This window comes from Brassica rapa, chromosome A02 (genome assembly GCF_000309985.2).
Source record: "Brassica rapa cultivar Chiifu-401-42 chromosome A02, CAAS_Brap_v3.01, whole genome shotgun sequence".
Taxonomy (NCBI): Eukaryota; Viridiplantae; Streptophyta; class Magnoliopsida; order Brassicales; family Brassicaceae; genus Brassica; species Brassica rapa.
This window is the reverse complement of record NC_024796.2, coordinates 14,560,322-14,682,217: the sequence shown is the minus strand read 5'-3', so window position 1 is coordinate 14,682,217 and position 121,896 is coordinate 14,560,322. Positions and strand designations below refer to the sequence as shown.

At 34.1% G+C, this 121,896-nt stretch overlaps 15 protein-coding genes, 2 long non-coding RNA genes and 1 pseudogene across 26 annotated transcripts; 6 read left to right on the top strand and 12 right to left on the bottom strand.

Annotated features, from left to right (window-relative positions):
* Positions 1–270: 270 nt before the first annotated feature.
* LOC103853123 (VQ motif-containing protein 9-like) lies at positions 271–4,751 on the top strand. Its single transcript, XM_033284156.1, has one exon. It carries the CDS (start codon positions 3,678–3,680, stop codon positions 4,545–4,547), a length of 870 nt encoding a protein of 289 aa, XP_033140047.1. The 5' UTR covers positions 271–3,677; the 3' UTR covers positions 4,548–4,751.
* Positions 4,752–5,113: 362 nt separating this feature from the next.
* On the bottom strand, positions 5,114–6,917 carry LOC103853122 (14-3-3-like protein GF14 omega). The gene is made up of 4 exons (XM_009130042.3): positions 6,305–6,917; positions 5,727–5,849; positions 5,514–5,630; positions 5,114–5,431 (listed from the first exon to the last, which is right to left on the bottom strand). Exons 1-4 carry the CDS (start codon positions 6,779–6,781, stop codon positions 5,366–5,368), a joined length of 783 nt encoding a protein of 260 aa, XP_009128290.1. The 5' UTR covers positions 6,782–6,917; the 3' UTR covers positions 5,114–5,365.
* A 2,106-nt stretch (positions 6,918–9,023) lies between these two features.
* Positions 9,024–12,240, top strand: LOC103853121 (UDP-glycosyltransferase 85A4). Its single transcript, XM_009130041.3, has 2 exons — positions 9,024–10,293; positions 11,190–12,240. The coding sequence occupies exons 1-2, from the start codon at positions 9,777–9,779 to the stop codon at positions 12,095–12,097; spliced, it is 1,425 nt and encodes a 474-aa protein (XP_009128289.1). The 5' UTR covers positions 9,024–9,776; the 3' UTR covers positions 12,098–12,240.
* Positions 12,241–28,208: 15,968 nt separating this feature from the next.
* On the top strand, positions 28,209–32,189 carry LOC103853118 (probable pectin methyltransferase QUA2). Of its 2 annotated transcripts, XM_009130040.3 has the most exons (8): positions 28,209–28,539; positions 28,878–29,641; positions 29,724–29,964; positions 30,039–30,252; positions 30,497–30,672; positions 30,763–31,066; positions 31,148–31,289; positions 31,699–32,189. In XM_009130040.3, exons 2-8 carry the CDS (start codon positions 28,889–28,891, stop codon positions 31,855–31,857), a joined length of 1,989 nt encoding a protein of 662 aa, XP_009128288.1. In that variant the 5' UTR covers positions 28,209–28,539; positions 28,878–28,888; the 3' UTR covers positions 31,858–32,189.
* Positions 32,190–33,068: 879 nt separating this feature from the next.
* LOC103853119 lies at positions 33,069–34,423 on the bottom strand. Of its 2 annotated transcripts, XM_018656815.2 has the most exons (3): positions 34,249–34,423; positions 34,004–34,146; positions 33,069–33,923 (listed from the first exon to the last, which is right to left on the bottom strand). In XM_018656815.2, the coding sequence occupies exons 2-3, from the start codon at positions 34,061–34,063 to the stop codon at positions 33,753–33,755; spliced, it is 231 nt and encodes a 76-aa protein (XP_018512331.1). In that variant the 5' UTR covers positions 34,064–34,146; positions 34,249–34,423; the 3' UTR covers positions 33,069–33,752. The 2 variants fall into 2 exon arrangements, with proteins under 2 accessions (XP_018512331.1, XP_033140063.1); XM_033284172.1 differs by having other exon boundaries at positions 33,069–33,927; positions 34,020–34,324.
* Positions 33,644–37,867, bottom strand: LOC103853116. The gene is made up of 2 exons (XM_033284161.1): positions 36,735–37,867; positions 33,644–36,623 (listed from the first exon to the last, which is right to left on the bottom strand). Exons 1-2 carry the CDS (start codon positions 36,960–36,962, stop codon positions 36,207–36,209), a joined length of 645 nt encoding a protein of 214 aa, XP_033140052.1. The 5' UTR covers positions 36,963–37,867; the 3' UTR covers positions 33,644–36,206.
* Positions 37,868–37,891: 24 nt separating this feature from the next.
* LOC103853115 lies at positions 37,892–45,904 on the top strand. 5 transcript variants are annotated; one of them, XR_630094.3, is made up of 4 exons: positions 37,892–38,648; positions 38,933–41,703; positions 41,783–41,850; positions 43,875–45,904. It is a non-coding gene; the product is annotated as an uncharacterized LOC103853115 (long non-coding RNA). The 5 variants fall into 5 exon arrangements; XR_630091.3 differs by having other exon boundaries at positions 37,893–38,648; positions 41,802–41,850; XR_004455066.1 differs by having other exon boundaries at positions 38,933–41,850; positions 42,688–45,599.
* Positions 40,610–59,528, bottom strand: LOC103853111. The gene is made up of 4 exons (XM_009130031.3): positions 58,342–59,528; positions 49,288–49,291; positions 44,954–44,961; positions 40,610–40,621 (listed from the first exon to the last, which is right to left on the bottom strand). Coding segments are annotated over exons 1-2 (951 nt in total). The 5' UTR covers positions 59,292–59,528; the 3' UTR covers positions 40,610–40,621; positions 44,954–44,961; positions 49,288–49,290.
* On the bottom strand, positions 44,397–49,279 carry LOC103853117 (putative pumilio homolog 7, chloroplastic). 2 transcript variants are annotated; one of them, XR_004454982.1, is made up of 6 exons: positions 47,724–49,279; positions 47,326–47,488; positions 46,763–46,926; positions 46,429–46,684; positions 45,730–46,341; positions 44,397–45,660 (listed from the first exon to the last, which is right to left on the bottom strand). XR_004454982.1 is itself a non-coding variant. In XM_033284128.1 (5 exons), the coding sequence occupies exons 1-5, from the start codon at positions 48,674–48,676 to the stop codon at positions 46,237–46,239; spliced, it is 1,641 nt and encodes a 546-aa protein (XP_033140019.1). In that variant the 5' UTR covers positions 48,677–49,279; the 3' UTR covers positions 44,397–46,236. The 2 variants fall into 2 exon arrangements, 1 of the variants encoding a protein (XP_033140019.1); XM_033284128.1 differs by having other exon boundaries at positions 44,397–46,341.
* On the bottom strand, positions 50,931–52,937 carry LOC103853114. The gene is made up of 5 exons (XM_009130034.3): positions 52,672–52,937; positions 52,513–52,586; positions 51,896–52,010; positions 51,536–51,817; positions 50,931–51,460 (listed from the first exon to the last, which is right to left on the bottom strand). The coding sequence occupies exons 1-5, from the start codon at positions 52,792–52,794 to the stop codon at positions 51,212–51,214; spliced, it is 843 nt and encodes a 280-aa protein (XP_009128282.1). The 5' UTR covers positions 52,795–52,937; the 3' UTR covers positions 50,931–51,211.
* Positions 53,992–55,815, top strand: LOC103853112 (uncharacterized methyltransferase At1g78140, chloroplastic). The gene is made up of 8 exons (XM_009130032.3): positions 53,992–54,231; positions 54,321–54,412; positions 54,493–54,636; positions 54,720–54,801; positions 54,887–55,083; positions 55,154–55,265; positions 55,336–55,443; positions 55,519–55,815. Exons 1-8 carry the CDS (start codon positions 54,085–54,087, stop codon positions 55,660–55,662), a joined length of 1,026 nt encoding a protein of 341 aa, XP_009128280.2. The 5' UTR covers positions 53,992–54,084; the 3' UTR covers positions 55,663–55,815.
* LOC103853113 (tetracycline resistance protein, class B) lies at positions 55,692–57,530 on the bottom strand. The gene is made up of 3 exons (XM_009130033.3): positions 57,046–57,530; positions 56,221–56,969; positions 55,692–56,144 (listed from the first exon to the last, which is right to left on the bottom strand). The coding sequence occupies exons 1-3, from the start codon at positions 57,331–57,333 to the stop codon at positions 55,757–55,759; spliced, it is 1,425 nt and encodes a 474-aa protein (XP_009128281.1). The 5' UTR covers positions 57,334–57,530; the 3' UTR covers positions 55,692–55,756.
* A 6,731-nt stretch (positions 59,529–66,259) lies between the features above and the next one.
* LOC117131752 lies at positions 66,260–68,355 on the top strand. Its single transcript, XR_004455086.1, has 2 exons — positions 66,260–66,446; positions 67,328–68,355. It is a non-coding gene; the product is annotated as an uncharacterized LOC117131752 (long non-coding RNA).
* A 1,604-nt stretch (positions 68,356–69,959) lies between these two features.
* Positions 69,960–77,437, bottom strand: LOC103853110 (F-box protein At1g78100). Its single transcript, XM_009130029.3, has 4 exons — positions 77,212–77,437; positions 76,275–76,318; positions 74,661–75,574; positions 69,960–71,240 (listed from the first exon to the last, which is right to left on the bottom strand). The coding sequence occupies exons 3-4, from the start codon at positions 75,563–75,565 to the stop codon at positions 71,210–71,212; spliced, it is 936 nt and encodes a 311-aa protein (XP_009128277.1). The 5' UTR covers positions 75,566–75,574; positions 76,275–76,318; positions 77,212–77,437; the 3' UTR covers positions 69,960–71,209.
* On the bottom strand, positions 71,665–73,519 carry LOC117131745 (zinc finger BED domain-containing protein DAYSLEEPER). Its single transcript, XM_033284154.1, has 3 exons — positions 72,648–73,519; positions 72,024–72,582; positions 71,665–71,944 (listed from the first exon to the last, which is right to left on the bottom strand). The coding sequence occupies exons 1-3, from the start codon at positions 72,936–72,938 to the stop codon at positions 71,889–71,891; spliced, it is 906 nt and encodes a 301-aa protein (XP_033140045.1). The 5' UTR covers positions 72,939–73,519; the 3' UTR covers positions 71,665–71,888.
* An 8,718-nt stretch (positions 77,438–86,155) lies between the features above and the next one.
* Positions 86,156–87,135, bottom strand: LOC103853442. The gene is made up of 2 exons (XM_033285211.1): positions 86,928–87,135; positions 86,156–86,742 (listed from the first exon to the last, which is right to left on the bottom strand). The coding sequence occupies exons 1-2, from the start codon at positions 87,133–87,135 to the stop codon at positions 86,156–86,158; spliced, it is 795 nt and encodes a 264-aa protein (XP_033141102.1).
* An 11,798-nt stretch (positions 87,136–98,933) lies between these two features.
* Positions 98,934–108,968, bottom strand: LOC117131959 (annotated as a pseudogene).
* Positions 108,969–113,912: 4,944 nt separating this feature from the next.
* Positions 113,913–117,322, bottom strand: LOC103853109 (trehalose-phosphate phosphatase B). Of its 3 annotated transcripts, none has more exons than XM_009130026.3 (11): positions 116,222–117,322; positions 115,990–116,130; positions 115,833–115,904; positions 115,629–115,721; positions 115,482–115,538; positions 115,281–115,382; positions 114,968–115,045; positions 114,765–114,834; positions 114,600–114,670; positions 114,378–114,470; positions 113,913–114,273 (listed from the first exon to the last, which is right to left on the bottom strand). In XM_009130026.3, the coding sequence occupies exons 1-11, from the start codon at positions 116,516–116,518 to the stop codon at positions 114,214–114,216; spliced, it is 1,134 nt and encodes a 377-aa protein (XP_009128274.1). In that variant the 5' UTR covers positions 116,519–117,322; the 3' UTR covers positions 113,913–114,213. The 3 variants fall into 3 exon arrangements, with proteins under 3 accessions (XP_009128274.1, XP_033140040.1, XP_009128275.1); XM_033284149.1 differs by having other exon boundaries at positions 115,482–115,529; XM_009130027.3 differs by having other exon boundaries at positions 115,990–116,125.
* Between the last annotated feature and the right edge of the window lie 4,574 nt (positions 117,323–121,896).

Here is a 121,896-nt window from a genome sequence, read left to right as displayed (position 1 = left end):
TGTGAAACTTTTAACAATTTTAGTAATTTATACTCATTTTAAAAAATTCAAAATATAATATATAAATAATTTTTTTAATTTTTATTATATGGTTACTATGATTGTTTAATTTATTTTAATAGCTTAAAATTAAATAAATATAATTATAATACACACTTATTTTTATTAAATCTTTATTATTCAAAATAATTAATTGTCATATAAATATTTTAGCCACATTAGGCAATTTCGTAATTTTATTTAAGAAAATAATGAAGCACATTAATAATGTATTTATTGTGGTTTAATAAAAAGCTTATTATATATTTAGATGGACCAACCTATTTTTCTAAGGATTCTAAAAATCATTCTAGTGATGACATGTGGGTACAAAAAAATGTTGCAATACTTCTCAAATAATATATAGGAAATGTCATTTTAAAATTAAGAGATGGATATGGCTTACTAGTCACTACCAAACACCTCGGTAATGTAGAACTTAGCATAGTATTTACTGAAATTACGTAACTAGTCGCAAATGTTTTTCAGTTTCATACGCTTTATGTTTCATTGTCATTTTGACATTTTTCACGAAAAATATGAAAATTGTATATTTCCTACCGTTCGATTTTATTGTCATTTTAGGTTTGTACACATATATTAAAAAAACATTTAATTTTGTATATTTTTACTAGAAAAACATCATACCTATACACCTAATCATATTTTAACCAATAAGAAAATTAATAGGGGATTAATATTAATAAATTATATCTTGAAACTTTAAAACGACCACTTATTTTGTGACGAAATTTTTTCTCTAGAACAACAAATAATTTGAAACGGAGAGAGTAATAGACTAATATATCTCTATTTAGTGTACAATTAATTAAATGAAAATGCTTTAAATAAAAATTTATTGGTTATTCAAAAGGATAAAAAATAAGTATAAATTTACATTGAAATTGTAAAATATACTTATTTTGAAACAAAATAAGTAAAGTGACACTTATTATGAAACTGAGAGAGTAATACACACACGAATTAAAAAACTGTTAATTATCTATTTTTTCTATTTAATATAACTTTTTATTTATATTAATTAATGAATTAAAAATGATAAACAATACTCTCTCCATATCACTTTAAGTGGTATTTAAAGAAAAAAAACTGTTTCAAAATAATTGATGTTGTCATTATTCTAGATTGAATTTATTACCGTTTGAACTTTGTGACTAATTGCAAATACTGAATTTTGTATTGGTTTAATTAATTTCATATAATGATTTTTTTATGTAACCAAGATAAATTGTATAAAAGTTTGTATTTTTTTTAATCGATGTGCAAAAACCTTAAAAACCACTTAAAGTGATACGGAAAGAGTAAGAAAATTATGTAATATTTGCATTGGAAATGTAAAATGCAATGTTTTAAGAACCGGACCGGTCACGGACTCGGCATTGTTACTGGATGACTGGTCAAATTGCTCCAACCGGTTCAACCGGGTTCATTTAATATATATTTTAAATATATGTATATATGTAACAATGTGACAAAAGTGAAAATACCCTGAGAAATATTTAAAGTAATTGTGACCACTATTGTTTATATAACTAGTTAAAGTTAAAAAAATATAAACAATGCATACTAATACTAAATCAACGTGTACGAGTACTAAATATATAACACGGAATGTTTATATAATCTCTTTAAATTAATACTTTATAAATTAATATACACTAAAATCTCTATAAAATAATATAATTTTATAGTCTCAAATCGAGTTTTTGGTTCAATTAGTATATCGATAAATTGATATCTCTATGAATTAATAAAAAATTATAGTTTTGGTGTAATTTCAATATTATTAATTTATAGAGGTTTCACTATATGTATGTGTAATGAAAAGGAAACACATGTGAAAAGAAAATTAAATAAAAGGAAAGAAACTATTTAGGTTTATAAAGGTAAAATTAAAAATCGGGAATCAAATAAAAAGTTACCATTTGTGCATCTAAATTGATTAATTTATGTTCAGTATTTGGTTGAACAAGGTTTTTCTATTGACCCGAAGTACCGATTTTGCCGTTTTTTTTACTGCTTTTGACGGTTTAATTTAAGTCAAGTTTTTTTTATTAAAACCAGACTCGTTTTACTAACCAATTCACGGTTGGACCGGTCCGGCCGGCAGGTCCGATCCGATTCTAAAAACATTGGTAAAATGACACTTATAATAAAATAAAATTTTAAAAGTAAAATGATACTTAATACGAAACAGAAAAAATATAAAATTAATGTTTCTATATAACGTTTCCAATTAAAACTAATTAAATTTAAATTATTGAATGATACGTTTCAGGTGACAAATGCATACGAGTTAGCTATCAACCCCAGGCTTTATCTTTGCAAGAATAACTAAACTCATCATGCTTTATTTTAGGATTTTAACAAAACAAAACAAAACATTTCAAACATTCATGATCCCAAAAAGATATTTGCCGAACCAATCTCCAATAAAAGCTTTGAAATTTCAAGCTTGCAAGAGATTCATAAATTTAAGTATAAAAAAAAATGTGTATTCACACTTTTAAAGACTCAACTGAGAAATCTTAATAATTATGCCTTAATAAGATATTAACAGTGTAACTAATTTATAGGCAGACTGAAAAAAAACAAAAAATGGCTAAAAGTCACGTGATAGCTGTCTGTTTCGTGCTTACAGCCGTTGGATAAGTCGTATTGCCGACTTGGATGGGGGGATTGCTGTGGAGTGAGAAGTAGATAATAAACAGCTCATGATTAAAGGCCGTATGATTGTCGTTTTCGGTAATACTTTAGAGGCTTTTGACCAAAATGGGCCGTTGAATAACCCGAACCGTTAACCCAAGACATTTGTATTATTCTTTTATTTCACTTATTTGAATAGACTGATATTCTTTTGAAAATACGAATTTATTTGGGGTAAAATGACTCCAGAAGTTACAGATTCCTCTGACGTATAACTGGATTTATTTAGGTGAAATTAACTAACTAAAATCTAGTAACAATTATGCTGTATCACATTTGAAATCAATATTTCTCAATGAGTATTCGACACTATTTATTTTGTATCGGATAAGATTATTTGTTAATTCTACATATAATTTATTATTTGTTAACTATACAAAAAAATAAATAACATTTGATATATTCCATATTTTATTTAATATCACGAGTCAAAATGTTTAGTGACTTTTGTTTGAATTCACACTAGGTAGCTAGATGCTTGAGTTACACCGTTCTATTAGAAAAAAAAAATATGAATGACATTTGCCAAATAATCAAGAATATCATAATCACAACATTTGTTTTTGCTTTTCCATAAACAGTTACAACTAACTTAAATGCAGACAAAACTAAATACAATTACAATTGATCCAGAGTAGAATATATAAATTTTAAAACTTCAATTGAGAAAATCCATATACAAAAGACAAATAATTTCATTTTCATCTTATTCTAGAAAAATCCAATTAAAGCCTAATTATTACAATTTAAAACCATTTTGTTTTCTTCTTGTTATAAATATCTTTCAATCAGAAAAAAAAAACAATTTCATTTCCTTTGTCTTCTCCATTATATCTCTCTACCAAATCTGGAAGAGAAAAAAAACAAAACCGAAGCTTATAATAGAGAGACGAACTCGATTTTGTTATAAGATGGATAAGAGCTGCAACTCCTCCCGCGACTCTTCCGCCGTATCAGCCACCGCAACGAGTAGTACTGGTAACAACAATACAGGAGGGAACAGAGATCATCATTACCTGAGACAACTCAATAAGCTTTCTCATAAGATATCAAAACCAACAGTAGCCTCCTCCTCCTCGTCCGTCTCCGCCGCCGTGAATCAAGAAACTAGTCACCAACCGCTTCCTCCTCCTCCGCAGCAACCGCCAATTAACCACGGGAACCTCCACCAGCACCAGCCTCCTGTTTACAACATCAGCAAGAGCGATTTCAGAGACGTTGTTCAGAAACTCACCGGCTCGCCTGCGCACGAACGGATCTCTGCTCCTCCGCCGATTCACCACCCTAGGCCTCAGCAGAGTTCGCGTCTACACAGGATCCGTCCTCCTCCTTTAGCTCACGTTATCAACCGCCCTCCTGGCTTGCTAAACGACGCTCATCGTAACTGGAGCGGGGGGTTTGTCCCGAGACCGACAGCGCCGCTTTCTCCTCTCCCTCCGCTTCCTCCGGTTCACGCGGCGGCGGAATCTCCGGTCTCCTCCTACATGCGGTACCTTCAGAACTCGATGTTGTCTGGACCATCGCCGTTAGCTCCTTTGGTCTCGCCTCGATGGTATCAACAACAGCAACAGGAAAACGCTCCGCCGCCGGAAATCAACAGCCGCCCTCCCCATCCTCAGTCGGCTCCGGCGCAGCAGTCGTTTGGATGTTTAAGCTCGCCGAAATCACCTTACGGATTACTCTCGCCGAGCTTACTGTTATCGCCATCGTCAAGTCAGTTAAGGTTTCCTGGATCTCCGACGACGGTGCCGCTTCCTAGCCCTAAATTTAAAGGTCACTGATCTGATCAGAGATGCAAACTCCTTGTCGGTCCGAATTTTTAATACGTCGTCGTTTTGATCGTCAGGATGAAATTCCCTTTGTTCTTTTTGTACATCATTAGGGGTGGATGATGATTTGTTTTTTTTTTAAACCTCACAAATTACTTTGTTATGTTCATGTTAGAAAAACAGAAGGAAAAGAAAGGATTACACTTTTCTTGATCATCTCTTCTTCTTCTTTACTAGATCAAATTGCATAGGGAACAAAGACAGACTAATGCTTTGATTGATTCCTTCTTAGTAAAGTAAATGTATTGATTGGATATCTAGCTATACCAATCACTTCGCTGTTCCTTTGGTTGATTTTTTCTGCACTGGTGCTTTCATTTTCCGTTGAAACTTCAACCCTGACGAAATCGTGAGCGTTTCGCTTTATTTTTTCTTTCATGTAAAACCAATAACGAGTGTTTCTATACTTATTCTAAAATTCTTTTCATTTAATCAAAATGGATAATTGATTTCAGACCCCTTTAATTGGTAAAGTAATTCGCTTGACACCGTCAAATAAACAAGTCCCATTTTTTAAATTTGAGAACAAGATAAGGACAGAGCCTTTCAAATTGAATAGAAACACACAAAGCAAGGTTCGATTGCAGACATTGAAATAGACATATCCCAGAAGACAAAAAAAAAAAGATAGAACAACAACAAATAAAAAAGGAGAAAATCAGGCAAAGAGATAAAAGATGATGACTGATGGTCCAACTTGCTAGGGATTACGATGAATGAATAAAAGTTCCAAACCCCTAGAAAACAGCAGTTCAGTCAAAAAGATTTGATTACTGCTGTTCCTCAGCTGGCTTTGGAGCCGACTCTTCCTTGATCTCCTCATCCGCAGCATCATCCTGATAAATACAATCCACCAAAACATAAGACTTTAGCACAAGAAATTGCAATAATAGAAGAAAACTTTCAAAGGATTCTTACCTGCATGTCGGATGTCCAGAGAGTGAGGTTGTCACGGAGAAGCTGCATGATCAAGGTGCTGTCTTTGTACGACTCTTCACCTAGAGTGTCCAACTCCGCAATCGCGTCATCAAAGGCCTTGATGATAGCAATTCAACAACCACAACGAAGATTATGTCTTTAGCAAAGTGTTTATGATGATGAGTTGCTATGATATTGAGCGAAGGCAAGTACCTGTTTAGCGAGGCTGCAGGCACGATCAGGAGAGTTTAAGATCTCGTAGTAGAACACAGAGAAGTTCAATGCCAGACCTAGACGGATTGGGTGAGTTGGAGCGAGCTCTGCATTCGCAATATCCTGTCACGAGAGAGAGAGTCACATATAAACAAAGGCAAGCTCAGAGATCTTGTTTTGGCCTTGGTTCGGTTCAAGCGATTCGATTTTCAGTTAATTCAATTAGATATTTGGTTTAAATTTGACTAAAAGCTCCAATAATTTTGGTTATTTCAGTTAGTTTTAGTAGAAATTTTAATTAGTTTGGATCAAATTTTAATTATTTTTTTTCAAAATTTAATTAAAATCGATATAATTTGGTTTAGATTAACTTTTCAATAACTGAACTAACCGATAAAAAAAATTTGCCGAACTTAACCGGAACTCTAAACCAAAAAACCAAAAAAATTGGTTTGGCTTGGTTTGGTTCGGTTCAAATCCGCGCTAATCTTGTTCATAGCCAACTCAATCATTCTAGAAGATGCAAATTCCTAAAACAATCGAATCTAATCCACGAAGCAGATTAGATGAGAGAAAACCTGAGCAGATTTGTAAGCGGAGAGAGTATTCTCAGCGGCGTCTTTCCTCTCTTGACCGGTCTTAAACTCAGCCAAGTACCTATGGTAATCCCCCTTCATCTTCAGATAAAACACCTTCGAGTCCCCCGACGCTGCGGCGGGGACCAGCCTCGAGTCCAGCAGCTTCAGTATCCCCTCGCAGATCCCCGTGAGCTCCGTCTCGATCTTCCCCCTGTAATCGCGGATCGCCGCCACGTGGTCGTCGTTGCCGCGGCTCTCCTCCTTCTGCTCGATCGACGATATGATGCGCCACGAGGCGCGCCGCGCGCCGATCACGTTCTTGTAGGCGACGGAGAGGAGGTTACGCTCCTCGACGGTGAGCTCGTCGCCGTCGACGGAGGCGGACACTTTCTCCATGAACTCCACCATCTCCTCGTAGCGCTCGGCTTGCTCGGCGAGCTTGGCCATGTACACGAACTCCTCACGCGCGGAAACCATTTTCGATGATGATGATTTAGGTCAGGTCAGGTCAGAAGCGAGAGGATGAATGAAAATGAAATGTGTGTTTTTAATGAGGCGATGAATGAGTTTTAGAGGAGACGAGTGAATGTTGGAAGCAGTGGTGAATATGGGCCGTTGGGTTCTTTTGCTTTATAAAGGGCAAAGTATCTTCTGGCCTGTTTTTATCCTCTTTTTTTTTAATAAATTAAAAATAAACCTTGAAATGGTAAGATTTTTTTAATTCGTTTCTGTATTTGATAATTTTCTGAATTGTTCACACATATTTAAAAAATTAATTAATTTTATATCATAAATACATTATTTTCTGTGAATATCAAACCTTTAATAAAATTAAACCAGTGATAACTCAATTTGTTTTTTGATAACTCAATATAATTCAATAAACTCAATTAATTTTTTAAAATGTTATAATTTTCTATTATTAAATAAATTAAATTTATAAAAAATATTAATAATTTAATTTTGTGAAACATCTCTTTTAGGATTTTAATTTTTATAGAACGGATGGAGTATTTATCTATACATATGTACTGCTATGCATTTAATATTTTTTAGAGAAAAAATAAACAAATACTTTGAAGATGATTTTAGTACCAAATTTCTCAAGGATTACTATTTTAAAAATTGGTCAGTTAACAAATAAATGGTAATGAAATTTTACTACTATTGGTACATGAAAAATCAAAATTTCCCCGACACTGAATTAAAATATGTTGGGTCTAAAGTCTAGTTTTCAAGAGTTGTAAATAGTATTAGGCTATTACAAATCTACCATTTTAAAGTTATTAGATTGATAGAAATAGTACAATAATGGAAGCAAGTTGGTTTAGCAAAAACGAAGACAGCTCAGAGGGCACACATGTGTTGTGAGCATGTCAGGGGATCCAAAGGACTATTTCTTCTCCAACTTGTTACATATAATATCGTGACTAGTACTAATATGTCTTTTAGAAAATTTAAAACTTCGGTTATGTGAATATTATTGTCTATTCTCCAAATCATAGAAACGTTATTATAGGCGATGTCTACGAGATTTGTTTGATATATTGTTACCTAATTATATATGATGTTGTATTTGACCCGAAGTGTTTATTTGATAATCGAAATTTAAGTCAACCGTGTCTCTATTGATTAGTTTACACGAAAACTTTTTTGGGGTGGGATTACTAGAGAATAAGTTTTGTCTTTGCCCTTTACGGTTTTGTTTACTATATTCAACCACAATTATTCTGATCCATGATTATGTTTTTTCTTATCTTACTTCTTCGCTAGTTTTTTTATTTTTCTTAGTTTATTAGTGAAACATGATATTACTAGCTTTGGCCAACCCAATAATTTCTTTGATAGTATATGCGTGCTTCATGTCTCGGAAGAAGGCATGCTTTACAAGTTGACATGGTTAAGCGGTGAAGGCGTCTCTTGAAGCCATGACATTTGATACTTGCTAGGGTTTAGCCGGTCTCTCGTATGGTATGTATTGCAGGTTGAAGATTATACTCCCAACACTTGAACATAATTGTGAAGCATGTTTTCTAAACATATAGTTTTGTTTGTGTCTAATGTCCAACGGCTCATCCCGTGGATTTACCAACGTCCACAAATTTAATGTTTTCCAACATGCACTATCGACTCTGAATAAACCCTTTGCTAAACGTAAGAAACAAAATTTCAAACAACAAGAATACATGTATATTATACCATTTGCTTGCTCTTTTGTTTCTTTTGTTATTCGTATTTTCTACCGAAGAATCCAAAATGTATAACAAAAAGTAATCAGAATTGACTATGAAAGTAAGCTTTTAAAATAAAATTAATGTAAGAAAATTGGGGGGGGGGGGGGTGGGGGGGTGGGGGGGGGGGGTGGAGGAGTTAGCAAATACATCTGACCTTAGCCTCATAGTTTATTACAATCCACCCGGACCACCACCGACCAATGTGAAAATGAGATCCAAATTTAGAATAATATTTTTTCGCAAGGGTCAAAGTATAAGCGATCATGAAAATTGTTACTTTCAGTGGCACAAAATAATAAATTTACACAATTTGTTTGTTAGCTTGAGAAACGCTTTCGGCTCCACAACCTCCACCACCAATAATTTTGTTTTTAATTGTTAATTCTTATCTGAAATTCTACTTGATTTTAGGTATTTTTGTTCGTTTGTTAATGATGTGATCCATGAGCTTATCTTGCAAGTTGTAATCATATGAATAACTTACAATATAAGTTACGAATTTACGATTACAACAAAATAAGTTTTGTATAATTAAACTTCATGAAATTTTCTTATATGCAAACCATTCATAGAGCCAATAGCAAACACTTGAAATTCTAAAAAAAAACTAGTTCTCATAGTTAATTAATTAATTAATCACATAAGTATGTATAAACTATAAACTGTGTTTTCTATCAATTATAAAACAATAAAGTAAGAAGAATTCTTCAATGTAAGAACATCAGTAGGAGTTAAGAAGACTCCAAACAGTGAGCTCAATCTGTTCCCATGATTCAGCTGTGCGAAGTTCATCCCAATACTGAACATTGCACCCAACACATTCTCTTCATGTAATATACAATAACACCTGCAAACCAACCAATTACACAGTTAGACAAGACTAAACGGATTAAGAGAAATAGTTACGTGGATCCAGTGGTATGTAGACACTGACGTATATAGATACTCTGGGTAATTCAGTTAAAATAGTATCTTTTAAGATATCCATCCTACTTAAGCAGGTTAAACTACGTCCAAAGTGCTAAATGAATCGATGAATGCATATCTTTTACAGAAGTTAAAAATAACCTCGAAGATGGAAATAAACGTTAACAGCTGTTTATAAATATCATGTACATAAAATTACAAGATTTTGTACTATATAATAAGAACGAGGACTACTCCACAGTCTAGTATCATCCATCACAAGTGTCTTTCTCTTCTTAACAAGTTATACAACAAGCTAAAAAACAATAAAAATGGAGCCACAAGCTGTTTCTCCCTTACCGAACCGACATGCAGTTTGCATACCTTATCCAGCACAAGGCCACATCAACCCCATGCTGAAAGTAGCCAAGCTTCTTCACGCCAGAGGCTTCCACGTCACCTTTGTCAACACCGACTACAACCACCGCCGCATCCTCCGATCACGTGGCCCTCACGCTCTCGACGGTCTCGCCTCCTTTCGCTTCGAGACTATCCCGGATGGTCTTCCTTGGACCGACGTCGACGCTAAGCAGGACATGCTTAAGCTTATAGACTCCACCAGGAACAACTGTTTATCTCCATTCAAAGATCTCCTCACCCGTTTAAACTCCGGTTCTGATGTACCGCCGGTTAGCTGTATTGTCTCTGACGCTTCCATGAGTTTCACGATTGACGCAGCGGAGAAGCTTGAGATTCCGGTTGTTCTGCTTTGGACGAACAGTGCTACAGCACTTATGTTGTATCTCCACTATCAAAAACTCATGGAGAAAGGGATCATTCCTGTAAAAGGTACCTTGCATCTCGACTTGGTTTATATCATTTTGTTTTGAAAATTTTCTTAAGACATCTCTAGCTTTTTTTGTCAACTTGACATCTCTAGCTCATACTTAGTTTTCCTCGAACCTCTATTTTACAATATAACATTTTCAAGTTTCAAAAAAATAAAAGAATAAAACATTATCTCATAAAAGCTTTTTCTATAAAGTTGTAATGAGTATTTTTTTAAATAAAGTTCACTTTTTAATTGTAAGATAGGTATTTATTAGAAAGGGTTGTAAAAGTTGTGGACTTAATTTTTTAAAAAGTAATCATATTTTTTAAAAATAAATTAATAGCTAAAATTAGAAAATGAAATATATTAATATTGAAAATGATTGTTTACAGTTTTTTTTAAATACTTTGAGTATTTTTTTAAAAAAATAAATCTACAGTAAAAGAATTAAAAACACAATTTAAATATCTACCGTCTAATTGTAAATCAAACAGCATAGGCTATAACACCACCTAATCAGATCCATAATATTTTCATCAAAACAGTTTTTGTTAATAACTAAAATAAACAGATTGATGTTTTAATATTTTATAATAAAAATGACTTATATATTAGAATTCATACTACTGTTTATTGTGTATTTTATAAAAATGTGTAACAATCAAAATCTATTATATTTGTAAACAAATATTAGTCATTCATAAAAATGCGTCAATCAATATTGATAGTTAAGCTAAAATTTATCAGGTTTTATGTAATATAATATAATTTGTATATAGTAAATATTGAAGTTTAATAATATCATATAAAATTAAAAGAAATGAAGTTTATTTGTAATTTTTATAAACAATAATAGCATTAGTAGAAAAAAATACACTTAAAATGATCTAAAACACATGCAAAATTCTACTAGATGAAAGTGACTTGAAGACGGAGATAGATTGGATACCATCCATGAACACCATTCAGCTTAAGGACTTTCCAGACTTCATCATTAAAACTGATCATCAACATCTCATGCTTAATTTCATCATGCATGTCACCCAAAGATCCAAACGCGCTTCCGCTATAATGATCAACACTTTCGAAAACCTCGAACACGACGTCGTATCATCCTTGCGATCGATTCTCCACCCTCGGATCTACCCGGTCGGACCGTTACCGATCTTGGAAGACCGGGAAATTAACCGGGACAGCGAGATCGGACGGTTGAGATTGAATCTATGGGAAGAAGACACGGAATCTTTAGATTGGCTCGACACCAAGGAGAAGAAGAGTGTTCTCTACGTCAACTTCGGGAGCATAACGGTTTTGACGAGCGAGCAGCTGTTAGAGTTCGCGTGGGGCTTAGCGATGAGCGGGAAGGAGTTTCTCTGGGTGGTGCGATCGACTCTCCCGGCGGAGTTTCTATCGGAGACGGCGGATCGAGGGATGGTGGTTACGGGATGGTGTCCTCAAGAGAAGTTACTCTCGCATCCGGCGATCGGAGGGTTTTTGACTCACTGCGGATGGAATTCGATGATGGAGAGTGTGTTCGCCGGTGCTCCGATGATATGTTGGCCGTTCTTCGCCGATCAGATGACGAATCGGAAGTTTTGTTGCGAGGAGTGGGGGTTGGGGATGGAGATCGAGGGAGAAGTGAAGAGGGAGAGAGTGGAGGCGGTGGTTAGGGAGGTGATGGACGGAGCGGGAGGAGTTGAGATAAGAGAGAAGGTGATGGAGTGGCGGCGCGTGGCGGGAGAAGCTTCGGCGCCACCGTGTGGTTCGTCTTTTGTTAATTTTGAAACGGTGGTTAATGAAGTGCTTATGGGTGACGGTTAGAGCGGTATTATTGGGCTTTGCGTAACTAAGAGCCCATTTGTTTCTTTATATTATCTGCCGAATGCATGGAGAAATGTACATGCAGTGAAACTCAAATTTTATAAATTACAACTTAAAATATACATGCATTGATTTATGGGCAATTGTCAATAATAGCACCTTTGAAGTTTATGTCTCAAAAATAGCACTAGAAGGAGAAAGTCACAAAAATGACATTCATTAAAGGGTAAAATATTTCTAATACCCTTGGTTTAAAATTAAATAAACAAACAAAAATAAATAAAATAAAAATAAAAAATGAAAAAAAGAATTTTTTTTTATAGTTTCAGATTATATGTTTCAGATTTGAAATTTTTATAATTTTTTTTTTCGAATTTTTTTTTTCATTTTTTTTTTCAAATTTTCTTTTTATAATTTAAAAATACTTTTTGAAACTGTTTTTTAAATTTTTATTTTTTATTTTAGTATTTTGTTTTTATAAAATTTTAACCCCTAATTCCAAAACACCACCCCTTAACTCTAAACCCTAAGGTTTGGATTAATTAACCCAAGGGGTATAAGTATATATTTACCTCTTTAATGAAACATATTTTTGTGACTTTGAACCTTGAATGCTACTTTGGGAAGATAAACTTAGTTTGGTGCTATCCTAGTCTTTTTCTCTTTTTTTTTATCTCTAAATCAGTTCCAATACACTATTTATTATGATTTTTACACTGAAATTTTTCAATTCAATATTAAAAATTATACTATTTTGTAACGTGCAATACCATATTTTACATCAAATTTGGTGTGAAGTTATAGTATTGCATTATAATAATATAACTTTTAATGTTGTGTCAAAGATGTTTAGTGTGAAAATTATATCAAAATAATATTTTATAGTTGGATTGAAAATGATCTAACCAAAATATTAATCAATTTTTTTCTATAGAATAAATATATATATATATATATATATATCCGCAGAAATGTCTGCAGGGTGGATCAACTTTCATGGCGACCAAATTGACAGATTGTGGAGAGACACACATACCAATGTAATGAAAAAATTGACTACTCATTTCACATGCATCCTCTATTCACTGTTCTCCAATCATTCACTCTCCTTTTCTTTTCTATTTCTTCACATATTTGGTTTAACTCGAAATCCCTATTTAATTATTTTTACTTATATAGAGTGCACACAGATTTGTTTGTTTGCGAAGTTTGAGACAACATTGAGGATCGGTTAGGTGCATGAACGATAAATACAATAGCATGATGATTGATGAAATTTCATTCATTTTTAACTCATGAAGAAATCTCGGCTTCCGAGAGCTACCCAAGAGTTTTGCTTTTGCTTTGTGTGTTTTGTTGTTTTGGTGAGAATAAAGTATAGAGATACACTAATATCTACCTCATCAATACGTGTATCTCAATCATATATTCTCGTATATTCTGTTAATAACTCATTAGGGTTCTCTTGATGTAATATATAAACAACGATGTATTCTCATTCATAATACAAGAAACATTATAAACCTATATGGTATCAGAGCCTCCTTTTCAAGGACCTCAACTAAACTCTTCTCAAATCTCTCTTTCTCTCTTTTCCATGGCTCACAACGCCACTGAGATTATCAACGCTGATACCACAGCAACGCTTGTCTCCGTTAACATGGTGAACGTGACAAAGCTCACTTCGATGAACTACATAACCTGGAGTGCTCAAATCAAATCACTCCTGCGTGGTTATGATCTATTGAAATTCATCGATCCCACCACCACCCCGCCACCGAAGATCATCACCAATGACGGTCGCGATGAAACCAATCCCAACTTCGTTCTGTGGCAGAGACAAGACAGTCTCCTCTACAGCAACATCATGGGATCTATTGAGACGGCTCATCAGCCTCTCATAGCAACAGCCACCTCCGCCCTCGAAGCTTGGAATCTCATTGCCTCGACGTATGCCAAACCCACAAGAGGTCACATCAAGCAACTCAAACAACAACTGAAACAGAGCACCAAGGGAACCAAATCGATTGATGAATACATGCAGCAGATCCGAGCCAAAGCCGATGGCCTTGCTCTACTTGGGAGTGCCATGGATCCAGAAGATCTCACTGACATCGTGCTCGATGGTCTCAACGATGACTACAAAGCCATCATAGAGGCTATTCACGGTCGTGATACTCCCATCTCGTTCGCTGAACTCCACGAGAAGCTCATCAACCGTGAGCTAGCTATCACAGCTGCCACAAGCTCATCACCCCAACTCCCGATCACAGCCAATGTCGCTCAGCAGAGGCCAACCAACTGGCGTCAGAACAACGGTGGGAATCATCACGGTTCGCGTCACAACAACAATAACAGAGAACCGAGGAACTCTCGCCCGTATTTAGGGAGGTGTCAAGCGTGTGGCACTCAAGGTCATAGTGTCAAGAATTGTCCTATGTTCCGCCTCGTTTCTCAGTCCTCAAACACAAACAATGGCTTCCAAGGACAGAACAGAGGTTACTATCAGAAAACTCCGCAAGCTTACAACGCCATGATGCATGCAGCAGACACATCCTCGTGGCTTCTAGACTCCGGGGCGTCTCATCACCTCACGTCTGATCTTGCGAACCTCTCTCTCCACAGTCCTTACAATGGAGGAGAAGAAGTTCAAATTGGCAACGGCACTGGTCTCGAGATTGAGAACACTGGTTCATCTCTCCTTCACTCTAACTCTCGTACCCTGTCATTAAACAATGTTTTACATGTTCCAGACATTGCACGAAACTTACTCTCAGTTAAAAAGCTTTGTACTGACAATAGTGTGTCTGTGGAATTTTTCCCCACTATGTTTCAGGTCAAGGATCTCAACACGGGGGCACAAATGATCAAGGGAAAAACTAGAGATGGAGGATATGTGTGGCCAGGCCGAGATTCACCCAAACCCATAGCCTTTTCTACTTCCATAAAGTGTCCTATATCCATCTGGCATTCAAGATTAGGACACCCCTCTATTTCAGTTTTAAAATCTGTTGTTTCTTCATCTATGCTTTCCAATTCAAACAATTTGTCTTCCTTTCATTGTGATGATTGCTCAATAAACAAAAGCCATAAGCTTCCTTTCTCTCAAAACTCCTCTCTCTCATCTACCAAACCACTTGAAACTGTCTATTCTGATGTCTGGACATCACCTCTCATCTCGGTTGATGGCTTCAAATACTATGTAATTTTTGTGGATCAGTTCACACACTACATATGGTTCTATCCATTACGTCGCAAATCTGACGTCAAGAGCATCTTCATACGATGGAAAGCACTTGTAGAAACACGATTTCAACACAAGCTCATCTCCTTATACTCAGACAATGGAGGAGAATACATTGCATTGGCCGACTTCCTCTCCACAAATGGTGTCTCTCACCTTACCACTCCACCCCATACTCCCGAACACAACGGGTTCTCTGAACGACGCCACCGACATATAGTTGAAACAGGCTTAGCACTACTCTCTCACGCTTCCATTTCAGCCTCGTACTGGACGTATGCAATGGCTACTGCTGTCTACCTGATCAATCGCCAGCCCACACCAACTCTTGGACACTCCTCAGCCTATGCGAAGCTCTTTCAATCCAAGCCTAACTACCTCAAGCTTCGTACCTTTGGTTGCCTTTGTTACCCTTGGATCAAACCCTACAATCGCCACAAGCTGGAACCCAAATCCAAACCTTGCATCTTTCTCGGGTACTCTCTGCATCAAAGTGCTTTTCTCTGCTTAGAGCCTTCTTCTTCAAGAATCTTTGTCTCTAGGCACGTTCAATTTGTTGAAACCGAATTCCCTTTCAAAACTCTATCCTCTTCTCCTTCCAAAATCAAACCCATATTCCCAAATTGGTGCCCGCCAGTCACCTTAATCTCGGTCCCGCCACGGTCTTCTCTGTCTCCATCTGTGCCCCCAGGTATGAGTTCTACTGTTCTTGAAACTAACACGTCAGTTACAAATGCTTTTTCTGGTGATGCTAATGCAGAACAGGGTACTACGTCTGGTTCTGGTGCGTTGCTGTCTGAACCAACACCAGCTACTACAACTCAGCAGCCAATAAATGCTTCACCTGCTCAACAACCGCTCGCTGGTGACAACAGACACAGAATGACGACCCGCGCAAAGAATCAAATCTTCAAACCTTCTAAGAAGTTCTCTTTCGTGGTAAACAAGCAATCACTCCTTCCTTCGGAGAATGAACCTGCCAATCTCAATCAAGCTCTCAAAGACAAACTCTGGCGTGGTTCCATGAGTGAAGAATTCGATTCCCAAGTCAAGAATCACACTTGGAGTCTCGTTCCCTATGATCCCAAGCAAAATCTTGTCGGCTGCAGGTGGGTCTATAGGATCAAACGAAGAGCAGATGGAACAATAGAACGCAAGAAATCGCGTCTAGTTGCCAAGGGGTATCATCAACGACCAGGAGTCGACTTTCTTGATACATACAGCCCTGTGATAAAACAACCAACGGTTCTACTTATTCTTGGTCTGGCGGTATCCAAGAACTGGCCCTTGCGACAGTTAGATGTCAACAATGCCTTCCTACAGGGTAATCTTACTGACGAAGTATACATGGAGCAGCCTCCTGGCTTTGTGGATAAAGACAAACCTACTCATGTCTGCAAACTTCATAAAGCTATATATGGCCTTAAGCAAGCGCCGCGGGTCTGGTACTTGGAACTACGCACGTTTCTTCTGCAACTCGGTTTCAAGAACTCTCTTGCTGATGCTTCTCTGTTCATCTTACATCTCAATGGAACAACGCTCTATGTATTAATATACGTAGACGATATCATTGTGACAGGCAACAATCCTTCTCATGTCCAGAACTTCATCACTAATCTCAGTCGTCGCTTCTCGCTTAAAGACCTCGGATCACTATCCTACTTCCTTGGCATAGAAGCTCAACGCACAAGCTCTGGACTTCTACTAACTCAGAGAAAATACATCAACGACCTGTTGAATCGAGTAAACATGGCAACAGCCAATCCAGCTTCCTCGCCAATGGTCACAACTGATAGACTGCAATTAACGTCTGGTACAGCTCTTGTTGACGGCTCTGAATATCGAATGGTCGTCGGTAGTCTTCAGTACCTGCATTTCACTCGGCCCGACATAGCCTTTGCTGTGAATAAGTTATCTCAGTTCATGCATCGCCCTACTGATCTTCACTGGCTTGCAGCAAAACGGGTACTACGCTATCTAGCCGGCTCTCGGGACAGAGGAATCTTCCTTCGCAGCAACAACAGTCTCTCTCTTCACGCCTTCTCAGACTCTGATTGGGCAGGTAACAGAGATGATTACACTTCCACAGGTGCATACATTGTCTATCTTGGTGCAAATCCTGTAGTGTGGTCTTCCAAGAAGCAAAAGACAGTAGCTAGATCCTCAACGGAGGCTGAGTATCGGTGTATCGCAGACACAGCTGCAGAACTTCAATGGATTGTCTCCTTGATGAGAGAACTCGGCATCAAAACAGTCTCTCAACCTGTTATCTATTGTGACAACGTTGGTGCCACTTACTTATGTCACAATCCCGTGTTTCACTCGCGTATGAAGCATGTGGCCCTCGACTATCATTTCATTCGTGAGCTCGTACAGTCTGGTTTCCTAAGAGTATCTCATGTTTCTTCAAAAGATCAGCTCGCGGATGCATTGACAAAACCGGTGTCCCGCTCATTACTCGAAGTTCATTCATCCAAGATGGGGCTTTCCTCCGGTCGCTCATCTTGAGGGGGCATATAGAGATACACTAATATCTACCTCATCAATACGTGTATCTCAATCATATATTCTCGTATATTCTGTTAATAACTCATTAGGGTTCTCTTGATGTAATATATAAACAACGATGTATTCTCATTCATAATACAAGAAACATTATAAACCTATATAAAGATTACCTAAGAAAATTCAAGAAATAAAAGAACAAACACTACGAATAGTTACCGTCTGTATATATATGTTCATCACGGAGACTCCTAGAGACCGAGTATTCATCGTTGTTATGCATGTATTTTGTTATTAAGAAGACGAACACTTTTTATATAAAGGCAATCTTTTTAATTAGGTTTCTTTGGCTTCAGTTATATATATATATATAAATTGACATGGCAAAGCAAAGATATAAAGAGTCAATTTGCATATCAGGAAAGAGGGTATATCTGTGGACTGTACCTCCCTTCAAAAATTAGTCTAGATTTTTTTATAGATCCGGGATATCCCCAAAATAAAAATAAAAAAACAAAGATATGGATAGATAGTTTGGAAAATGAACATGTACTAGTGGTTGGGTATGTTCGAATCCGACAACATTCAGATATCACTAATACATGACCACCGGTGATTTAACATTCCCTCGCCGGAGAGTGGTTTACCATCTTTTTTTAGTTTGGGAAATGAAAATAGGGCTTATTTGCCAAATAACCAAAAAAAAAAAAAATAGATTTTGGGAGAGAGAGTAGAGAGAGATAAGAAGAGAAAGTAAGAGAGAGGGGAGAATTTTGGTTAGTTTAGTGTATTTATGTTTTTTCATGTATATAGGGTGCAATTTTCCATGAAAATAAGCATGAGAAACATGATCTATTAAATTAAAAATCTACAATTTACCACCGGGGGTTGTGGCGCAGTTGGCTAGCGCGTAGGTCTCATAGCTACTGAGTGATCCTGAGGTCGAGAGTTCGAGCCTCTCTCACCCCATTTTTCATTATGCCCATGAGATATCATCTATATCTATACAATCGGCGCAAGTCATTATAGTCTTCAAAAACCATATACAACATTTAAATTTGGGCCTATGGTAGCCTGCCAGATTCAAATATTTTGTTTTTCCTCTTCAAAAATGACGAAGTAGGTTATCAGTCATATCATGGTCATGAATGGCGTCACGAAGCAATTATTCGAGAGAGGATAAGTTATATGAAAAAGGTTAAAGCATGTGGATATTGGTATACATATCATCACTTGAAAACTACTCCACGATATGGTTTACATGGCTCATCAGTCATTTATTTGTCACTTCAATTCTCTCACATGTTCCCTAAGTTCCATTCCATTTGTATAAACCCGTCCCTACAAAATACACATTCAATTATAGGGATGCCATCACACCAATATCGTTTCAATATTCAATCGCCGATTTTTCTATACAGAACCTGTCTATTTTAAAAAATATTCGATTCAATCGTTTTAAGACGTTTCTATTTGAGTCACTCAAAACCTTATATTTTAGTGTTGAACGATAATTAATTAATGGCTTGTGTAGATAGAAAAAAGGGTTTTGATACATGGAGATCCACATGGAAATGTTTTATGTGCACATGAGTAACATAAGAGACTAGGGGTGGGCGTTCGGGTACCCGTTCGGGTTCGGATCGGGTATTTCGGATTTTCGGGTATTTCGGTATAGAGGTATAGAACCCGTTCGGGTATTTCTGTACTTCGGGTCGGGTTCGGGTATTTTAAGTTCGGTTTCGGTTATTTCGGATCGGGTTCGGATATTTAGATTTTGAAGAAAAAAAAATGAAAATTTTCATTTCTCAAATTTCTTGTATTTAAATATATAACTTTTCACTTAACTATTTTTTATTTATAATAGATTGCATGGTTAATATATTTGGACATAACATTTTCAAACTAAAAAGACATTAATTTGGTTATTGTTTTTAAATTTTGGATGTAACTTTCTGTTAATTGCTGAAATAAGAAGTTTGACATGCATTTTAAGCGAATAGCAAATCATCTTCTACGTAATTGTATGTATATCATATGAATTTAAAGTATGTGTAGTATCAATATAAATATTTTATATAAAATGAAAGATGTAAACTATAAATATAAGGTTAATTATCATATGTTCGGTTATTTTCGGATATCCATTCGGGTTCGGATATTACCCGTTCGGGTTCGGATATCCAATCTCTCCTAATTCAATACCCGTACGGATATTTTGCTACTTCGGTTCGGATTTCGGTTCGGGTTTTTCGGATCGGGTTCGGGTGCCACTTCGGATTTCGGGTAAAATGCCCACCCCTATAAGAGACTATGCAGTGCCTTCTATAATATTTTTTCGACGTGAAAGAGAGAATGAGACTGAAGAGATATATTAACCTCCACCAATGCTAAAGGAAGTCACATGGAATTTTTTGTTTCTTTTTTTTTTTGGTCTAAATGTTAAGACACATGGAATTTCTTGTTAATTATTTAATAACTAATTCATTTCATATATTCATTGAGGATTTTTTTTTGACGAAAGAGGATTTTAGCAAAAGCAACTTTTTCTTTGATATATCTATCATGTTTGGTCCATTTCTCCCCCATTTATCATTTACCATTTATCATTTGATGCCTTCCATCTTTTTCCTACGACATTATAAATTTATCATATTTTTTAGACTTATGACAGATCAATACTGCTTTGTGTCGTAAGCGATGATACTTCTTTCATTTCATAATTATTGGTTTATTTCTTAAAATCTCATTTTTCTGTGACATATGATCCATCTCTCGTTTATCTTATATATATATATATATATATATATATATATGTTATACTTATTTTTATTTCTTACTCCATCGACGTAAGATATAAACATCTTCGAAATGGATTTTATATAAGAATCCGATTGAAAAGTAATTTGGCTCGGTATAATATTAGAGGATGTCCAAAAAGGAAAATGCTAAATAATTTAAACATGTAGGAGGGGACAAAGTTGGATAAGCATCAACTTCTGAAAACGAGAGATGTCACATTTGAGTTACAAAACTTGGATTCGAGTGGACAATAATGAAAGCCTGTGTTCTGACGGCTTTAGATTCTAGTATTATGTTTAGATCGAACAGTTCTTACTACTATATTTATTGATAACTCTTATCTTGTCGCCATTAAAAAGAAACAATCTTGTCTGTTCCACAAATAATTTATTCCTACCGAAACTGTTGTATCATGCGACGGTGAATGTGTTTACGACTTCCTATATATTTTCAACAAATTTGATTATTTTTTCTTATGAATTAAACAATATATCGATATCATAGTGAGTGATTCCACTGATATAAGATATTGTATTAGCCCCTATCGTAAAATATAAAGGAGTGGTGGATTTGGAGGCACGTACGGCCTAGCTTTTCTTTCTTTTTTTTCTTGTAATGTTATGTTAGTTTTATGTCATTTTTTTTTTGGACTGAACTTACGTGGTGGCACGTAATGCCAAATTAGTAGAGGAAATTAGATGTAAATTTTGGAAATATTTTTTTTGTAAATCATATATTAAAATAGCACGCCCATTAATTTTTAAAAATAAAATATTAATGGTCAAACTTTTTAATTGAATTGAAGGAGTTTAAAAAATCAAGATTTATTACAAACTTCTTATGCAAAACATGACCGTAAATTTATTGGCTAAAACTGCAAAAGCTTTTTATAAAAAGATATTTTCGTTGGTTATTTTATTTTTGTATAACTGTTTAGACTATTTCTAGTTTAAATCATGGAATAAATTTTTATATAAAATAAATAATGTACCTTCATGCAATTGTGATCATTTTGTTTGTTTTGATCTCTAGTTAAATATATACTTAATCAAGAAAATAAATCTAACTACGGATTCTTTCTTTTTTGTTGAAAAAAGGCTTTCTAACTACGGATTCCTGAACATCGAATCTTAAAATCGTTTTTATTTATTTATAAAATTTCAATGTTATGTTGAAAGTAATATTTTCATCTTTTTTTCAACTTCACTTGTTATTTATGGGTATCTTGGTCTACGCGTCATGGACTCGTACAGTCGTACTCATGGAAGTAAGAAGTGAGTTGTCACTATGATTTCTATAAACAATGTTGGTTTGGTTGATTATAGAAACCGACCTAAGAAAGAAGAATATAAACCGACTTTCCAGCTCTGAAAAGGAAAAGAAAATTAAAAAAAGGCGCTGTTAAGTGCAAGTAGATTTATACTGTTTCATGTACTATCTTTTACGAGGTATCGTCACATAATAATAAACCTGGGACGTGCATGAAATAATCATAACTGTGGAGTGTGGACAATGTATCACAACTCTGAAAAGTGGTGCAAGCCAATACAAAATGACCCATACCGTCAGTCCGTCACTCACACACAAGATAACGAATGCCTAAGAGCAATTCTCAAGTTGAGTATTTAGATTAAAAAATTATTATTATTTTATTATATAATTAAAATTTAAATGAAAATAAAAATAAAATAAAAAATAGCACCAATGAAAATAGATACATAAGGAAATGGGAATTCTATAGAAATTTTTAAAAGTTCTATATTTAGATTTTTTTGATTTTTGATTTGTTTTTTTTAATATTAAAATTTTGAGAACTTTTATTTTCTAAAAGCATCGCGAGAATACCAAACAACATATTACAAAAATATAAATAAATTATGTAACTAAAAATTAAATAAAAATAATTTGAACCATTAACAAGGTAACACCTAGTTTGATACTCCAGCTGTTCCTGAAAATAGGACTTTATAGATTTATTTTTTGTTCCAAAATGATAGATTTTTGAAAAATTTAAGGTACTTTTAGTAGTTAATGTTGAAAAATTGTATACTTTTAAAAAACATTAATTGAAAATATTTTAATTGACTGAATACTATTGGTTGATATTTATTGGAAAATGTATAGTAAAATAAATAAAAATTCAATTATAAAAAATTAATTATTTTCTTAATACATGAATACTCTAGAAAATCCTTCTTTCGGAAACAGAAGGAGTAGTTTTTTTCCCTTCAGAAATGTCACTGCAAGAAGAATCGTTCTTTTTCTTTTCCTGCAAATTCTGTTTTTTTTTCCATACTTTTATGATTTTTTCAGTTTTTTTAATTGTAAGGTACTGGGTGAAGAATCTACCACTAATGGTGTTCTAATATCCTCGTTAGAGGTTCTCTTAAGTAGCACACTAAAGTATATAAGTTCGTTTTGTATTTGTATAGATATCCCGTAATTAATGAGTAGCTCTAGATAATAAACATACGTCTCTAGCGGTGCAGGGCTGGCTCAAGTAATTATGGGTACACGGGCAAAATAGTTTTTCAAAAGAAATTTTACATAAACTCTATGGATAACTTAAAAATTTTAAGTTCTTTTTAATTTTTTTTTTTGAAAATCAAATCTTATTTTAACACTAATTATGTAAAAAAAATTGGGTTCTGGATCCACGTCCCCCTTGCTTCTATGTTTTAGCCGGCCCTGTAGCGGTGGACAATAGTCGAACGTTTCTTTAAACACCAACAAAAAAACATAATAAAAACCATTAATCTTTTCTTATAAACTAAACCATGCGAGTTTTTTTTTGGTAAAATATTAAGCTTACCATTTTTTGAAGAAGATACAATGTCGTTGTTGAACAACTTTAACAAACCATGCGAGTTTGTACTTAATTTTCATTGATATCTGGAGCCTACCGTTTGTAATCAACTGTTTATCATCTCTCTCATTTGAAATTCAACTAGTGATGTTGAATACTCAAGAACAATAACCACTGTATAAAATGTCTAGAGCATATTTTTGCCTTAGTTTACAATATAATTGCTAACATCTAATTCATAACATAAACAAAAACGCGTAGAAAGCACCATTGACGATTTGACGTCTGAAGAAATATTTCTTTGCCATTTTATGGAGCTTTATATTTCATTTTTAAATATTTTCTTGGAAATATTAATATCTAAATTTAAGTTTTAAAGAAATTAAACTATTAGGTGAGTGAGTATCCCAAAGTCTTTAAGAGTTTCTTTTTTTTTTTCCAAACGAAAACTCCTACAAATCTCTTCTATTTCTCTTACTTTTCTATGTATTTTATTATTGAAATATACTTTAAACTTAGCATTTGAGATGCTTTTACAATATGCCAATCACAAAGCAATATAAAAACGCTGGAAAACTACGAAATAATGGGAATGAAACCAAAATAAACAGACTAATAATAGTACGACAAAAAAAAATCACGCTAAGAAAATTCAAAAAGTTACGTATAATTTATTCGGACAGCTTATATGAATTGGCCTAGCTATCCAAGTCGTACTCGTAAATACTTTCTTTTGTCCCCCAGGTCCCCATCTACGGTTATACACTTGATTATTACAACTATCATAATATAAAAAGAACTATGATTAGAATTAACACTGACCCAGGCACACTTGTAACTTGTGCTATAAAAGTAAACTGACTTCGTGTTAAAATGTGGCTAGTACATTTACACTAATTTCGAGTTAAAAAAGCATAGTGAGGTTAGGAAAGTAAGGCACTGACATTAATGGAAGGACAACGACTCCACACTCACCTATAATCAAAATTTCTAGATCCAATGTATATTTAACTAAGTTAAAGTTGCTTTCAAGTCAAACTTCGGATTAGATCCACGACACCCGGTTAAGTCATCCGGAACATTTGACTTATGGTTTGTGATTGGTCGTAAATCATATAATATGAGCTACATACCAAGTTGCTCTGTGTAAACATAAAGTATATATTTACACCCAAGGAAAAAACATAAAGTACATAAAACTATAAAAGTTTGGAGTTCATATATAGTTTTGACGCAATTTACACAACCTTACATGATTAGACCAAGGAGTCAATCACATTTTCTTTTCTCACCGGTTTATCGTTAATCTCCAAATAACTGTTCAACTGACTGATTGTGTGGCCATACAACGTGAACATCTAACTTTTATTACGAGCAATCCGGTGAACAAGCCTCCGTAGATTACTCGGTTGAGTCTTGATCCGTCAGATATCCTCCAGACCATTAAAAAAACTGTACAGCTGACTTACCTAGAGATGGAGATCTGGCGCACAATTTACATTTTTTTTAATGCTGATACGATTAGGACATAATAATATACTCATAATTAAATAACGTTATCGCTACATGCTTAGATTCTTAATCTCTCATATTGTTCTCTCCCTTAACCTATGCGTAGAAGTACATTTGTGCATTCCAAATGAATTGTAGTTATAGCACGATTGTCACGTTGTTTTAGATCCATACCCAAAACCAAAATGTGTATATAATATATATGTACACAAACAAAATCTTGATAAATTACAAGTTGTTGAAGAAGACATACTGTTAGTGCAGATGAGGCGACAGAAAAACAAGTGCAGAAAGTAAAACACACAAAATTTGTTAACGGGGTTCGTTTCCTACATTCCCGGGACCTCGTCCAGATTTCATTGACTTAGAACAAAGAGCAACCTACAATTGCTATATGATACAACACGCACACTAGTGTTTACCACTCTTTTCTAAGTAGCAATCTACAAAGATTAGGAATCAAGCACGCATGCATAGATCACCATCCGACGCATCGGAGCACACTGTCTTCTACAGCTGCAATCTTCACAGATCTCTTCAATGAAACCGCCTTTGCTAAACTCCCCCTGAATCTAGGCTTCAATCTTCCACCTCCACTGAAGTACTTCACCAAGTACGTCAGCACCCAACGCATACCAGTGACACCAAAACGCTTGATCACCCAAGCACACACAAAGCTCACACGAGCTATACACGATGGCTAACTCCACCACACAAAGCGCCAACTCCAACGCCACCAAACTAAGTCCACATCAGACTCCATCAGACAATGCTTCATAATGTCCTTCGACACCAAGCAGTAACACACCAAGGAAACCTCTCTCTCTCTATTCTCTGAGGTCTAGCTTTCTCATAAGGCACGCCCCTCCTTATATAACAGACCAGAACTTGCTCTCCACGTCCTTAACTCGCTCTCCAAGTCTTCAACTTGCTCTTCAAGTCTTCCAAATACACTTAAGGTAACTTTCCATTTTCTTTATGGAAAACTTCATCTTCAAGCAAACTCCGTTTTGCTTTATGGAAAACGTCCATATGTCTTCAAGCACATATCCTCTTTCCTTTTCCAAGCTCAGCAAGCCCACGCACATCACAAAACCCAAACTTCCATTAAACTCCATCTTCATGACACACGCCTGTAGTACCTCTTGTAGTACTTCGCGAACTGATACAGATCATCTCAGGAAACTGCATCTTCACATACCAGATACATTGGGAATACGTTAGAAAATAATTTTCATAAATCTTAACGTCACATAAAAATCACATATTAATATCAGTAACTTCAAACTCGTCAGTAAACCACTTCAATTTTTATTCATTTTTGGGGTACTTTTCCTCTTTTGTTTTGGTTTTCGTGCCTAGATATTTGCAATAAATATATAGTAATGAATCGCATATTGAATCAAAATTGTTTAGAAACAAGGATAACAAATTAAATATTTTTTTAATTTACATATTTAATCACTGTATTTTTTTCTCATTTACAGATTCTGTCGTTTGAAAACTTGGATATCAGATTAAATGATAATTGTTTGGAAACACGGATAACATATTAAATATTTCTTTTTATTTACACATTTAACCATTGCATTTCTTTCTTATTTACAAATCTGCCATTTCACTTAAAATCAAAATTTTAAATTAATTAATTACAATAAATTGTTATATCTTTTTGCTCAAAATAAAAACACAATCTGTAATATATAGTATATATTAATCTGCTATAATATAATTTTCAAAAAAACCAAATATCATAAAATTAATAATAATTCATAAAAACTACTGTAAAAAATTAAATCATTTTTAAATAAATAAACCAAAAAATCAATAGGTTAATATATATGAATATTACAATTACATTATAAAATTATAAATATAATATTACGTACAGATAAAAAATTATCATCAAACATCTATATTATAATATAATATATTCTACTCTAAATATATTTTACAAAACATAAAAATATAAATGGATATTTTATAAAATCAATGGTTTATAAATTTACATTGAACACAAGTTAAATCCAACATCCGCGCGGAACACGGATCAAGATCTAGTTCTATTTAAACCAAGAAAAATGGGACATAGCTAAACATCACATGTGATCCAACAGATTATAACTGATCCGTGAAGTTTTCTTTGTCACGGTCCGTTACACACAAGAGCTCGAACACCGTGCACTAAACTTATCCACGTTCTATACTTACGCTTGTACCCTAAAAAAATATGTGATCGCTGATCCTCTGTATACAGGCGTACAGTTACAAGTTACAGTCACCGTCAAATCAGCCACGTTAGAAATGTTGAGCCACCACATATAACCGCGTTTCAAATTGGACTTAGGCTCCGAAATGGTGATTGCAGTTTGAGCGGTGCGAGACAAGCGGTTCAACTGCGGTGTGATTCTAACAATTATAAAAATGTATAGATATATAGTATATGTAAATATTTTTATTACTGTTAACAGCAGAGCGAGACGAGACAATAGTCACCATTCGAAGCCTTAGTTTTCCCTGATTTACCTACTAGTATTCTACGAAGGATCCAGTTATCTTCTTTTTATACATTTATTTATATGGTGATTGCTGTTTTTTAATAAATCTTAAGTTTTTCTTTTATTTTTGTAGTAAAATATATTACATTAATTCACCCATCCACTTATAAACCCTACACGCTAGTCTTATTAAATTCTAATTTCGCTCACTCACTAAGTTGTACTTATTAAATGGAAACTATACTTATAGATACAAAGTAGTGTTTATTAGGAAATTATTACTATTTAAATTTGGCAAACTGTGTGTTTTTTGTCAAAGAATGGGCTATTATAATTTTGAAAAGAAAAGAAAAGAAAAAAAGAATGGGCTATATTGTAAGAAAACTGTATGTTATTATCTTCTACATATCTCTTTGTTTGTTTGTTATTAGAAATTTAGAATCACTACGTCTCCCTAAAAACAGTTGAATACTTATGCATCTTCTTGTCTCTTTGCATCTTGGAATTTTATTGGAGCAACCTGATACCCTTTTCTTCATGGAATTATCATTATTCCAATAAAATCCACAACTATGTTCGTAATATGTATACGTTTTTTCTTTTACGGTTTGATTAGTCCAAACCATCCGTATAGTACCTTTCCCCACGACGAGTACAATCATACACAAAAATGACGTCTTACCAAAAGGAAGCTTCTCTTCTTTTCCCTTAAATACGGTGAGAACACAAAATCAATAAAATACAAAACAAAAGTGGAGTGACACAGAATAATTTGCCTTTTATTAAATTCAACGCGCGAGAGAGAGTAACCTAAGCCAACGGAAGTATTTCTTTATTAATCAGTCCTCCTCACGGGGGTGGCTCTGTCGAGATTGGATCCATACACGACCCCCCTTCTGCTTCACTCTCTCTTACACACTGTCCAGTTTCAACTCGTACATATATATATACTCATAGAGAGAGAGAGAGAGAGAGAGCTCTCAAAGAAGAAGAAGAATCTGATATCATCGTTTTTGTAAATAACAGAGCGTATCTTTTGCTCCAAGGAGAAGGAGAAAACACCAAAACAAACAAGGTGTGTGTGTCTCTTCTTTTTCTTCACTCCCTCCTCCTTTTACGATTTACCTTTCTTCTTGCTCTGTTTTTCATTTTCTTGATTTGATTCAATTCGATTCGATTTCTGGTTCACTCTGATGGGTTTTCCTCCATTTTTTCTGGGTTCTGATTGAATTTCAATTTCCACATTAAAAAATCGAAACTTTTTGCTGATCTAATCTTAAATCGAAATTAGAAGTTTCGAGTGAAAACTCTACCCAGAATTTTTGGATCTGCTCGTGTCTTATTGCGAATATAATAGTAACTTCAGCTCAATAAAAAAAGCTTAAATCTTTACTGTTTTTTTTTCTATTACAGGGAGCTTAAAAATGTCAATGCCACTGCAACGTGGCGTCTCAGGAGGAGTACGAGTTTCCGACAGCAGTGATGATCTCAGAGACTCTCAAATGAAGGACAAGTCAGAAAAGGAAGGCCACTTAACCTTGAGGTTTCCTTTTGCTTTCCTCTTTACCAGCAACAGCAATACTCAATCTACTGATCCTTACAACGCAAGGACCAGACACAGGTTGATGCTTCTCTTTCTCAAGATCAGTTTGGTCCTAATCGTGGTTCTCGCTCTGGCTGGTTCCTTCTGGTGGACGATCTCCATCTCCACCACTTCGAGAGGTCACGTGTACCATAACTACAGGAGATTACAGGAGCAGCTTGTGTCAGACTTGTTGGATATTGGTGAGATCTCTGCTGGTCCCACTAGGTGGAAAGAAATGGAGTATTGTAGTGTAGAATCCGAGAACTATGTTCCTTGCTTTAACGTTTCCGAGAGTCTTGATCGGTTCTGCGGGCCTGGTGGGTCGAGACAGGAGTGTTTGGTTTTACCACCGGTGGATTATAAGGTTCCTCTTAGGTGGCCCACTGGTAAAGATGTGATATGGTATCATAATGTTAAGATCACTGCTGATGAAGTGTTGACTTCTGGTAGTATCAACAAGAGGATGATGATGATGGATGATGATCAGATCTCTTTCCGCTCCGCGTCTCCTATGTTTGATGAGGTTGAAGACTATTCTCATCAGATTGCTCAGATGATTGGGATTAAGAATGATAACTTCATTGAAGCTGGTGTAAGTCACACAACATACTCTCAAAGTCTCAGCTCAGCTTCTTTATAAGTTAATTTTTTATTCTTGATTTTTTGTTTTTCAGGTGAGGACTATATTGGATATTGGATGTGGTTATGGTAGCTTTGGAGCACATCTACTCTCAAAACAGCTTTTGACAATGTGCATAGCAAACTATGAAGCCTCTGGTAGTCAAGTTCAGCTAACACTTGAGAGGGGTCTACCTGCTATGATTGCTTCTTTTGTTTCAACGCAGTTGCCGTATCCTTCTCTTTCCTTTGATATGTTGCATTGCTCAACATGTGGTATTGATTGGGACCAGAAAGGTAAATGATTAAGAATGATTATTATTCTCATGAGGATCTGGCCTTAATGTAAGTTTAAATCCCGCTGTGTGCAGACGGTCTTCTCCTTGTGGAAGTTGACAGGGTTCTGAAGCCAGGAGGTTACTTTGTTTGGACGTCTCCGCTTACGAGTGCTCGTAACAAAGAGGATATAAAGAGATGGAACTTTGTTCATGATTTTGCTGAAAGCATCTGTTGGACTCTTTTATCTCAGCAAGACAAGACAGTTGTCTGGAAAAAGGCAATCAAAACCAAATGTTACAGTTCCCGGTCAGTAACACACACCATCAATATTCAAGACATTGTTATGCGGTAGTTTAGTTACACCAATGTTTAAAAAAAAAAATCCAATTTTTTTAGCACTTGCACCAAATTTTTAGATTTGATTTGCCGATTAGGCAGACGCTTAGGCGCTACTTAAACCAATTTTTAGAAGATTGCACACCATATTGTATTCTAGATAGAAATAACATAGTTTATTAAGTCTACTTACATGAAATGTTGTAATAAACAGGAAGCCTGGGGTGGGACCTTCTGTGTGTAGCAAAGGGCACGAGGTTGAGTCTCCTTATTACAAGCCGCTTCAGATGTGTCTTGGTGGAACACGTAGCAGGAGGTGGATTCCCATTGAAGGCAGGACAAGATGGCCTAGCCGGTCTAATATGAACAAAACTGAACTTTCACTATATGGTTAGTCTCCTTTTTAGAACACTGTTCGTTACCATTACCTTCTGAATCCATCTTTTGTTGATCCCTGGGTTGGTTGGTTGGTTGGTTCAGGTCTTCACCCGGAGGAGGTTGGAGAAGATGCAGCGAACTGGAAAGCAAACGTAAGAGACTACTGGTCTCTCTTGTCTCCTCTGATATTCTCTGACCACCCCAAGAGACCAGGCAATGAAGATCCGTCTCCTCCTTATAACATGCTCAGAAACGTTTTGGACATGAATGCTCAATACGGTGGGCTCAATGCCGCCTTGTTGGAAGCTAAAAAATCGGTATGGGTCATGAATGTTGTCCCTACAGCTGGACCAAACCACCTCCCAATGATCCTTGACCGAGGCTTTGTTGGCGTCTTACACGACTGGTGAGTCATAACTCATAACAAAAGGTCTTATTTCGCGGCAGAGTAGTTTGCTCAACACGTATCTTTTGTTATTAACTTCAGGTGTGAAGCGTTCCCTACTTATCCAAGAACATATGATCTGGTTCATGCAGACAGTCTTTTATCCCTTCAGACGAGTCAGCGCAAGAGCTCATGCTCGCTTCTGCAAATATTGACAGAGGTTGATAGATTACTTCGTCCAGAGGTACACACATTGTCTTTACTCTGAAAGAACGAACATCCATTCTTATGTAGCTAGTCCCTAGGTTTTTAAAATGATCCATGTTTAAAAAAAAAAAAAGGTTTCAAATTTTTACATTTTCTATTATGTAATAGTAACAAATTGTATATTGTGTTTAAATGATCCATGTTTTTTAAAAAATGGTTAAAAAATACATTTTTTACATTTTCTATTAGGTAATAATAATAAATGGTATATTGTGTTTATTGAATTTTGATTGGCTAACAATTGTAGAAAATAGTTTTATCACAAAAAGATGCATTTATAATCAAAATTTTAGATGTTTTTTTAATATGTTTAAAACTCGAAAACATATATTATGATGGTCTGTACGGAAGGAGTAATAAAGAAAGAAAACAAACCTTGTGTGCAGGGATGGGTGATAATCCGTGACACAGTGCAGCTGGTGGAAGCGGCAAGAGCTTTGACAACGCAGTTGAAGTGGGAGGCTAGAGTTATAGAGGTTGAAAGCAGTAGTGATCAGAGACTTCTCATCTGCCAAAAACCATTTACCAAGAGACAATCAATCTGAAACAAGAGGAAGTAAAGGAGAAGAGTTTGTTTTATTTTTGTAAACAAGTCTCACAGTCAGAGAACTGTGGTGGCGATACAGGGGAAGAAGAAGATGATGAAAAGAGAAGGGAGATGAAATATATGCTGCCGGGGGGACGTAAGACCGCCGGTGAAGTTTCTTTCATGAGTTCCCATTTTACAGAATGTTACATTTATATTTACTTTGGGGTTACTATTTTTATTATATACAGTGAAAAAGAATATAATCCATATTTGTGAAGATGATGTTTTATGAAATATAAGTTGACAAACTCTATTCAGTAGAATACGACAACTGTTTTGAGAGGATCATTCTCTTTACATTGGCCAATTTATAACATGTGTAAAAAGATGAGACGTCAATGTGGCGGTGTCTCTGCGGCTGAAGCTGGCTTCTGCCTTTGGCCTCCTTGATGGACGCTAGGGAATCTGATAGTCCAACAACTCTACTGTGTCTGTTGGTTTGACAGAGAATCTCCGCTACCAAAAGCAGCTTTTGGGACGGTTTTTGAACACTTCCCTGGCTCGTTGTGGCTTAGTGAGTTGCTTCCTGCTTGTTTAGGTAAACTAGCTTAGGGAGCATGCTAGAGACGGTCTTACACAGCTGCTCCTCACCAACGTTTGTCTGAATTAGGCGTAGTTGGAAACTAGCTGCCCCAGCAATCTGTGTAAGCCATCTACATTGCTGATCTTGTTCCTGGCTAGGTAATAGCTCATGGATCAATGTACAGTATGCTAAGCCTGATCAGTTAGATTCGGATAGGACAGAGGCACAATGTACAGTATGCTAAGCCTGATTAGTTAGATTTGCTTAATGATCATTCATTCATTCTTAGTCCAATGTGGGAAACACGGTTATAACTGAGATCAACACTCTTAAGCATGTCAAATCATTATCGTTGTTATTCATATGAAATGATTTCAAACTTATTATGTGAATCCCCACATTCCATTATCATTTTCGTCAATGTTTTTTAATATGTTTCTTGGTATGTAGTAAGGCAAATTATTTTCAAATATGGGATCCTTTTAAATCCATTGAATGGTATCAATCAATCGATTTTTTTTTTTGAGACGATGATAATGTCTTCACAACTAATCTAAACTGTAAACCCCACATATTATAAGAATGACCAAAGCATAGTTCTGAATAAAAATTTCTAATAAGCAAGAAAGTTTTCGATCTACCAATAAATGAATCATTTCAAAGCAAGTCAGATGGATATAAATATTTGGAAGAAGAAGATGAATGTACCAAAGAGAAGGATAATATTATACAGAGGAATAACTCTGCAAAATTATAAAATCCCTCTCGTGATGGCGAATTGATATATGCCTCCAGAACAAAGCTAACAAGAACAGAACTTGCTGCTGAAAGAAGAGGCAATCTTCCTTCCATCAAACAGAAAAAAAAAAAAACTATATCTAATTAATAATTCAAAGAACTACAGATATTGATTGGAGCATAAACGCTTGCGACTGATTGTACAAGATGATGGAATACCATTTGATTTATATATATACAGAGACGGCCAGCAGCTTCCTGCTTCGAAAACCCTAATGTTTGTTCGCTTCATTAGGCCTTAATGGGCCTACGTCCAGGCCTTCAAATAAAAAAGTTGTAAGCCTGCTTTGGGATTCTCTGAGTTGCTTCAAAAGGAAGAGAAGCCACGGAGGAGACTACATCAACAGCCATCTTCTCTCAATGAATCGTTAAGATTCCAAAACACAAACGTTTGTTGAATATTCAGCAGTTGACATGAGAATAAAGCAAAGAATATGTAATCAAGGTGATGACGAATTGACGATCCCTTCTACATAAGATGATAATGTGATCGAAGTGGAACTAGCACAACAGACGCTGATATGATACAATCAAGGAGATGGGAGAAAGAAGACTAGGACGAACGTGGAAAGCAACAGAACCAGAACGACGAGAAGAAGAAGCTCCATCGAATTGCAAAGCTTAACACGATTCATCCGTTTCTTCTCAATCGCAAGCTTTCTCCTCAGCTCTTCTACTTCTCTCCGTGTCTCTCCTTCCTTCTGCGATTCTCGGAAACCATAATCATCGACTGTACCAAATCCATATATACCGATCTGATGATGAAGAAGAAGGAACTAACCTCAACGGCGGAATCGATGGTGATCGTCGGATCGCGAGATGAAGAAAGTCGCTCTCTCATCGATTCGTCGATTTTTAATGGAGCGCGGATTGGTGAACTGCCACTTGTGTTGACACGTATCAGTATTTGATTGGTGCATCGACCTGTTGGCAGGTGTCAGTATCTGATTAGTGCACCCACAACAGATTACTAGTAATTTTTTCTAAATAGGTACATTTTCAAAAAACCCATAGTAAATTACTAACCTTCGTATGATGTTTATATAAGTTTAGTTGCATCTTCGTCTTGTTCCCCACCTGTGAACAATATTATTTATAGATCTTCTCTGGTTCATACAGTATTATTATCTTTTATTTTTGTTTCTGCTTTAATTAACAAACATCTTATCACGCATCACGTGGTCTGTTGCTGTTGAATTATATTCAAACAAACAGAATTATATTCAAACAAGTTTGCTTGTCAAGCAATATATATCAAATATGCCTTTAACATAACTATATATAGTCAGTATCCATAAAATGTTTAGTTAGGATTGTACTGGACTTATAACATTCCACTAGAACCTGACCCGCGCGCCAGCGCGGGTATGAATTTTTGATTTTTGGTTATTTATTTAACTAAATGATGTATTTGTAATATTTGATGTATTATATTCACCAAATAAATTTTTTTTGGCATCTTAAACCATCTATTTATGACCAATATTCGATATCATATAAAAAATAGAACAAACAGACGTAATTAGAGAATTGTAGACGATATATAAAAACAATGGTTATTAATGTAAATTATGAAGAAATATTATATTATGACTTAATATGGCATAAAAGATTATAAATTAGTTATACATATTTAAAGAAAATATAATGATTTTTAAACTTCTACGAAAAATTTAACATATAAAAAAGGGCAATGAATTAGTCATCAAATTGTAAATAATTTCATAATTTTATTAATAATAAATTATTTATAGTCTTTGTTTTTCGTCAAGATAATTATTAAATGTCCATAACATTAATATGTTAAAAGGCCATATTATGATAGCCCATGTTGTAACCGTTTTTTCTGGGAAGTGTAACAAAAAAACTCTTCGTTTTGTTTAAGTTCTATGTCGGTAAAAGATTAAAAAAAATCTTTCTATCTTTTTCAATGTTCAATTTGAAGCTTATTATGCAAAAATCATACGCAAATATAGGCAATGGATTGGAATCTCTATATCTTTATATTCTTACAAATTTTAAATTTACTATTTTCTCTTCTGCAAGCAAATCAATTACCGAAGTAATATATCAATTGGTTGTAATCAAATCTATTCTTATAATTAGTGTAATTACTATGGTTACAGTTTCTATATTTAATAGGTACATTATAGATACGACACTGAAGATATTCTGTTTTGATTAATAGAAGATATTGGATTTTGAGTTTGTATTTATTGATTTGTTTTTTTTATAAAGCTTAGAAATTCAATATCATGATTGGTTGGTTGATACATCATATAAGGAAAACAAAAATTATAGGTGGTTTGAATATTGTACATCGCTTGATGCATTATGTAAGTGGACTATATAAAACTTGAGCATGATCATTTCAAACTAAAGTATAGGAAGGTTATATGCATTTGTTATACTGTAGTTAATATATTTTAAATATTACATACGTCAAGTGATTCACGTTTTCATAAAAATAAAATTCAAGTTCATTATTGGGCCGTACTTGTCCGTAATAAGCTACGTTAAATATGATGTATTTTTAGGTTCATTTAATGACATTAAGTTTAAATTTGATTAAAGGAAACTCATTAATTTAACTGAAAAACATAAGTATTAAAATATGTAAGTTAATTTAATGATGTTAAGTTTATATTTGAATAAGGAAAACAAATTAATCTAACTGAAAAAGACAAGCATTAAAATAGGAAATTCAATTTAATTCTCAGTGGCATGAAAATGTAATTAACTTCAAAAATTTAGGGGTATTTTTTAATGGGTACTTCTCTTTTAATAATATAGATGTACGTGTTATCTCAGGTAAAATTCAATTCAAATACTATTAGGTTGCGAGATCTTAAACATGAACAAAGAGAAAGGATATATCCTTCATGGAAGCATATGGAATAAAAGTTTTGGTACTTGTAGGGTATATAATCTACGGCTCATATTATATTCCGTACGCACATTAATATTCAATAACTCTGAAGAGCCTAGCATAAGAGACTAAGCAAATTTGGTGGTTTGAACAGTCTTGTAGAGCTGTGATCACGTGGGTGCATGAACTTGCAGTTGGGACAAACAGGAGTTGATGTGGACAGCATGACCAGCATGTGGCATTTCATGCACACTTTTGTTACCATCTCTTGCTCCTCGTGATCAACATCATTACCACCGTCAAACGAAAGCCAAGACAGTGTGGTCTTCTTACTCGGGATTGTCAAGTTGTTACCATTCGATGGTGACACGGTCTCTCTGTGATTTATGGATTCATCTATCTTTGTACTGGTTTTTGGAGGTGAATAAGAAGGTGAAAGGTTCAGCTCAAGGTCTAGGCTCATCTTAGGTCGTCCGACGACCACCAAATTTTTGTGGTATGTCATATGATCCTCAGATGTTCTTGAATACCCCTGAAAATATAAGGAGCATCCATGTTTTAGATGCATGTTTGTGTGCACATAGATATATCATCATATCCATAAAAATACTACACAATTTGTTACGTATATATTATTATATACCTTAGGCTCTATGGATTTCTGCCAATCTGAATGTAGAGGAGTGTGGAGATGAAGTTCGAAATCAAAGGTAACTGATCTCATACTCTCTAAGTTTGGTCTAGTGCTCTGAAGTTTACCATGTGATTGATCTTCTATATTAGTCTTCTTGAATGAATTGTGAAACTCTTCTCCATACATTGTTAAACCCCTCTTTCTTGAGAAGAGGGTTCCTTCTTGTCGAGAAACCATTAGCCTCAGCCTTTTTGTTGCAATGAGTGATTTTGGAAATTTTATACTCTCTCTATCTCTCTTTGAACCTGTGAGGAAATGAGCAGATAGACTTGAAAAGTATGTAAAGATCGTCTCTATTTATATTCATGTAGGAAAATCTTCAGAGTTATTGTCTCCACCGGTTCATATAGATACCAATATACTATAAGAATTTATTAATGGTTGATAAGTTAGATATTCTAAAATAAAATACATAAACTGTATAGTTATAAATTTTATAAGGATTTTTACTATTAGGCAATAAAAGTGATTTGTCGACTATTGCATTTTAGTTTTGATTTTTGGAGAAATAAGAAAAAAAGAGGTAAGTAAAGTGTGAGTTCCAAGTTGGGTGTGTTCAATAACTCCAAGCTCATTTAAATGCTTAGATGTGAATAGCTAACTAATTTTTCTGTCTCCTTTTCTCTTTGCCTTTCTCCTCTACCATTAGCATCATTTTAATTATGTTATCATCATTAACTACTTCATGTTCTTAAGTAGATCGTCAAAAAGAAAAAATAAGATCGTTGGTGAAGTCATATGGATGGATGTATCATCTATATATGTGTATACCTTATGTGTGTTTGTCATCATGTATATGCCTCAATTCTCATGTATGGTGGTAAAAATGGTGTATGTGAATGGAAGAAGAGTTGGGAAATAGGGAGAGGCCAATAAATGGAGAGTCAATAAAGAGAATTGGAGAAGGGGAGGTTGATAAATTGATGAATGCCGATGCAACTTTAATACTCACATCAACTCCTACTCCTACTTTTGGATGTATAACACAAACTATGCACATCAGTAGTGAATTAAATATGAAGAAATAACATACTATAAAGGTTGCAAATTAAAAATTTGAAGGATGGGAGAACAAGCCTTTAAAGCTCTCAACACCCGCTCCTCCATGCATGCAACTACAATTAATTAAGTGCATGCCTCTTCTTTTCAATTCATTTTCGTACTATGACCTTTAACTCGATAAATTGAATTATATTTAATAAAAATGACTGCTATAGGAAAGTAAAAAGGATTCTCATCAATATATATAATCGTTATTATGTAGAAGATTGCAGCTTCGATAGAGACTGGTTGTTTTTTCTAGAAGATGTGGTTAGGTATTTGCAATTGAAGAAGGAAGACTGTAAAGATTCGAGAGATGGAACGTTGTAACTTGTAGGATAGTGGGATATCGAAGGAGAGCGTATATTTTAAAGATTTTGAAATTTGAATAAAAGAGCTTATTATGGGCCTTAGTTTCAAACACCTGTAGGCCCATATTGAAACCCATATCTAATATGGCGGACCGTTGAGAGGTGAAGTTAAATCGTACGGTTGAGAGTTGTGTGAAAAAGTGCAGGACCGTCCGATTGGAGTATCCAACGGATCAACAAAAGATCTCATACATACATATACTTCTCGTCTCGACTCGTCTCTCTCTTTCGTTCTTCTTAGGAAGTGGTGAGATTCTTAGGTTAGTATGTCTTTTTTTCAATTTCTCTAATCTCTAGATCGCGATTTTTCTCTTGTTCGTTCTCATCTTGTTTAAACTGATGCGATCGTGATATCTTGTTTTGCAATTTTGTGAGTTAGGGTTTCAAGTTTCGTCAATCGTTCGTTGAATCTACATGGAAGCTCTTGCCTCAGCGTGAAACCGTCGTTTAGGTACATGAACTTCTCTGTCTTTTGCTAGAGTTCTGATCGTGCTTTAGATTTGGGGTATTTGATGTTTATTCATGGATCTGGACTTACGATCGATCATATACAGTGAAAAAATTGAACGATTACTTTAGTTAAAAGGTTGGTGCGAATATATATACATATATATCAGTGAATCAATATACAAATAGAGATTTTGGGTTGTTTTGAGTTCTAAGTTTGCAAACGTAGAAGTAATAATGTCTCTCTCTCACTCTAGTCTCTCTATGTATTTTGTTTCTTTTCTTCAGTATGTTTGTGTGGAGAAGCCATAACAGCTGAAGATAACTTTGAATCTGTGAGCCAGACAGCACAACATAACAGATAAGCTCTTTTTACTTCCTCCTTTTTTTTTCTTAATTGAACAACAAAATTCGCCTTTTAATAAGGTTCCCCAAAGCTTTTTTTTGGTTTTTATCAAAACAGAGAAGCTTTGTTTTGGTTTTTCATCAAACCCCAAAAAGGATCGTATGCAGACACTAATCTAATAGTGTGCTGACAGATTCTCATTTGGGGACATTGTCCGGTTGCCTGAAGCCTAGTCCTATAGAAATTTTTCAATCATGGTAGTGCATGTCTAAAAGAGGGGGACATTGTCCGGTTGGTGGTAGTGCATGTCTAAAAGATGGGAACATTGTCCGGTTGATGGTTGGTGGTAGTGCAAAAGATGGAAAGTATGACATACTTTAGTTACCCACGGCTTACATAAACAACAAGAAACGGCTTAAGAAAAGTCTTTAGACAGAGACTGAGATGGTACCCACGGCTTATTACTGTTGGATGCAAATGTCCAGTGGCTTTCAAAATAGTCTTTAGACAAAAAAGACTATGAAACGTTGGATGGATCAAATGACCCACAGGTCCACAACTTACCAAAAAAAAAAGTCTTTGGACACACAAAGAGTAAGAATGTTGGATGGATTAAACGACAAACAAAACATCATAAAGACTATGAATGTTTGGATGGCTAAAACGACAAAAACAAAGAATATGAGTTACCCACGGCTTATAAAGGCTTTAAACAAAGACCTTGACTTCTATGAAGAGTCTTTAGACAATATCTACCCACGGCTTGTGAAAAAGTTTATAGACATACACTTTGACGAAGACATACTCTTCTCAACAACAAAAGGCTTAAGAAAAGTCTTTAGACAGAGACTGAGATGGTACCCACGGCTTATTACTGTTAGATGGAAATGTACAGTGGCTTTCAAAATAGTCTTTAGACAAAAAGACTATGAAACGTTGGATGGATCAAACGACCCATAAGTCCACAACTTACCAAAAAAAAAGTCTTTAGACGCACAAAGAGTAAGAATGTTTGGATGGATAAAACGACAAAAACAAAGAGTATGAGTTACCCACGGCTTATAAAGGCTTATGAAAGTTTTTTTGACATTGCTTGTTACACACGGCTTATGAAAAAGTCTTTAGAACAATTGAGTTAAGACAGCTTTATGAAAACTCTTTAGACAATACTACTGCCCACGGCATTACAAAGGCTTTTGTAGACAAAGACTCAACTCAACTTGGACGATACTACTATTACCCACGGCTTATAAAGGCTTTAAACAAAGACCTTGACTTCTATGAAGAGTCCATAATTTACCAAAAAAAAAAATTCTTTAGACACACAAAGAGTATGAGTTACCCACGGCTTATAAAGGCTTTAAACAAAGACCTTGCCTTCTATGAAGAGTCTTTAGATAATATCTACCCACGGCTTATGAAAAGTTTTTAGACAGAGACTTTGACTTGTTTGTTACACACGGCTTATGAAAAAGTCTATAGAACAATTGAGTTAAAACAGCTTTTGTGAAGAGTATTTAGAACAATACTACTGCCCACGGCATTACAAAGGCTTTTTTGGACAAAGACTCAACTCAACTTGGACAGTACTACTATTACCCCCGGCTTATAAAAGGTCTTAAAGATAGAAACTATAAACCCTTTAGACTTCTAAGTTTATTGGATGTGAAACGACTAACAGTGGATGAAAAAAGTGACCACCAGTTTAAAGAGGTCTTAAGGAAAACCTATTTTACTTGTTGGATGGGAAACAAACTACCTGCAGCTTAGAAAAGTCTTAAAACAGAGACTATGAACCAAAAACCATATCTACACAAGGCTTCAGAGAAAGACCAACGGCTTAAAAGACGAATAATATGAAACAAAACAGACTCTTTATGACATAGACTACATGTCAGTGTTTAGCTTGTTGGATGGGAAAAAACGACCAACGGCTTAAACTAAGTATAACTAAGACTTGAACTATGAACCGAAATTGAGTTGGAAAAATGACTAACAGCTTGAACCAAGTCTTATGACAGAGAGTATGAACTGGAAATTAATTCCTTACCCGAGGCTTAAAAAAAAATTCTCAAGACTATGAATGGAATATAAAAAGTCTTTATGAGAATCAAAAACAGATACCCAGAGATTTGAAACGTCTGTAGACAAAGAGAGATTCTTTGGGGACATTCATGTCACAACTATTGGTTGGTAGTGCATGCCTAAGCGAAGTATGGAAAGTATGGCATACTTTAGTCAGCCACGGCTTATAAAACTAACAAAAGGCTTAAGAAAAGAACTAACAAAAGGCTTAAGAAAAGTCTTTAGACAGACTTTGATTGTACCCACGGCTTGCAATAAAGATTGTAGACAAAGACTATAGATCGGTGTTTAGCTTGTCTGATGGAAAAGCTACCAAGTCTTAAAACAGAGTGTATGAACCACCCATTGAGTTGGTTCTTTTGACTTGTTGGTTGGGAAAACTCACCAATGACTTAAGACAGAGACGATGAAACCAACTCTTACGGCTTATAAAAATTTCTCAGATACATAAACCTAAGAATATGAACGGAATAGAAAGACTTTTTATGATAATTGAAAACAGATATCACAACGTGAAGTAAAGACTAATGAATTCTGTTTTTTTCTTTCTCAGGTATGCAATGCTTCAGAAAGTGCTCATTTGAAGTGTAGCAGGTTTATTTGTAATTATGCTTTCTGAAGTTCTCAGGTATGTATGTGTTTTTCAGATTTGTTTGTAATTTAGTTGATGAAAGTCACAAGAAGGGGACACATACATGCAAGTAAAGACTAGTTTCAATTGTTTAGGTTTGGGCTTGCTTGTTCATTATCGCGATGACGCCAAGGCTCTGTTCAGGTATAAGCTTTTCTTGACTTTTTCTCTTGTGAAAATTTATAAAGTATTAAAGTGATGTACACGTAACTAAAGAAACTGGAGAAAAGTAACTGAAAATGTTTTTCTTAAAAAAAAACATTTTAAGAAATGAATGTATGTTGGAGTCTCTTGGAAATCAAAGTAAGTGAGAGACTCCTGCATATTGTGGTGGTAGTTTAAAAAAAGAAAATTATAATATTTCTCTTTTGTGTTATACTCCTAAAATCCAGTGATCAATCTAAACAATGTTAGTAATCTCTTTATAGTTTGGCAATTTTATGTATAATAAGTTCTCTTATTTTATGAAACTGATGCATTTTTGAGTTACTTATAGATCAACATATGTGAAAACTGCAGATTGTAGTATTATTTTCTTTGAATATTGAATGTTTGTGTTTTGTGTACCATACCCCTCTGTGATCACTGTAAACATGTGAAATGACATCTTCACATTTCTGCAATTAACGCTGCTGATTGCTATCTTAGATTCGAATTGTATATGTTTGTATTTCGATTAGCTTTGGTTTCGTGCTTGTGAAATGGTTGTGCCTTGGAGTCTATTGTAGATCAATGTAGGTGAGAGACTCTTGCAGATTGTGGTGGTAGTTTCTTTGAATCCTTGAATGTTTCTGTTTTGTGTTATACTCCTGCTAACGTTCAGTGATTTCTTCAGTTTGGTGCTTGAATGTATTATAAGGTCTCTCATTTTATGAAATAGATGCATCTTGGAGTCTCTTCTTTTGTAAATCAACATGTGTGAAAGACTGCAGATTTTGGTAGTAGTTTCACTGAATCTTGATTGTTTCTGTTTACTTTTAGGCTCATAACCCTCGGTGATCATTATAAACATGTGAAATGACATCTTCAGAATTTTGCATTCTACCTTGATGATTACTATAACTATGTTAAATACTATAAATTGTATATGTTGAGTTGAAATTTCCCTGCTTTGGTTCTTGTGTTTATTTCTTGGTTTTTGAGTCTTGACAACATTTCTCTCATTTATGTAATTACCTTAAATCTTGAATGTTTATGTTTTGTGTTATGCTCCTAACGCTTGGTGAGCATTCGAAACATGTTCACATTTTCTAGAATTCTGCATCATATGTCGACGCTTACTTGTTACATTCTATATTATACATGAATTGAGTTTTTACAATAACAGTGATCGAGAATTCTCTGTTATCAATTATACCTTTGTCTTTTAGTCGTACATAATCCATGAATCATGGAAACCTATTGAATCAATATGTGGAATTATTAGAACGTGCAACTGATCATTCTTGAGTTTTTATGATTGATAGATGTCACAGTCAAGATATTAGTTGTATCTAAAATATATATGTAATCATGTGAGTAAGTGTTCTAACTTCTACTCACTCTTCTATTTACGTCGACTAAAAATGTCTTTTTTTTTCTTTTGGGGTCAAATGTTACGACGATGAACATTAAATAGCGTATATGTTCTTATAGATTACGGTGGATTGGCCTAAGAATAAGGTTTGCGACGATGTGTTGTTACTTGTTAGTGTGAAATAAATGCATCACCCATAAATTATGTCAAATAATTCTTTTAATGCAATAGATATTGTAGTATCCTTAGCATTGGTTCATATAATAGAATAACATACCTAACTTTGTCTACTTATATATATAGGGATACAACAACAACAACAAAAATGTTGCAATAAAATCTCTGTGCCTTTTTTTTGTAAAACGGCTTAAACGAATTGAAAAATCTATAATAACGTGAACATATGCAAATGTTAGTCACATCCTCTATCTCTAAATTTTTTTGTTAATGTTTAGTTAGGTTAATGTTTTTGGGTTCCAAAATGCCAAAGGGTGTAACATCCACACCTGATCATACATCGTTTAGTACTGTGAATGATAGGGATTCGGGAGTTAGTTTACGTTGGGATCATAGATAGTTAAGAGACTTAAAATGGGCCACTTATTTCAAGGGTTTAGTTGAATATTTATTCCTATTAAGTCTCCATCTTTAGGCAATGAAGACTTTGAAGGATCGTGGTTTCGACTCGATGCATTTTGAAACGGATTACCTACAACTTCTGAAGCTGATAAGATGTGAGGACGAATGGCCATCCATGGGGACTGAGATAGAAGATATTTGGATACAATCTAAACTTTTTACTAGTTTCTCTATTTCGTATCTACCGCGTGGTAAGAACACCCGAGCGGAATGTTTTGCTAAAGCAGCCCGTAATCGAACTGATGCTTTTGTTTACGTTAGTACTGAAACTCCTGTTTGGCTAGCTCAAGTAGCAAGGCTTTTGGAGTGATTGAATAATAAAATTTCTTTGATGTCAAAAAAAAAAAATAGTTGATGTTACCACAACATTAATTGAACAATTCTCGCCTTATTATTTATTTCTTCTTTCCTAAATGTTGAGAAAAAAAATTTAATATACAAGAATGATTGAATGAAGCAGCTATGATTGGCTCAGACCTAGCCATCCAACTTGGGCTAGATTGATCAGATTAAAACAGAACAAATCACACCTAAATGTGGAAGTTGTAATGTGTGTAAATAATTTATATAAGCTATGAACATTTAAATGTCTCACATTAAACTTTTTTTTTGGATTAAATTAAACAAATGGGCCTTTTAAGCCTCTTTCTCATTAATATGAGAACAAACCATATGTACTGATCGTATTGACAACTTATCTTCATGTGGTTGAAGGGTATCAACTGACTGGACATCCGTAAGGCAATGGCATGACACTACGGGACGATCGTTACGGCACGTGGACATAATTGAATTCCAAGAATAAATTCTGGTATTTTTTCTTTGTTTTTATTTTCACTGATAATGTTTTGGAATCACTGTCGTTTTAACCAATATAATAGCCCTGGACGAAACACATAATATAGACCTTTTTAAAAATATTTTCTATATTTTTCTTCACTGAATTTCTTTTAACTTGAGCTCTAAGACCTGAAACCAGTGTTTTGAAAACTAGACCAGACCAGCCAGTCGGACCATGACTCGGCTATCTATTCGGTTCGGGGTTATACTAAAAACCGGATTTGAGTTAGATTGGCAAACCCGGTCAAAAACTAGTAAAACTCGCTAAAACCAGTGATCAAGATCGATATTAAAATCCTATTTTTTTCAAATTCAAGTATTTTTTTAAAACTGCAAATTTTAAAAATATTTCATAGAAAATTCTATTGTTTTCTAAGTATCTATCTAAATAAATTATTTTCATTATTTTATATTTTTAAAAAAATTTTTTTTGTTTTCATATTATTTTTAGATTCTAATAATTATATAAAATTTTATAAAAATAATTTTATGTTATACATATAATAGTTACTTAATATAAAATTAATTAAAATTTAAAATCCAGTTAAACCAATTGGACCGGTCCAACCATTGATCTAGTTACAATGTCGAATCAACGTCTGGTCCGGTTTTCAAAACACTATCTGAAACAAATAGAAAAAACATCTCAAAACTAATTGTGAATATACCTATTTTTTATTGTTTTGTCTTGTAATAAAAAATTAGATTTACTTAATTATGAGTCTTTTTGATAATTTAATACAATAAAATAGATCTTTAAAACAACACAAAATTTTTTTGGACCCACGGGTAAGAGCCGGGGCTGTTTGGAATTGATGGATATAAATGTTTGGAAAAAAAAGTTGTACCAACTAGAAGGATAGTATTTGCAGAAATATAACTCTGTAAAGTTATAAAATTCCTCCAGGATGATGAATTGATATGTGCCTCCAGAACAAAGCTAACAAGAATAGATCTTGCTGCTGAAAGAAGAGGCAATCTTTATATCAAAAAAACCAACCCACAAGCAAAGAAAGGAAAAAACTAACCCTTATTTCTCAATTCAGAAACATGTGAAGCCATCAAAACGGGATCTAATCAGTGTTTAGAACCGTTGTATTGTAATCGTATATAAGAAACGCTTACGACGACAGTATAACATTATGGAATAGCTTATCTATATATATACAGAGGCGGCTTCAAGTGTTCTGTTTAAAACCCTAATGTTCCTTGTGTGTAACGCTTAAGAGGCCATAAATGGGCTTCACCAGTTAATTAAAATTATTATGTATTAATAAAAATTATTCAAAGCTTAAACCGGATTAAAAAACCCGATTTTGTTACAACATGAAATTAACATAGACAAAAACAACAACAAAACAAAAGAAACAACAAAGCAAAAAATACAGAACAAGAAACAAGAACACAAAAACAAAACATAGAGCTCTTCGCGTCTGGACACATTCACGAGAGATTATTCATAAAAACGAAGCCTTGGGACCAGAAAACAACAACAGAGTCTTGAAATTACAGACTTACAGTCTCAACACATCCTTTCACTTCTTCAATAGATTCCTCGAGAAAATCCTTTTGCAATAAGGATTATTACGCAGAATCGCATGTGGTCTTATGACTTCCACTAGTGAAGCATGAAGTGGACCCTGTTGATATGTTCAATCCCGGTTTAAGTTCCTTCAAACCAAACCAAAAGAAAATTAATCAAACTTGGTATGTAAAGTTTGTAGTACCTTAGTGGCAGCAAGAGCGGCTTGGATGACGAAATTAGCGTAAGGGTCTTGAAGAAGGTGATCAAAGTGAGGAACTGAGACAAGCTCACGCACTATCTGTGGACGACTCTCGGGACAATGCATGAGACATCTTTCCACCATGTGGCTACTAAACTTCTGCATGGAAAGTTGTACGTAATGCCCTTTTAACTGACTCAACATCATCGCTACCGCGGAAGGTATCCTCAGCTCTATAACGAATTGTACTGCGTAGTTCCTGCCCACAAAAAAATATATCGATCATGCAAAAAGAGTATGTCTGTTCCTTTGTGTAGTGAGATCAATATATTTATACCCAAAGGGGTCTTGAGCAAGTAGGAGACTGTTTCTAGAGATTTCACCGATCAGCTTCTCTCGTTGTTGTCTCATTGAATAAGCAATGCATTTTTGGAGTACACAACATCCATGTCGATGTGTTGCGATTTCAGTGCAGAACTTTGTCGCTGCGTCAAAGATAAACTGTCGAGAAACAAAATGAAATAAAGTTTAAATTAATATATTTTTTAAACCATAACGCGAGGTCTAAACCATCTTAAATTAACATTTTTTTGGTGAGTATCCAGAACTTTTCAACCGGACTAGAATATGGGACCTCTTAGATACCTATTAGGTAGAGGCAGACTTATTCAGTGAATGGGGTGTCATGCGATGACACATCTTAAATCAAAATTATTGAGTGTATGTTAGAAAATCAAGAAATCTGTAGCACTCTTGGTAAAATTTGTTCAATGACCCCTCTAAAAAACCAGGGACTGCTATTAGGTGATCCAAGAGTTCTATCTACTATGTCAACTCCTAGTTAGGTTTTAAGCTAATGTACATGATCTTGAGATCAAGATTAAAAGAAAGTGATTTGACCTTGTTATCTTCAGTGCTTAGGCATTGCAAGCAACGTTGAATCACATGGTTGCCATTTAAATCCTTGATCAAATCAAGAAAGCCAGGTCTCAGCGCCGATTTCACAAGAGAAACTTGTTTTCCTGTCTTAATCGTTTCCACTAATCTCTGAACAACTCGAGTACTACCAAACAAAAAGGAACAAAGGTTATTACACGTAACTAAAACATCACAATCATGGTCGGTTCTGATCACAACCGGATGAATCATTTGTTTTGGCTCATAAATTTTTAAAGTAAAGTATATTCATCAAATTGTCAAATTATTAAGATTAACATATAAATTTTCATGAATCATGACCCCTTTAAACTCAGATCCGGCTATGATCACAAATAACATGTAATAGTTTTTTATTTTACCCGTATGCGTTGAGAGATATCCTGATAAGTTGACCAGGCTCAGCAGTAGCAACAAGCACAATCTGCGTCCTTTGTTCTTCATTACAAACATCTAAAAGCTTCTGCATCAAGTAATTCCCAAAAGGATCCATCATAAGCTCAACGACATGAGGAATAACCTCATTGAATATAACCAAGGCGTCAACAGGTGTTCCTTCATCGAATATCCTCTGCAAGAATCTACATCCGTGTTGGTCTTTAGCCATCAAGTACACATATCCCTGAACGTCACACACGTTAGGAAGACTAGTGTTTCCATGGTCAGAGATGAATGATTTGGTTCTCTGATGATCCAAGCTAAATGGTTCAGAGCCTTGGCAGAACAATGGCGACATGTCTGATGTTGACATTGTTCTGTAGTAAGCTGAATGTTCTCTAACTCCTCCTCCATTGATGTAAGGACTGTTATTACCAACGTTGCTGTTTGAGTAGCTAGGCCAACCGAACTGGCGAGTGTTGGTTATGGAATCATGAGTTTGGTTCCCAAACATGTTTCTCTTGTTGTAGTTTATGTTTTGGTCGGAATCTTGATTGTTGTTCAACCATGAAAAGCCTCCGTGAGTTTCTGTCTCCTCGGTGATTTTCATGCTGTAGAGATCGTCGCATAGACCCGTATCATCACCATGAACACTCTTCTCATGATTTTTATAAAGCAGTGGCTCATGATGATGATAAGTGGCGTGGTTGTGGATAGGGATGATCCCGTTGAACGGAGGTGAAGCGAAGGGAGAAGAAGAACTGTCATCGGAAGAAGAGAACCCGTTAGAGAAGGAACTCGACAGAGAATAATCCGACGACGAGTTTAAAGAGAAATCTCCATGAAAGTAGTTTTGACGTAGAAGACTGAAGTTAGGTGATTGCGACGGTGTGCGTAGAGGAGACGAGGAGACATAAGCTTCTCGAAACTCACCCATCTTGCATAAAAGAGAGGTAGGAGGAAGATGATGATCACAACAGTAGGCTAGTTTAGTTTGGTCTCTCTTTTACTGTAAAAACATGTTAAAATGAAAGTGAAAGGCTCAAAACCACACAGTAGTTAAAGGAGGAGGAGGTAGGGAGAGTGAAAACATTATTATTATTTTCAAAGAAATAAATAATAAACGTATATATCTCCTTAATTATCTGTTTTAGCGTTATAATCGTTCTCTACTTACAGATTTGATGTAAAGACTAAATCAGTTGAGACTAAATCAACAGTAACTGATTTAGAATAAAATCTTTATAAATGATCTTTTAAGGTTTTGAATTGGTCAAACTTACTTACATTTTCTAAACTTTATTTAATTAAGGCAACATTGACTATTTATTGAGTATTCCAATAAATAACTTATGAGATTTATTCCTAAACAAACTATGTGGTGATATTTGATGTAATGACAGTAATGTAGCTTGTACATTCATATTTTAGAGTTTTTTTTTTTCATATTTTAGAGTTATCTCGATGGCATGATAATTCTATTAATGTGTTACGTATCCAAAAATTTGTTCAAATGTTTGCTATATCATACTTTTTAATAAACTCAACTATTCTTTGTATAACATAAATATTTTACTATTCCCATTGCAATTTCTTGTACACTACAAGATTCAATTTTGTCGCAAGTTTCAAAGTGATACAGACATAACCGTTTGTTGTGGTAAGGTGTTGTTGAGAGAATATGTTAATCAAAGATATTGTGCATGTAAAAACCGTTTGTCATATAAGGGTGTGACTAGTGACCAAAAGAACGAGGAGAAACACTATATTTTTTAATATTCTTTAAATTTTTTACCATTCATGAGGAATGGATTTTCCTTTTCATTCCTCTTCATTCTCCTTTGTTCGTAGAGAATTATAGAACAAATATATTCTTCATTAATTTTGATAAGAAACCATCATTCTTAAAATTTTATTCCTACTCATTTTTTTCCTATCCGTTCATATTGTTCTTATGATGGTTACCAGTCACACCCTAAGTATTATGGAAATAATTCTTCGTGAAATTATGTATATGAAATAATTTATCCAAATCTCATATGTTCTAAATAGTTTGTCAACATTTATAATAAAAGTAAAAAGTATACAAAAATGTACCTAACGTTAATATATATAGTAATTTTTTTAAATAATCATTTTTAAGTTTTGTCATAAAAATAGATAAAGAAAATGACCAAATAGCTAATTTTTATTTGGAAAATTTTAATTTTAATTTTATTTTATTTTTAAATTTGAAATTCTATTCCAAAACTCCATTCTTTAACTTAACTCTAAATATTATGTTTAGATTAGTTAACCCTATGATCAAATTATATTTTTACTCTTTAATAAAATTATATTTTTATCTTTAATAAAATTTACTTTGGTTTTTTTTTATTGAAAATTATTTTTGTGAAAATATACTAAAAAAGACTATCATATGAAATTTATCTAATATATTTATATGGTCAGCCGTGATTACCGACTCTCGGTAGAATTGCCAACTTTCGGTGGGAATTTCAGCTCTCATAAACACATACTCCCTTTGTTTCATATTAAATGTCATTTTAATTTTTTTTCTTGTTACAAAAAAATATCACTTTACAATTCTAGTACAAATTACATCTACTTTCAACTGAAAATTAATTAAAAATTCTATTGATTTTATAAATAATTTTATTTATCTCAAATACTATTGACCAGAAATGTATAATTAATAACAACTTATATATATTTTTATTATTTTCTTAATCTGTGTGAAAAATGTCAAAGTGACACTAATTTAGAAACGGAAAGAGTATCCTTTGTTAACCGTTTTAAATTATAATAAAATGCAAATACGATGGTAAAATCATTAAAATGACATCTGATATTGTATATATGTATATTTTATATATGTGACTCCAAGAGAGAAATTCAGAAGATATAAAAAAGCAAATAGCGATGCCAAAGTGACTTGGTTTTCAAAGCACGATTGTGATGCGTGGAAGCTATCAAGAGGTCCCTCGTATCTTACTCTTCATCTTCTTGGAAACTACTACTCTTTCCTATTTTTAGAACTAAAGGATCTTTTTCTTTTTTGCAAAGTAGCAAAAGCATCTACCATCTTCTCTTCATTTTCCAACAAACTCTCCTCATGTTTTGAGGTTTTTAATCATAAATAAAGTTATGCGTCGTGAATCATGTGTATGTTGTAACCCCACAATCAAATATCATAGTAAACTTCATATTTCTAAAAGATAAAACAATATCTTTCAACTCAAGCAACATCCTCTGTCCTTTTAGAGCTTGTTAAAGTATTAAAGGGAGATACATTAGAAAGCCCTAAGACCTTTAAAACACAACTGAATAAGTAGTTATTATATCACCATAACCAAAATAAACCAACGAAACTGCATAATACAAATCACACTTTTGACCTGAAAGCGTATGAGAGATACCAACAAGAACACACACCGATAAATCACTGTTTTAAAAAAGAGTCAAGAGGATTCTAAACGAGAGCAATGCTTGTCTCACCACCTGGTGGTTTACGGACACCGCCTAGATAGTCTCTAGACTCCACCTTCCCATCTGCGAATATGTTGTTCCCTCCTATCTCCTTTAGCTTGGCTTCACTCAGCTGCTTTTCGCCACAAGATGATGTACCATCTCCCTTGAATATATCATTCCCTGAGAGCTCTGCAAACTTCTTGTCATAAATCTTCTTCGCTGTCTTCACAGAAGAGTCTTCTTCACCAGACTAGTGAACATAAAAATTCTCAATTAAACTATATACAACAATATCAAGAGTTGCTTAGAGATGTCAAGTTCTTACGGTTTGAGATTCAGCTCCGAGGTTGAAATTGTCCTTAAGAGCTAAAGCACGAGTTGCTCCGGACCGAGGTTTGATCTCAGGTGGTGGTGCGAAGATGTTCTGTCCACTGATCTCTTTGTACTTAGCATCAGAGAGCTGCTTCTTCAGATTAGAAGCTGATTCGCTCTCCATTGTCCCACTTAGCTCTCGCTGTTTAGCAACCTCAGGTAGAGTAATAGGCTTTTTAGGAGACAAGTCCTCCTCTTCACCAAATGATATATGGCTTATACCACTAAGTGCTTGCTGAAAAAGAGGTTTAAAATAAAAGTGTTACACATTACAGAACATCTCATGATTCTAAAAGAAGGTGATTAATAATACCTGATATACCCTTCCACCTGGAGCACTAGAGAGCTCTGAAGCATCATCTTCTTGGTTACGAGTAAAGATCCCACTTCCAGTTATCTCCTTCATCTTATGTTCTGAGCAAGGCTTCCTGATCCAAGATAAACAACAGTTTCATAAGTTTGACATCATCTCTCCAACCTATGTATCTATGCAATGAATCTCAGTGCCATAGTCCAAATATTAAGAATTTTTCAAAAATATTTACATAAATCACTGTCCAGAACTAAAATTTTTAGATATATGGTCAAAATTAGAGCTTTTAATTTCAAAAAAAAAAGAACTTCAAAACAAATATAAATAGAGTTATTAATACTTTTATAACTATTTTAAATAAAATTTCCCAAACTGTAAATAATCCCCAAAATCTAGTTTATTTTTAAAATTACTTCATTACATTGCTAAATCTACTATTAATATTATTGATGAATCTATACAATGCAAATCATCAAGAATCCATTAAACAAGGCACATCCCCAAGATGAATCCAAGGTAGACTCAAATGATTGGGTCACTCTAGACACAAAATTAGAAACTAAATATGCCAAGAAATCAAATTAGAAACCAAATGATAAAGGAGGAAACTTTGTAACCTTTTGTTCAAGCTCTCAACTTCTTCATCAGTGACTTGACCTCCAAAGACAACTTTGCTAACCCCATCAGATGGCTACACACAACAGACAAAACCCATAAGAGACAAAACCGAAAAAAACAAGAGAAGAGGGTAATAGAAAGTGATGAGCTTTGAGTACCTGGTGGGATCGAACGGCGGAGCGAGCGGCGGAGGAAGGAGAATCCGACGGCGGAACTTCCGACCAAGTGAGTAGATCTGCGGTGGATGTGTGTGGCTTTCTCACTGGAGTGGTTCTCTCCATATTGTTTTTTTTAGCAGAATCTAAAGGCTGATGCTTTTTTTTTTTTAATTTCTCGAGAAGAAATGAAGAAGACGAAGAGGAAGAAGAAGAAGAAGATTACGCTTTACTTCTCTCTTTCTTCACAACCCCCCTTGAACTTCTTTCTCACTTCTCTGTGAAATGACGGTTTTGCCCTTTTTCTTTGATCCACTCACGGTCTCGCTTGATCTGGAAGCTTCTTCCTAAGGCTGTGTTGTTTAATTTGATTCAAAATCCGCGGTCCCGTTTTAGACTTTGCCATGAAACAAAATGTAGATCCTAATATTTCAATCTTTTATATATGCAGATTTGTATATTTCGAACTATTATCGATGATGATTTATGTAAAATCTATATAATTTGTTTCTTTTTATTATATCTAATTTATATATATATATATACTAACTAAAATATTTCTATTTTAGCAAATAATTCTTTTACCTTTATAAGATATAATTTATACTATTAAAAGATTTTTCTGGAAAATATAACACATAAAAATTATTTTTCATTCTAACTTTAATGATAATATGTAAAATTTGTGAATAATTTGCAAAATGAACATAATTTAACCAAAAAATTTCTGATCCACAACAGAGCTGATAAAGTGAGACAGATTTAATCTGTTTTATATGCTTACTTTTACAGAAATCGAATGTAACGCCTGGGGAGTTTTAACAAGTGTCAAATGAAGGTTAACAAATTTTACTTTCAAATTATATATATAATTAGCAGAAAAATTAAAAATAATTGATCGGGTATGTTTGGGGGGTAAAGAATAATAAGAAAACAGTAGAGTTATTCTTTACTCTGACACAACACCATGTGAAAGCCATCATAAAGACTTTTGCCAACGTTTTCTTAAAGCAGAGATCACGTGCTGTCACGTTTTTATTAGCTCACCAAATGCTACAATTTGAAACTAAGGATAAAAGGGTCATTAGAAAAAGCCGAAATTTTATCCTTTAATTTGAAATTATTATCCGCAATTCATGACCCTGATTATTCGTAACAAATATTTAAATCGCGAGAGAGATCCTTTGTTTAAACGTTACAACGGATTCAAAAGATTGCTTGATCCTTACAATTATGCAAATAATATAAAAAACCTTTATGGGCCTAAACTAAATTTATTTGGGCTTGGTTAATAGACTATTGGGCCTTTCCCTTTTACATAATTTCGATTAATTTCAAATTTCGATTCGTAAGTTTTTTTTTTGTGGTTCTGTTAGCGAAGCTTCGTGCTCAACAGGTAGCCACGGAGGTTTGAAAATGCCGATGACGGTTGTTCCTGGTCGATTTACGCCGGCGATTCTCTCGATTGGTTCCCGTTTACCTTCCTTCAAGTACGCCGCTCGAGGAGTCGCTGTTTTCGTTCCCAGATCAGCCGCCTCCATCTCCGTCGAGACGAACTCGAGTGTACTACGCTTCCGTTCCTCTCTAAACTCCTCTCCACTTTTGATGAAGGAATCTGTTTGATGATGCGATTTGATTTGGTGTGTGTGCAGGTGGATTCTGTTGTGGAGAAGGAGAAGGACATTCTAGCTTGCCCCATATGCTATAACTCCTTAGCATTGATCAGCAAACCTAATGGATTAGTGTGAGAGTCATTACTCTTCACTTAGAAGTTTTAATTAATGTTCAGTGTTATTGAGAAGGTTTGTGTTATATTGGCTGCAGAGGATCTGCCGCCTCTGGTACTCAGTTACAATGCAATACATGTAAAAAGAGTTACTCGGGTAACGAGACGCATCTTGATTTGGCTGTTGCTAGTGGAAGCAACCAGTACACTGAACCAATGCCTCTTTCAACCGAGATATTCAGGTTGACCGTATGATTCAATGTTAGGCTCTAAGTCTTATACTATTTTCTAACTGAGTCTCTTTGGTGTTGTTGTTGATTTATAGGACTCCGTTAGTTTCCTTCCTTTACGAGAGGGGTTGGCGTCAGAACTTCATATGGGGTGGTTTTCCAGGACCAGAGAAAGAGGTGAGGCGGAGAAGAACTCTCACCTTTTCGAAAAGGACTTGTTAGTTTGTTATATGCTCATGATGGTTAACATTGTATTCCACAGTTTGAAATGGCTAAAGACTACCTGAAGCCTGTTTTTGGCGGCAATATCATTGACGCCAGTTGCGGAAGTGGGATGTTCTCGAGACTATTCGCTAGAAGCGAGCTCTTTTCTCGGGTGGTCGCCCTTGATTACTCGGAGAATATGCTAAAACAGTGCTATGACTTCTTAAACCAAGAAGAAAACCTTACTAACAAAGAGTTTGTACTTATATCCTTTTTCTTCCATTACTGTCTTGCGAAACCAGTATGTAATGTTTTTTTTGTTTAGGAAAGTTGTTCTGGTCCGAGCAGACATAGCTAGACTCCCTTTTCTTTCGGGTTCAGTCGACGCAGTCCATGCTGGTGCTGCTTTGCATTGCTGGCCTTCGCCATCCTCAGCTGTAAAAGCCTTTTATCTTAATTCAAACATTTAGCAAAAAACAATGTTTATGTTCCCTTTGGATCTTTTAGGTTGCTGAGATAAGCCGTGTTCTTAGACCTGGTGGAGTATTTGTTGCCACCACCTTCATCTATGATGGCCCTTTCAGCTTTATCCCTTTCTTGAAGAATCTTCGCCAGGTGTGTGTTACTTCTAAGCCTTAAAATATTCAATCTTTAGTGTGTTCCGTGGCTGATTATGCATTCTGGTGATAGGAACTAATGAGATACTCAGGTTCTCACATCTTTCTGAGTGAACGTGAGCTTGAAGATCTCTGCAAAGCCGGTGGACTCGTTGGCTTCACTCGTGTTAGAAACGGGCTATTCATAATGCTCTCCGCCACAAAACCCAGCAGATAAGCTCACAATCTTTCTGCTGTATAAAGCTATTAACATTGTAAAGAACATAATATTGAAACCTCTTGTAAAGCTATTTTGCAAATGTTATTATTTACTAGGTTTCTTGTGAAAACTCGATATCTATATTTGAATTTTCCGGAAGCAGTTCACGCATCTCTGAATCTATAAAAGCCTCCATACGAGCACGTTCTCTGTCTAGAGGATACGTACGGTATAGAAAGGAGTAGATGAAGCAGCAAGCCGCCATTGGGATGCCTATAGATGTATAAAGAGCTTTCGCAAGCGACGCAGCATTCTCTCTATCTGTAGCGATCTCTGCTGATCTTGATGAACCTTGAGGGATTGGTTTATATCCATAGACATGCTGCGCCAGGATTCCAACTACAGGAGGTGCAAACGATGACAAGATGGACTCGAACGATTTGTCTAGCGCGTAGACGCTTGTTCTTGACTTCTCTGGAACAATCTCCGCGAAGATTGGGCTGCAATAAAGAAGAGAGTGTTACTTACAAGTATCAAAGCGTACTAGTAGTGAGAAAGAGTGTTTTTAGACTTCACTTGTTGGTAGCAGGAGCGTTCCAAGAAACAAACAGACCCAATAGCACTAAGACCAGACCATGGATCGCAGTAGTAGATGGATCGTCAGGTAAAAACAACAAGAGAATAGCAGCGAGCGGGATCGCTGAAGCTGAGCTGATCTGCGCAAGAATGATTCTTCCTGAGTTAGGAAGACGTGTCGACAGATAATCTCCCATTTTCCCACCAAATAACCCACCAAGAGAAGACGCAGCCACAAATAGACCCATCAAGAATGCAGTTTTCCCGTGCGAGAACCCGATGAGCTCCAACCACATAGGTGCAAAAGATAGAGCAGACCAAGGAAACGACCCGGTCACTCCCTGAGCAACAATGATCTGAAAAGAAGGGATCTTTACAACAGTACCACTTTCCCTGACCAAATCCTTAACCTCCGAGGAAAAAGGTTTACTTGAAACTCGATGAACAATAACACCATCCTTCACAAAGTGAGGGTCGTTGGCAAAAAGTCTGACTAACACACCAACTATAACACTGATCAAACCTACTATATGGAAAGCAACTCTCCAACCAGGTACACCCATGAAGGTTAATGGAGCAATCAAAACAGAGCAGAGCCCGCCTAAGATCGAACCGAGGTTTGCTGTGAGTTGCAACCATCCAAAAGCAGAGCCACGGTTAGCATCGTCCGTTGAGTCAGCAACAAGGGACTGAATCGCTGGAGCCACTAAGGCAAGACCAATCCCATTCAGAGCTCTCGATACTGCTACCTGCTCGTATCAGACATGACACAAGAGTTAAACTCATAACGTGTCTCACTCAATGGATCAGACAAAAAGACAGAACCTGGAAGAAAGTGGAAGAGAAAGCGACAAGGAAAGTAGCAGCGGACCAGAGGAAAGCACCGAGAGCAATGACGTGAGCTCGGTTATGTCGCATGGACATGTAAGCAGCTAAGGGATAGCAAACGGCTTGAACCATGGATCGCAACAGTGTCAACGACCCGAGCCCGGTTGGATCCGTGTGGAGAGCTGCACCGACCTCTTTGTATACACCTGGGAGTAGAGACTCGTCGGCTCTCTCCATAATTCCGGCTAGATTCACCAGAATCAGTGTCACCGTCTCTGCCTTCATCTTCCCTAATATGCTTCGATCTTTTCTTCAGTTTGATTTTGGGTTTTTGAGGGTTTTCTTCTTCGTAACGGAAAACATAAAACTTGGGATGTGGATGATCAATGTTGACGGTGAGAAGTAAACAGTCAATGACGTCGATACGTGGTCGCTCACGGTGGCGCGTGGAAATGGTCAAAAGATGTTGTAATGAAAATTCCGCTGCTGACGTGTATATAAAACTGACGACAATTGTGTGATATAGGCCATTTATATGGGCTTTGGCCCATTATTTTCATAAGTTAACTATTTATGAAAATGTCCGGTTTTAAAGGTTCGGATTGGATTGTGTATGACTTGTTTTGCTAATTAGGGTTGGAAACGTATCCTGCTAGAGTACTATCGCAAAATGAACAAAGACGATGATGAAGGAGAATTTGTTTATAGACATTTTACACTGTTCATATAGGTTTGTTTCTTGTGAATATTCGTCTGCTCTTGACTTCTACTAATCATGATGTGTTTTTCTCCATTAACTCGAGGAAACTCGCATAATCATGGCTCACGTTGGTTAGTCAGTTGATGTCATTAATTATCAGCAAGAAGAAACTTGAAGTTGTGTCGCTAATTGAAAATTAGTAAATTACATATCTCGATTATTGTCCATTATAATTGGACGACGTCATTTGAATATAATTTTATCAGATGATTACCTATAATATGGTCCATTTATTGACCTCTTCAATGGTATATGCACCTAACGTATGATCAAACACCATATACAAAAAATTGTCTATAAAACATAAAGAGTTATGTAAACATAATATAAAAGCATGTACATATTTTCAGCATTACATTATAAACGTCGTGATGAAAAGAAAAACACAATATTTGAGTTACCCTGGAAATTCAAGAAGCCCCAAAAAAAAAATCAAAATTAATTAACATATAATGAAAATAATAGTAAAAAAGCTTAATCATATTTTAAGAATACGATGATTAACTGTGAGTAACAATAGAACTGGCAAAAACTAGCTTTTCCAGCTACGACTCCGAGACAGAGGATCTTGAGCTCCTCCGACAACCCAAGTTTCCTTAGCTATGTCTGAAGAGAGTCTGTAATAATCGGTATCGTAACTCATCAACACTAACTCCATCTTTTCTTCCTCCATTAGTGATCTCAAATCCTTCTTATTCTTCTTCTTCACACCAACCTCTTCTTCTTTGGTATCTTGCTCTGTTTTCACTTGCATTCTCTCTTCTAACCAACTCTTCGCCGGAGCCGATCTACACCTCATCAACAAAAGCGCGTTCGACGGTGGAACCGCCGGTTCTGCGTCTGCGTTTTCATCAACGACGCACTTCTTGATGTTCTTGTCGTCGTCGCTCTTACTCTCTTCCTCTTGTAAAACCATAAACCATTTGGAGAAAACATTCTTTGTATTCTCTTCTTCATCATCATCTTCGTCTTCTTCATCGTCGTCGCTAGTGATGACATCAGCATGTCTGAAATCACCAAAACACCTGAAGTCGAACTTGATGTTCTTTAGACAAGTCAATAAACCAAGAAACTTGCTCTTAGATTTATTGCTATGTATCCTCTCTATCTCCTCCATCACCGTTTGCCAGTTCTTTCCTTTGCCGCCGCGTTTTCTTGGCCGGACTTTGATCTGACCGGCGCAAGTGACTTTAGGTGAAGTTGGTTCGGCTATTTCCTCACCGCCCATGTTCTTACTGCTTGCTTGTTTAGCCCACAAAGCAGGACTCCCATGTCCTCTTCCACCGCCGCTGGAGAGTTTGCTGAGCTGGCGACGGTGGTTGGGATGATGGTTGGTGGTGGAGATGGAGATGGAGGGACGAGATGGGCTACAAATGGATTTAGGTGTAAGAGCTAAGTGGACTCTTGAAGGGAAACAAACCAACAAATCTGCAGGGTAGCTTGAAGTAGATGATCTTCTGCTTCCATCTCTGCTTTTGATCATCTCTTTGTTTTTCTTGTCTGCTTTTGCTTTCTTGCTGTTTGGTTTTTGGATCGATCTCTCAATGGCAGAGTTCAGCTTTTTATGTTTGGATTTATAAAGGTTTCTTTTTAGGCTTTAAAATTTCTGTGCTGATGACAGCTTCTACATGCTTTTGGCTTGTAGGAAAAAAATCTTTATTTTTTATTCAAACCCTTTTCTAGTGAAAGCAAAATGGGTGGTGCAATACCAAAAGTCGTTGTAAAATGCTGGTATTAAAAATAAAAATTGATGTTAAATTGGCGGACAAACAAGAAGAAGAAGTAGTGATGGGGTCAAAGGAGTGAAATGGGTTCATTACAACTTTATTACATCGTAAACAAGAAGCTTCTTGACTGAATCATTCACTTTCAAACATTCAATGGTCCTTACCACTTCTTCATACATTTGTTCATCATTTCACTTTGAGATTTATGCTTATTGATGGGTTTGTTTGATGACTTAAATACAAAATGTGACATCAATATGTGGTCACCATTAAACTCATGTAATAGATACCAGTCTATATTTTACCTCTGAAAACTTAATCACCAAAAAAAGGAATATATTGGCCATAATAAATAGATCCACAATTAGATTTCAAAGTGTTTTTTGTCTGGCGATTTTTTATTGTGTGTACATGTACATTCATAGATGAAAATAGTTAATCAACATTAGTAGAAGGAAAATGAATAGCATGTGAATGTGGCAAGGGTGATGATGGGTTATAGTCGAATGCTCTTACAAATTAAAGTTGGAAAGGTTTCGTGGACTTTACTTTTGCAAATTCAATATAGAATCATGATAACTTTATGAATATATTTTTTTTGAACAAAAACTTTATGAATATATAAAAAAGAAAGACAATAGTATAAAGAGGGAAAGAATGGAAGGGCACGAGGCTTGTTTCTTAATCCAATGGTAGGCACAAGCTGTGTGGTCACACTTCCCTTTGTTGTTGTTTATCTTCAACCACACACTTATCAATTTTCATTTGCCATCTCCCAGTTTAAACTATCTTCTAACTATATCACCAAACTATAGCACCAAATGACAATGAAATGCAGGAGTGCAAACTCTTTTTAGGGATGTGAATGATGTGATATGAGGATGATGTGATGAAGAAATTGGAATAGTTCATGCTAAAATTATTGTGGCATGGGACATGAATTATTTGATATAATAGTTTCACAATGGGAAATAAAATCATTGCGAATAAAAAAGTTCGGAAAACTAGGAAAAAACTGTGGTTCCTTTTTAAATAGTTTTGTTTTTCTAGTATTCTGCAATCTCAACATTTAAATTATCGAAAATTTTATGATAAGTTTCAAATCAAACTTCAACTCAACAACAAATAAGTCCAATGGTATTTGTTTAGAGATTTAAAACACATAAATAGAAAAACTCTAAGCTACTCTTTTAAACCATTTTAGAGTGAACATAACCACAAAATTTTCAATAAAATTCTTTATGTAGCACTCTAATCCTCAACCTGGAATGTTACCAAACGTCGCACGTTATTTCTGCTTTCTCTCTATCTTTCTCATTTGATGTTTAGAGGCTTCTGCTCTTAATGCAGTTACGTTTGACATTTGTTGCATGATTTAGACAAGTTTTATTTATTGATTAAGAGACTTTCGTTTTTTTGGGTCTTGTTCTTCATTACTTTTCACAATTAGATTACGTATAAAACAAGGAAGTCATTTCATAATCTCCTAAACGTTTCTCTATACACAATATATTGATTTAGTGTCATGCTTCTTATTGTTTAACGCAAAGCTATGAACTCAAAGATTATAAGAACTCACTTATATTAGCGTAAGAAAATCCCTCAAAACTTAAGCTCTCAACAATCTCAATCTCTCAATCTCTAAACTCACAATTTGATGTCACAAGTCGACACCTTATATATAGAGATATATATTCCTAAACTCATTAGGAAACCTCATTTAGATAAACACAAATCAAATAAAAATCAGCAAGACTTGCGGGCTAAGTTATCTCCAAGTTTATCTCCAACATTCTCCCCTTTAAACTTGAAGTTAACTTTAGCCAAGTCTTGAATCCCAACCAGCTCTCTCATTTCCTTGAACTTGATCCTTCCTAGCGCCTTTGTTAGGATGTCAGCCTTTTGCTCTGTTCCTGGAATGTGCTGCACATCTACCTGCTCATTCTCGACGCACTCTCTGATGAAATGGTAACGCTTGTGGATGTGTTTGCTTCGTCCATGGAAGACAGGGTTCTTGGTGAGTGCGATTGCAGACTTGTTGTCAATCCGAATCATCACCTTCTGCACTTCATTCTCGGTGACTTCCTCAAGTAATTCCTGCAACCAAATAGCCTGCTTAGCAGCCTCAGTAGCGGCCATGAACTCTGCTTCGCATGATGAAAGAGCTACTGTCTCTTGCTTCTGAGAGCACCAGGTGATCGGACAAGCGTTCAGATAAAATATGTGGCCCGTCGTACTCCTCCCATCATCTTCACCAATGTTATGAGAAGAATCACTATAGCCCAATAGTTCAACTCCTTCTGCCCTCTGAAACACAAGACCAAGAGATAGCGTGCCCTTTAGATACCGCAGAACCTGTTTGAGCGCCGCAGCATGTGACACCTTTGGACAATGCATATAGCGACTGAGTAACCCGACACTGTAAGAGAGATCAGGTCTCGTATGCAGTAGATAGCGTAGGCACCCGATGCTGCGCCTGTACTCCTTCTCATCCACACTCTGCTCTGTTTCTGCCTTAGAGAGCTTCAGACCAAACTCCATTGGTATATGTACTGCATTGCACTCCTCCATTCCAGTTTCACTCAAGATCTTCTTAGCATATCTCTCCTGCGTTAAGGTTATACCTTCATCCGTTTGTGTAACTTCGATTCCAAGGTAATACGTAAGCAGACCCAAATCACTCATCTCAAAGTTCCCTGCCATCTCTGCTTTGAAGTTGCTGATCATGTTCGAGCTTGATCCACACACCAGGAGATCGTCTACATATACTGCTACCAAGAGGTGATCGTTGTCTATCTTCTTTCGGTACAAGGATGGCTCTTTGGAGCATCGAACAAACAAAAGCTTCTCCAACACTTGATTTAGTTTCTCGTTCCAAGCCCTCGGAGCCTGTCTCAAGCCGTACAGCGCTTTTTCAAGCTTGTAGACCTTATCTTCACTTCCCTCGACCTTGAACCCCTCCGGTTGACTTACATATACAGTCTCCTTAAGATCACCATTGAGAAAAGCTGTTTTCACATCAAGATGGTGAATTCTCCATCCTCTTGAGGCCGCAAGTGCAATGATGAAGCGGACGGTTTCAATTCTTGCCACAGGAGCAAAGACCTCCTCAAAGTCGACTCCGTGTCGCTGGATGTAGCCCTTCGCAACGAGTCGTGACTTGTATTTGTTTATGCTCCCATCTGAGTTTCTTTTGACTTTAAAAACCCACTTCAGACCTATTGCCTTGGCTCCTTTAGGTAAGTCAACAAGATTCCACGTTTTGTTCTTGATTATAGACGCAATCTCCTCCTCACAAGCATCTCTCCAGACCTTTAGTTCCATTGCCTCCTCAAAGTCCCAAGGCTCTTCATTCAAGAGTAGTAAGAGACGTTCACCTTCTTCTTCAGCAAGGTATACATAATCGTCCAAGTAACTTGGCTTCTTACTTTCTCTAGACGAGCGCCGAAGTGTCTCCTGTTCGCTTACGTCTTGTGGAATTTCGATCAATGCCTCATTAGGTGAATGAGATAAATGTTCCTTGTCACTCTGAGATTCAGTTACTTCCTGTATCTCTTCATCTCGTATTCCTTGATTCCCAAACGTTTCAATATCAACAATGAGCTTCCCTCGCTCATCGTCTTTACTACCAACTTTATCCCACTTCCATCCTTTTTCTTCATCAAAGATAACATCTCTGCTCACTGTTATTCTCCTAGAGCTTGGATCATACATCCTGTAAGCCTTTGAACCAGGCTCAGTTCCGAGGTGTACCAGTGCTCTTGATCTGTCGTCAAGCTTGCGGAGATTTGGTGGCTCTGTCTTAACGTAACCAATACATCCAAAGATTTTCAGATGCTTGACACTCGGTTTCCTTCCCTTAAAGACCTTGTATGGAGTCTGAGAATCAAGACTCCTTGTTGCGACCCGGTTTATTAAGTAACAAGCATGCCTCACTGCTTCTCCCCACATATAGTTTGGCACATGCATGTGCTTGAGAATGATCCTCACCATCTCAAGTAAAGTTCTGTTGCGCCGTTCAACAACCCCATTCTGCTGAGGCGTATATGGAGCAGTCAAGTGTATCTCAATTCCGGCTTTCTCACAGAACTCTCTAAACTCTCCTGACGTGAAATCTCCACCTCTGTCAGTCCTGAAGACTCTGATCATTGTTTTTGTTTTTTGTTCTATGATTGCCTTGAACTTTCTGAACTTCTCAAATGCTTCTCCTTTCTCCCTCAAGAAAATACTCCACATATAACGTGAATAATCATCTATCAAAACAAATATGTATCTGTTTTGTCCAGCAGTCTGCGGGTTTATAGGTCCACACAGATCGCCATGGATGAGCTCCAACACTTTCTCAGCTCTGTACGAAGTTGCTTGTGGGAAGACTTGACGAGCTTGCTTCCCTTTCAAGCATGATTCACAAATCTCTTTCTCTACATCAACATACGGTATGCCCAGCACCAACTCTCTTCGTATCATCAGTTTCATTGACTCTGTCCCAATGTGACCAAGTCGAGCATGCCATCTTGCAGAGCTGCAGTCAGCTAGGGTCTTTAAACATCTTGTATCCACTATCTCCATAAGGACCTTATACAATCGGTTCTTAGACCTCTTTGCACTTGTTATGAGGTTGCCACCACCATCATGAAGCGTCAGATTGTCTCCCACCATGTGTACATCACACCCTGCTTCAGTAGCCTGTCCCAAGCTAATGATATTGGTCTTTAAATCAGGTATGTAGTATACATCTGCAAGCAGCTTCTTCTTCCCATCTTGACTGATAAGCGTAATGGAGCCTTTACCTTTGATGTCAATACGGGAATCATCACCAAATCGAACCTTTCCCGTGATAGTCTCATCTATTGCCCTGAAGTACCATCTGTTTCCTGTCATGTGGTTACTGGCCCCGTTATCAAGATACCAAATATTGCCATTATTCATTCCAGCTTCAAACTCTTTAGGCAAGACATGCTTCTCATTGAGGTAAACCACCTCATGCATCAACAATCTGTCCGCCACATGTGTGTCATCCTCCTTTGTTTCACACGTCTCCTGTAACTTCAATAACCTGTCTGGACATTCAGACGCAAAATGTCCAACCTTATCACATCGATAGCATGTGATTTTAGACATATCAAACTCTCTATAGGTTCGTCCACGACCTCGTCCTCTTCCGTAAGAACGTCCTCCTCGCCCCCTGTTTCTATAGTCATTGTAGTACGCATGTTGTGTTTGAGACTGAGACTCTGAGTTTGCATACATCAGTTTGCCTTGATTCTCTTGACTCTCATCTTCTTCTTCTTCACGTATGCGTTCCTCGTACGCCTCATGCGTCCTACAATATCTTCAAAACTCGTGTTCTTCAAGTCGAGCATCTGTTCTATGGAAGCCACCATGTGCAGGAACTTCTTCCGAGGAAGACTATGTAGAAACTTCTTGACAAGTTTTGACTCATCAATATTTTCTCCTAAGGACGCAGAGTTTGAGGCAATCTCAGATAACTTTCCCACAAAGACATCAATAGTATCTGTATCCTTCATCTTTAGCCGATCAAAATCAGCTTGAAGTGTTGACAACCGTGCCTCCTTTACTCTGTCTGCTCCCATGTGTCTTGTCTTGATAGCTTCCCACACCTTCTGCGCGCTACCAAGCTCTCCATACTGAAGAACAAGCGTTTCTGGTATTGATTGGAACATTAATGCTATAGCCATGTTATTTTTCTTTGCATCCTCTGCTCCGGTTTCAACTACCTCCCACGCTTCATGCACTTTAAGAAGAATCTTCATACGTATTGCCCAAAACGTATAATTTGCCGATGTGAGCATCGGACAACTTATGGAAGACATTCCACCATCTCTTAATTTTCCAATCTGGTCTGTATTCGAACTCGCAACAATGTCCTTCGTATCTCCCATGGTTTCAAGCTCTGATACCAAATATTGTTTAACGCAAAGCTATGAACTCAAAGATTATAAGAACTCACTTATATTAGCTTAAGAAAATCCCTCAAAACTTAAGCTCTCAACAATCTCAATCTCTCAATCTCTAAACTCACAATTTGATATCACAAGTCGACACCTTATATATAGAGATATATATTCCTAAACTCATTAGGAAACCTCATTTAGATAAACACAAATCAAATAAGAATCAGCAAGACTTGTGGGCTAAGTTATCTCCAAGTTTATCTCCAACACTTCTCAGTTCTCACGCAACATAATCCGTCCTAAACTGAATATTCACAGTTTATGTTGTGTAACTTGTGTCTTCTCGGCTTTCGATTGTAGCTCTGGTTCCATCTTTAATTCAGTATGGGTCCAGCATTTTTCATGAAACTCTTGCTTTAATTGTCAGGGCATTATGCATAGCCGAACTAAAACATGTATTGAATTTTAACAATCGTTGCAAGTTCTTGTAGATTGTATTAGATAATAATAATAATAATAATAATAATAATAATAATAATAATAATAATAATAATAATAATAATAATAATAATAACACTACTAAAAGCAGAATACGGTGAGCGGAGAGAGCATCCACGTCATCTAATTTAATTGACCAATAGAAAACTGTTATGCGGTCACGTCAATAATTTCCCAAGGCCGGACACAATTATTTCCAAGTTATCTGATTCAGTGTGGCCCACTTTCATACAAACCCCATCACTTGGCCCAACTACTACGATAGGGATCACCGACTCTCCACTTCACCTTCTTCAGTGTAGTCTCTGCAAATCACCGTTAAGTTGAAACTAAGTCTTCCCACTCTTTCACATTTAATAAGCTTCATTACTTTAAAAAAAATTGTTTCTTCCGTTGATATTATTTGGGCTTTTATGATTTTCATTGGGCAACAACCGCCATGACCAGATACGCCGGAAGCTTCGATCACCGGCAAGGACAAAGTCATATCAAACACAGGTAGAAGCTTCCGACCTTGACTAATCGATTGAGTTCTTCTAATCTGTATCAGAATCCGGCACCGTTACAGAGTTGACTGGATTCATGCACCTTCATTAACGCTCGCATTTACACTGATTTGCCTCTCCTCACACGATTTCTCATTCAATTAACATCATCATTCAGTGAGCTATGAATATATGAGTTCCCTTCCATGAGTTTCATCAGTTCATTCTTTTAAATTATTTTCCAAAAAAAATCAGAGTTGGAATGGCAAAAGCTTTTCAATTACTCACCGTTTTGAAAACTGGCTCCACCGTCGAAGTGCCTCTCCTGAGGTTTTCGGAGGCTCGAGGCGGTGAGCTTGGATGTCGATATGCTACCCCCTCAAAATATTTTTCTTTCAGTCTCAAGAATGGTGTCTCTTTTGGGCATCTTGACCTGTTTTTTTTAGTATTTTTTCTGAGTCATTCTTCAATTCAAGCTTAGAATCCATGTTTTTACTTTTCTGTTTAGCTTTTTTTTTGTTTCTCACCAGCTTCTGATGTTTCTTTTGAGATTTCCAGCTAATATGTTGTAAAGTTATCTCCTTTCTGTACGTCTTTAAAAGAATCCAACGCAATCAACGCTTTGAAGACATTCCTTTAGATTCTGTTTAGGTACCTGTATAGATATTCATAGTTGGAACTGAGTTTTTTAGTAAGCTGAATATATTTTTTCTGAGAAAGTGATTAAAAACAGTTAATTCATACTTTGTTTAGTTTGGTTCTACTGACTTAGTGACTTTCAGACTAACCACCTGCTTCAGGTACTAATAAACGTATGAAATCTGAATAAGTTGGATTTTGACTTTTAATTTTGGTTTATAATGCTTTGTCTTAATCTTCCTTTTTAACCTGTAGGACAACTATCAAGTTTTCAACTTGAACAAACTATACCTAAATGGCGGAGGCTGAGAGCTTTGTCCCTTTTCAGTGCATAAGGAATGATGTCATTTGGAGACTCAAATCTTACAAGCATGATTGGATCAGTGGTTTCAGAGCTGAATTTAGGTATGTTCATATCTCTTCTTTTTTGCTTTTACAAAAAGTGTTACTTCTTCAGAGAGATAAGGTTGATCTTCATTTATGAAAACAACTAGGGGTTTGTATTAATAATTAGAGAGGTTGTGCGTTTTTCAAGTTTCGTACCCTGAAAGAAACTATTATTTTTTTCATGATTTGTGCTGCACTTGAAAAGTTAAGCCTGATTTCTTCTATGGTGATGATAAGTTTAAATTTTAGAGATCATGTATGTGTTGGATGGCTTAATGATTCCAAGGAATACATAGATGCTAGGAAAGCTATGGACGATGTTGGGATCTGATTCTGAAGATCAGGTACTTTTCTTTTAATTGTTTATTTACATAGACATAAGAACAACTCTACTTACATTCCAGTTTTCCCGAATGCACAAGAAGCATTTATAATAGATTGATGATATAATGATCATGCAAGCCTATTTCGTAGATTACCTGAGAAAAAACTTCAGTTATATATCATGTATTAGCATGTGACATCTAAGATAACTATAACATAGATTTTTAACCACAATACAAATTTGTTATACTTTGTTAATAATTATTTTTACCACCAATCAATTCTGAAAAATAACAGTATTGTACAAATACGCTTATGAACATTATTCAAAATTAATTAATTATATTTGTCCTGAAAAATAAAAGTATTGTGGAAAATACGATTATGAACATTATTCAAAACTAATTAGTTATATATTTGCAAATACATCACACATAGATGTATAATGAGGAGGAACAAAAAAAATTGAAACATAAATTTCTTAATACCCTTAAAAGTTAAAATTGAAACATAAATTTCCTATAACCCTTAAAAGTTATAAATATAATTGTTCCAAAGCCAAAATAAAATTTCAAATGTACAAGTAAATTTATTTTACATAAACTTAAATAAGTAAGATAATAATATTCAGATTAAACTCCGCTTTAATTATTTTATATATTTTCATCACGTGGTTCATAATTTTCAGTAATAAAAAAATACAAATTATGAGTGATAAAAGTTCAAATATGTTAGACAAAAAAAACAAAAATTGTCTTTGATAGACATATAATTGTCTTTCGATCCATAAGATCTGAGTATTATAAAAATGTTATAGAAAATTAATCCGGGCGTAGTCCGGAAAAGGCCCTAGTAACAATAATAACAATAATATACTTATTTTACTAACGTGTTTTCCAAAACAAAATGTTTTATTTTTCTCTCTTTGTAAATCGAGTTCTTGGCCGTCACCAGTTTGAGTAATGATGAAACTCGATTGTTGTCATCATAATTCACATGAAATGGGTAAATAGGCCTGCTCGATTCCCCGCTTTTACTTTAGTTCACTTAAGTTTACCAATGATGCGCTAATTGCGTTCATCAGGTGCACTATAGATTTGTTGAAAAATGTAATGCACTTGGGAAAAAATCAATATAAACTAACAGGCCCCAACAATCAAATAATTTAAAGGATGAAAAGAAAAGTTAGGTCTTGTTATCATGATAAGTTGCATCAACGTAGAGCCGTAGAGGTAGGCCTTTAGCACTAGAAAACCAACTTTTATATAACAATTAAGTATCAAATCCTGAAGAAAAACAATTATACAAAGAAACATGTTGTTTTCTAATTTTCAGGAATTATAAGTTAATTAGATGAAGATAATGTTTGATTTAGTTGTACTCCTGAGAGCGACACTGTTGAGATCATGTGGGTAGGGTTGGCCTTTGGCACTAACAACCCATTCGAAAAATTTAGGCAACATAATTTTACTCCATTTTTCACGAACTTCTCTTCTCTTTTTTCTTTGTACAATAACAATGAAACATATTTTAATTATAGGTAAATTGAATAAGTATTTTGTATACATAGGCTTAACTGAGACAAACACCCCGGCAAGTGAGACAAAAGGAAGCCTGATAATTATGTAAATTGTATTGCTTAACACTTTTAACCTGCAATCAAAGTTTTGGATTGAAGTATCATTCACACCTATAGGCTATAGTCCACTCTAATATTTATATATGAGATATTTAATCTGTTTAGTAGTTTGTTTGATTTAAAGCACAAATATTTGTCATGTAGCTAGGACCACATTCTTGTTTTGCTTCATAATAGGGGTATTAATTTTTTATTAAGAAGTTGTATTAGTGACCTAATCAAATAACAATCCGATAAATAAAAAATAACCACCGTTTGATCATGTTAGTGATGATACCACCAATGGTTAGTATATTAAACAATGTTTTGTTTTTTTTTTAACGCTGAATAATTATGCTATTACAAGTATGAGAAATATTATATACGATTTTACAACCAACAATTCTATCTGTCGTATGAGAATTCACGTCTGACTGTATCACCTGAGCCGCTCTATGGGATCTATGTTTGACGGTATTCCTTGCGCCATGCTGCAGATCTCTTGTAAACCTTTTCTCTTCTAATTCGCATAATTCTGCATTATTCTTGGTGTAGAAGTATTAATGAACATATTTATTGTTATGATAACAGTTCAATTAATTATATACACATTTATTGTTCACGAAAGCTCAAAAGGTTAAAAATAAAGTATAATTATCCCTAAGGATATTGACAAATAAGTAATTTAAATTATTTTCCCTCGTGTACCGTTTCTAACGGGCCTTAATGGGGTTAAACCGCATCCAATATACTTTGACTCTCGGCTCTCGTCGCAATCTGCATGATTACTAGGACCTGACTGGTTCAAACGCACCGGTTATGAAAGTTTGCAGATGCGAATGGTTGCAGTTTCTAGCGATTTTTAAAAGATTTGTACGATAGGTTCTGTGGTTAGAAATTGGTGCATTTGTACGATACTTATAACTGATTAACTATCAAATACAGCAGCAGTTAAATAATAAACTAACAATATTTACATTTTATCTAATTATAAAATATGAAAAATCATAATATTATGATAAATATGAAAATTATATTTAGAAAGTTATAATTTTAAATTTTTTAAAATTATAGAAATTATTTTTATTTTAAAATTTTATAATAGTAATTAAAATATAATAGATATATTTTAATATTTTTATAATTTTAAATTTTTATTGAATATTTTTATTTTTGTATTTATAAATTTTTTTTTAAAGAAAAAAAGTTACTCCTGCAACCGTCTGCAACCGTAAACGCTAGCTGAATTTTCAGCTTTTGATTTTAAGAGGTTCGGAACGGTTTGAAATGATTTGTACCGATTTGTATGTGTTTCGAAATGCTGTCAATCGTTACCAACCGCAAAAGTTTCTTTTGCGGATGATAGCGGAAAAACCAATCACATCCTTAATTGCTTGCGTTGATTCTATGATAACAGTTCAATTAATTATATACACATTTACTGTTCACGAAAGTTCGATAAGGATATTGAAAAGTCGAACTACAGCTCACTTAACTTCAAAAATTGAAAAATATGTAATTTAAATTATTTTTCCTCGTGTACCGTTTCTAACGGTCCTTAATGGGGTTAAACCGGATCCAATATACTTTGAATCTCGACTCTCATCGCAATCTGCGTGATTATTAATTGCTTGCGTTGATTCTATGTAAACCATTGTCTATGATTGGACTCTACTGAGACGCATTTAATGTGACAATCATATTCTATCAGTGTAATAATTTGATCGTACGCCACAGCGAGTACAGATGGGTTTGTACGGTGTGTTACAATATACATTAAAAGGCCGGATAAACGAAAGCCCATTAAGCTAAAAAGAATTCATCTCTAACACATTTCTCCTACGTAGAGATGGCAAACGAGCCCACCCGCAACCAAATGGCCCGCCCCGCCACGGGCTCAAGTTCAGTCGGGTCACAGCGGGCTGGCCCGCCGCGGGATGCGGTATCGAGAAGCAATGTCCAATCCCGCCCCGCCTAGTGCACAGGTCTTTGCGGGTAGGCCCGCGGGTCACCATCCAGAAGTTGAACGTCTCATTTGATGCTTAACTATAGCTTTTGAGTCAATGCTTCTCGATACAGTCATACAGATCAACAAAAGAAGTATATGAACCTCTATCATACGTTTCATCTCTACGTATCTTACATAACATTACTCTTGTGTTCAATACAAACATATTGAACCTTATCGGGAAAACATTATTCTTGTGTTGAATGGCATGTAGTATCAACAAGAAACTAAAACAGAAATAATCTTTGATGCGTATGCACTGATGTGTATGCATAAGAATGACATTAAGTAACAACACCAAATCTAAGTAATCATATCCAAGTAATGTAAATGAACACCCAAACAAAATCCAAACAATGTAACGTGGCCTCGGTAAAAACCTTATCGAGAAAACCCATTGGGACAAAACCCGACAAGAGAAAAAGAGCGCCACAAAATCCATAATGCGAATAAAAAAAAACACCAGATCAAAATAAAAATCAAGTTTCTTCTTCTTCAACTTCAACTATCTCTTCTTCACCATCCATTTCATCTTCTGTAGATATTAAAAATCGAAGTTAATTAAATTTAAAGAAAATGACACCCTAAAATATATAACAAAGTGAATAATTTACCATGTTCATAAGCTTCGAATCCTTTTAGCCAATTCCTACTACATATCAGAGCCTGCACATTTTTGGGAAGTAGACGGCTCCTGTATTTGTTCAGAACTCTCGAACCGATGCTAAAGGAGGATTCTGAAGCCACTGTTGTGATCGGAATGCTAAGCAGATCACAAGCCATTGCTGGCAAATCACCAAACCTGTGAGTATTATCTTTCCACCAGTCGAGAATATCCAAACTTTCAAAGCTATCCATATCTAGTGCAGGTTCATCCAAATCTGCAGAAGGTGATGTTGACTTTGATTTTTTGTCGTATGATTGAAACAAAGTTTCCAGCTTCAGACGCAAGTTCTTCATTTTCGCATCACGTGTACTCATGTCAAGTCTCCCTAAACAATACTCTACAACTGGAAGCTTCAAGCGTGGATCAAAGACAGCTGTCATTGCAAAAAGATCACTGACTTCTTCCCAGTACTTATCGAACTTCTCTTTCATCGGTATCACCATCTCTCGGATAATCTCATCATCGCTTTCCTCATTTATCTGCAGCCAATTATGGATCTTCCATACCTGATAGAAATACAAGTTCGATGTTGGGTATTTCGAACCTGACATCAAACTATTTCAAACCATACCTGCAACATTGGTTTCTTTGATTTCAAGGCTCGCACGGTTCCGCAGGTGGCTTGTTTGCGCAGAGTAGTAGCTTGTATTGGTGGAGGAGTGATTTCAACATCACTATCATCTTCATCATCATCAGCTTGAATAAGCCTTCTCTTCTTTCTTTGCTTCTTTTTTGCTCCATCAGATGAACCATCATCAGCCTCATCAGCTGCCAAAATAACTCCAAGGACTCGCTGGCTCTCAAAATCCATTGTATTCAACGGTGTGAAATTTGGATCGAAACTTGAACCATCATCTGTCATCTCTTTCTCTCTTCTTCGTTAGAGACTTAGAGATAGAGTTTAGGTTTCTGCGTCGTTTTTTTTTTTTGCTTAGGTCGTGAGTTTAGGTAATATTGTTTAGGGTTCTGTTTCTATTTTTTTGCAATTTTAAAAATTATAGCAACTATTCTCTTATTTCTCATTGGTCAGAGACTCAACCATTATAAGAAATTTTTATTATCTAAACTATCAGACGTAAAGATCAAGTCTCATACTCAAGTCCTATCAAACTATCAAACTAAACAATCAAGAGCAAGCAACCATATCATATGTAAGAGGCGATCAAGAACAAGCAACCATCCACGCATAGACGATCAAGTACTAGTAAGTAGTAACCTATTACCTAAATTCTATCAGCTATAAGAACAGAAGAACACAACAACACAAGAAACAAAAAGATCTATGTACTAGTAACCTATTACCTAAATTCTATCAGCTATAAGAACACAAGAACACAACAACACAAGAAACAAAGAGATCTATGTACTAGTAACCAAGTATCTAAATTCTATCAGCTCTTATCATAAGAACTGGAGACGACATAAAAAAAAAATAGAACAGAGACTAACCTGAGGTCCTTTGCCTTATAGATCGGAATGCAAGTGTGAAGTGTCCTTTGCATTCTCATATCGTTCTCCTCCTTGATCATAATACAATCCCCCACTCACCACATGTCATTATAAAGAAAAAGTTTTAGAAAATAGATGACTAAAATCACTTGAGTTTATATGATAAGGACATTAAGAAACAACAGGCCGAACATACTTCTGATTTCAATATCAAGACCGAACAGAGCGAAAACAGAGTATAAAAACAAACATCAATATTCTTTGTTCACGCAGACATCGCAAAAGATGAGAACAAACAACAATATTCTTGTTCACGCAAACATCAAAATCTTTGGATTGTTACAAACACTTGTGTTTAACTCATGATGAGAACAAACAACAATATTCTTGTTCACGCAAACATCGCAAAAGAAGCTCCATATATTCTCGATAAGAAGCTGTTTGATAAGAGATAACAATGAGACAGGACAACTTACACGATTGGTCATTGTGTAGCCGGTTGATTAGAGACAAAACAGACCCAATATCTTGTTCTTCTTTCACTAAAGATCATGTAATCCACAATAAAGAATTAGGGAATGAATTTTTATCTGTCCTTACAAATTAAATCACGGTAATGAGCAAAAGAACATGTAATCGAAAACTTTATCCTTACCTGAATGCATTGATGTTCATCAGCAACATCAAAAGGCCCTGAATGCATTGATGTTCATCAGCAACATCAAAAGGCCCTTAGTTCTTGAATCGTGGCTCAAAAGAAAAGAATTAAGCTGAAACAGCGAAGAGATGAGAGATGGATCAAACGAGAAGATGAAGAACATGCATAGAGAAGTGGAGCTTAGTGACGGATCAAAGAAGAGGAGAAGCCATTTCTCTCACGGTGAGAGCTAGAAGAGATCGGCTTTCCAATCGCCATCTCTCTCACCGATCGAGCTGGAGGAGATCGTCTTTGGCGGAGCTCCGCGCGTCCCGCGGTACACATCGAGCCAATCCCGCGTCTGGCCCAAAACCGCACAAGCCTTACCCGCAAGACCCGCTTAAAATTCGGGCCTGTGTCTTAGAACCCAATCCCGACCCGAAGCAAGTTCACACGGGCCTGGCCCGCGGGCAGGTTCTTCTTTTGCCATCTCTACTCCTACGCTTGAGCAAAGCCGCAACGGCTTCTCCGTACATACAATCACCGAACGCCCCCGTCGCCAGCTCAGCATCATCGCCATCGGAAGCCACACCACTCTGCCTTACGACAACGAGCGTCGCCGCTTCTAAACAAATCCCGCTCTCCAGCTTCAGCGACGGCGCGTTTCTCATACTCATCCTCACGTTAGGAACCACCGTGCGTTCCCGCGACACTTTCTCATCCCCACGCGCCTCCGTCTCTCTGTATTCTTTCATCCCCGCCGCATCCATCACCACCGCACCTTCCCCATCTCTGTCGCGCACGGTCAACGTCTCCATCTCCTTGTGCTCCTTCACCAAATCTCTCATCTGGTAGTGGCGCGTGGACGCCGCCATCAACGCGCTGATCGTCCACACCACGCGCGTCTTTAAACCAGAGACGAACTCTGAATCGGTCTCCGCGTCGCCGTCGATTGCTGAAGTGTTCACCGTCGCTGAACGGAATGCGACGATGACGCAGCTCTTGAGACTCTCCCCGAACTCCGCCTTCCACTTAACGGCAGCGCCTTTCTCCAGCTTGAAATCTCCGCCGTAAAACTCCACATCCAGGTTCCGGATCCGGTTAAACCCGGCGAGAATCTGAACCGGAGTCAGGATTCTGGCCGGTTTAGCGGGTTTGGAGAAGATTGGGAAGAGACCGTTGACAGATTTGAACAGTGAACGGAAGAAGCTGGTGATCGTTGAATCTTTCTCGGAGTCGGATTCTCCGATCTGATCGAGTTGGAGAAGGAGCGAGCCTGACTCAGTGGCCAGCGAGTTGAATCGTTTCGAGACGGAACGACATCGTATCAGCGTTTTGACGTCACGGACTTTGTTCAGAATGTCGATGACCACAGGATCAGGAATCGCATCAAAAGCATCCATGATTCAAACCTAGGGATGTTGTCATGGGCAAAAAAACCCGGCCCGGCCCGAACCCAAACTAAACCCGCCCAGAAAATACCCTAAACTATAAAACCCGAAAAAAACCCGGTACTATTAGGGTAACTCGCGAAAAACCCTAGAACTTTAGGGTTACCCACGGGTACCCGAAAAAACCTTTTTTTGAGTTTTGTGGTTTTTTAGTTAAAGTTTTATAGTTTTAACTTAAATTTATATGTATTGAATATTTAATTTTAATCATGTTTTGTATTAAATTTGATTAATTTTCAATTATCAAATTTATTTTCTGTATAAAGTAACAAATAAAATTTTCATCATTCATAATTTTCAATTTGCAAATTTATACTATATCCATAATGTAAGTAAATAAATAAGTTATAGAGAGTGCAAAATTTAATAGTGGGCATTGTATGTTTTGATTTATACATCTAATTTTTGATTTCAATCATTTAAATCCTTAAAAATTAGAGTAAAAGTCGTCCTTTCAATTATATATATATATTTTTTTAAACCCATAGGGTACCCGAAACCCTATAGGGTAAAACCCGAACGGGTAATTTATAAATCAAGACCCGCCCAAAATAAACCCGCAAATTTTGAAAACTGAATATACGGGTTTTGGTTTTTAAATTCCAACCGGGTTTAGGGTACCCTATGGGTAAAAACCCATTGTTAACATCCCTATTCAAACCCTTCGGGATCGTTTACAGAGTCTTCTCACTGTCTTTCTCTGTACTGTGTTGTTCTCTTCTTTTTTTTTTTTTTTTTTTTTTTGTCACTGGAAATTTTATTAATGGACTAGGCCCAACCGGGGCAAAGCCCAACACTGCCCAACACAGAAGAAAACTAAAGGACTAAACAGCAGTCCAACATAAACTGGAAAAAGGCCTAACGGACAGGCCCAATATAAACAACTTGTGGCCTTCAGCCCACAAGAAGGAAAACCGTCGAGGAAGCAAGCTGAGGCACGTCACCTTCCACGTGGACGATCGCCCGGCGATCAATGAACACGGGTCAAGACGAGGAGCCGCTTCCTTCCACCGGAACCAGAGAGCAGACGCGACGGAGCTCTGCCGCCGACGAAATCAAGCCACAGAAGAAACCAATCTTCGAAAGGCTCGAACCGACAAGTCGAATCTGGTGGATCAACGAATCGGGAAAGACATCAACCGCCTACAATCGATCTTACAACTTCGATTATCTTGCATGTGAAGAAGTGGCATCTTTGATGATGGAGATAAGCTTGAAGATGCAAAAACCATCAACCGGGAAGAAGAATCATCGGAGCTTCAGAACGAGAGGCAGTCGGACGAAGAAGAACAGATCCGAAGATCAAACGGTGCCGGCGAGAACGATACTGAAGAAGTCATCGCTTCCCGGAGACATAAGCCGGCGAAGCCATCGCTAACAAAGCCACGGCTTCTCAGAGTCAGAAGTCAGCCGTTCTTCACCGAAAGATAAGGTTCAAACGCTGGAATCACACCGGTCGGATGAAACCGAAACCGGAAAACAGAAACGGCGAACTCTCTCACTCTCAGAATATCACTAACCTCTCTGAAAGATCTGATATTGATAAGAGAGGAAAGGAGATCGAGAGAGAACTCTCTCTCAAGGAGAGGAGAGAGAACCCGTGTTGTTCTCTTCTGATTTGAGTTGAATAGGTTTTAGACTTTAAATAAGGAAACAATCCAAAAGGCGATATGATATTTTAATTCTCGGCATGTAGGACCATCATTGCCGTTGGGTTTATGATATTTAAATAATAAAGAACGATGAGTACGGCTTCCTAATTGTTTTGATCTTAGATATTTTATTAAGAGACATCAACGATTGAGATGCTTCAAACCTATTCTAAGTCATTAATAATTTTTTTAAAACAATCCGAGAGCTTTAAATCAACTTTTTTTTTTTTTTATAAAATGTGAACTTGTAATTTTATGGCAGATGAATAATTCGGATTTTCGAAACTTCATATTTTTCTTCCATTTCAATAAAACATACTTATTCTACTACTTTCATAAAAATTACTAGGTTGTTCGCTCTAGGTTGTCGTTTTAGAATTTTAGCGGTAGAAGTTTTTCTTTTAAAGAATGTAGCTATTACTTAAAAAAAAGAAGTTAAAAGCTTGATTGACATCAAAAAATTTAAAAGTGCTGAATGTTATAAATATATATTTATGATTCATTTCCAAAATGTATTACCTATTTTTTTCAATCTACTTTTTATTTATGGCAAGTCAATAAAATATTTTGGGTAGTTCTAACTTCTAAGCAAAAAGATCAGTCAAAATTATCAACAAATATAGTTTATTAATTTATTATAAAATTATTCATTTTTAGACAGTAAAAAATATTAAATTTATCTAGATTTTTTTTGATTTTTTTGGATTTTATTTTAATTTTGTTAAATATTTTATCCGGTTCAAGTGTTTAACTTGTTGAAAAGAAAAACTTAAAAATAAGGAAATAAAAAAAAGATTCTCAAAGCCATCAAAAGATCTCGTTTAGAGGCTTTGAGAAAAAAACAAAAATCTCAAGGTAAAACTGAAACAGTTGAAGGTTGAAAGGCTTTTAAAAGCTTCGAGAAAAGCACGGGAGGCAAAAGCCTCAATGGCTTAAAATTAAATTAAAAGAAAATTAGAAAAATTGGACACTTTAAACTTGAATTTATCACAACAGAATTTTTAGAAGATGTTTTATGAAAATATGATTTTAATTCCTGCAAATACTATATACCACCCTTAATTTTAAAATTAAGATAAATTATAATTTTTGTAAAAGATTTTAAATGTTAAAATATTAAAAAGTAAAAAAAAAACAAAAAATTAAAATAGACAAAAGGGAGGCGCGGCCATCATGCAACCTTAATTTCTTTTTCTCCTCGTCTTTTCCGTCGTAGAGTTGTGGCTCTTCCATAGCGATTTAGGGTTAAACGGAGAGAAGCCTTGTTCTTCGTCAGTGTTTCATCTGCACGTAGTATCTACTCTCGTCTTCGTCATCCTCCTCTTCGATCTCACTGAAGATACAACAAAATCGAAGTGTTCTTCCTCTTCGTCGGACGGGTCTAATCGAATTACGAAGTGTTCTTTCATCAATTTCGTCAAAATCTCACCTTTCTTCACACAAGGTATTCGATTACATCTATTGATTCTCATCTAAAATGAAATCGAAGTTTTCTTCCAATTAATCTAGAATTTTTTAAAAACGATTTGTCATGTTTCTTAAAGTAAATTTGTTTCACGAGTTGTTAAACATCTTATACATCACGATTAAGTACCTTAAGTCTTTAACATGTTGAACTAACAATTTTTCAAGGTTTGTAGATATATCTAAGGAGTTACCGAAGAGGATTTTTAAGGAGGACGAAGAGCCCCAAGTGACTCAGATCAACAACTACTGTAGGATCAATTACATTATTTGAAAGTTCAAAGCATGGCTGCCAAAGGAGTTGGATGTTGTAAAGAAAGAGACTAACCATCTCAACTATGCAATTCTTCTTTATTCTTATATTTCGGTACTGTAATTTTAATTTATGTTCTTATTATTCTTTACAAATATTAGTTGTTCTATTGTTGTGAAATAAGGTTCATACACTCTTAAATCTTTAAATATTGTTTATGCTTTTACAATGACAATACTGGTATTTGCCAAAATATTTGTTTTTAAGAACATGTTAATTGACAGTCTCGAAACAGAATCTGGATGTGTGGTTTCTCCAGCCAGTTTTGATATTGTGTAAAGCTTGTGTTCTTGCGCTAACATTTTTTTTTTCTTGCAGGATCCGTTGAATTATTTTAAATAATTCTCATGCACTTACGTAATTTTGGTTTGTGATTTGCATGATTTATTGATTATTAGCATTATTCGTTTTTGGCTAATATTGGTGCAGCTTTATCGCTCTTGGTCTCGTAATAAGACAATAAATCTGGTTAATCAAAAAAAAATTGACTACTAGACAAATCAAGATTTTAAACAATAATATAAGCTAATGAACAGTTCAGTCTTATTACAAAACAAAGAGCATGTTTATTGCTAAAACCCTTTAAGGATCTTTTAAGTGAGCCAGAGTGAAAAGAAAATTAAGTGGGTCAGAGAGAACAGAAACAGAAAGAGAGAGATAGAAACAAAAGAAGAAAAGCAAGAGAATCAATGATCCTTCTAATGCTTAATTAAGCAACATCCCTTCTCTTTTTTTTTCTTTTTTCTTTTCTTTTAATTATAAATTATCCTAAACAACCTACTTAAGCTACTGTAATAAACATGCACTAAGAGCGATAAAGCTGCACCAATATTAGCCAAAAACAAATAACGCTTAAACGTAATTCGTAAAAAGATTGACCATGCAAAAACAGTGAGAATTTCCAGACCAATATGACTAAAACTGACATGTGTATTGTAGTTTATAAAATTAATATGGTTGAGAATAGTCATATAATAGTTTTGATGGCAAAAATAATTTCTTATAATGATATGTATATTTTCATATAAGTTGGATTTATTGATCAACTTGAGAGAACTATGAAAATAGTTTTACATAAAATGTGAATTTCTAAGAGTGAAATATATTTTATAAGAAAGTTGTAATAATTCTCGAAATTGCTTTTTATTCATTTAAATCTAAAGGAATTGTAAATTAACTTTCTAAACTCTTAAGAGATGTTAAATGAAAATATGCATATTTTGAGTTATCTCAAGAAATGCAGGGGAAGCTTTTCTTACCATATACAATTATTGGTAAGAAGCCAAATGAACTTAGTGATAGTTATCATAATATGTTTTTTTTTTTCGAAAAAAACTAGTGTCGTACACTTAAGTTTTGTGTATAATGGTTAATTGTATCTTGAAAAAAGATGATAAAAATCCTTAGACAATTGATCTCGACAAATCTCAAGAGGTTATGTTCACTGTGATGACAACCTAAGATCATTTTATTAAAGGCGTGTCATGAGATCAAATTGTTATGTCATCTAAAAAAAAATGGGTAGCCTGTGAATCAAGATAAGATTTGGCGGTAACTCTACCTAACTGGCTGGAGATCCCAAGAAATAGGTTCAAGAAGACAACTAAGTCAAACTAAATCTGCCCAAGGCACTATAAGACTTCGGCCTATACTTAGTTCCTATGATGATTAAACAGTGCTACATGTAAGAAATAGAGGATAAGCATTAGCTTTTAATGATTTGTTTCCATTGTTTTGTAATATGAATGGAGTAGTACATGATACTTCTCTAAACAAAACTAATGGCAAATCACTTTGTGAGTGTAAAATGGGGCCGTTTCTAGGAGAATGAAGGAAATGTTATATTCTCCAAGTTCACTCATGATTAACCAGGACTGTTCAGGACCAAAACGAACACAATAGAAAACCTAGTTCTGTGAGAAAATGAAGCTGTGTTATAGCTATTGTCTAGTTTTACACCAATGCCCAGAAGGTTCAAGACATCATGGCCACCTCTTGGCCGAGAAATCTGATAGCTATTAAAAATGACTGGTTCAAGGCAAAAAAATTGCTACCAACTCATCATGCAGTGGATTTCTCGTTTGTACTATCAAAAGTCCTTAGTTGAGTCTTGTCGAGTCTTGTCTAGGAGGTCAAGTCTATCGAGTTGTCTAGTGTCTAGAGTCATTTCTATTCATGTGGAGGATTGTTGAAACTATTTTTTGAACATTATGAATAGTGTATTCATATGTCAAAAATGAAGTTTTATTTGAATGAGAAATGAAGGTTTAATGTGGATGATTTGAGAAACTTTTATAAAGTAGCAAATACACACATTGGATATTTGAACTTGGATTTGAGTTTTTTGATTTGTTAGTTGGACCAAATATACCTGGGGATTATTGGTTGGTGTATTTTGATGGATTTGAAAATCCAAACTAAATCTAGTGTTATTGGTTCTATGATTTTAAAATATGTATTGAAATCATGTGTTATTTGTTTAATGATTCATAAATGCTAATTCAAATCAAGTGTTATTCAATCATACAGATTTACTAATATATTTGATTTCATAATGAATTTGAATGGATTTGCATAGATTTCTTTGTTAAAAATACAAAGGCTCAAATCCGAGGGAAAAGCTCTGGATTTATAAATGCTAATCCGAGAGAATTTGAAAATTTGTAAATTTTTCTTGGATTTATAAATACTATATGAATTTCTAAATCAATCAAAATATATAAACCAATAATACAAGTTTTGAGTTATAAAATATATGTTCATTAACTTATTAATCATATAAACCAAATATATGTTGATCTTTTATATTGACAAAATATAAAAAAGAAATCCATTTTAAAATATATTATTTAGTTTGAATTGGTCAAACAATAATAAATTTTTACCCTTTAATTTCTTGGTCAAAATGTGGAATAAATTCACATAATAATTGACAAGAATTAAAAACTCTATTAGTGCACCATGAAAATTTCATTTTTGTGTTGAAAATAGAATCTTGTGCTTCTCATTATTTTTTTATAAAAAGTCTTGCTAGCATTATAGAAACGATATACAAACAACACATAAACAAAAGATTCTTCCACTCAGAGTAGTTATGCTACTATTTCTTTTATTTGTGTCTGAGACTACAACACAAAATTATGTTTGATAGATTCTGTTTTTCGTTGATTGTAAACATAAATAATGCTACAGTTGTATCTTGGGAATCATAGCGCTATGAAACCGTCACACGACGGGATATTTAAATATTTAAGGAGAAAGATTAACCATCTCGACTCTGGAATTCTTCTTTATTTTTATATTTCGGTATTGTAATATTTCAGTATTGTAATTTTAATTTATGTTTTTTTTTTTTTTTTTTGAATGAATGTTAAATTTTATTCACTCCAAAAAACATCCTTATTACATTTTACAATGCTTCCTACTCCAAAGGTTTTTTATAACTCATCTCCCTTATGTTAAAATTCTATACATTCAAAAAATCTGGCCTTGTAGAGAACCAATAGTGTAACCCTTCACTCCATCTATTATCTCCTGTTTTCTGAATAGAAAGAAATCTATTCCTTATTCCTCTGTCTATCATTCTGATCATCTTGATAGGAGGCTGAGCTGTTTCACCATGTCTTCGACCATTTCTCTCCATCCACAGCCCATGAGTAGTGGCTTGGAAAGCATACTTCAGTGTGAATTGTTGGATAGTATTCTGATTTGTGGAGATCAGATTAACTATTTCCATCCAATCACAAGAAAACTCATCACCTAGCAAACCTCTCGCCAAGTTTTCCCAAACTTCTGCTGAACATCTGCAGCTAAAAAATAAGTGGTTTCTGGATTCCAGAGGCTCATCACAGAGAGAACAAGCTGTATTAACATTCCCTCCCCATCTAACCATTCTTTCTCCTGTCGCTAGCCTATTTTTTATTGCAAGCCAAGCAAGGAAAGCAAATTTAGGTGTCGCATAGGGGAACCAGATACCTTTACTCCATTCACAGTTAGCTCCCCTACTTCGCAGCAAATTCCATGTCTGTTTTGATGAAAATTTCCTCTTAAACTTTACTTCTGTGAACTTCCATAGCCCAATATCATCCTCACTAGACACATTTGCTCTACATTTATCAATCTCATCCTCAATCAGATTCAAAATAGAAACTCTGTGTCTTCTCCTTCTATGTATACTCATTGCTTCCGCCACTGTTGCATCTTTAGAGATCCCCATATCCATAAACCCTCTCTCTCCAATTTTATCCACAAGACATCCCATATCAGACCAAGATTCATACCAGAATGAAGCTTGATTCCCATTTTTAACTGTCACCTTATAGAATTCCTTAGCCTTGGCTCTGTATTTGAGTATCTTGCGCCACATCCAAGACCCAGCTTGTGACTTTTCTTTCACTGTCCAAAACGAGCTTTTGCGAATCAAGTATGCTTCTATCCATTTGACCCACAAAGAATTCTTTGAAGTCAAAATTCTCCAGACCAGTTTCAAGCAGCTTACGTTATTCATCTCCTTCAATGGTCTTATGCCCAATCCACCCTCATGTTTTGGCTGACACACCTCTGTCCATGCCACTTTAGCTCTCTTCGTATTTAAAGACGGCCCCGACCATAGAAATGCTGAACAAAGTCTCTCTACTTCTCTGAGACAAGCAGCAGGAAGCCGAAATGCAGATAACCAAAAGTTTGCCAAACTTGTGACCACTGATTGAATAAGTTGAAGTCTACCTCCAAAGGATAAAAACCTTCCTGTCCAAGAACTGATTCTGGATCTTATCTTCTCTATCAGAGGCAGAAAATCAGTTACTGTCATTCTTTTGGTGAGTAGTGGTAATCCCAAGTATCTAACAGGAAGTTTTCCCTTATCAAATGGGAAACTCATGATGTCCTCTCCATTTGGTGTTGTACTCCCTGCTATATACAATGTAGACTTCTCCACATTTATTTTTAACCCCGAGATCTTCTCAAATTCTTTGAATACATTTAGAATCCCTTCCAGTGACCTTTTTGCTCCATCAGTAAATACCATCAAATCATCAGCAAAACACAGATGTGTTAAGCCAATGTTTTTACACCTTGGATGATAACCCATCTTCTCTAACACCGCTGCTTTATCAATTAGCTTTGAGAGGACATTCAAACATAGCACAAATAAGTAGGGCGACAGAGAACATCCTTGCCTTAAGCCTCTTGTGCTCTGAAAATATCCAGCCAACTCCCCATTTACTTGGACAGAAAAAGACGCAGTGCTTATACATAAATTTATCCAGTGAACAAACTTTTCCGGAAATCCAAGTGCCTTGAGCGTATTGAGTAAGAATGGCCACTGAACTGAATCAAAGGCCTTTGAAATATCAATCTTCATGCAACACCGTGGTGAAATCTCTTCTTTGTGGTAGTCTTTAACCAGTTCTGTAGCCAACAGCAAATTCTCCATAAGTAGACGATCACTGATAAAAGCTGATTGGTTTAGAGCAATAATCTTCGGTAGTATTCCCTTCAATCTGTTAGCCAATATTTTCGAAATTGCTTTGTACAACACATTGCAACACGAGATGGGTCTGTAGTCTCTCATTTCCTCTGCTTTATCCTTCTTTGGTATCAACGCAAGAATAGTGGAGTTCAAACCTTTCGGTAGGAATCCCATCACAAAGAAAGACTGCACCGCTACTGTAACATCTCCTCCAATAACCTCCCAAGCATCCTTAAAAAATTCAGTAGTGTACCCGTCAGGCCCCAGTGATTTATCATTTGGCATACTGAAAATCACCTTCTTAACCTCCTCTTCCGTTACATCTCGCTGCAACTGCATCTTCTCCATCTCACTACATTTATACGACAACAGTTCCTGCAACTTCTCCACTGATATCCCCTCGAAATCCAAAGGCTGATGAGTGAGAAACTCATTGAAATACCTCTCAGCTTCCTTTTTGACCTCTTCACCTCTAATGACCGAACCATCTTGGAGAATCAGTTCATTTATGGCATTACGCACTTCTCGAATCTTCACAGCATTATGAAATACTTTCGTGTTCTGATCTCCCACCAAGAGCCAATGTAGTTTAGACCTCTGTTTGAAGAATTTTTCTTCTAAATCTGCTAGGAACTGCCATCTTCTTAGCGCCTCTGTTTCTTCCTTGATTGTTTCCTCCCTTGGATTCTCCATAGTCAGTTTCTGCTTCTCCATTTATGTTTTTATTAGTCTTTACAAATATTAGTTGTAATGAAATAAGTTTCATATATTGAACACCAAAGCCCAACAAAGAGAAGAACATGAAAGGAAGGACGAGGAGCCTCTAACAGAGAAGCCATATACGACATCAAGTTTCTGAAACTCGTTGTACCTTTCACTGACGGAGCTTGAGAAGACCTCCGTTCTGAGGCCCCCTATAGACGGGCTGAGTCTACTAACCTCTGCCTCTCTTCCCAGCGGAGAAGCCATGGATCTAAACCGCCACCGACAAGCAAAGGAGCAGACAACATAATCCATACGACACAACACCAGATTTGGGAAGAGCATCATTCCTCGCCTTTTGTTGCTATCAAGGTAAAGTCACATGCAAAACAAAATCGATCCAACCACCAACCCCTAAAAGCCGACACCTTCCAGCATCTCCGCCTAACCATCCTCGCCACGACTCCAGGACAGAAGCTCACCGCCGGATCCAACCACCTCTCGAGCTGAACAGAAGCAAGCGATGAAACCAAAACCCAGAGCACTGAAGCATATCGGACGGAAGACTAAGAGAGAGACGGTAACGCCTCCGCGCCGGCACTCGCGCTCGCCGGAGCTGGAGCAAGACTTCAAATTGATTTAGGGTCTGAGAGAGTTAGAGCACTTGCAATGGTCATCCCCACATTGGGATCCTTGGGAATTGTTTATTATTAATTTTTTTGCTTTTTTTTTTTTTGAACAGTGAAGGACTCGAGTCCAAAAAGCTCGTCCAATGGTGATCCGAAACAAGAGTCCTTAACATTAAAAATTATTTTTTTTTAAAAAAAAAAAAAAATTGATGAAATTTATTAATTGCATAATTTAAATAAAAAGGTACAAGGATTCAATTTAAAGATACAAGGATTAAAATATACAAGGTTTAAATATAAAGATACTAATTATTAATCTTCATCGCCAAATTTATTCCAAATGTTTTCGATCAAATCATTCTTCAATCGTTCATGAGTTTGCCTATCACGAAGATCATTTCGGTTGGGAAATATATTATTGAGAATTGTCGGGATTTCGTTTAGTGTAGGGTTTGCGTTTAGGACCTCCGAAGTTCTGGAAGATTCTCCTTCTTCAAATTCTGAAATATCGTACCGCATTGAATAACCATCTCGTTCATCTTCAACTATCATATTGTGTAGTATGATACATGCTCTCATTATCTTCCCTATCTTCTCTTTGGCCATTGTACGAACCGGGTTTTTCACAATCGCAAACCGAGCTTGCAATACTCCAAAAGCACATTCGACATCTTTTCGGACTGATTCTTGAACTTGAGAAAATAACTGTTGTTTAGGACTTTGAGGGAGTGCGATAGTTTGGATAAATGTTGACCATTTTGGATATATACCATCTGTGAGGTAATATGCCAACCTATACATGTGGTTGTTGACCATGTACCTCACACTGGGAGCTCGACCTTCTAAAAGGTCATCAAACACAGGAGATCGATCGAGGACATTAAGATCATTTAAGGTACCTGGAAGACCAAAAAATGCGTGCGGATATATACCATCTGTGAGGTAATATGCCAACCTATACATGTGGTTGTTGACCATGTAACCTCACACTGGGAGCTCGACCTTCTAAAGGGTCATCAAACACAGGAGATCGATCGAGACATTAAGATCATTTAAGGTACCTGGAAGACCAAAAAATGCGTGCCAATCCAAAGATCTTGTGAAGCTACGGCCTCTAGAACAATAGTCGGTTTTCCGTGGCCACGGGCGTACTGTCCTTTCCAAGCGGTTGGACAATTTTTCCACTCCCAGTGCATACAGTCATGCTCCCGACCATCCCAGGAAACCCTCGTTTCTCCCCCTATCGAGTAGTCGTTGAAGATCCTCTGCTGTGGGTGGTCGCAGATACTCATCTCCGAATAACTGTATTATCCATCAGTGGAAATGATGTAAACAAGAAAGTGCAGTGCTCTCACCAAGTCTGAGATATTGTCACCGTGTCAGCCGAATTTCATAAGCAAAATTGTTCAAGGCCATCGACAATACGCATGAATAATCCCTTATTCATGCGGAATCGGCGTCTGAAAGTTTGATATCGAATATGTCGAATGGTCGTCGTTGAAATATTACAATGGTTTTCGTTCCAAAATTTACAACGGTTTTTGATGATAAGGTTTTGATGTTGAGGAGAAAGACATACATATCCGAGTACTTATACTACAAGAAGGGAAAACCCCGTGACTTAATGAGCAGGGAGCTACATACCCCAAAATGCTCTCAGTACTCTAAATCCACCCGTGACAACTCCCCGTGACCTCAAAGAACTACCTGCAACAACACGTTTAAAAAATGGTTAGTTTAGCTGTAACAACTAAGCAAGTAAACACATCACACAACAAGTACTAACTTTTCCTACAAGTGACCTCAAAGAACACACAGTACACATCATAACATGTCAGACATAAGCGTCATTTTTAGTGTTGTTTCGATCTCAGACAATGGCTCTTTCTTGGCCAGCAAGCGATCAAGGACTTTATTTCTAGAAAGTGTTTCCCTTAAGTTCCAAAACGCCTTGTAGCTTAGACAACTCCTCATCTCGACCACTCTTCTTCTTCTTACTGGCACCTTTCGCAGCCTTTACCCCGACGGGTCTATCCTCATCTTCTCCAACAACATTTTCTTCTGGTCCGTCAGAGCCACCACCTGCCTCCGCTTTTCCTTTCCATTCCACCATCCTTAGCCATATATGTGGAGGCCCATTTCGGCTCATGCCTGAGCTCTCTCCAGCAGTGATCGAGTGGTTGAACTTGGTATCGTACTTGGTGAAAGAATATGTCGTAAGCAGCTTTGATCACATCATCATCATTTTGGGGTTTGGCCGCTCCTGTTTCTCTGCTCCCTCTGCGCCTGGTTAGCAATCAGTGAATCGGATACTTCTGATTGATCCTAGACCACCTCTGCTTACAAGAAGTAACCTCCCGCGGTACTTCCCCAACGAGCTGAGGGCTGGCGTTTGTAGTAGTCTACAATACGCTTCCAGAAAGCAACAGCTCTCTGCTCGTTGCCTACGAGAGGGTTCCTTACTGTTTTGTTAAGCCAAGCACCAATAAGGATCCTATCCTCTTTGGGTGTATATTTCCTTCTTCTATCTGGAAAGGTCTTAACAGACTCCTCAGGGACGTTGCCTACGAGACTGACTAGGGACTTGCCTACGAGACTGACCAGGGACTTGACTAGGACACTCAAGAGGGATTTGGCTAGGACACTCAGGAGAGATTTCGCTAGGAGAATCATCAGGAGCTTGAGACCCGAGCCAAAAAGGCTCGGGTGATTCAAGATCTACTGGGATTGGACTGTACAGAAGGTGTCTATAACCCGACATGGCTGTAAAAAATGCTCTGTGTTACTCAAGTAGTTACACAGAGCCTTAAGTAATAAAAGTTCTAATTTATTATACAATAACACCCTATCAAATCTGAGCAGTTAGGAAGATAGGAAGCAAACTAAAAGCAATTAACAATATCAGTACCATTTTAATACAGTCCTAGTTAAATCCTATGTACTATAACAGCTATTTAACCAAACACCATTCATAAATCCTATGTACTATAAACAGCTATTTAACCAAACACCATCAATAATCCTATGTACTATAACAGCTATTTAACCAAACACCATCCAATCAAATCACACGGGTTTTTATCTACCTACAAAAATCATTCAATTAATCTACAAAACTATTGGAATTTTTTTTTGTTACGGAATATACATTGTCAAAGTGATAGAAAAGAAAAGCAGAGTACCTTTACTTTTTCGCCATTGGACATGATAGAACACTCCCACCTTGAAGCCTTTGAAGCTACTCCTGCAAACAAGTAACATTAAGTCGTCAAATGTTTTATACAAACGCATAAACTGAAAATGAAATCCAAATAAGTCGAGAACTTACCATGTAGAACCAAGATTACCAAACCTATGACCACTAGCAGGCACACCATTAGCTTAACTCGTGTGTATCCTTTCCTGCGTCGTACACAATCTTCTCTAGCAGCAGCAGCTTCTGCTCTCTCTCTGCAACTGCTTCCTTAAGCCGTCTTATCTCCGTCTGAAAGTCCCCCTCTCCTCCTCCATGACCGCGTCATCCCACCACTTCCAGATGTGAGTGGCTCCATCAACGACATTGTTGCAGGTGAAATACCTACGGCCTGGATCTTTTTCCGTGTAGGCTGTAGCAACAACCGGCTCACTCCCACAGTAGCAGATCGTCGGGATGCCATCATCCCCCTCAGGTTGAGGTTGGTTCTGAAACGGCTCTCCATTATCGAAGCTACTCTGAGCTTCATCGGCGTAACCCTGAGCTTCAGCTTCGAGAAGTGAGGTGATGTCGACGGACGCTGATGATGAGGACTTGCTGGCTATAGCTATACCTTCCCATTTTCGTTAACCTGCAAAGAAAGAGACAAGCAAAACACAAAAATTAGCATTAATTTTGAAAAACAATAAGAAAGACGAACATATCAACACTAAATAGAGTTGCAACCCTAAATCGAATGGAAAAAATGCACAATGTTTAAATCCCTAAATCGATCGAGACCCGAAAAGGGTTTTCAAATCCCTAAATCGATCGAGACCCAAAAGGGTTTTCAAATCCCAAAAGCGATCGAGACCCAAAAGGGTTTTCAAACCCTAATATAAAAAATCCCCAAATCGTAGATTTTTTTCGGACCCTAATTTTGATACGAAACGATCCCAAATCTATTGAATATAAATGGAAACAACCACAGGAGATCGATTGAAAAGAAAACGCTTCTACTTACCTTGAGGATCAGACGGAGTTGAATCGCGACGGTGGGATCCGACAAATCGCCCTGGAGAGTTGAGAGGTTTTTTTTTCTTTGCTTTCGTCGAAATGAGGTTTTTTTTCGCCAATACCAAACACAAACGCTCCTCCGTCCAATCTCTTTCCGCCACGTCGCCCACGGACCGGGTCCGTCAAAATGCTATTTACGGATCAATCCGTCAAATGGGCTGGGTTTATATTAATTAAAAAATCCAAAATCTGCAACGGACCGGGCTTAAGGACTCTATGTCATCCCCCGTTGCAAGTGCTCTTAGGGTGATAGAGAAGGGGGCTGTTAACTTAAACTTTTCCTTTCCAGACTTAATGTTTTATGTTTGTTCATTGGTTAATTTTCTTTACATTATGTTTAAAGATTTGGGAATGTCCATAATCCCAACTTTTTCTCGCAGTGTCCTAGATTTGGAATGAAACTAAGATGGGACAACTATATTTTAGAACTTGAATTTTCGTTTTCATATAATTTCTGTTGACTGTTAAGTCATCTCTTCTTGTATTTTCGTTTGTCTCCACCCTCTGTTATTAGAACTTCAATTCATAAAATCGTTTGTGCCATTTAAAAGTTTTATTTTACATACACGATATCTCGAGATAAATAACTGGTGAAGCTATATTCAAACACTAGTATTATCTCCCGTGCGTACGCACGGACATTATACTTTTTTTATTATTATATACATATATTTCAAAATTACAATGAATAATAATGTTATTTTGAGAGTTATTGGTAGACTTATAAAAAAACTTTTGAAACCAATTCTCTCAAATAGATTTTTGTAAGTTTTTGTCACAAAAATAACACTCAAGAAAAAAAATGACAAAAATAGACCTTTTTATTTTAAAATTTTTAATTTTTTTTTTTTAATTTGAAACCATATCCCCAAATCCTAAATCTAAATTAATTAACCTTTAGGGTAAAAATACATTTTTACCCTTTAATAAAACTTATTTTTGTCATTTTATTTTTTGAAGGCTATTTTTATGACAAAAACTTAAAAATGGCTATCCTAGAAAATTTTTATATTTATAATTTATATCAGCCCAATATGGATCCTAAATGCATGTAGAATATTGATCGCTTAATCCAAAATCCAAATCACTAAATATGAAAATGAGGGAAACACATATACCTAGCACACATACAATTAAGATATTAACTCTAAATTTTGTAGATAATTGACGTCTCTTTGCTCTTTTCCTATATATATTTTTGTTTTCTATCTTGCTTTATTATTTTCGTTTTCATTTTCAATGCTTTTTATCCTAAAGTTTTTGTTTCTTAGAAAATCTACAAAAACGTATGTTGATCCAAAAAATAATACCACCACACAAAAATAAGAAGACCAACCTGAAGTTAGATCTTGATACAGAGGTAGACATGAATCCTCATTTTTTCTACCACTCGATTTTCTTAATCCTCATTTTCTATCTTCTTGTTATCACAACATTTTGTTTTCTCTTGAGGTGCTTCTTAAGTTGATCTTGTTACTTCTCTTCCTTGAATTACCACGACCACAACCAAGAATCATGTGCCAGCATATTGAAAACCAATTTAGTCTTTTAATTAAAAACATAACTGACCTAATTTATTGGGTTTACCTTTTACTGCAGAGAAGTATGTAGATTTTGCCAATATCTAGAAAGCAAAAGAAAAAATTATAATTATAAATAGGCTAGAGGAGAAAAAGATTCATAAACAACGAAACATGAAACAAACTACGATTTGACTCTAGTGGGGGAGTTATTAGCCTCACTAACCAGGAAATTATCAATTTTGCGGGAAGCTTTGCTATAGAAATTTTTTGTTTTTTTTATTTGTATCCAGCAGAGCCGAGAGTGTTAATACAATCGTCAGAAATTAAAAAAATTGAAATTTCAACACTTTCACGAAAGATAGAGAATCAGTGGAGCCACTCCAAATAATTAGGAAAATGCAGGAAGAGATGAATTTGAATTTTACAGAATCGTCTTCTATTAAAAAAAAATCAACTGTTTCAAAGATCGTGAAGAGATCATGGTGTTAGAAATATTAAGGATTTTTAATTTAAATCAAAAGTAAATAGAATCAGTTAAAAACAGAGCTGTTTTTTTTTTACATTTAAATTTTATTTTCTGCATTTGTTTTTTTTAATTGTATTGCCATGTGTTTAAATTTGATTGGTCATGTGACTTGTGCTTTAGTATATAAGGGATTCACTAAAGACGTCTAATATCACTGTTTACCATGAACGTGTATAACACTATAACTAAGTTCATTTTTGACCGTTATCAATAAGTTCATTTTGACAGTTATCCAGTTCACTTTCACCCTATTAATGATGTTGATCTTTGTTGTTTTGCGGCAACGACTTTTCATTGAATGCAAATATAATTATGGGGTTCTTTCAAAAGTCATTCAAAATTTCAAGTCAAACCCAAAAATAATCTATGTTTTTTTTATGAAATTTTGTTTTGTCTTATTCATCTTAAAAGTTCTAGTTATTCACGAAAATACCATTATTCTTTTTTTCTTTTTTTTTCGAAAATGGTGCATTTACCTTAACTTACTACCATCATCATCTTCACCAAATATTTACAACTTTGTCATTGACATAAATACCTCAATCACCATGAACTACCAAATTGAGAGTGTTAAAGTCCTAAAGTTTCGATTTTTTTCTCATCCTTTCTCATTTCCTATCCACAGAAACCACATATCTTACACTTTCTCTCAAAATTCATCAAAAAACTGAAGATTTTGATTACACATTATGTAAGGTTCATCAAGCTCATGATTCTTGGTGATTAACGAGTATGTAACTGTTGTGGTGAAGTTTTGGGTGATTGGAGAAACCATCAAAGTCATCTCACGAGTTCAAGGTATGAAATCGCGAACTACATTATATTTTCTTTAGAAGTCTTCTGGTCAATGCATATGTTATTTTTGCAATTGACCATTTGTGTGTTTTTAATAGAAGACTTCTAGAGAAGTCTTCTAACTTTTCTTTGTAAATAAAAAATTTCGAAATTCCCAAAGAAGACTTCTTCGGATAAACAAGTTACTTTTAAATTTGACCGAAGTTGGTCAGAAATTTGACTTTTTGTAGAAGACTTCTGAAAGTTTTCCCTAAGTTTTCTCAATGCCGGAAGATGTCTGCGTGGGTTACTTTTGCAATTAAAAAATAATAATAAAACATTTAAATCAATTATGAGTTTTGGTCCAACCTTTGCCCGTGAGAGAAAACTTCTAAATAAGTCATCTGACGGAAGACTTCTAAAAAAGTCTTCTTTCAAAAAGTCAAATTTATTCAATTGCAAAACTAATCTAGCGAACTTCTTGCGATATTGAGAAGACTTCCGGAAGACTTAGAGAAGACTTCTTTTGAAGTATTCTCCAGGTAGACTTCCCTATAAGTCTTCTACAAAAAGTCAAAATTCTGACTAATTTCGGTCAAATTCAAAAGTAACATGTTTATCCGAAGAAGTCTTCTCTGGGAATTTCGAAAAAATTTCAGTCTCAAATGTAAGTCAATATTTATAAAGGAAGACTTCCGAAGATGTCTTATGTACTGTAGAGTAGACTTTTTAAGAAGTCTTCCTTCGTAAATTTGCAATTGCAAAAATAACCTAAATAGAAGACTTATTTTAAAGTCTACACAGAGAAAACTTATTTTGAAGTCTACACAGAGTAAGAATTAAAATGAATTTTTAATATCTTCTTGCTAATTCATGTTTATTAGTCAATATTGGGATTACTGAGTCGAATTTATAACTTAATTGGTGATAATTATGAAGTTACAAACATTGATGTTTAATAATGTTTCTAGCTAAACGGAGAAGTCTTCCGTAAATCTTACTCATAGATGACTTGTAAAAGACATCATAAGAAGTCTTCTCCGATGATTTTGTTTTATTAAGTTGATGTATTATGTTTGTGTTGTCTTCCTCATAAGATACAATTTTTAACGTCCATGAGATTTAAAATTTTAACTTTCGCTTAAAATTTAATTTTGATCTTTTGTGAATTTGACTAAGGTTTTTTGAGAAGGCTTCTCTTAGTTTTAGCAAATTTTACTAAGTTTTTTTGTTGTTGTGTTTTGTTATGTGTGGGTAGAGTAATTAAAATATTTTTGGTATGTTGCATCAATAACTTTAATGAAGTTAACCATTTTTGGCAAAACATGAACATATTTAGCATTTTTTTGATTAACATCTCTTAAAGTTTACAAAATAATTCACATACAAAAAGACCATAAAAAAATTATTACACAGCTAGATATTATTCCTCAACATAGATAAGTTTGGACTCATTTGGGCAGAGGAATTTGGAAGACTTTCTGAAGACTTCGTGGAAAGTCTTCTAGCATAAAATACATTAGAAGATTTTCCAAGAAGTCTTCAGAGAGTCTTCTGAGAGTCTTCCAAGAGTCTTCCGAGAGTTTTCCGAGAGTCTTTCGAGAGTCTTCTGAGAGTCTTCCGAGAGTCTTCCAAGAATTATCTCAGAAGTCTTCCAAAATCTTTCTCAGATTTGAAAAATCTGCAAATTCAAAAAAAGCATTCAAATCACTTCAAAATAGAGAACACTTCAAAAATAAATTTTTAGATAATAAACAAAACAGTCACATTAGGTTGGATCTATAATTTTTTTAAAATCTAATATATAAAATACACAAAATACATATCCAAAATTTATACCACTTTAGGCAGAAGATTTCGGAAGACTTCCTGAAGACTTCGTGGGAAGTCTTCTAGCATAAAATGCATTAGAAAACTTTCTAAGAAGGCTTCTGAGAAGTCTTCCGAGAGTCATCTGAGAAGTCTTTCAAAGTCTCTCAGATCTGGAAAAAACCTGCAAATTCAAAAACATTCAAATGACTTCAAAATAAAGAAAAACTTCAAAATAAAAATTTTATGCTTACAAAATAAACAAACAGTCACAATATGTTGACTCTCTAGCTTTTTAGAATCTAACATATAAACACACACAAATTCATATCCAAAATTTAGAGATCTACCTTTGAAAGAGTGAAAGATGAGAATCATGTAATGAAAAACCTGTAAAAAAAATATAAATTAGTGAGAAGACATAAGAAAAAATGAGAAATAATTATAAAGTTTGGTGATTTGATGTTAAAAGAGATTAGAGAGAGGTTGAAGAGTTTGGGAGTGAGAAACATTACATTTTTGTTGCAGTTATTTGAGAGGAAGAAAGAGAATGTGTTAATTTTCTTTATATATTTAGATAAAAATTCCAATTAGGTTAAATATTTTCGACCCACAAAACTTCTGAAAGACTTATGTAAGACTCATGGAAGACTTACGTAAGACTTTGAAAATGGAAAAAAAATGAAGATAAGATTTCAAATCTAACCCTAAAGATACCAACAATACTATAATATATGTTACCAAACCCTAAACCAATGACTCATGAACCAATCTACATTTACTCATCTATGTTGAAAATAATTTAATTTCAGATAAACTAAATTTACATCATTGAGAAATGTTTATTATTACATGATTACAAATTTTAACCCATGAAAATATTTTTTATAAAAAATTTAAATTATTTTTAAGATCTAATCCATGAGAAGACTTTTTCTAGAAGACTTATAGAAGACTTCTGGAAGACTCATGAAAGACTTATGAAAGACTTTTGAAAGACTTATGGAAGACTTTGATTTAGGCGAGAAACCTAAATTATTCCAAAATTTAGGCGGAAACTATAAATTTTACTAAAATTTAGGTGGGATGTGTCTGAAGACTTTTTTTAAAGTTTTCTGTGAGTTTTCCAGACCCTAAAATCAATTAACTATGCAAAAAATACTTTCTTAAACTTAAAAAAAAACTTAGAAAGTGTTTAAAATTTTAAATCAAGTTATCAGATAGTTACTAAACATATATAGGTCAATTTGAAAAAGAAAAAAAATGAAGGAAAGATTTCAGAATCTAACTCTAAAGATACATACAATACTATAACATATGTTACCAAGCCCTAAACCAATGACTCATGAGCCAATATACAATCACTCATCTATGTTAAAAATAATTCAATTTCAGATGAACTAAATTTACATCATTGAAAAATATTTATTATTACATGATTTCAAATTTTAACCCATGAAAATATTTTTTATAAAAAATTTAAATTCTTTTTAAGATCTAATCCATGAGAAGACTTTCTCTAGAAGACTTCTGGAAGACATATGAAAGACTTCTGGAAGACTTATGGAAGACTCTTGGAAGACTTATGAAAGACTCCTGGAAGACTTATGAAGACTTTGATTTAGGCGGAAAACCTAAATTATTCCAAAATTTAGGCGGGAACCATAAATTCTACTAAAAATTAGGCGGAATGTGCATGAAGACTTCTTTTTAAGTCTTCTGTGAGTCTTTCAGACCCTAAAATCAATTAACTAAGTAAAAAATATTTTCTTAAACTTAAAAAAAAACTTAGAAAGTGTATAAATCAAGTTATTAGATAGTTACTAAACTTATATGAGTCAATTTGAAAAAGAAAAAAATGAAGGTAAGATTTCGGAATCTAACCCTAAAGATACATACAATAATATAACATTTGTTACCAAACTCTAAACCAATAACTCATGAGTCAAGACACATTTACTCATCTATGTTGAAAATAATTCAATTTCAGATGAACTAAATTTACACCATTGATAAATGTTTATTATTACATGATTTCAATGTTTTACCTATCAAAATATTTTTTATAAAATTATTTTTAAGATCTACTGAACGAGAAAACTTACAAAGAAGTCATCGTAGAGAAGACTTACAAAAAAGTCTACTCTAACGGAGGGTTATAATGGTAAAATTGAATACATGTTTTTTGTTTGTTCATAAGGGGACTGTTGTAGTTTCACTAGGCTTTTGGGTTATTTTTGCATTTGATTGAATTTATGGTACACTTTTGTATTCAAAATCAAGTTTTGAGTCATTTTTGGCAAACTCCCCTATATTTCTTTTGTATCAACAGCATGTGTTTAGACCAGAATGGCTTACAAGGATTTGAATTTTGAACTACAATGATTAGGGGTGGAAATTTTTATCCTTAAAATTTGATTTGATTCGTTATCTGACTTGATTCGATCTAAAAAATCTGGATATCCGTAAATCTCAGGAGCAAAACAAATATTAAAAATCAATATCAATTAAAAACGAAACAACTCACAAATACTAAATATTTCAGAATCTGATATCTGCTCTGCTCCGTTATTTTTAAATAGAAATAGAAGTATATCTACAAAATAAATAGAGAGTTGTAAGTATATAATTTATATAATTTTTATGTTAATATATAATTTTAATAATTTCATATATAAATTTACTTAAGAGTATTACATTAAGAAAGAAATATAAAATATTTATAAAAACTACAATTTTCTAAAATTTATGTTTTATGAAATTTAACAAACATTTAGTTTCACTAATTTTTACTTTTTTTCTTATATGATGTAGAAATCAATACTATTAAAAGGGAAGGAGTCTAAAAAAATCTACTTATAAAAGTTGTTTGGACCCTTTCATTTAACTCATTATTTTTTTGTCTTACCTTAAATTTATACTAACAATATGTTACCATATATTTCTCTAACAATAATTTAGTCAATTCTTTTATTTATTTAAATCTCACTCCTAAATCCTAATCATTACTATTACTATATTTATCATTTTGATTTTTAATGGTAAAAGTATTGAAACTAATGTTTTATATTATTACTTTTATCATATAATATATGATTTAAAGCAAGATAAATTACAAGATTTATATGTGTACATTCTAACTTCCTCTTTCGTTTATAATAAAGTAATCATATCATATATAAACTTTCCCACTAAAATCTCATATCATACACTAAACTTTCAACCGTCTATAGTTTGATAATATTTTCATATTTAAAAATGATTTTTCTGAATATTCATGTTACCTTCACAAAAATGAAGAAATTCATTGGTTCTATTAAATCTAACCTGACTTCACGATATCAGTATTGATTATTCAAGATTTTGAAAATTATTTGTTTAGATATTATACTTTTATATACTTTTCACTTCAAAAGAGTCAATACTATTAAAAAAGAAAGAGTTTTAGAAAATCTAATATAAAAAGTTGTTGGAGTTATGTATAACTATTTATTATTTTTCTGATAATACATTAATCATTCTAAACATAAAATATTTTAAATATTTTTAACAGATCTTAATATTATTTCTTATGATACATTTACTCAGAAAAATATTTCATCAACCATGTTTTTGTACAATAACGTTAAAATCTATATCAAAAGGTTGTTGGACCTGATATGGACGTAATGGATCCACATCTGTTCGGGTATTTAAGATCCTAAAAGAATTTGAAATATATGAAAAATCTGAAAAATATCTGAAACACGAAAAGTATTTGAAACTTCAAACAAATACCAAAAAAGTTTAAATACCTAAAAATTTAAAATCTTATTCAAAATCTGACACGATGAAATGAAAAATACCCAAAATTTTATCCAAATACCCAATTTTTTTTTAAATTTGAAAAATTTACCTGAAATCAAAACTCTTATAGTAAACCAAAAACTTAAAAACAATATCCATAATACCGGAAACATATTCGGAATATCCAAATATACCTAATAAACACATATTTACGATCGGATGTAGGGTAGGATCCGGACTCAAACAAAGACCTGCGGGTAAAAAAAACCCAATAGGTTATCTTCTCTGGACCTGAACTAAACCTATAATTTTGGGTCGGTTCGGTTTGTTTTTTGATCCGAATATAATTTTCATGTCAAAAAGAAACTTACGTAAAATTGTACATATAAAATCTCAAATAAACTAATTTGTAGATTATATAGCTGTTAAAAATTAGTTTTTCAATATAATAAAACTTTATATTATAATATAATCCAACAACTCCGCGCTTTCCAAGCGCGGATCAAAATCTAGTATGTTTTTTTAAAACAAACTTGTATAATTTTTTTTTTAGATTTGTTTGTATTAAATAAAGTAAACAAAATATTCGTAAATATCCGTAAATATTCACAAATATCTATAAATTATTCGGTCATCCAAAAAATTAAATATATTTGTTTTTGAAGCAAATCAAATAAAAAATTAGATATATGTCAACTACTAAACAAATCACAAATAGTGAAAATTAATGATGATACCTCGACAACGTTATCACAAACCAATATATTATAATATTTTTAAATATATAATATTAATTTTATTTCCAAATATAAAATTTTAATTTATTTTACCATTATCAAATATGTAAAAGCAGGAGTGGGATGATATTAAGCCAGGACAGGTTGTATCAGTATGCCTTTTTGTCTTGATTTTTTCTTAGATTCACCTCTTGGAGGTTCACTCCCAACATAATAGCCTACAAAAAATTGGCAACTCGTATTATAATTTTGAAATAAAAAAAGTAAAAAAAAAATAAAAAAAGAATAATAGTAACTGTTAAAAAAGAAAAAAATTAACGTTGCAAACACCGCCAGAAAAGTCCTAAACTCTAAATTTTAAATACTAAACCTTTAGGTAAATCCTAAACTCTTGGGTAAACCCTAAACCCTTAGGGTAAACTCTTAAATCCTAGGGTTTAGAGTTTACCCAAGGGTTTAGGATTTACCTAAAGATTTTGGATTTAGGTTTTATTCAAAAGTTTATGGTTTATCCAAAGATTTATGATTTACCTAAGATTTTGGGTTTAATATTTAGGATTTAGGATTTTTCTGACGGCGTTAACAACATTAAATTTTTTTTTGGTATTTTTTGTTACAAAGCATAATATAAGTTGGCAAAATTTTATTGACTATTATGTCATGGGTGAACCTAAAAAAAACTCTTTAGGCTTCTAAATTAAAGCATGAATATTGACAGTTGTTGTGATCGAAATGTCTTACTCATGAGTTATCACAATGGGTTAGAAATAGTAATCAACTAGGATAAGACATGCGTCTTGCGCATAGTGAGTTTATTTATAAATATTGTTGACAATTGTTTTTGTATATTTGATCATTTTAGTTATACATATAAAATATTTTTTATTGTTATTATATAATTTCTTTTCGATGGACCGGATCAATTTTTATTAAAAATTGTGGAACCAAACTATAATTAATATATCATGGGTTGATCGGATAGGACACTAAACATACACAAAAACCCTTTTTTTTCACCGAACACGTTCTTGAAAAACGTGAAAAGTACTGTTTCCACGGTTGAATTTTTTTGATATTTATTTTCCATATGGTTTTGAAAGGTTTCAAATCAACCATCGAATTGATACTTGTCATTTTAATGCTAATTATATTCAAAATGGAAATACCCTCAAATTCAACTATAAATTCGAAATTACAATTAACAAAACAATTGTAAATATTAAAATATAATAAATAATTAAAGTAATTAAAATAAAAGGGAACATTAAAAATCCTCAAATAAAAAATCCTAAACCTACAATTTATTTCCCACGATTTTTTTTCTTTCTGAAAAATCAATTTTTCATATATGGAAACTGAATATTTCAAAATATTTTATTTCCATATTTTTCGGAACTGATTATTCTTATCCGTAGAATAAAGTAAATTTGTAGAACTTGGTTTCTACAGGTTTTTAGATTTATAGTAATGTGTAGATTTTGATTTTTACAGTAAATCAGTAGAACTCGTTTTCTACAAGTTTTTAGAATTATAGTAATATGTAGATTTCGATTTCTACAAGTTTTAGATTTATAGTAATCTGTAGATTCTGATTTCTACAAATTTTAGAGCGATAGGTTAACCTCAAAATGTGTATTCTAAATATTTTTAGAGTACTATCATTTACGTAGATCACATATTCTAAACGTAGTAGATTCAATGCAAAAAATGGTTTCATCTACGTAGAATGTCAATTCTACTTTATGTAGAACATAATTTGAAATTATGATTTAAACATTTCTAAAACTAGGAAAAAATACCACTAAATTCATATGGATATTTCATCGGTAGTTACTATTTTTCTAAAAAAAATTTAGTTTGTAAAACTATTTATTTTTGAAAATACTAAAGGACATTAGAGGTAAAAGTGGTATAAACTAGAAATTATTCTAATGGAACATAGTTATCATCTTTTTGGCATAAAAAAAAAAATTTCCCAAAATCTTAATCATTGGTTTAATGTGTATCCTTATTGGCTTATCTTATTAACTGTAGTTTTCTAGAAACGCACAGCTAAGCTAATAGTACTAACTTAAAATAAATGCAATTTTGTTTATCAACGCAGTCGCTGGTTGGAATAGTTATTTCTGATTGAATAAATGGATTTGTTAAGTTTAAATGATAGATATAGGAAGCCTCCTTGGTCTCCTGGTTTGACCAAAAATTCATTAATGTTTCTACACCAGTAATTTTAAGTTTCGATTCTAGGAGAAAGCGGAGTTATGCGAATTAATGGAAAAACAACTTACAAAAGATTTACAGCATGTCGCAAAGAGTAATGTCAAGGATAGATCCGATAGGGCGGTTTAGGTGATGCAGTCAAACGTGAATTTTCATAAGGCAGGTAGAATTATCGGCGGTAGAATCGTCTGTAATATTTATCCGAGTTTGTAATATCATAATATCCAGTGTTAAAAAAATGATAGTTACAAGAGAAATGCGAAATGAAAAAAAATAATCAGTTAGGCATGTGTGTAGAACATAGTCTGAATTTTGGGACGAAATCTTATTATAATGTGAAAGCATTGTTATACACATACATATGTATGCGGGGAGCTAAGACCTACAACTACTAGCTTTAGTTAGTTAGTGGCACCACACCAGATCCACCATCTTGGGCCTTGTGTTGATCCACCAGATCATTCATCGCTTATGTGCTTTGTTTAAGAGGTAAGTACCATATTTTGGCATTATACTTTTTTGTTTTTTTTTAATTAGGTATATATTAGAACCTTTTCAATCTTATTCCATTTCTACTGTAAAATATATTTTGGAACAAAAATTTATTATATCTTACTACATTTTAAACTGCAAAACAAAATAAAAATCTAAAAATATTAGAAGAATAAACAATTATATTAATTACTCTATTTTATACTCACTTGTCTATTTCAGAATAAGAAGGGTTTAGAATAAAATTCAAATCAAATTTGAAATGAAAAAATAGAGCTATATGGTATAGCATGTTTACGGAGAATTAATGAACCCATCGAAGAAAAGATATTGAACATCGTCAATATTGAGGACTTTCATCAAAAAGATAATGACCAAGAAAAATGATCTCAATGTTTTGAGATTGATTCTAGAGAAAGAAAAAAAAAACATGTATAAACTCGTTGAGGAGTAAGAGTTTAAATCTAAATCATGGTACAAAAAATCATATTATCATATTATCATTGTTTGGTTTAATAATTAAGGATCTGTATTTAGATTTGTCTATTACTGATATATTTTGGATGTATCAGCTCTTGTATTCGATTTAAATCAATGAATAAATTCAGCTGATAAAATAACAAAATGAAATAATTTATCGAAAGTATTTTTATATTTAACCAAAAGAGAAAATTCCTTCAGATTTGTAAATGAAAACCACTAAAGGTCGTGAAAATATACCCTATTTTTCTTTAATCAGCTGATAAAATAACAAAATGAAATAATATATCGAAGGTATTTTTATATTTAACCAAAAGAGAAAATTCCTTCAGGTTTGTAAATGAAAACTACTAAAAGTCATGAAAATATACATTATTTTTCTTTAAATGTGTTTCGACATGAAAGGTTAAAAAAAACAAATAATTTTTATATCTACACAATTCTTTCTCACCATAAATAAAACCGTTTTCTAGTTATAGCTTGTTTCAAAGTTTAACCATGCCAAAAAAACAGATCCTGTCATGTGTTGAGATTCGGAATTGGCATAATATCGGGAATCCGAAATCTGAACATAATTCAAACTGAAAATTTTGATCTATTACCAATCTGAAATAATAAATACATAAATAGATTTTGTCAATACTTATCGGAACTCGAAATGTTATTAACCCAATCTAACCGGATAACCCAAAAAATAAAATTAATAGTCAATATAAATATTTGGAACATACATAAGTTTTAAATACTTAATTCAATGTTTATTTTGATATGATATATAAAATAAAACTAAAACTTTAATTACCCAGTTACCTAAAACTAAATACTTCATAATTTGTTTCCAAACAATTGTTTTTATACTTGATTTAACACTATGTTGTTATTTTATCAACTATGTGTGTTAGATTAGTTTTTATTCAATTTAAATATATTTTTCTTATGCTTTGCTTTTAAATTTTATCTTTTACTTTGGATAAAAAAACTGATATAATCCAAATTCAAAATATATATAATTATTTTATAGATTTTAGGATGTGATACAAATGCACAAAAAAAAGATGTGATACAAATTAAAATGAAATCGATGTGTTGTATCCAATTCCGATCCATACTTTGCAAATTACTAGACTAGAATGTGATACAAATTAGGATTGAAACTCGAAATACCTGATTGCTCATGGCTAGTTTAGACGGTGATAATATGCTGCTTGCAATGCCATTGGTCAATTGCTCTTCGTCTTAGGGCTTTTTCTCACGCCGTCCGTTTCTTCAATTTCTCTTTTCGGCACGGAACATTTTGGACTATATGGCCCAGGAGCGAATCGAACAACCTTAGCTCTGTTCTTTTCATGAACGCTGATCGCAGCGTCAGCGTCAGAAAAAACAGACTACGATGGAGCCGAACTTGACGGAACCGAAGACTAAAATGGCCGCTACTGAAATTTCTGATACACAAAACTGAGACACAGCGGCAAGACGCGATAACGAAATTGGACGCTGTAAATATAGGCGACAGTCGCATCACCTTTTTCAGCCGCTGCGGCAAGCTGTGATAATTAAAATCACTTACAAAATTGTTCATCTTGTCTTTGTGACGTTGAATTCTTTGCCGCTACCGCTAGTTAGGAGCGGCTATCAAAAGAACACGGCTCTTGTCGCATTAGATTATATTATTCCAATGTGATCAAATCATTTGATAGCACGATATGTATACAAATATGTATTATTCTTTTTGGCCCACTATTTTTTTAACAAGGCCTGTTAATTAGTTTCTTTATGGAAAATGTGTCTTTTTATCTTATTAGACGCAATTTTCGCTTATAAAAAAAAAAAGGTATATAAAATAAAATTTATATAAAATAAAACGTCTTGTTCCTTGGTGATTTTTAGTATTTTTATTTTATATCGTTTTTCCTTGGTTATTAGGTTATACACTCAACTTTCAGTAATATTTAAATGAAACATTAATTTTATATATTCGTTACCCATTATCCAATATTTATATATAATTGCAAGGTCCTTAATTTAAGTTGTTAGTTGGAATCTTAGAATATATCTACAGAACTAGCTAGTATAAAATAGCCGATAGAGCAATTTATAAGATCTAAGCAACTAAACCCTAGCTTTAGCTTCTAAATTGCATTCTTTCTCCAGTATCTTATAGTGCAAAGCTTCAAAAGAAAAAATTCTTATAAGATTATAAAAATAGTGCAGAAGTACATCTACCCAAAGTTTAGTTTATTCCCAACGTTTTAAAACCTGAAAGCGGATAATAATTGGGAGGAAACTAAATCTGCTAGCCTTGTTTACAAAAAAAAAAAAAAAAAGAAACTAAATCTGCTCCCCAATCGAAGATCACTAATCACATGGTCTTAAATATTAATCACCCAATTAAATTAAACCTATATTTTTAGTGACTTAAATAATGTATAGTACACAAATTTCTCGAAGCTAAAAGCCTATAACATGGGAGAAGCAAATTAAGAAGAGAGAGGAGGGGACCATTACGTTGACAAGTGTATGCTTAGAAACCTGAATTATTGCCTAACTATACGTAATTAACTAATAATGAGAATCTGATTAATGGTCCCCGTTACCTTTTTAAGATGCGTGTTAGCTTTAATTGGTCCCTCATAGCTTTCACATGATGGGGTTTAAGCTATAATTAGGGAATATATATGTACATAGATTATGAATTTAATTTAAGCATTAAGCATACACATACATTTTTTTTACTGAAGGCTTCGTGACATACATAGTTTTGAATTAATAATTATTAAATGGTTGGTATCGGTTAAGGGCACAACAAAACTGCTTGCTAGTTGTCACTGCTCGGAGGATTTAGGAATCATTCAGAATCACTATAAACAACAAGAAAGACTAATAACATCGACTGTTTCCTTTTTCAAGCACCCAAAAAGGTAACAAAACAAAGCAAAAAAATGTTCTATATTTAATATTTTCTAAATTATATTATAAAATGTTGAAATTTAGATCGAGGTCTCTAACTATTGCTGAGGATATATTTAGGATTTGGGGATTTTAATTGGTCTCAACAACAAATATCATATTAACTAATAATGAGATTTTAATCTGGGACAGATCCAAAGAATAACACATGAACCCCATTGTTCATGTGCATAGTTTAGTGACTCACTGATAGCTGTCACATAGAAAACAAACTGTTTGCTCTCTTTTTCTTTTCTTATGTATTTCCTAAATGATACAATTCCCTTTTTTTTTCTTGTTGTCACCATCCAAAGCATCTATTTATGAATATTGAGTTTTCACATTTTTGTTCATTTCTCATTCTTTTTGCTAATACAATGTATCTTATATGCTATATATAGCTTCCCATCAGTATCTGAATGAATAGATCTTTCACAAAAAGTTTGTAAAACACGTCATCGAGTGATTATTGAGCTAAAATCAAGAAGTTATTAGTACAAAATACAAAGTGAAGTGTATATATTGATACAAATGAACTATTTGAGCGTGATTCATACAAAATGTAATATATTTTTTTGTCAACACAAAATGCAATATTTATTAGTTAGAGTTGGGTGAAACAACATTTTGGAAGATTTGATATCTCTGGGTCTGGTTTTTTATTCGGTCATTTATAAAAACATAAAATTGACAGTCATATAAAAAAAGAAAAGAATAGGCAGAAGCTACCATAAAATCAAACTGGGAAATAGAGTTGATCCCAATAATTGAAGGAAATCGTACTTAGTTTTACCTCTTTATTTTCAAGTCGGATCACCAATGATGGTGTTTCTTCTTTAAATAATATCTCAAATAATTAAATATTAAGATGGTAAATAAAAGTGAAGATACACACACACACTTAATGGCTTTAGTTTCTTTACACGTATCGAGTTATGTCTTCTCCTAGAATGTAAGCATGTTGGTTGTCCCACTTGAACTCCAAATATATCTAACATATTAGAAAAGAAAGGATTAGTGTAAAATAACAATAGTATATATGAGCCTTTTTATATGTTTATTTAACATAAATTCAACCACTTTTAGTGGATTCCAACTCCTCATTCAACCTAAGTAGTGTTACTTTATAGCGGCTTTCCTTTTCACCACCAACCATTTGAAAATAACTCGATATTCCATATATACACAACAATACATTATAATATGACGAATATCTTTTTTGTTTGAATAATGAAAATTTCCTTCAAAGGAGAAAATAAAAGAGACCTCACTTTTACTAGATTCCTCCTTCTGCCTTAATTTCTTCTTAACGTATGTATACAAATTGTTAAATTTCTTACGACGTACTTGTAAATTAAACCAAACATTATGCATGAAAATTCATAGTTTCATAACACCAATTTATCTAGAGAAATTGGAAAATGAAACACTTTGAATTTGAATTTGTCCCATTAGGATTTTTAATCATTTTGGCCATTTTAGACATGTTTTAACATTTTATAATGAAAAAATAATAAATTAAAATTTTAAATATCAAAAATTTGGAAATTATTTAAAACATGACTACTTATATGTTTAATTTTTTTAAATAGTAAAATCATATCTTATTTTATGTCATAGCTGAGCATATATATAATACTCATTTTGATTTGTCATTTAGTTTAAAAATCAGATATTAAGTATTATACATTAATTTATTTTTAGTATATAATGCAAAATTTCTTATATATTCTACCTTTGCTATAATATGTTTAGTTGTATTCTGACAAGATATCGCTAGTCTACCTAAAACTTGATTATAACTTCTAGAATTAACTTTCGTTTTACCTTTTCATGTTTATGCGTCATAACATGTTGTAACTATTATCTAATACAACGCGTGGAGAAGAATATATTTCCCATCCACTATGCAGTGCTCTACTCTACACATAATACATATTCTAACCAAATTACGAAAATATAAAAACTTCTATTTCGGTTAATATCTTTTCTAAATCTACAGTAAATCTAGTTTAAATCTCACACAATATCTTTTCTCCCACATTTTTCTCTCCCGTAATCCTTAACTCAAGCAAATATAAAAATATAAAGATCGGTCGTTAGAATCTACCACCCATGGCAACATCCCAAAGCATTTAATCCTACAAAGACTTTTGGTATTTTTGACCCATACTTTAAATATAACTATTGACTAAAATATGATTGTGTTTCTTGTTAAGATTGTTGATTTGCGTAATATCAACATTATTAAGAAGTTCGGTGGGACTGTTGATTATACACACACGGTGGAAAGTTTGGTCTTTGATAAGAAGGTGAACCATGCTGCTGGAAAAGTTTGGTCTTTGATAAGAAGGTGAACCATGCTGCTGGTGGACCTACTCAGATGAAGAATGCTAAGATTATTGTGATTCAGTTTCAGATATCACCTCCAAAGACTGACATTAAGCAGGGTAGTGAGTTGTTTGTAATCTATTATCATTTTGAGAGTGTAATCTATTAATCCACGTCGTTTCATTGAAATATTTAATCTATTATCATTCCAAGTTACATATATGCAATGTGTCACTCTGAATAAATATTTTCTTTCATCAATCAAAAGGTTATCAAAATACAAAGACATACAAAAATCAGAAGTGTACTGATAGCCTATTAGGCCAAGACTCTATCTTTTGGAAGTAATCAACAGGCACTACACTATCAATGCTTTCGGTCAGAATCACCTTATTGTCTGAAATGTAGAAATAAATTTTATCTAAACAGAAAGATCAACAGTTAAATGTTTAAGCCAACATAGCAATATTGAATTTGAGTTCTCGTACTATAAGTTATGCTTTCAAGAGGTTTCTTGATATTTAGGAAGATCAATACATTAATATCTCTTCTCATGCTTTATAGCCAAAATCATGTCAAATTAATGTGCATATGCAATTATGCAAGACTGGAAATAAGATCAATTTTACTACTTATCACTTCACCATCTATTGAGAAGCCACAAGAAAAATGAACATGCAGTCTATTCATACGCTTTAAGCCAAATGCTAAGATCGATTCCAAATTCTTCTCGTAAGTTCCATGTACACAAACTGCCATTACAACAAATCAAATGAACATGAAAAACAATGAAGATCAATGAAACTGACATCTCTGATTTCTCAACAGTGTGTGACTTCAATTGAAATTTTGCAGCGTTTCCAAGTCTAGTTTAAGCAAGTCTTCAACTTTAAGAAACCCATCACCTCGCATGTTCAACCTCAGCTCAGTAGCATTGTGTCGCAAGATACACTTCCTGATTCATCCATCCAAAAAAGAGATTCATTTTAACCTTAAGAAAACAAACTTTACAGTATCTCTAAACCGCCACTTACAAAAGTCTTCTAAGCACGTCTTTTATCTTTGCCTCCTGCCACCACGGCCCTGAGGTCCCCGCCGATCATTCTCTTTGTCATTCACTCTTCCTCTACCGCCACTACATCCATCAAAAAATCATAAGACCAAACTTTGAGAGGCCTTTAATGAGAAAAACGCTGATTCAATACCTTTTGGTGGACTGAGCTAAGGAAAAATCGAGTTTTGAAGCATCCATTAAATTAATTTTCAAAAATCTATCGGTATAATCGTATTAACATGAATTAAAATCCTAATGAGAAAAAAAAATCTTTGATAAAGTCCTAAGGGGACAAATCCAAATTTTAAGTGTCCTATTTTTCCATTTTCTCATTTATCTTACCATTCCAATTTGTCTTAAATATAAAATGCAATTTGCATGCTATCTTAAAATAGTTTTGATCTTTGTTTGATAGTATAATAGCATATGGCCACATGAAAAAGCTGTCTGTTTAAGAGAAATAAATCGAATGCCTATTAACAAAAAAAATCATAATTAAACCAACTCGGAAGTATTTTTCAATATGCGCATGCAATTCAATCTTATTATTTCCCACTTGTTGAGCTTCCTTCCGTGGCTTAGTAGTAAGCAATATAATGTCAGATCTATCATCTATGTAAGTCCATTATTTGATTATATTATTTATACGCAGACAAAAAAAAAGACTATATTTGTATAACTGATTTTTAGTTATGATGGTTATTACATGCACAACATTAAGAAAAAAAACAAATTGTGTCGTTTAGAATTAAACAGGTTTTAAGCATCTCCCTTTAGTTTTCTCAGATATTTGAGATGATTAATTTATTACAAAAGTTACAATTAAACAATATTTGTCTGAGTAAATTGCATGTTCTTGATCTGCATGCAACTTGTAGTTTATGTTTTCATCTCCCTGCAGGTTGCCACAATAGTTATTTGTTAAGTGTAAAAAGAAATATTTATTTATTACTCCTTATCGCATTGTCAAGATCGCGGAACATGTAATTGTTAAGAATTTTACATCTAAAATGTATGGATAAAGCCTAATGACATCCTAGCTATTATAGTCTATCATGAAAATCTATAGTTAGATATATATTATTATAATGTATATATATACAGGACCGGTTTGATATAATTTTCTGTTACTACTTTTTGAATACATTTAAAAATTCATTTTAGAAAATAACAGAAAATGCAAGTATAGACTGATATTATACTATGACTACTATCACCAACTTTTTGAATCTGATATCTTTATATTTATAATATAAATATTTAACGTTTAAAACACTAATATTAAAGGAGATTTGTACATCTATGTCTAATGTCCCTAAGTTATATTCTAAGTGTCTTTGTGGTTGGAAAATCATGTATAGACTGATAAACCTTTGTCTGGAAAACCAGATGGTTAGTAAAAGTTGTTTATGAGTAACAAAAAAGAATTAAGTCAGAACCAACTATGTTTATACATCAGATATATTGGATTCCAATTTAACTAGAGTTCCATTGCATTAACCTTTGAAATTATGTGTTTGTCTTAGTTGATAGATATTGTGTCAAAGTTCGAACTAGTGTATGAAATCTTCAGTCGCTAACACGCGACATAAATTTTACAATGGCTAACAATATATCATATATAGAATTTTTGGCTTCTGGTCTTTATCACGCGACCTGGATTTCTGGCCTTTATCACACGACCTGGGTTCAAAGTCCTATTTACCTATGCGCTTTTCTTTCTCAAAAAAAAAAAGTTTTGGCTTCTGATTTTTTCATAAGAGATCATAATTAACATACTATAAATTAGCCCAGTCTCTACGTTAATATTCTACAACATTATTGTATAATGTTTTATCAAAAAACATATTCAAATTGAAAGCTTAAGAGCATGATTAACGGTAAAACCGTTTATGCGGTTATTAAATATATTTTTTTGTCTAAAAAAAGTGATTAATCGCGGGTCGCCACGTATCGGTAGAGCCCGCAAACAATGCAAAAACTCTCCTAAGATCGATCTTTATTTCATGATTTTGGAAATTGATTGTTAAAATTTAAGTGGAGTTCACACATTAATTTTCTGAAGAAACCACTTTAAGGATCCGCGATATTCATGGCCTAAGTTACAAAAACATATATTCAAATTGTTTATGTTAAATACTTTCTAGTGAAGACTGAATGTGTCCATTTATGTAATCCGGGCACGGATGAGTCTGACAACATCTTTATTCGTCTGTCAACATACATACCGGAAATGCTTTCAAAAAAAAAAAATACATACCAGAAATTATACATATATATTTATATATATAATATTATTTTAAATGACGACGGTAGTGGTAAATGTACTCAATTTATACATATGCACTAAAATGCACAACAATGCAACATAAATGAATAATGGAAATGAGGGAAAGAGAAAAAGAAATTGAAACCCCACACAAATTTGGATACAACAAAAGTCGTCCAAACTAATATCTTCGTCAAGTTTTCCTTCTCATCACACCTCAACCCCAATAGTCCAAAATCACTAACCAATTAATGACCTTTTTTCAAAAAAAAGAATTAATGAGCTTTAAGTTTCTATATATGGATATATAAAGTTATGTATGGCCTAGGGATGGGCAAATAAACCGAATCCGAAAATCCGAACCGAACCCGATCCGATAAAAATGAATCCGAACCGATCCGAATCCGACATAAATACCGAATGGATCCTGTTTTTTGGTATTTTGGGTAATGGGTATTATCCGAACCGAATCCGAACCTAAATGGATATCCGATAAAATCCGAAACATTTAAAATGACAAAAAGAATTTCTACTAAATTTTTTTTTTAACAGAATTTCTACTAAATATGATATTAATTCTTAATATGTATGCAAAATACTTTAAGATATTATTGAACTTCTAAAATAATCATCTATTACATGAAGGTTGATGGTGGAATGTGGCGGTTGAAGCCTAAGTTTTTTTATTGTGGTTTTGTTTTCATTGAATAATGTTTCTCATTTCATGAGAACTTAGTTTTGTTTTATGATTTCATTTATCTGGTTTTCTTTTTAACACTAACTATGTTTATCTTTCGCTTGATTTTGAATGATCACGTTTGATGTTTTTTCTTATGTTTGAATCGATTTTACTTATGTTTTGGCTATTAAAATATGTACAAATCATGTATTTTAAATCCAAAAAAACGATTTCATTTATGTTTTAGTAACAAAATAGGTACAAATCATGTATTTTTAAACCGAAGAAGCGATTGAGACCCGAACCCGAAAGTACAATGGGTTATACCGGTTCTTTGAAGATTTACTAACCCGAACCCGATAGAACCCGAACCGGTCCCGAACCGAACTTTTATATAACCCGAATGGGGCTGATTTTGATAAACCCGAAAAACCAAAACCCGAATGGATAAAACCGAAACCCGATTGGAACCCCGAATGCCCATGCCTATATGGCCACCCTGAGGTTTCCTTTATTCTTCCAATAATTAAAAAAAAATAGGAACTTCAACCATATAAATTAATATATTGATAAGCATTTTCCTTTTAGGTTGAATTTTTTTTTTTTAAAATTTTTTTTAGGTTGAAGTTGGTAATCTAACAAAATATATACTGTAAAAAAATTTTGTTAAAAGAATAACACTTCAGCAAACTCTTTGTAAACTTGTTCTTGATATTGGATACAAATCAAATTTTGTTTTATTTTTTTTTGAAATATTTTATATTTTATAAGCTAATTTTATAAATCACAAATTGGCTTTTTAAATTTTCAATTAATTATTTATCAATGATAATGCATTGAAAACTTAAGGAACTATCAATCAAAAATAATTAAAACCTATATAGTTGTGGAAAATTATTTAAAAAATAACTATTTGTTGTAAAACATTGCTATTATATAATGTAAGTGGAAAATAGAAAATCAATCAGTTAAAAACTTAAAGGATCTAAAAGTAGCTAGTTAGATATAAACAAATGCTAGTTTTTTGTCTGATGAAATAATCACAAATAGTTACAAGTTGCCATGTATATTGTCAAATTAATGAAATAGTCATGTTTTTTCTTGTAAAGTGAGATTTTCTGAAATAATCTCATCACTTGGTATATTCTGTTTATATAAACTATATTTTTTGTCTAAATATAAATTATATATGATTTAAATTGTACATATACTAAATTTATTTTTAGTACATCTATATTCATCAGTATATTAATATCCAATAAGTTTAGCACTATACACTCTTTTGAGGAATTCAAAATATTGTAAGATAATATATGGGATTTGAACTTGTTGGGTTTGCGGTAGTGATTTCTGCTGACTACCCAAAATCATATTATACTTACATTCTACTTTCTAATATTTAAATAAACAGACAAGAAGAGCTTTTCTTTCACTGCAAAACAGTACTTTCAATCCTGTTTAATATTTACAGCTTTGTTATTTAAATAACATTATTTAATACTTTTCTATCGTACTTATAATACCTAGTTATATGCATCTGTATTCATGTGATTTCTAAATGATCCCTACTTTGTTTTATTACCCTCTTTTGTTTGTTAAGCACTTTGTTTTATTACTTTTACAGGGAGTTTCTCGTATTCCTACAAAAAAATCCAATGTAATCTCGGAAAATAAAACCCGAACCCGATCACATTTGGCTAATTAGTATATAATAATATTATAAGCACGTATTGTGCAGTGCGCATGTAGTCTAAACACCTGTAACAATGTTTACTCTGCGTTAAAGGTAATATCATAATATAATAATAAAAGTATATTCATTCTCTTTGATTATATTCTTTTCAAAGTGTTGTTATGTTCATCAACTACCAATATATTAAAACTTAATTGGAAAATGATCATTTTATTTGAAAATAAGAACAGAAGCTTACAACCGGCATGTGAAAAGCTAAATATTCTTATCATTGAAAGCAGCTATAATGGTTAACTAAAATAAAGTTCGCGATAAAAACATTGAACTCTATTCCCTCAAAATTTAAAACTCTATTTATCTTTTTTTAAAGTCGATTAATGTTTCATCGCTAAACCACAATAAATATAATTGGTTCAAAAAGATGTTTTTACAGCTTATGAAACACCCGTGAATATTATTAACGACCTCAATGTAAAAGATACTACGTGTAAAAACTTCTCATATCGACAACATCATCCCATATTCACTGATTAAACAGTGAACGGTAGAAAAAAAGTATTAAGTTATGACGAGGCACAAGAAGTTGGAAATGAAGATAAACGTCGGAGAATGTATTAATACATTTTCTCCCTTTTCTGAATCGTTACACGAAATTTACAATTTCTGGATCCATGTAGAAAAGTTAAGATACTTCTGGCCGAAACACCCTCTAAGCATCTACTAGTTTTCTTAAAAGGTTGACAATATAAATATTCTCCTCAAAATTTAGAAATAAACTCAGGTATTAATGTGGTATTTTGTTTCACTCTTCCCCAACTGTCTTCCTCTTCCAGTCTACCAAACGCTTCAGAAACTCATTAACCTGTAAATTAAAATGGTTTCCAGTTTAATATAACAGTCATAAATATAGATATAAGGTTGCGATAATTTTTATATTAAATCAAAAACGGCTAAGATTAAATTTACCTGAGAAGGGTCTTGAAGAGAATAAGAGGCATTGGTTTCCTTTGGAACTTTTGAGACAAGAATCCCAAAACCTTGTCCCTTTTCACGTAAAACCTATCGAAATATATGGTTAATTTACAACGTTAATATTTGTTGAACTGCATATTAAAGTATATTAAAAAACCTAAAAAAATAAGAGTAGTTGATGGTACGTAAACGTGTTATAACTAATTGTCATCATACCTTAAACGCATCTTCGTCGGTACGGTCATCTCCAATATACACCGGAACAACATTTTCCGAATGTTCGAATCCTATTTTAATAAGATCAAGGATATAAGAATGAACAGAACTAACAATTATTTCCCAAATATTAGATTAATAAATGCATATATGTGATGCTCTCACCTAATGATCTTAGCAAAAAATTGAGGGCCTGGCCCTTGTCCCATTTGATTGTGGGGCGGATTTCAAGCACCTGGTTTTACAAATAAATAGATTAGTTAGTAGTCTGATAAAGATGATTGTTATTGTATTATTATTCTACATGAAGTACACTTAATTAGCCTTCTAAGGATTAGTAAAAAGAGGGAAAGGAAGATTAAATTTACCTTTCTACCTTGGGTTAGTTTCAGCTTTGGATAATCAACTAGAACTGATTTCACTTGTTCGGCTAATGCGGCCCATATCTGTTAGAAACAAAAAAAGTACATAGACAAATAATTAGAAGACATTACAAAAAGTATAGTGTTTAATGCATATCAAACAATAGTTTTATGTGAAAACTAGACGTTACATTTGAACAAGATATAAGTCTTTTAAGTTTATTTGTAAAATACTTTGGGTTAAAAACAATAAGCAGTGTGGACCATTTCACAAAGAAGAGAAAGTTTTTTCGGTTTTCATAATCATTTTTGTTCTTACTTTCTCATCAACACGTCGAAAATGTACGGACAGACAAAACTTGTTGTTCTCCACCATAGCCCCAGGGATACATTTTGTCTTTTCTTCTAAAATCTTAACCACCTGAAGTTATATACACAATAAAGTTAAATATATTTACTGTTTTCACTCTGTAATTCGATTAGTTACATTTGTGAAGGTAATAAAAGCCTCAAAATGCACCTTCTCGATCATTGGTACAAACTCACGAGCAGGTTGAAACAGCACTCCCTGATTACTCTTAAGACCATTTCACAAAAGAAAATAGATTAGTAATTAGACAATTACTTGTTTTTTTAACAATCGATTTTTTCTGCATTGTTTTCTCACCTCGCCGTAACTATTTTCGTTGGTAGGTCCTTCAATGTCCATGCCATGGCTTCCAGCGTAGTAAATCTCGTTGAGTTTGACAAAAGCACGAACCTGAAAGTAGATATCTCACATAATTAATATTAATACATAGACTTCATTATATATATATTTATTTATTTAGAGTATATAGTTTATATCAAAGTTTGGTAAAATATAATGTACCTTATCAATGGATCGTCCAGTGACTATAGCAGTAGGGAAGTTTAGAGCCACATCCTTTACAACCTCTCGCATCTGTTGAAATAATTACAATATTATTAAACCAAAAATAATTAAATAATTAAATAACAAGGTTTTAGACATGGAACAGAATAAAAACCTCATGTGTTATGTAAGCTTTGTCGGGATCTTCAACTATAGGAGAAAGCGTCCCATCGTAATCAAGAAACATCACAATTTGTTTCCCTTTTGCAGCATTCATAATCTTATCAAACATATTCAAAGCTGATGGAAATCTAACCTAAAAATAAAAATAAGAATACGAAATCATGATGATATACCAAAATCTTGATATGGGTAATTTAGATTTAAGGTACAAATAAGTAACGTACGATCCAAGATGTTTTTTCGTCGTTGTCTGAGTCAGAGTCACGAGAAGAGGATCTGAGACGTGTAGGAGAAGAATCACGCATGGAATCAACCCACGATGAAATCTTTCCAGCACCAAGATTGTTCTTGTTGTTGTTGTTTTTGTCAGCTGCTTCAAGAAGTTCCAAGAACTTTCGACGAGGGAAGGTAAAGTAAGTGGGAGGTGAAGAGAACAGGGGAGAGTTAGAGACAGAGACTGTGATGGTTTTTGAACCCAAGATGGGATTTCTGTCGGAGACGATGACATTCTGGTTCGTCATATTTCTCACAAGTGTTGAAAACGAGAGGAGATATGGAGAAAGACAGAGAGAAAGAGAGACAGTGTGTGTGTGTGTGTGTGAATGATGAGGAGGAAATGAAGAAGGAGAAGAGGAATTTATAAGGAGAAGTGTGAAGAGAAGGAAGAGAGAAAAATAATTAAGTATGAGACAAAAGAAATTGCAAAAACTTCATCTATCATTGGTGGCTCCCTCTGTACCTTTTTGGCCACATTATGCCCCTCTCTCTTTCTTATTTTCAGCTTTTAATTCCCTATTTTTCTTTTTTTCACTCCATTGAATCCTTAGGCCATGATTAATCCGGTCTTTTAACTGGAGTTTTAGCTTCAGTTAAGAGACACTTTTTAGTTTTTAACTAAGAAAATCTAAAAATCATATCTTAAATAAAAAATATAAGAGACATCTATTAACCGAAAAATGTAAAAAAAATGTCAAATCATAAATTAAGAATCTCAAATAAGAGACTGAGTTAATCATGCTCTTATTTAGATATGACATGAATCTTTTTGTTGTTATTCAATATTTGACAATGTAAATGAAATATGAAAATATATAATTTCATTCGTTCTATAAGTTTTTGAAGAGTAGACAATTAAGATACTAAAATACATTATAAAATATAGCATATATATATTTATATTGATGAATAATAAACTATTGTAGACAAATACTTATAAAAAATGTACCAGGTGTCATAATAAATAATTAAATAACTAGTTGAACCATAATATTTTTTGAGTACTATATGAGTTTTTTCGAATTGGATATGTTTTTTATTTTATTTTTAAAATGACTCCAGTTGCGAATTTTTATTATATATTTATGTATGATTTAAACAACTTACGTCTAAATATTTTATAGTAGGTCTATATTTAAAGTAGCATGTAAATATGAGTTAATTCATGGAATACAAAAGTGAACATTTTTACTTAAGAAATCAGCTTGTTGTTGTAATGCGAGCTATATTATGAATGGTTATTTGCTTGATTAATTCTTTCGTTACGATTACCTAAGTGTGGTTTTGATAAAAATGGATAAGAGTTTTGATTTGAATTTAAAGATGCGATTTATTAACGCTGCAAATTAACTAGGTATCCACATTTTTTTTTTTTTGTAACTAACTAGGTATCCACATTTACATGGATAGATGTGTAGAAATGAATTTGTTGGAATGGTGGTCCATATGATGTTCTTATGAAAAATAAATTGAATTTCCAAGTATTTTTTTGTGTTTGAATATGAAGTCTTAAGGTAAAAAGTAGTGGTAGAATAAAATTCAAGGAATGTAATGACCAAAACGCGGCATGAAATGTTTTACAGTATGAAATCAGTAACCTCGACCTTTCAAGGTTATTCGATCTTTTTTTTTATAGAAAAGTTATTCGAAATTCCTACAATACACATCAACATATTAATAGATTCAAGAATTTGATCAAAAACCATATCTCCACATAATCTCGGCAAAAGATGTCTCCGATTCCTATTGGCTATACGTTAATATAAGAATCATGAAAAGGTTACACCGAAAGTCATATCAGCATATTCAAAGACTTGTTTGTAGATTTAAACCGCTTGGTGCCCACTACATAACGTTAACGTAGCTAGAAGCCTACATGTATATGTGTTGATTTATATAGTTCGAGCAATGCGACTAAGGATATGGCTATGACAAATCACGTATAAAAGTTGTCTTACGTTCTAACCATCACATTGTAATAACCTACTATAACATTGCATACAGATACATTAAGGGATAACCAAACTAGAGAAAATTTAAACTTTTGTTTTGGGACCCTGTAATAAGAATCTTTAAACAGCTTTTAAATTATATCTAAAACAGACCTTATAAAAAATCCCGAAAAATAAAATAAAATAGAGCGAATATATGTACTAGAACGGGGAACACCCACAGGAACAAAAACGATTGTACCAAATGTATCTAACATTCTGTGGTATTAAATCGAAAATAGTAGTAGCTATAAACTCTATAGTTTTATCATGCAATAAGAAATTTATAATAGAAACCCTACGTGTATTACTTTTCTCATTTCATTGCAAATGTATGCCCTTGTTCGTATATTGTATATACGTACGGCTTCACCCATTACATATAAAGTAATAATATTAGCGACGGTTTGTTGTACTGCTTTGTCAACTCTTATAATTAAACTACTTCCAAACTGCTGTTTGAATATAATCTCATAACTTGACAAAAAGTAATATAATTTCATAACTAAAGACGACCACATGGGTCAACATTCTTGACTTTCGTTACTTGAGAATCCACAAAGGGCGCGAAACTATAAACCCTTTAGATTTCTTGTTCCGACGGGGACAATCACTTTGATACCTATTAATTTACTAAACCAAGCTCCATTAATTAATACATTTTCTATATTCATTGTATTTAGTTTAGTTTGTACACATATAAACACAGTGATAAACACATGGAATGGAAGTTTCCGATCCTTTTCGTTCTGTTAATTAAGACGTTGTGCGGTGTGGTTTGATTTATTTTACTACATTCGGCGGCGGTTACAAGAAAAGCTAAGTTCGGCATAGTTGGGTTCATGAACTAATCACAATAACCCAAAAGTTCATTGTAAATAGATACATTTACCAAATTTAATTCCCGACATGAATATAATTTCAGATTCAGGTTGTCACCTTTCAAATAGATCATTATATGTCTACGTAGAGTTCCATGTTTTGACAAGCTCTAGCCTCCTTCCTAGAGAGGGATTACGATTTATAAATGATTTCAAAACCAGTCTAAAAAAGTATCATGTTTTGTCTGTCTAAAAAAATGATTTCAAAATCAATCTAAAGCTGAAGTAATGCTAGTAGACATTTCCAAATACTACTTAATCGTATAGATAGGTTGGAGCACCATTGATACTCTCTTGCAAGAGTTTTTCACAAAACAAATAGAATTTTTTTAGAAAGATAGAAAAAGAAAGAAGAATCTTTCACTACTCTTGTATATTTTCTTTTAAATTATGTACTCCATATTTGAATATTAAATTTGATATATATAATTAAATTATTATAGAATATTATATAGTAATGTGGATACACACTCATTTGTAGAAACTCATGGATATTGATGTTATTAAGTTTTGTTTGTATCTACAATGTTATATTACTGTAACTTAAACCATAAAAGAATTGGATGAAATTCATTTGTAGTTTTTATTTCTCAGAAAAAAACTATTTGATAAAGTAACATACTATGTATATAGTTTTTTTTTGTTTGAATTAATTTACCATTCATTCCAAATAAAAAATGTCTATGCCCGACAGCCAAAATGATCTGATGAGTTTACAATTGAGTGAATTGGCTTAAAACTCAAAAAAATGATGAAATTAGCAAACTATATATTTACGATGGGACAAGTTTTGTGTCTATCAACGAAGGCATCATAGTGTAGTGTGGGATTTAGGGTATTGACTTAATGAGGGAAAAAATTATGTATATAAGATGCAATTTCACTTTACAATTTGGATTTTGCATAAACATGTATCATATTATAATTAATTGCATTTTAATAAACATGTATAAGTACTATAGAGCGTAACAAGATTTAACAATGATTTTGTTTTAAAAGTATGCATGTTTTTAGTCCGAATAAAATATATATCCTTTTTTCATTTCAAAGTGACTATTTGATAGGCTTATTTTTTAATATCTCGTGAGAGTTATGATCTGAGGGCCATGATATGAACATATAAGAATAACAAGGAATACGTGTATGGTTTGGCAACTAGTAGAGGTCGCAAGCATGTGAATTGTGAAAAAAAAAAAAGTAAATTGTTTCAAAATTTAGGGTTTCCATCATAAATAATTTCAAATAAAATTTTATGCTGCTAAACCATTTGCGAGAAAAAATATAGTTACTTTGAGGTGTAAGTTGATTAATTAATATATTTATGAGATTTTGATTTTTAGTCGAGGTCCCCATTCTACAAAGAGGACTTGGAATAACTTTCCCATTAAGGAAGACTTTTGTTTTTCAGTAAATATCGATGCATGGTGGGCCTTTCTGTCCTAGAACTCATTCTAATTTTTTTTTTTTGCTTACTCTGTATTTCTTAGTTTACTTTATTTTCCATTATCAATACTTTTTTGCCTATTATGAAGAACAAGGAGAGATTTGGTTTATTATCTTTTACAATCAATATTTCTGATAAATTTTGTTCGAGGATGCCACCTTTTAATAATGTATTAAACACGAAAAGTGGGAATTATATCATTGGTAAATTACATTGCATAAGCTTTCTAGAGTTAGGAGAGATCTATAGACTGAAGCAGTGCCTTTAATTTTCGACTTTTCAGTGATAAATCTCAACTCAAGTTTATTCGTATCAGGAAAATTAGATCGAGAGAGTGACTAGTTCTAATATTGTAATTGATAGAACCAAAATCTCTATTTTTTTAATCGATACAACTGATTCATTTCTAGAAAAAGTTATACGAATATTATTGTACTTTTTGTAATCAAATCAAAATACGTAATCTGGTTCAAATTCAACGGTAAGATTCTTACGGTTAGCACTTATAACTAAATATTAATGTGTATTTTTCTTAATTATTTTCCCCTACAATAACTCAAGTTTTATCAAACATGTGAATGTGTCTTCATCTCATAGCTCCCTCAACTGCGCCTACGTGGCTGTCTATTATTTGCCAACTTGCATCAATTATAAGCTGCTATAATTTCTTTTATATCAAATTTCTGTGTTTCCCCTGATAATTTGGTTCTTTATCAGCAAATACTTTTTCTAATTAAACTAACTAGTTTAAAAATTACACTATATTAAATTATATAATAGTTAATCTTTTTATCTTGCGTATACAAATGAAATACATGATAAACTCTCAGATTTCAGCGCATGAACTGTTAGAATGTTTTGATAGCAAAAAAATCTCTAAATTAGCTAAGGTAGTCACATTTTTATATTATAATTTTGTAAATTAGTATATGGCTTATATCAATGCTATTCATAAAAATATCAAAAAACTGAAGATCTGCTGGTCCCTTCAATGAAGCATAAGGTCACATTTCAACTGTCTTGCCCCATGAGCTAGAGGATCTTAATTTATTTAATGTTCTTTCTTCCAAATGATGAATTCAATGTAAGTTTTATTGGTTTATATATATATATATATATATATATATATATATATATATATATATATATATATATATATATATATATAAGTATCCTTGTTTTATTGCTACCGTGCTATCAATAATAAGTATTTGATTAATATGAACAATATATCTAAACACTATCTTTTTGCCTTTGCTGCTAACCAACAAAATGGAAAATTTTAAAAATTTAGATTTTTTAATTTT

Coding starts and splice junctions, on each gene's coding strand:
- LOC103853123 (XM_033284156.1), top strand. CDS start 3,678: ATGGATAAGAGCTGCAACTCCTCCCGCGACTCTTCCGCCGTATCAGCC.
- LOC103853122 (XM_009130042.3), bottom strand. CDS start 6,781: ATGGTTTCCGCGCGTGAGGAGTTCGTGTACATGGCCAAGCTCGCCGAG. Junction 5,850..6,304: donor CCGCTTACAAATCTGCTCAG/GTTTTCTCTCAT, acceptor CTCTCGTGACAG/GATATTGCGAATGCAGAGCT. Junction 5,432..5,513: donor TCTGGACATCCGACATGCAG/GTAAGAATCCTT, acceptor TGTATTTATCAG/GATGATGCTGCGGATGAGGA.
- LOC103853121 (XM_009130041.3), top strand. CDS start 9,777: ATGGAGCCACAAGCTGTTTCTCCCTTACCGAACCGACATGCAGTTTGC. Junction 10,294..11,189: donor AGGGATCATTCCTGTAAAAG/GTACCTTGCATC, acceptor AAATTCTACTAG/ATGAAAGTGACTTGAAGACG.
- LOC103853118 (XM_009130040.3), top strand. CDS start 28,889: ATGTCAATGCCACTGCAACGTGGCGTCTCAGGAGGAGTACGAGTTTCC. Junction 30,673..30,762: donor AACTGAACTTTCACTATATG/GTTAGTCTCCTT, acceptor TGGTTGGTTCAG/GTCTTCACCCGGAGGAGGTT. Junction 31,067..31,147: donor GTTGGCGTCTTACACGACTG/GTGAGTCATAAC, acceptor TATTAACTTCAG/GTGTGAAGCGTTCCCTACTT.
- LOC103853119 (XM_018656815.2), bottom strand. CDS start 34,063: ATGAGAGAGCGACTTTCTTCATCTCGCGATCCGACGATCACCATCGAT. Junction 33,924..34,003: donor CCATCGATTCCGCCGTTGAG/GTTAGTTCCTTC, acceptor CGAGAATCGCAG/AAGGAAGGAGAGACACGGAG.
- LOC103853116 (XM_033284161.1), bottom strand. CDS start 36,962: ATGGTTTCTCGACAAGAAGGAACCCTCTTCTCAAGAAAGAGGGGTTTA. Junction 36,624..36,734: donor AGAAATCCATAGAGCCTAAG/GTATATAATAAT, acceptor TTATATTTTCAG/GGGTATTCAAGAACATCTGA.
- LOC103853117 (XM_033284128.1), bottom strand. CDS start 48,676: ATGGGTGAGTTTCGAGAAGCTTATGTCTCCTCGTCTCCTCTACGCACA. Junction 46,685..46,762: donor CTTGCTCAAGACCCCTTTGG/GTATAAATATAT, acceptor TTTTGTGGGCAG/GAACTACGCAGTACAATTCG. Junction 46,342..46,428: donor CCGCTCTTGCTGCCACTAAG/GTACTACAAACT, acceptor ACATATCAACAG/GGTCCACTTCATGCTTCACT.
- LOC103853114 (XM_009130034.3), bottom strand. CDS start 52,794: ATGGAGAGAACCACTCCAGTGAGAAAGCCACACACATCCACCGCAGAT. Junction 51,818..51,895: donor CAGGTGGAAGGGTATATCAG/GTATTATTAATC, acceptor CCTCTTTTTCAG/CAAGCACTTAGTGGTATAAG. Junction 51,461..51,535: donor TCGGAGCTGAATCTCAAACC/GTAAGAACTTGA, acceptor TATGTTCACTAG/TCTGGTGAAGAAGACTCTTC.
- LOC103853112 (XM_009130032.3), top strand. CDS start 54,085: ATGCCGATGACGGTTGTTCCTGGTCGATTTACGCCGGCGATTCTCTCG. Junction 54,413..54,492: donor AGCAAACCTAATGGATTAGT/GTGAGAGTCATT, acceptor TATTGGCTGCAG/AGGATCTGCCGCCTCTGGTA. Junction 55,266..55,335: donor GGCCTTCGCCATCCTCAGCT/GTAAAAGCCTTT, acceptor TGGATCTTTTAG/GTTGCTGAGATAAGCCGTGT.
- LOC103853113 (XM_009130033.3), bottom strand. CDS start 57,333: ATGAAGGCAGAGACGGTGACACTGATTCTGGTGAATCTAGCCGGAATT. Junction 56,970..57,045: donor TCTCTTCCACTTTCTTCCAG/GTTCTGTCTTTT, acceptor TGATACGAGCAG/GTAGCAGTATCGAGAGCTCT. Junction 56,145..56,220: donor AACGCTCCTGCTACCAACAA/GTGAAGTCTAAA, acceptor TCTTTATTGCAG/CCCAATCTTCGCGGAGATTG.
- LOC103853111 (XM_009130031.3), bottom strand. CDS start 59,291: ATGATCAAAAGCAGAGATGGAAGCAGAAGATCATCTACTTCAAGCTAC.
- LOC117131745 (XM_033284154.1), bottom strand. CDS start 72,938: ATGACAGATGATGGTTCAAGTTTCGATCCAAATTTCACACCGTTGAAT. Junction 72,583..72,647: donor CAAAGAAACCAATGTTGCAG/GTATGGTTTGAA, acceptor TATTTCTATCAG/GTATGGAAGATCCATAATTG. Junction 71,945..72,023: donor ATTCGAAGCTTATGAACATG/GTAAATTATTCA, acceptor TAATATCTACAG/AAGATGAAATGGATGGTGAA.
- LOC103853110 (XM_009130029.3), bottom strand. CDS start 75,565: ATGGATGCTTTTGATGCGATTCCTGATCCTGTGGTCATCGACATTCTG. Junction 71,241..74,660: donor GCGGCTTTGCTCAAGCGTAG/GAGTAGAGATGG, acceptor ATCTCTACGTAG/GAGAAATGTGTTAGAGATGA.
- LOC103853442 (XM_033285211.1), bottom strand. CDS start 87,135: ATGAGTATCTGCGACCACCCACAGCAGAGGATCTTCAACGACTACTCG. Junction 86,743..86,927: donor TTCACAAGATCTTTGGATTG/GCACGCATTTTT, acceptor TTGGTCTTCCAG/GTACCTTAAATGATCTTAAT.
- LOC103853109 (XM_009130026.3), bottom strand. CDS start 116,518: ATGACGAACCAGAATGTCATCGTCTCCGACAGAAATCCCATCTTGGGT. Junction 115,905..115,989: donor AAGCTTACATAACACATGAG/GTTTTTATTCTG, acceptor TTATTTCAACAG/ATGCGAGAGGTTGTAAAGGA. Junction 115,539..115,628: donor ACGAAAATAGTTACGGCGAG/GTGAGAAAACAA, acceptor AATGGTCTTAAG/AGTAATCAGGGAGTGCTGTT.